General features: G+C 48.1%; 4 long non-coding RNA genes across 5 annotated transcripts in view; 2 read left to right on the top strand and 2 right to left on the bottom strand.

Moving 5' to 3' along the window:
• The window catches only part of LOC109277996 (uncharacterized), a 4,242-nt gene extending 3,990 nt beyond the window's left edge, over positions 1–252 (top strand). The window contains exon 3 of the long non-coding RNA XR_008419906.1: positions 1–252. This exon is cut by the window's left edge and continues 664 nt beyond it. This is a non-coding gene — a long non-coding RNA (uncharacterized LOC109277996).
• Positions 253–31,189: 30,937 nt separating this feature from the next.
• On the top strand, positions 31,190–110,256 carry LOC109278001 (uncharacterized). Its single transcript, XR_002085455.2, has 3 exons — positions 31,190–31,828; positions 70,669–70,764; positions 109,658–110,256. It is a non-coding gene; the product is annotated as an uncharacterized LOC109278001 (long non-coding RNA).
• Positions 70,517–73,363, bottom strand: LOC109278000 (uncharacterized). 2 transcript variants are annotated; one of them, XR_002085454.2, is made up of 3 exons: positions 73,257–73,363; positions 72,666–72,853; positions 70,517–71,033 (listed from the first exon to the last, which is right to left on the bottom strand). It is a non-coding gene; the product is annotated as an uncharacterized LOC109278000 (long non-coding RNA). The 2 variants fall into 2 exon arrangements; XR_008420077.1 differs by lacking the exon at positions 70,517–71,033 and adding an exon at positions 71,309–72,174.
• On the bottom strand, positions 91,912–95,785 carry LOC109278002 (uncharacterized). The gene is made up of 3 exons (XR_008420076.1): positions 95,324–95,785; positions 93,656–94,522; positions 91,912–92,234 (listed from the first exon to the last, which is right to left on the bottom strand). It is a non-coding gene; the product is annotated as an uncharacterized LOC109278002 (long non-coding RNA).
• Positions 110,257–143,750: the final 33,494 nt, after the last annotated feature.

Genomic DNA, 143,750 nt, shown 5'->3' with positions numbered 1-143,750 from the left:
CCATGATTTCCATGACCTACATGCCGATAACTCCAGCCCAGAAGTTTCCCCTCTGACTTCTATTTCCTGGAGGTGCTGGTCCTCACATGGGTGTCGCGTGGGCCTGAGATCTGCCAGGTCCAGGGCTGAATTCATCTCCCCATCAGGGCTCTTGGGCTGCAAGCAACAGGGACTGACCCTGACTTGCCGGTGCACAGAAGAGACTAATTGGAAGGATTGCAAGATGGTTCCTAGAATCAAGGGAATCACTGGACAGCCTGGCGTCTGGTAGCCTGAACAAGGCCACTGCCCAGATTCAAGTTCCCGGGAGCAAATTTGACACACCCAGCTCAGATCATGGCCCCACTGCTTGGGGTCTGTAATCAAAATAAAGTGGAATGAGAGACGCAAAAGGTCTCAGACAAGACAGCAGCCACCAAGCCTTCCAAGTTTGTTTTCCTTCTGGACCAGAAGGGAATCTCTCTCTCTATCTCTCTCTGTCTCTCCCTCCCTCTCTCCCTCTCTCCCCCTTCCCCCAACTCAGGTATCTCAACACCAGTCAGTCATTACATTCTGAGATTTTTAAAGTACTTCTCCAACCAGTGGCCTTCTCCATCCCTTGGACCTCTGACCTCCTTTGGAGTCTTATGATCTCTTGGCTTGATGACTACTGGTGGCCTCCTAAAAAGTCTCTGCTCCCTCTCTTGTCCACCTCAAGTTTGTCCTCCACGTGATAGCCAGAGTGATCTATCTAAATCCAGAGCTAGCCAAGTGACTCCCCTGTTTGAGCTCCTTAACCTAGAGGGTGAGCTATGGGACTGGCAGCCCACATTTCTTGTTACCAAATAAAATTCTGCGGGGACCTGGCCCCTACCCACAACCCCTTCGCTGCAACCTGGTTTTTGTCTGTTTGTCTGTCTGTCTGTTTTTGCTTCTGGCACTCCCTCTTCCTGCGTGGCTTTCTTCTCCCCCTACCACCGTACCCTAACCTGGCCGTTACCAGTTTATCTTTAAAAATCGAATGAGGCTTCACGTCCTCAAGGCTGCCCTCCCTAAGCCTTTCCTGACATTTTGTGAGGGGTTGAGGATCCCTCCTGAGTGCGTCCATAATGCCCTGAGCATATCTCTATGATCACCACACACAACCCACTGTTTGAGGAGTATCTGTTCAGGTGCCTATCTCTCCTACTATCTACACATTCTTGAAAAGCAGGGATGAGACAAGGCATACAGTAGGTGCTTAGTAAATGGTGGGTTTGTTTTTTTTTTTTGAATGGTCACTGACTTTGGTAAATCATGTAACATCTTCGGGGTTTCAGCTTCCTCACTGCAAAAAGGAGATAGGTCGACCTCTCCCGTGTTGTGCGATTAAGTGAGATGATATAAATGGAACGCCTTGCATGGTGCCTGGCACGTGGTAAGTACTCAATTAAAAGTCACTTTCCTCACCGCCAAAAGCCCCTTTTCCCTCACCAGTAGAAGAGAAAAGAATGCTTAGTGCCCTCTGCTTAACAGTGCAGAGTCCAAGTTTTCTCTACTGGAGTGTAAGCTGTATGAGAAAATGAGGCCAGGCCTATATTATTAATTGCTAAATCTTTTGCAGGTGGCAGGTGCTCAATCAATATTTTTAGGATAAATGAGTAATCATCTGTGCTTATCTGACCCTGAATTTGTGCCTTCAATGAACTTAACGTTTTGTTTCCTTTTCCCATTTAAAAAAAACAAAAAAACCCCACCATCTTCAATTTCTTTAGTGGGCACGGTTTCCTGTTGCAAACCAGCCAAGGCTTGGGGAAGAAGAGTCACCCCACCCAGGCCCGCGCCACAGTCCGGGCTTTTGCGAGCCACGCTGTAGCCCTAGGCAGGGTGACTGCAAATGCCCTGGGGAGGGGCACTGACACCCCTTCACCTGCTGACTGGCTTGGAGCACATGCTGGCTCACTGACGCGTACTGGCCCTTTTAATACCCCTAACAGTTGTGGGTGGGAGGTACCCTCCTCCCGCTGTATCAGGCAGGCTCCCAGAAGGGACAGGTTAGTGTTCTCAAGCTGGGGAACTGAGAAGAGTTTAATGAAAGGAATTTTGTAAAAGGGTGAGCAGGGTTTAAGGAGTCGGCAGGGAATAGGGTAAGTACCCCAGGGCTGGCGGTGGCAGAGTCCTTATCACCCCCCAAAATAAGAGGAGCAGCCAACCCACAGCATCCCAGGAGGGAGGGAGCCAGGACCATAAATACCCTGGCCTCTGCTTCTGCCTGCAGGGTGTGGCAGGGGGTGGGGGGTGATCCCCGGTGCCAAATGCACCCCGGCCGGTCGGAGGGGTGGGCTTTCCAGGCCACAGGTAGGATGAGAAGAGTCAGGAGTGACCATTGTAACTAGGCTAGCCAGCACTAGGTGAGGCAACCCCTGCAGTCTAGCTTTTAACCTGCCCACTCTGCTCCTCTGTCTCTGAGACAGCGGCATGTGACTCCATTTGTCTGGCCTCCCATGCCCACTAATTGTGCTTCCATTGAGACTAGGGCAGACGGCAGCACTCTGGGCTGTTCTGGAAGCTTCCACGAGGACCCTAAGAGGTAGTCATGTCAGCATGGGACAAATGGGGAACTCCCAGATGAGGAAGGAAGGCAGTCCAGTCTTTATAAACACATACACATACCACACACACACACACACACACACACACACCCCATACTGCTCTGTGAACACGCGCACACACACACACACACACACACACACACACCCCATGCTATTCTATGAATATACACATGCACACACACACCCAGGCTGCTTTGTGAACACACCCACATACATACACACACCGCCCCCATGCTGTTCTGTGAACCCCCAGGAAACCACCTGGTAACTCAACTCCAGGAGCATGGAGAATGCATCAGTGGACCCACCCCAGCACAGGCCCCTGCGGCAGTTAAGATCCTGGCTTGGGAATCAGACTCCCCAGGACTTGAATCCTGACTCTACCACCAGCTATGTGAATTTGGGCCTCATTTGTGAAACGGAAACCGTCATACCAGTAGGGGTGTTGTTAGGATTTAAATGCAACAGGCAATTTGCTTTGCACTCATTAAATGTTATCTACAAACCCCATCACGGTCATTTCTGTAGCTTTGCACTACCGTAACTTTCGACCTAATTGCTGACTCATTCCAACTTTCAGAACCCTTTAAGAATGAATACTTCTACAACTAAGGAAAAGGATGATGATATCTGGTAGGGAATTTTCAAGCATGACTGTTACACAAACCCAGTGGGCATGGCCACGCAAATATTACCGTGCCTCTTTTAAAGACGGAGAGAGCAACTAGCACCCAAGGAGACTAAGTGACTTGTTCAAGGTCACACAGGCAGTAACTGGCTGAGTCAGGGGCATCCCACTAAGGAGGCAGCACCTGCCAGCCGGCCTCCGCGGAGGCAGGTCTTCGCCCCCCAGAAGGGGCCGCCCTGCGCTCCCACGTTGGCTGTGGGAGGCCGGATCGCTTAACAATATGTGTTTCCCCAAACTGTCATTATGTCCTTGTTGGCAACAAGGAATATGTGAGCCACTTCCTCCAGCTGTGCCTGCGAGCAGGGGAGTGGCGAGGGCCCGCGGTCGGGTTGGCCTGTCCTCCGCGCACCGCCCTGCGGTCTTCCAGGACCCAGACCGCCTCTCGGGGCTTCTGGCTGCCGGCAGCGTGTCGGCTTCCCCGGGGCTGTCGCTGTGGTCAGGGACAGCGAGAGGAACCTGGCCCAAGGCTCCGCGTACTGGAGGTGGACGCCTGACAGCGAGAAGCCCATGTCTGAAAGCACGGCGTGCATTAGCATCCTCTCCTTCAGAGAGAGCTATTTTTGTCTTTCATCTCCAGAAACCGCGTCCCAAGATCAGGGAGGCAAGTGTCAGAAGGAGAAAACGGCCAGAGTCTCGAGCTCAGAAGAGAACAAGCCCCTGCTATTCCCTCCACGACAACCACGGCAACAATTGCCCCGGCCGCGACGGAGCTGGCTTCCCCTGCCCTTGGGTACCACACGACGTCCCGCACCCCCGTCATCTTTCTGTGGGATTTCTCTCCACACGCTCCACGGAGGAACCGGGTTCGTTGCCATGGTTACTAGCAAGTCACATGGCAGCCTGGCTACCTAGCGGTGTAGGAGAACAGTGGGAGCCGACGAGTGGGGAGGGGGGGGAAGCATCCCTCCCCCACATCGGTGGCTTTTTCTTAGCCCACCCGCACGGCCCCAGAAGTCTGCCTCATTTCTGACCTGCCCAGCTCTGGGGTGAAGGGCCAGCCTTTCTTTGAGCAGCAGTATTTCCCTTTCATAATGGGATCAGCACAAGCCTCCTTCAAGAGCTTCTCCTTCTGGCCCAGGAGCCCCTCTGCCCCTCCCCAACGCCTCCTTTCCCTGACTCCTCACTCACACACACACACACACACACACACACACGGGTGCTGTAATTAAATAGCTGTGTTGAGTGGGAACGGGTGGAGCATGCAGCCTACACCCCTTGAATAAGCTCTTTTTAAAAAAATCTGAGGATGGCATGAGTCAGGGAATTTCGAAGCCGTGATACAATCAGGACACCGATGCCTCCAGGGGGTGGTGGCAGGGAGCATGGACTCACCCGGATCGTACACACACCAGGCAGGGTCTGCTTTCCCAGCCACGGCCGTGAAGGGGGTCCGCAGAGCCTCAGACTTGGAGTCATGGAAGTGGGTATATTCCGCCAGTCTCTGCCGTGGCGGGGCAGTCCTGGCGCCTGGCCATTGCCTTCCGGGGCAGAGGAGGTCTGGGGCCTGAAGGAAGCTCTCCAAAAACAAAGCTCTCTGCCTCCTGCCCCCACCCCCTCCTTCCCCACAGAACCAGGCCACGTTAGCAAGTTAGCGCGAGCCCGTGCTCTGAGAAGTTGGTCAGTGAGTGGGTGCACCTTAGCAACAGCACGGGCTGCGAGCGCACGTCTTTCTTTCCCTGACGGTCACAGTTGCCTACTTCTTTAGGTTCAGGTTACATCGCATCTTGTCAATTCCACCAGACTGGCTGGCGTGCCTTCTTTCCCCGAGGCAAAAACAAAGTCTAGATGATGGAAACGGACCCGGAAGAGTCAGCAGGCAGCAAAAGGCAAGGCCTGGGAGGGATGCTGGCCCAACTGTGCTAGGTTGGTTCCGAGGACTCGCTTCGGGACCCCTGCCTCAAAGAGCAAAGTGTATTCCGGGAGAAGAAGCAGACAGCTTCCCGCACGTCACTAACCTTACGGAGCACCGCAGGGCAAAGACCGAGGAGACCAAAAGTAAGGGGGCAGGGATGCAGCCCAAAGGGGTGTGAGACTCTATCCAATGGGGTACAAAATGCAAACTTTTTTTGTTTTTGAATCTGCTTTGGTACATGTATCATAACGTACATAATTGTGTCCAGTAGGATCAGTTTGGGCTGAGATTAAGAAAGAAGAGCATAGCCAAAACGACAGGAGCTTCAGCAGGAGACAAGTTGATTTGCCCCTCAGGTAAATGGACCCCGGAAGCAGGCCACTCGGCTGGTGAGCTGTTTTTCCTGGTTGCTCCAACATTCTCAACAGGCAGCTGCCACTTCACTATCCAAGGCTGTTGCTCATGGCCAAGCCGTCCTGTTCACGTTCTAGGTGGCAAGGAGAAAGAAAGGAAGAATCACATGTGCCTCCCGTGAGGACACTTCCTGGAAACTGTACTGTCCGCATTTAGCATTTACCTAGCATTTTGTCACATGACTTTGCGAGCTGCAAAGGATCCTACGAAACGTCATCTATTAGGGAATGCTAAACGTGCCTATCGGGGAATGCTATCGAAGGAAGCATGGACAGTGGGGTGCCACCCGCACGGGTGTATACTTACAAAAAATAAATGCACCTGTTAGGGGCATAATCAAAACTGTGGCCTTTGGGGTAGAGTTCAAAGACCACTGCTATGGATTATATACCCTAGAAGTACATATAACTGGTTGAAGGAAGGAGTGAGGGATTTTTTTTCCCCACCACCTTGCATCCATCCATCCTTCTCCTGGTAAAGCGGTAAGGTGAGTTTTGTGTGTGGGCTCATCTCTCCCCCATTCTCAGCCACGCCGTTGTGAGGGGGCCCTAATTCGCCTTGACTCACCAACTTCTCCCACACCCTTGGCCAATAGGATTGGTGCGGGTTGCTGAGAGTCAGGTCCAAGACTTACATTCAGCTCCTAGAAAGGGCACAGTGGACATAAAGCTCTCAGCCCATGAAGTCTGGAGCCACACAAACCCCCTACCACCCGGGTAGGAGAGCACAGCCCTCATCTAGAGGAGAGGGGAGAAGCCACACCGAAAGGACCAGGTCTTGGCGACCCCGTTTTAGCTTCGTATCAAACTGCATCGAAACACAGCATCACTTGTGATGAGGAGCCGTATTGGACCAGGTGCGTGAGGTCAACCCCTACAACTGGCAGAGTAACCAGGTGGAAAGAGCCTGGGACAGGTGACTTCCTGGAGCAGAGCCACAGTCTCTGGCTGGATGTTGATGTGAAAGAGAAATCAATTTCCATCTTGTTAAAGCGATTGTTTACGTAAGAGTCATTGTTTTAGTGGCTAGACTATAACCTGACGGGTACACATGTATTATTTCATTTAATTTCTTTTTAATGATCTTATTTCATTGCCCAAGGTCTTACAAGCAAGTGGGTGCAGGGCGAGAATTTGGGCCCAGGACTGGCTGACTCAGTATTCTCTGCTCTTGCGGGCCCTCGGCTAACTCTCTTCCCTCCATGCTGGGTGGGGTCACACCTTTTACTCTGTGCTGTCGTGTCTCTTTGCATGTGGCCGCTTTGGAGCCAGAAGCTGTGCGGTTCCCACTTGCATTGCCCCGGTCAGGCTGGGCCCTGATGCTCCATAAATGTTGATCCAATAAATAATAAATGGTGTTACTGAACTTCAGAACAGATCTAGCAGGCTGTTGGAGGATCAAATGAGATCATGTTTGAGAAGAGGTTTTGAAAACTACACAGTGGTTATAGTTAGCCCTTTTGTTAGGAAATCCCCGTATTAGGGTCAGGAATGTGGCTGTTTCTGGCTCTGCCTTCTGGTGCCTTCCTCTGAGAGACAGGCCTTGGGGTCGTGTTACTCTTAAGAGTCAGAGGGCACCTTTGAGACCACTCAGATGCACCTCCTGGTGCCCTCCCACTCCCCCACCCCCACCCCAGGTGCACTTGTCCTCCTTGATGGCTTCACCAAGGGGTCAATTGGTCAGTGACCCTCCCAACAGCTGGGCACCATGGGCAAAATATGACTCGACAGTGTAGGGTAGGGGACAAGTTCTGTTCCACTCCCCAGATAGATCCATGAGTTCTCTCCTTTTTGCCTCTGCACGTGCTCTTTTCTCCCCAATAGTCTGAAATCCTCTTTCTTTTTTGTTTTCTTTTTTAAGTTTATTTATTTATTTTGAGAGGGAGTGCAGGAGGGGGAGACGGAGAATCCCAAGCAGGCTCCACACCATCAGTGCAGAGCCCGACACGGGGCTCCAACTCACGAACTGTGCGATCACGACCTGAGCCAAAACCAAGAGTCAGACGCTTAACCGTCTGAGCCATCCAGACACCCCCGGAGTCCTCTTTCAAGTTCAGGTTCAAAGTCACCTGCTCTGTAGAAGTCTTCCAAGTTTGGCAGGGGCATTTATGTGGTCTCCTCTCTTTCTTGCTGTGTCATTTTGTACTTAACTCTATTATAAGCCATATCAAATTACATTTTTATTTGTGCTTTTTTATAAACCCACTTCCTCACCCCTCCAAACTACCACCATCACCTTTCTTACATGAGATTTTCAAGGACAGAGACTTGTCTTACTCTCTCGATTCTCCAGCACCTACCTCAGTACCTGGCACCTGTTGATAATTTAATGAACGCTATTGAAGGGATGAGTGAGTAAACACAGGAGCAGGGGCTGAAAACTTGGTCCCTGGCGTTAAACTCATGTTCAAATCCCCTTGACGAATCATACTCATTCACTCATACATGCTACTCATCCACTCATTCAAATTTTTAGTACCTATTATATTCCAGCCACCCTGCTCGACATTACCATAGGGCAATCGGGAGGGATGGGGTCTCTGCCTCACAAGCTTATATCTGAGGGAATGTTAGAGACTGAAAAGAAAAAAGCCCATCAGTAAGTAAACAAGTCTCTAATATGTCCTCTGACGGCAATGAACGGGGGGAGTGTGACAGTGGACCTGAAGTTGGGGTGGACTACTTTGAGTGACGAGTGGGCAGGGAAAGCCTTGCTCGGAGCATCCGAGTGAGTCCCAAAGAGTGGGAATGAGACGGCCTTTTGGAGGGCTAGGGGGAAAATGAGGAACAGCCACCAACAGAAAAAAGGTTCTTCTCTCTCTAAGACTTAGTTTCCTCATCTGGACATTGAGATAATAATAGCATCCGCTACATGGTTTTTGAGAAGCTTCGATGCATTGAAACACAGCATCGAGCCAGGCACACAGGAAGCAGTCTATATGTTTTAGCTCTTATTGTCAGTTATGGGTCATGCGACAGAAAGGAAACGAGGGTGAGGCCATGTGGCCCTCTGTAATTGCCACTTCCTTTGCCAAGGTTCCAAGCCATCTGTTAAATCACCCACGTAAGAATGTTCCTGGGGAATTAAAAAAAAAAAAAAAAAAAAAAGAATGTTCCCGGGCACCAACGTCCATCTCTCTGGTCTACGGTCTCTAGAACCTCTTTCAAATGCGTGTACATTCCTCAGGTTGGCAGAGAAAATAAACCAAATGGAAACTTGTCTGTGAAAGCCCTCAACGAAGGTAGTTATTGCTACTGCGTTCTTGCCCCGTAGTCTCTGGACACCCCATGTTCTGGCTGGCGGCACACCATCTGGTTAGCCAAGGACCTTCTTAAGCCAGGCCCCTGAAACTGAGCGTGGAGCTTCCAGCAAGCTCTGGCCGAGCCGGGACCTGGCCTGAGGCCTGCAGACCCAGCACAGCCTCACACGTAGGTAATAAGTTAGTAGCAGAGGCAAGTGTATTGCCTCCCCCTTAGAACAACCAGATTCACCTCCAGCCTCCTAAGTTCTAGCAGGTGAGACAAGTTTTGCCCCGTGACTCCACAACCATGGCCGTCTTTCAAGGAATTTCAAGACACTCACAAGGCTAGTCTTCCCTACTGGGCAGACGGGAGCATCTTGGCATTTGTAACAGCAGCAAAGAGAAGGATTCTCGGAATCTCAGAGGCAAAAGGCGTCCCTGCAGTTCAAATTTTTCTGAACCCGTGGTTTCTCTGATGAGGGGTGCGTGCGTGTGTGTGTGTCGTGTATGCATGCACATAGGTGTGCGTGCAAGAGAGGGCAAAGAGTGCTGGCTCCATACTCTAAAGCCACTGACTCTTGTAGATATGGTTATTTCACGTATACATGTTTTCAAGGCTGCCCTTAAATGGTAACATCAGCAGAAAGATGCCAAAGAGTGTGGCGGTACAAGGGCTTAATTACAGGGACCTTTGTCCAACGAACATGCCAATAATTTGCCTAGCTGAATGATTCAGCAGTAATGCTGCCAGGTTCCCAAAAAAAGCCCATATCTGGGATGACGTAATGTCTCTCCAGCCCGATGCAGCCATCTCCCCACACCCACCGTCACACATTTACCGTCTCTTCTTAGGAGCCACATTTCCATCTGTGAGCTCTTCACTCGCCATCTGCATTGTGACAAATATGTATTTTATTATTTAAATGGTATTACAATGTACAGTGTTGCTAATCTAGCCCTTCATGTTTAGAAAGGCAGTAGAAAAATGAAAACTGAAAAAAATCCTGGCCCCTGGTGAGTTCTATGTCGGCAACTCATGCCTGCAGAATGCCTCCCAGTATCTCAGGTTGGATATTTGATCTGTGCATCCCATGAATATTTATACGTTGGGGCAAAGTGATTGGTTTAATTTGTCACTGGAAATTGAGGTGACAGTCTCGATTTGCGAAGCGGTACACGTGGCAGGGACTGTGAAGGGAAAGAGACTCTGGTCCTACCCCAATGCACTCTGTATGGAGCTGGAAGATACTTTTCCTTGCCTACCTCAGATCCGTCAATCTCCCCCTTCTTCCTGACCGGACAGGTGCTCGGGGAAGGTGTTCTTATCGTCATCTAAACTAATTTTGGTTTTCCTTGCCACTCCTGGCTAGACACTGCATTCATTTTATTTCAGTTTATCTCAACGAGGAATTAAAGGAGTCCTGCTGCGCGTGATGGGGGGGAAGGTGGTTCTGAGAAAGATTTCTTTCCTGATAAAAAAAGATCCAAAGAATAAGTAGCTCCCTTTTTTGACCTCTGGATGTTGTTATGATGCACGGAACTCCTGCAGCCATCCTGCAGACGTGAGGGGAGGTAGCTGGAAGGATGACAGAGGTGGCGAAAATCTGAGTCCTCGATTGTTGTTAAGTCGATGATAAACCAACCCAGAGCTGCCTCCACTTTTAGACATCTCATTATATAAGATAATAAATCCTTTGTTATTTAAACTGGTTGGTTCAAGGCTTTCTGTTCCATAGAAGCTGAAAATGTCTTAACTATGTGAGGCAGTGACTTTCAAGCTTTTTGGTCATAAACCAAAGTGAGAAATATGTTTATGTGTAATGCACTCTAAAATGTTCCATTTTTTTTCTACTTAATTTTTAAAAATTCAGGTCATGACCCAACACAGTGATTTCAAAACTCACTAGTGGGTCATGATCCACATTTCTGAGAACATTACAGTCATAGGGCACATAAGCTAGTGTGATATAATGAAAGCATAATGTGGTTAAGTGTCATAAAAGACATACCAACACAGTGCTGATCGCTTTGAACTTGGGGAAACAGGGAAGCTTTCGCGGAAGGGCGAGACCTTGAAAAATACCTACGTTTGGGGGTTCAAGGAATGACATGAGAAAAGACGAGGTGGTGAGAAGTGCAGACACCCTCCAGCACCAGTGTGTAAATGTGGGCAGAGGTTGATGTATGTGATTTGGAGAGTAGTGAGAAGTAAGGTCTGATTCTAGTTAGAGAATGTGCAGCCTTGGATGGCAAGCAGATGAGAGGCCGGATGAAGGCGTTCAGAAAGGGCCAGGACTAAGGAAGTCTAAAATGCTGGCAGTTGCAGCCTGGGTTGGGTCTGTGTCATAGCAGAAGCTTAAACTGGTGGCGTTTAAAGCTTGAGGCAAGTGACAAGGGCCTCCGCTCTGGGAGGCGAGCCCCCGCTCTGTCCCTTCATTCTGCCTATACTCACTAAAAACCCATCTTACGTGCTCTGCCTGTGAGCTGCTTTCGGCGATGGGCAAAGAGCGAGCTGGCCTTTCTAAGAATTCAGCCTGGCATCCCCCACGTGAAACCGACAGTGCCGATATTGTGATTCTTCTAAAGAAAACCAACAGGGTGAGAAAGAGTGGCCGGTTTTCCATTGCAGAAAGGCCAGCAACCCCCAACTTCTCATTGTTCTTCTTGCGCCCACCTACTTGCCTTCTGATGAGTTCGTTCACATTTTGTTAGATCTCGCCCCAGAAGTTGGGCTGAGCCTTGCTACTTGGCATCTCTAGTGGGAAAAAAAAAAAAAAATCAGTGGAGGAGGATTTGAAATTGTTGGTTAAATTGGATGTTTGTGCTATCTGTGGATTTTAATTACCCATGTCATTCCTTCTCTACTCTCTCCCTGAAAATCAAGAGTTGATTCTCATGATGGAAATTAATCAGAACTAGTCTGTGACTTCTCTTTTATTATACCCACGGACCTAAGGGATGGGCAAATCGGAGAGGAATTTTACCAGAAACCCAAATACTGGAGAATAGAACCAGATTATAATAAATCTAAAGCAGAGGCAAGTTTATTCTTATCCTCCCCCTTTAAATTAGCAACTGTTTTTTCATGTGTAAATCGAAATGATCAGATTTCTGGAGCCTTGTTTCTGCCTTGACATTTGACACTGTTCGTGATTTGGGCAAAGGTCCCTACATTTCTGCCCCGACTGGCTCCAGACAGAAAATCACAAGTAATACATATCCTTTGGGAGCACAAAGCAAGTTCATTGCTTCATTTGGAGTGAAGGACAGACATTTCCACGATGAAAAGCACCAGCTTAACCGCATTTGACCCCAGAGCATATGAAATTAAGTGATGAGTTAGCATGATTACATTGGTTAATTATCTCATCAATATCTTCTTCAAGTGGTTTATTCGGGCTTTTCTTTGTAGAACTTTTCAACGCCTCATGTGTTGGAACTTCAGAATGGAGTTCACACAGTGAATGAGTGTGTGAAGGAAAGAGTAGAGAGGTGGGTGCTTTCCTCTCAAGTCCAATGCCACACTATCCATCTCCTCCCAGTCCTGCTTGTGCTCCTGGCTTTCCTGCTTGGGCGCTGACACCCCCATCTTCCAGGGACCTAGTCCCTTTGTGTCATCCCCGGTGCTGCCGCTCCTCACTGCCACGTGCAGCTGATCACCAGATTCTTGAACTTGTCTGGCTCCCCTCTGTTTCCGCTGCTCTCACACTGAATTCAAGGGCTCAGCGCTGCCCTCTGCACTGAACGACTGGGCCAGCTTCTTGGAGTGGCCTTTCTGCTCCATTCCTCTCCCGTCTCAGTCAACCCCTTACTTGGCTACCGGAGCGACGTCCTAAATCCCAGCTTCAAACCGGCCACTCACTCCCTTGCACCACGTTCCTCAGTGACTCCCCATCCAAATCCAAACTTATTAACACAACATTCAAGACCCTTCAATACTGAGCCCCAGCGCCTCATCGCAGGGTTTTCTCCCACGATGCCTGGTTCATGGACCAGAGTGAAGGGTAGGGTAGAACCTCCTTGCATTTCATCGTGAAGAATTGATCATATTGTATCACGATTCCTCGGAGTCTGAAACACCTTCTAGACTCTAACCTTCAAGAGGGCAGGGGCTGGGTTTTCACTCTCAGTGTCTACCATTGTGCCAGGCACATGATCTGTACACAATAAATATTAGTTGAATGGATGCAGATGTCATAAATACCTCAGAGTTTCTCGTTTGAAATGGAATTTGCTTACCAATACCTAATATAGCCTTTTAACTTTCTACTAACGTACGTATTCAGGATGCACAAAACAGTAAGCGTTCATAATCCCACCATAAGTGAAGACAATTGGAAAATCCACCGCCTGAATTTGGAGGACATTTAGGGTAATTCTAAGTCTTATATGGCCGACTTGAGACTCAAAGTCGGGCACAGGACCTACTCCATGACGTCAAGCGATGTAGGCCTATAATGCCGAAGAAGGAAGCTGGACATTTTATTTCTCTCTAGATTTTTGTCCTTTGGCTTAGACACCTAAGGTCTGGCTTGCCCAAAACGTCAAAAATCCATTCTTCAATTACTCAGGTTCTTTGCTTCAGGACAGAACCTCATTCTTTTCTTCCCAGGCTTACTAACAGTAAGCTCTCGCTCTCTGCATTTATTTAGACACTGCAAGTCCCAATTTAATAAATATATTCCCAGAAAACAATAAGTGGAAAGTTGTGTACATGTATACATGATGGCAGCGGGTGGGTGGGCATAGTCTTATGGCAGTTGTGCCCTGGGAGAGTGTAGTCCAGCACATGGGGTACCTTTGGGGATGACGGATACAGGAAGAGTTCTGGTAACAGTACATTCTGGGGACTATGGGGGTGTGTGTGTGTGTGTGTGTGTGTGCGTGCGCACGCGCGCACATTTCACGTGTTCAGAATGTCGACAGACCAGATACTAGATGCAGGAGAACATTCTGACTCGACCTTACGAAGCCGGGCTAAAGGAGTAACTACTTTCTGGATATTAGAAATTGCACCTAGCTGTGCACATTATACTCTCTTTCAGTTGAAGACCCGAGGAATGGATTCCACCAGCATCCAGATGGGCAGTGAGGGGTGTCCAGAGAAAGCCACACTGCATCTTTTGGCAGTCCGTAGACCCGGACAGATCACTCTTCGTTGCCGGGTAAGCTCTAGAATACTTCATATAAAGGAGACGCACCGTTATCCTGAAATCTCGAGGAAGGGCCTAGTATTTCTGAAAACAATGTACTGCGGGAACCAGAAGAGAATTTTAGAAAACTGCGTTCGCATCTTTGTGAGGACAGAAGAGGACATGGCCTTTTAAAGCAGAAGTTGATGAGGAAAGAGCAGGTTTAAACGACATGAGGACAAAGTTAAACCAAGGACCGCCGTGGGAAGGCTGAAAACCCAAGGTCACATGGTGAAGATGACGAGAGCAAAGTTAGCAGTGGTCAGAGAGCACCTACTGGCTCCGGCCGTCACCGAGGGAGAAACAAAGGCAAGCTGAAGAGATGCAATGAGCAGAGGCTTCTCTCAAGGCTCCAGCGACCAGGTCACCATATCCACGAAGCTTTGCCCAACAGCTATGTGTTCATAGCGTTGAGTGCCTCCTAGGTGGTAACAGCCTGGGTGCTATAGGCCATGATAAGATGGTGGTCAGTTGGACACAGTGCTCGCCTTCCTCAGGGGTCCCTTCTGCACCTTTGGCCTGATCCATCTTTGGAACCTTTAACATTCTGTTGTTTGGGACCGCAGACATAGCCGCCCCCCTCCCCCGGGGAAGGACATTCTCAAGGACAGGGTTTCTCCAACAATAGCAGCTCAGAATCAAGCCCTCGAGAATCCTCTGGTGTTGGTTTTCTGACCACACCCCCTAAGGCCTCCTGGGAGTCCAAAGTCCACTGTTATTGCCGATCTGGAATTACCTGGTATTTCCTATGCACGTTTATTTTCCTTGTGGACATTTATTCAAAAATGAATTCTAATAACTTACTTTAATAGCCTTTTCCCTGACTTTAAAGGCAATGCAAACCCCTTTGATATATAAAAAAGCACAAAGAAAAAAAAGATGTCCTCTATAAGCCGTAGCTGCTGAGGCCCACGCCACTCCATTTTGACCTCAGCCACACCTATCCTGAGCCCTCGGAACAGTGCTTGACGTGGAATAGACCCTCAGTAATCAGTATTTGTCAAACGGATGGTCAAGAGCAAGTCCCATGGTCGCCATGCTGGGCCGCACATCAGGCTGAGAGAAGGCGCTGTTCTGGTAATCGCAAGCACCCCTCAGCCGCGCTTTCTGGCCTCACGGTGGTGGTTGCTGTAGCCCCGGGGAGCTAGAACCATATCTCCACTCTCAGGACTGCCAGCACCCCTGGGCCTGTGGCCACCGGGCACCTTGTATAGCTGGAGTGGTCCTAGGCCCTCAGGTCTGTGGGGAACATAAACCATCTTCGAGCTTAAGAGTCCTGGTTTTCCAGGGGCACCTGGATGGCTCAGTTAGTTGGGTGTCAGATCTCAGCTCAGGTCATGATCTCACAGTTTGTGAGTTCCAGCCCCGTGTTGGGCTCTGTGCTGACAGCCCGGAGCCTGCTTCGGATTCTGTGTCTCCCTCTCTCTCTGCACCTCCCCAACTCCACTTTGTCTCTCTCTTTCTCTCTCAAAAATAAATAAACATTAAAAAAAAAAAGAGTCCTGGTTTTCTGATACTGAACACTGCACCCTTTAGAAATGGAAAGAAAGGACCCCTCCCCTACTGTCTTTTCTCATAAAGGTGGAAAGCTGATGGCCTTACCGACCTATGACTTGGGTTCATGAAATTTTTAATGCTTTTAATATTTTTTTAAGTTTACTTATTTTTGAGAGAGAGTGTGTGAGTGAGCAGAGGAGGGGCAGAGAGAGAGAGAGAGAGAGAGAGAGAGAGAGAGAGAATCTCAAGCAGGCTCCAAGCTGTCAGCGCAGAGCCTGATGCAGGGCTGGAACCCACAAATCATGAGATCATGACCTGAGCTGAAATTGAGTTGGGTGCTTAACCGAGTGAGCCGCCCAGATACCCCACGTGCTTTTAATATTTTGATTGGTTTTCATGTGTTGGTGCTTGTTTTTTTTTTTTTTTTTAATTTTTTTTTTTTTCAACGTTTTGTATTTATTTTTGGGACAGAGAGAGACAGAGCATGAACGGGGGAGGGGCAGAGAGAGAGGGAGACACAGAATCGGAAACAGGCTCCAGGCTCTGAGCCAACAGCCAAGAGCCTGACGCGGGGCTCGAACTCACGGACCGCAAGATCGTGACCTGGCTGAAGTCGGACGCTTAACCGACTGCGCCACCCAGGCGCCCCTGTTGGTGCTTGTTTTAAATGCTCTCCCACCGCCCGCTTAACTGTGGTTTCGCCTGAGGAGCTTGCTCTGTTTCACTTGTTTAAAAATTAATTAATCAATGAATTTTTGAGAGAGAGAGGGAGAGGGAGACACAGAATCCAAAGCAGGCTCCAGGCTCCCAGCCATCAGCACAGAGACCAACGCGGGGCTGAAACCCACAAGCGGTGAGATCATGACTTGAGCCGAAGTAAGATGCTTAACCACCTAGGCCGCCCAGGTGCCCCTCTGCTTCACTTTTAAGGTGCAAAAGCAGAATGATTTATTTGGAAGGAACCTGACCAGGAAGTCCTGCCCACAGCAGGACACAAACCCCTCGGCCTTCCTGTCTCCTCAGTGAGTACAGCAGGACTTCCCTGATGGCACCTCTGGGGGATGAGTCCCTGAGTGGGAGCTTGTGTGAGGTTGGCTCCCTCTCCTACCCTCAGGGAAGGACTGGGCTCAGAGACTGCACCCTGACGTTGGGAGAGAAGTCTAAAGCTGTGAGGGCCACCCAGGTACCCAGTGGAAGCCCCACCACGGGAAGGGACTCGTGGAAAGGTAGGTAGCTGTCTCCGTGACCCCCAATCCCAGCCCCCAAACAGGGTGGCTCCCTTAACTTGGCTCTTCCGCTCTAGGCCCCGTGTGACATTTCATTAGCTTACAGGTTGCGCAGCCAGCACAAGCTAGGAAGCCACCCAGAAAGGCGTTCAAGGTGACAGTGCCCAGCAGCGGGCACCCAAATTCATAGGTTGAAGTCCTAACCCCAAATGTGACGGTGTTAGGAGGTGGGGCCTTGGGGAGGTAATTGGTCGTGAGGGTGGAGCTCTCTGGGATGGGATTAGTGCCCCTCGAAGAGACTCCCGAGAGTTCATTGTCCCTCTCTGCGTTATAAGGGTACAAATTAAAAATGACCATCCACCTTCATCAGAACCTGATCATGCTGCCTCCCGAATCTTGGATTTCTAGTCTCCAGAACCGGGAGAAATCAGTTTCTCTTGTTGATAAGCCAACTGCCTGATCTAAGTTGCCAAGTAGAATTTAAAAGGAAAATAATTGGAGCTGGGGGTGCCTGGGTGGTTCAGTCAATTGAGCGTCCAACTCTCGATTTTGGCTCGGGTCATGATCTCACAGTTTGTGGGATCGAGCCCAGTGTTGGGCTCTGTGCTGACAGCATGCAGCCTGCTTGGGATTCGCTCCCTCTCTCTCTCTCCCTCTCTCCCTCTACCCCTCCCCCATTCACTCTTGCACTCTCTCAAAATAAATAAATACATTTTAAAAAATCAAGAAAGAAAAGGAAAATAATCGGGGCACATGGGTGGCTCTGTTGGTGAAGCGTCTGACTCTTGATTTCAGCTCAGGTCGTGATCTCATGGCTCGTGAGATTGAGCCCCGAGACCGGCAGTGTGCTAACAGCTCAGAGCCCACTTGGGATTCTCTCTTTCCCTCTCTCCCTGCTTCTCTCCCTCTCTCCCTCCCTCCCAAAATACATTAACAAGCACTTAAAAAAAAAGAAGAGGAAAATAACTGAGAATAAAATAGGACGTATGTCAACATGCAAGTGCTGGGCAGGACCACGCTAGAAGAAATGCATAACAACGTTCCAGGTGCTAGGGTCCCTCCCCAGAATCCTTCTGGTCTGGCAGCTCCCCGTGCAGGCCCACACAGGCTTGTTGTAGTGGAGACTCGAATTCCATGAATGGCGTTGGCATTGCTCATGTGATTTTTCTAAGGCAGCGAACGACTCCTGGAAAAGTTCTGAACAAAACCGAGCACGGTGTTCCTTTGACGTACGCGGTCGTTGCTCTCCTGGAAAATACGAGGTATTTTTAAAATGCTTTGGGTGCATAGATAAAAGAGAAGTAGCTTTTAGCTCAGATGATTTTGAACAGTTTCCCCCCCGCCCCCCCGTGGGAACGTTCAATGAGATGTGCAGAAATCACGTAGCTCACAAGCATGGGCTTGTCTCACACACTGCAGGGAGTTCACCACCCCTGGCCTTTCCGGCTCGACGCGCTAACGGTCATGGTCCTCCCTGAATCCTCGTGACCACCGAAAATGCACCCCTCCCGGCTGCTTCAGCACCCCGGCTGAGAGCCGCAGACCCAGCACGTCCTGATGCCCCCCCATTCCCCTTCCCCGTGACGAAGCGGGAGACGAATTCGACTGGAGGCCTCTGGCGCGAGGTGTTTCTGCCCAATGAAAAGAGACAGCGGAGCCCAAGTAGCAGATCTCGCTGCCCGCGAGAATGCCAAGGTCCAAGCCAGGCTCAGGAAATAAAAAGGAAGGTTTGGAATCATGGAGAAGATAACTCCAATACGCTCTAGGATGAGTCTTGATACTCACTCTCCCTATGGGCAAAGGTGCTTTTTTTTTTTTTAATTTTTTTTTTTAACATTTATTTATTTTTGGGACAGAGAGAGACAGAACATGAATGGGGGAGGGGCAGAGAGAGAGGGAGGCACAGAATCAGAAGCAGGCTCCAGGCTCTGAGCCATCAGCCCAGAGCCCGACGCGGGGCTCGAACTCACGGACCGCGAGATCGTGACCTGAGCTGAAGTCGGACGCTTAACCGACTGAGCCACCCAGGCGCCCCCGAAGGTGCTTTTTTAAAGGAGTCTGATCTTAAAAAGCTAACTCCTCTTTCCACCCATTTACCATAGTTCAACAGGCAAGTTATGGGCTGAGGAAACGATGTCTGCGGGCCTGCAACCATCGGCGAGTTTGAGGACAGCCGGCCTGAGGAAGAGGCCATCATGGCGAGCGGAGGGGACAGGTGGCGAGAACTGGGTGTCCGGTGGCTCAGAATGAGCCCCTCGGTCAGCCAACCTCCATTCTGCCCCGTCTCCATTCCTTCGATATGTTAAATAATTGTGCAAGCCGGTGCAGTTGGGCTTTTCTCTTACGACAACCAAAAGCGTCTTCCTGATAACAGTGTTCATATTCTGGCTGTTGGGAGGTCCCCTTTCTGGGCTTTATGTAGAGAATTTGCCCCCTTTCTTGGTTCTACCTTGAAGTGTGGTGGTTAAGGAAGTCTCTGGGTTCACATTCCACCTCTGTTTTTATAGGCTGTGTCCATTTAGGCAAATCACTTCATCTTTTGAGGTCTCATTTCCTCATCTGTCAAATGGGGGCCATAATAGTTTTCTGACTCTGGGGACATGGGGATTAAATTAAATGAGTTAATCTAAGAAAAGCATTGCAAACTGCCTCGCACATCCTTGATGCTGAATAGGTGCTAGTTGTGATTAGAGTCTTTTTAGTTTTTTGCTTGGATCTCTCTCCGCCGAGGACGCTAGAAATTCAATTCCAACGAATCCAAGCAAACAAAGAAAAGTCATCGGCAGCCGCGGGCCCCGAGATGGGGTACCGAATCAGGAAGAGCTGTTGAATCAAGCCCCTGAGGATGGGATGTGGAGCTTCTAGATGAGAGGTTGTGGCTTCTGGCTCCCCGTAAGAATCACCCAGAGGGTTGTTTTTTTTTTTTTTTTTTAAGTCTCTGAGGCCCAGGCTGCACTCAGACCAATTAACTAAAAATTTCTGGGGTCGGACCCAGACATCAGCGGGTGTAAAGCTCAGGGGATCCCAGCGTGCAGACGAGGCTGAGAACCACTGCGCAGATGATCTCTTCATCAGACTTGCTTCTCTCTGTCGGGTTCCATTCTACAGAAAGCTCGTCCCGCCATGGCCTCAGATGTCTACCCTCCTATTATAGTCTCGATGGAAAAAAAAGAAGCAATTAACAAAGCATCTTTCTGCATTCTGCATGTCAGAGGATTTGTCCTGCTTCATCCATCTCCTGCTGGTCCTCTTTTCTTTCTTTCTTTCTAATTATTTATTTATTTATTTATTTATTTATTTATTTTTGAGAGAGAGAAAGATCAGGGGAGCGGCAGAGGGAGGGAGAGAGAGAGAGAATCTCCAGCTGTCACCTCAGAGCCCAATTCCAGGCTCGAACTCACAAAATGTGAGATCATGACCTGAGCCGACCTTAGCTGAAAACAAGAGTCCGATGATTAACCGACGGAGCCACCCAGGCGCCCCCTCAACCCTATCCCTGCTCGTCCTTCTTATTCTGATCACTGTTGCAGAGGGCTGGGGTCCAAGCCACTCCAGTGACCAGGAATCTTGATTGACAGCACACCAGACGCATTTGGGATGAGACAGCAATTCCCTCAAAGATCTAAGAGGATCGACCAGGGGAAAATTGTATGTATCATCTAATTAAATAAAACTGGTTACACGTCATCTTGGTTGATACAATTAATTGTCAGCATGTTTTGCCTCAGCCATTTTCCCTAATGGATAGGATTTGGGTTTGATGGGGTCTTTTCTTCAGGTGTCTTAGCCACCGCAAGTGACAGGCTATTGCATCGCTGGGACAATGCCTGGCTGGTCTCTTGGCTGCCTGGACGGGGATTACAGGTTCTTCATTCCCTGGAGCTGCTTATTCACTGACTCCTTGTCCCGCCCACAGATGACTGATCTCATAGGTCACCTCTTGAATTCACTCCAGGATAATCTTCTAACAACACTGTCACCGGTAGGTACTGACTACACGGTATTTCGATTCAAACTGAAATCCAAATTTCCATTTCCTCCAACTTTTGACCTCTCTTTTCCTTTACTCACTTATCTTCAGGTGGAGGAGCTCTTGTGGGAAGGCACTTTTTTTTAAAATTTTTTTTTAAATGTTTTAATTCTTTTTGAGACAGGGACAGACAGAGCATGAGCAGGGGAGGAGCAGAGAGAGAGAGAGACACACACACAGAATCCGAAGCAGGCTCCAGGCTCTGAGCTGTCAGCACAGAGCCCGACGCGGGGCCCGAACTCACAAACCGCGAGATCATGACCTGAGCCGAAGTCGGACGCTTAACCGACTGAGCCACCCAGGCGCCCCCACTTTTTTTTTTTTTAAACAAAAGATTGGAGGGACACATGGAATCCTCAGTGGTGCTTATCCACTTGTTCTGAATAGCACTTACCATATTCCCTTTTCCAAACTGGACATCATTGGGAACAACAGAACACGTTCCCAGCCTTCCAGAAAGCGGAGGGTTTTTTTTTTTTTTTTTAATCAGCCCGGGTGTGGTGTATCTGAGGAGAGAAAGCACAGTAAATACCTGTACATAATTAGCATCATTGCCGACCTAATCAAACATCCCCAGCCATGCCTATCTGCATCCCCGAGGGTCTCAAGCGACTGTGGTTGATTTCTGCCGCCCTGCTGTTGCACATTTGCTGAATTCAGCTTTCCTTTAGGTTTCACAAGGTTTTGGTTACACACTGAGCTGTTAATTTTGATAGCCGTGTTTCCCAACCAGCTAAAGTCATTGCTGCAACGTGACAGATGAACGACGGAGAAATGGCTGCAACGTGGATGCAAGGGGAGTGATGGACAGAGGGCCTTTGCCATTGTGCACTGCCTCTGGGGGCTTTTCTTATAAAGGAAATCTTGATCTCTTGGTTATTAAGTAGACACCTCACTACTTAGTATGTAGATACGTGTTACGAAACCGTTCTCTTCCTGTTCTCGCTGGCATAGTTTCAGATGAAGTGAAAAGGGCCCCCCGAAGGGCTTTGCTCCACCACTAGATGGAGGACCACCTTCACCCCTGCAGCCCTGGAGACAAGGGCCCAGGGAACAGGAAAAAGATCTGCTGCTACCCTCCCCCCACCCTCCCGGGTTCCTCCCAGCACCGGGCAGGAAGCCACCTGCCGCAGCAGCAACGGTCACCGGTGGGGTCACACTCATTGTGCGCTTTACATTTTGAGATCTGATTCCTGCGTGAAGCCACAGCATCCTCTTTGGTGTTCTTTGAAAGTTCTGTGTTTTTCCAGCTGTTCCACAAACCTTTGTCGGCCAGGACAGCCTTGCACATGGCTTTCCAAAATTACCAAGGCCATCGACATTCTTTCCACCCACAGTATCCGCACTGACCCCTCCACCATTTGTTCACGCAAATCCTTCCCCTTCGAACCAGTGTGGCTCACTTCCGTGTATCACAAAGGCTGTGCGCACCACTCAGAGCACGAGTGGCACTGGAAAGGGGTCACCGGGCGCAGCCAGGATTAGTTTTCTCTATTCTTGAGTTTCATATAAATAGAATCACACAATATGTCCTTTTTTGCGTGTGGCTGCTTTTGATCAATACGTCGTCGGTGAGATTCAGCCATGTTAAGCCGAATCCTATTCCATTATATAAATAGACCACAATTTGTCAGTTCCCTTCTTGATGGACATTTGGGTTATTTCCGGTTTTTGACTATTATAAATAGGCTGCTATGAACATTTTTGTCCAAGGCAATTTATGGATGTATGTACTATACTTTCTCTTGTATATATACACAGGGGTAGATTTGCTGGTCCGTGTAAGTGTGTGCTTAGCTTCATTAGAGACCTCCAGCTTTCCAAAGAGGTTGTTTTCTTATGTTTAATCTTTGCAACAACCGTAAGTGTTCGTCAGTCAGTTCACCGTTGCTTATTGAGCACCTACTATGTGGCAAGCACTGTTCTAGATGCTGGGATATAGCTACGAGTGAATAGACAAGGTCTCTGTCATTGAGGCATGTTCTCGTGGAGTGGGGGGTAGTCAGGCAATGTAACAGAAAAAAAAACAAAAAAGGGTAATATGCTGCAGGCAGTGTTCTAGGCCCTGGAAATGTAGCAGTGACCAAAATAGATGAACAGACTGCTGTCACAGAACAAGAAGAAAAGAGCAACCAGGAGGGTCTGGAGGAGAAAGCAGAGGCCAGGTTAAGGAGGACCGGATAGATCATGGAAATGATTTTATCCTGAAGCAGTGGAAAGTCGCAGAAGGGCTGTAAGCAGAGACATGAAATGATCTAATTGACAGGGATGGGGTCGAGGAGATTCACTAGAAGGCTGTGTGATCCAGGCAGACTCTGGGCCAAAACTCTGTCTGCGACGGTGGAAGTCGTGACAATGACCAGCATTCAGGATATACTTGGGAGGTTGCCCCGAGAGGACTTAATGAACGATTGGCTATGGGGTGAGCGAAAAGAGGAATACAATTTAGATTCTAGATTCTTAGCCTGAGAAACGGGGTGGATGGTGGTACCGTGCCCTGAGACTGGGAGGACCGGGGAAGGAAGGAACTTGACGAAGAAAAGCAAGAGTTCCATTTTGCTAAATTCGAGATGCAGACGAACGTTCGAGTGGAAACGTTCAAGAGGCAGGAGTTCACGGGAAATAGTCTGAAGATCTACCTTTGAGAACCATCAATGTGTAGATGACTTTCAAAGGCCCAAGGCTGAATGACAGCACCTGGGAGGAGCGTATAGGCCACGAAGGAGCCGGCGGAAGAGTCTTGGAATATCCTGAGAATGTCCAGTTCCATTTTACAGATGGGGAAACCGAGGCTCAGAGGAGAGAAGCAAATTGCCCGAGGTCACACGGTGTGACAAAGTTGGTCTTATTTTAGAGTCTGCGTACTTACCCACTTCCCTTTAATGCCTGAGGTTTCTCACTTCTGCCACTTAGATGCCACATGACCTAACGTGAATTAACCTTTCAGCGCCCCCCACCCCCCACCCCCGCGTTAGCTCATCTACAAGGTGGGGATAACAATAATTATACATACCACATAGGGCGGTGTGAGTATCCAATAAATGAATATCATGAAAGCGCTCAGAACGGTGTTGGCACACATTGACGTCCGCTTGTGTCGTTCCGCGAGCCACCGCTAACACACACAGGCCTCAGAGGCGAGAGGAGGTAACACGTTCCGAATCTGCACGGCCAAGGGGCGCCGGCTCAAGGTGCTGAGGCCAGGAAGGTGTCGGGCTGGGTCTGAAGGAGGTAGGGACTCTTTTATACTTGTTCCAACAATCAGTCCCAGGGGCGAGGGTGGCCCCGGGCCTTCTCCCTGGTGCGGGTGAGCCCTGCGACTTTGGGATCAGGTCAGTAACTGCGTGAGGGCGGGGCTGCAGGCAGAGGTCACGGTGATGCCTGCAAGGAGCGAAACCAAGCCTTAGGAATAGCCTTAGCCCCCGAAAATGCACAGAAGTGTAGGCAGGAGCCCGGCTTAATGCCTTCTGTTTTGTCCTTGCTAGCATCTGATGCCTAACCGTATGTGGTGTAATAAATACATTTCGTCTTTGTCCCCAGTTCTTGGCACAAAGATCTTTAAGACTCTTGGGATTTCCTGAGTGACAGGAGTATCTTTGCCCCCCCCCCCCCCGGGGGAGTATACCTGAGGTTATGCTAATGAGGTGATTCAGCTTGGGAATGCCAGATCGCCTGGGGATAGGGCTGGCCACCACCAGCAAGGTCCAGCGATTAGAATGTTGGACCTTCCAGCCCCACCCGTGACCTTTGGGAAAGGGAGGGAAGGGGGTGTTGGTGGCTGCAGGTTAAACTCTATTCAAGCTCTTGAGTAACGAGATTTGACGAGCTTCTGGTGGGTAAACACACCCAGGTGCCAGGTGAGTGGCACACCCCACTTCCATGGGGACAGAAGCTCCTGCGCTCCAGACCCTTCCAGGCCTCACCCTATGGACCTCTCATCTGGCTGTTTATTTATCTCCTTTATAATAAGCTGGTAAATGTAAGTAAATGTTTCTCTGAGTCCTGTGAGCCACTCTAGCAAATTAATCAAACCTGAGGAGGGTGTTGTGGGGGCCCCCCATTTTATGGCCAGTCAGAAGCCCGGGTGACAGCTTGGACTGGCAAGTGACATCTGGCGTGGAGGGTAGTCTTGTGGGAGGGAGCCCTTCACCTGTGGGATCTGATGCCATCTCCGGGGAGTGTCAGAATTGAGCTGAGTTGTAGGCACCCACTCAGTGTCCGCTGAGGATTGTAGAATTGCCTGGTAGTGTGGGAAAACATGCATCAGACCGTGACTCAGGGTTCCTCCAATTAGCACCTAGGCTGTAAAAGCTGAATCTGAAGGCAAAGGAAGAGAAAGATCTGGTGAATGTTGAATGTGTTTTTTGCACATGGTGCAAACACCTGTGTGTGTGTGTGTGTGTGTGTGTGTGAACAGCGTCCCTTGCCCCTGCTCTTGGTAATGGCAGCCCTCTCTTCCTTGGAGTTACCGTCCCATCCCCCACCCAGTGTCATTCGTGGATCCCATCCCCCTGTCCTCAGTGGTTGCCTAAAGGTGGATGCGTGATCCCAGCCACACCAAATCAGAAAAGGGTCCTTTGGCTTTACAGATATTGGGAGAATAACCTTTCTTTCTCGGGGGGTTGCTGAGCTGCAATGACAGAAGAATGGAACTGTCTACATCCATACCTCCCTTTGCCTATCAGCCATTAGGAGAGAACAAAACCAGAAGAGAAGAGAGTTTTTGTGGCTTTAACTGAGCCTCTGGCTCAGTGATGGGAGTCCGTGCTTGAGCTGCTGTTTGCTTAAGCTAGTTGGGGTTCCTCACAACCATAAAGGACCAACTAATTCATGTTAAGTTCCACTGGTGCTAATTTTCACAGTCTTAGCTGAGACCCTCCTGAAAGTAATTCAGCACTGTCATTTGGTTTCATGAATGATGAACCTAGAAGGTCGAAAGTTCCAGCCCAAGGTCGTATGGCATTAAACAAACTGACTTTTGGCACACCTGGGTGGCTCAGTCGGTTAAGCATCGGACTTCAGCTCAGATCATGATCTCATGGTTTGTGAACGCAAGTCCCGTGTCAGCTCTGACAGCATAGAGCCTGCTTCGGATCCTCTGTCTCCCTCCCTCTCTCTCTCTCTCTCTCTCTGCCCCTTCCCAGGTTTGCATGCGCACGTGCGCGCGCGCGCGCTCTCTCTCTCTCTCTCAAATAAACATTTTTAAAAAATCATTTTTAAAAAAGTCCTGCGACTTGGAGTGTATCTAATCTAGTTTTAGTTTATCACCTTCCCTGTAGACCTACCCATTTGCCCATATGAATTCTGAAGTGCTCAGGGGGATCTCCATAAGAAAGGAGTGTGATCAGAGTATTTGGGGAAAAAGAGGACACCAAATAGGCAATACATTGCTTAGGGACCTGGGACGTCTGTAGACAAGGAGATTGGGGCAAAGGAGTCAAGTAACCCTGGGTTGAAATCCTACTGGATGGGATCAAAGCAAACGTTTGGATTTGGGTTTCTACAATTCTGGCCCCAGTAAAAGGGTCCAGTGAATTATGGGTCCCTGAAGGGTTTAGCAGATTTCCAGAATCTTATGGATTCCAATCTTCCTGGAGAGAGTAGACCACTGGGTGATATTTGCTTCGTTCGTACATATTTGTATGTATACATGTATGTGTGAGCATCTGCACGTGTGTATGCATGTATGTACACACACACACACACACACACACACTCACACAAGTTCCAGCCTCACACATTTCTCCAGAAAGGGGGATTTAAGGAAATGGTGAGAAACATCAGAATTCCTTAAAGCCTTCTGGGGAATCATCTTCTGGACTTGGCCCCCTTTCCTGTGAGATTTTCCTTTCAAAGCTCAAAATTCTTTTCACAGCTCCTGAGTAGGTGAAAGCCACTGGAGAACAGTCTTGTATTGTCTTGCTCTCCTTTGGGAGGCAAGGTGGGAGGATTGAGGAGCTGGGAAGGTGGGGGAGGGGTCCATTTTCCCTGCACCTCCAATCTGGCAGGCCCGGGTTTAAAAAGCTCCAGAAAATGTAGCATTTGAAAATGCAGCCAGGAGGAGAGTAGACCCAGGAGGCCCAGAACTAGAAGCAAATGTGGGTTTTCGGTGTTATTCTTGTCTTTGCTAGGCCAATCACTCCTCCTCCTTGTTCTTGCTGCCTGGAGCAGAGATTTTAAAGGGTAACTCTCTCCTTGCTGAAGCTTTTGTCTGCCCGGGGACTTCCTGCGTGAGGGAGGAAATCGGGAGAGAGGACCGGGTTCCTATCTAGCCACCTCACTGCCAGAGCAGACTCAGGTGGAGTTTGTGCCCAGCGGGTGAGTGGCCCTTTCTCCACCACTGTTTCGCTGGTGGCACAATCAGCCTCTTAGAAGATGCTAATGAGATTCTGGTAGAGAGCTACAGAATCATCTGTGGCAGATGGTAGAAGGTTAGGTTCTGATTTCTCTTGTTCCACTGTTGTTTTTCTCTAAAAATGTGCTAACCAATGTGCAGCTTCCTTGGGCTTGATTTTGACAAAGCCGCAAATTAATTTTTTCATTCCTTTCATCCGTCCTTCCTCTAATCATAAATATCTTTTTAGAAATGAAAGCAAATCATTCAGTTTCTTCCTGCTGCCCTTCCCCTGCAGTCTGCATTTTTTTTTTTTTTACACCAAAGAAATCACTTAAATTCTCTCTGAACCTACGACGATAATATACACCCGTGCTATGAATGCCCCCTGGTAATACGTAATTTCATTTTCTCATTGACTGGGGCAAGGTTAGGTTATCATGTTTTGGTTATTTTACACTCCCTCAATGGACAGATATAAAAACAAAAAAATACCATAAGAGCCAGCAAAGGGAATGCTACCGTTTATTGAATACCTTCAACATTCCAGGCACCGTGCTGGGTAATATATGGGCAATATTTTAGCTACTCCTCGCATTAATCCTATACGGAGGCACTATTCTTATCTCCATTTTACAGGAGAGGAGACTGAGACTTGGATAAAGAGACTTGTCCAAGATGGGGGGGCCAGGAAGTGGCAGAACTGGAAGCCGAAGCTAGGAAGTGTCACTCCAAAGCCAGTGCTCTCACTACATTCTTGCGTTGTCCTTGATGAATTTCAGTTGCACCAGTGCTGGTGGTCTTTCGGACTCAGGGGCACTTCTCCTGATTTCAACCCTCCTTTGGAGACCAGATGTCAAGAGGTTTATTTACAGTGAGAGAGTCTGACGCTGCTTACGGAGGCATTGGCTTGGCCTCCAAGATGGAAGGCAGACCCACCATTTCGCCAATGAGGAAATGAAGGTCCCGAGAGTATAATGTCTCCGTTATCTATTGCTATGTGACAAACCGCTCTAAAACTGAGCAGTTTAAACCACGAAACGATTTTATTGCTCCCAATTCTGTGGGCCAGGACTTTGGGCAGAGCTCATCTGTGCTGTCTCGGGACTGTCCCATGTGGTGTCAGCCAGGTGGGGCAGACACCCTAGGGGCCTTGAGGCTGACTGCTGGCTCTCTGCCCAGCAAAATAGCCTGCACCTTACCTGGTGGCTCAGGCTCAGGGAACACAAGGCCTCGGCCCAGAACCAGAACAGTATCCCTTCTATCTCCTTCCGTTGGTCACAGCCAGTCCCAGGGCCAGCACAGATTCAAGGGGGAGGGCATCACCTCTACCTTTTGATGAGAGGACCAGCACATGCAAATAGAGACGGCCTGTGCGTGGTCGCCTTTACAGACAGCACCACACATGCTGACTCATCAGTGGCAAATATCCAAGCGTGAGGCCAACATTATGGAAAATCGCACTGTGGCAGCTTTCCTGGAGGGGAAAAGATTCCCTTCAGAATCCACATTCTATTTAGACTCCTTCAGCCCCAACAGGTAAACGTGGAAGTTACTTTAGAGGGGACGGGGGTGGTGACGCTCATCTAATCCTGTGGGTGGTGATATTCTTGTGGGCGTGTGCTGAGTCCGGTGACCACATCATGCACTGGGGGGAAATGAGTGGCACCTCCCCCGATCTGGGCAAAGGAAAGGGGGTGCAGATGTGTATCCTGCCAAGGCCACAGAAGTGATGTGTCCAAAGATGTTGCAGAGGCTGCCAACATGATCAGAGAAGAGAAAGCCCAGAATGATCAGCCCAGTGAGCCTCTAACAAAAAACAGATGGGGGCCCCTGGGTGGCTCAGTCGGTTAAGCGGCCAACTCTTGATTTCGGCTCAGGTCATGATCTCGCAGTTTGTGGGATCGAGCCCCTCGTCGGGCTCTTTGATGACAGCCCAGAGCCTGCCTGGGATTCGCTCTCTCCCTCTCTCTCTCTCTCTCTCTCTCTGCCCCTCCCCTGCTTTCACACACACCCCTCCCTCTTTCAAAGTAAACATTAAAAAACAAACAAATAGATGGATGGCCTAACCAAGAAGAACTGATTGAGAAAATAAAGGAATTTCAGGCCTTAACGGGCAGGGCATTTGTAATCATTTTCTAAAGCTCATCCACCAAATTGAGTAAGGAGAAAACACAAAATCAAGGTCAAAGGTAGGAATATGTACCTGGGAAGGAAAAATAAGGTGGATTATGACCGGGTGAAGAATAATTCAAATTTAGCGGCTGTAAGAGCAAGAGGGAGCCTAAGAGATCAAAGTTAGTCCAAACCCCATTTTATGCATGAAAAAATTGAGGCCCAGGAGAAACAGAAGTGAAGGGCCTGCCCCAGCTCCCGCAGCTCAGTTATTCTTGCATTGTTAATGAGCATTTAGCAAGCACTGATTAAGTGGCAGGCATTTTGCTGGGTGATGGAAACTCTCACAAAACTGACTGTCCAGGGGAGGAGAAAAGGTCGTGAAAGGCAATGATCACAGAATAATGCAGGGAACGTGGCACCAGCAGGGCTCAGGGTGGACCGTGGGTGTCCCACACCTCAGCTCTAGGCTCGTTGCTTGCTTGATGCCCGTGAGCTCTGGGTAGAAGAAAGCTTGTTTTTAAAAATCCGGCCTACTGAGCTGCCCATTGGAGCTACATCAGATCAGAGGCCTGTGCTTTCAAAGAGACTGCAGTTTTCCAATCTCATGTGCATTTAGAAGAGGACATCCTAAATGTGCCTTGTGCTCGGGCAGGTCCTAAGAGAGCATTCACACGTCTCGGGACTAGCACAACGTCACTGCCCGTGGACGCCACCACCAGTCCCGAGGGAGGCAGTGAGATTTAATCCGGAGCTTCTGACTTCCAACCCCTTCGCTGGGCTACCACATGAGACATATTCTGGCTGGAGTCCACCACAAGCAGGCATGGTGGGCCCTTCACCAAGTCATAAAGTTGGTTTGAAAGGGGTGTTTGACTGAATGGGAGCCCAAGAGGTTTGGGAGGAAATGGCAAGTTGCTGGTGGCTTCTACCCAACCCCCCCAATCCCCCCCCCCCCAGACTTCAGCATCCCCTCCCTTCTACCAGTGGTTCTCAAAGGTCACTGCCCCTTGGAATCGTCTGGGGAGCTTAAAAAATCCCTGTGTGATTTTTTTCCACCTATATGATGGAGCGAGGGGAGCACAGACCTGGGTGTTGCTGGGGAGCAAGCCTCCGCTGCTCATGTCTCCAACGGGAGAAATCACAATCCCAAACACCCTCGGAGGACTGGCTGTGTGTCTGTCACTGATAAGAGGGCTTTACAGGATCACCTTTCTTAGTTCTGACAACAATCCTTTGAGTTAGTGATTATAGCTCCATTTTACAGATGAAGAAACTGAGGCTAGAGAGCTTAAGTCACAGTGCCCAAGGTCACATGACTAGCAACAGGCTACAGCCTCGCACAGCCTCCAGGGAAAGCCTGCACACTTAACTCCTTCAAGGGGCAATGGGACAGACAGGCAGTTCCCCAGGTATAGTCATCTTCTCTCCTGGGGCCATCCCCTTCCTGTTCTCTCTGTCTCCTGGGATCCTGACCCTTGATGGCCCCTGCTCTGCAGCCTTCTGTGACTCACCACCTGCTCAGGTCACTCTTCCTGCTACCATTGCTGTCTGCCTCCAGCGGGACTGTTCTCCCAAGGCCTCAGGCCTCCTCAGGGCTCTCATGGGGACCCTCCTTATCCTTCATCCCTCCAACTCAGCCCGCTTCCTTTTCTGCTCCCCATCCCCACCCGACAGTGGAGTTTTGGCTTCAGCCCAGCAGTCCTCCTATGAGGGCAGACAGCAGGGAAGAGGGAGCCTGGAAGGTTCCTTCCTCTACTTGTCATTTCCTGGCTGATTCTGCCATGAGGGCCGATAGAGAGCTTAGCCCTCCTCAGAGAGCTGATATTCACTGACAGCTCACTGAGTGCCAGGTGCCTTCCATACATCATCTCATATCAAACTTGCCAGGTCACTATCACACCCCAATCTCAAGTATAAAGAACTGGGGTCTGTCTTCATTCACCAAGCTAGGAAAGTGGCAGAGGTGAGATTCCAACCCCTGGCCATCTGCTCCACGGCCCACGTCTTCTCCATGACATCACAAGAGAAAGGTAAAGGGACAAGGAGCACTTACAGAAGTGTCCCTCAGCCCTAGATGTACCCCCAGACCAGCAGCCTCAGCATCACTGGGGAGCCTGTCAGAAATGCAGGCTCGCAGGCCCCGCCCCACACCTACTGAATCGAAACCTGCATTTTAACAAGATCCCAGGTGATTTCAATGCCTATTAAAGTTTGAGAAGCCTGGGTCTGGGTCCGTGGTCCGCCCTCCGCAGCCCTGGCTGAACACTGGAATCACCTGGGGAACTCTGCAAACACACACCCGTGGTTCAGACTTCCGGGGGCTGGGGGCAACCTAGGCATCAGAGGGGTTTGCTTCTGTTACGTTTCGCGTTTTAGCTCCCCAGGTGATTCTAAGGGGCAGCAACCTCTGAGACCCCTGTCAGGAAGAAGGGACAGGCTGAAGGCTGTGGAAGGTAGAAGCCACCAGCGACTTGCCGTCCCCTCCCAAAGCACAGCGACGCAGTCGGGGGTGGGAGGCCGGGGAGACCCGGTGCCGGGGCAGTGCCCGGCCGGGTCTCCTTCCCGCCGGTGCGTGCGTCTGGGCAGAGACCGGCTGCGGAAGGACGAGGGCTGGGAGCCTCCTTCTCAAGAACACCGACTGTCTGGACGCTGGGAGGCCGCTTCGGGTGAGTTCGCGGGGTGCCGGTCTGCACCGAGAGCCCGGCGCCGGGCGAGCGGGGCGCCGCGAGCAGCGCGCGCAGGCGCAGAGCCGCGAGGCGCGGGACGGGGCGGCGGCTCCGGCCGGGAGGGGGGCGGCTCGGAGGGCGGGGGACGGGGTGCGGCCGAGAGAGCCCGCGGGCCTCCGCGGAGGGCCCCGCCCGCCCGGCAACAGCCGCCCGCCGAGGCCGCCTCCGGGAGCGGGGCGGCGGCAGGCCGGCAGGTGCGGCGCGGCCCCGGGAGGGCGCGTTCGAGCGGTTCTTTGTTTCCTGTCCGGCTCAGCCCCAGGCCCGGGCGCCAGCCGGCCAAAGCTGAGTCACGGCTGACTGCTGGGCGTGTGGCCACACGGCCCCCTCCCGGAAGAATGCGTTTCTTTCCTGAAGCCGGCTCCTCTAATGAGCTAGCAGGGACAAAAGCCAGAGAGGTGGCTTCTCTCCTACAAAGCCCTGCACTCACCCTGGGCAAGTCCAGGACCAAGGTCACCCCCACCCAGCCCCCCACCCTCGCAGCTCTCACACGGCCCTGAGCAGGAGCTGCCGTCCCCGAGGATGCCACCTCCAAGGGGATCATGATCTGGGGGGTCAAGGCAAAGCTTCGCGACAGATCCGCAGCGTCGTGGTTCGGGCAGGTTTCTTCTCTGGGGCTGCTCCACCTGCCCGGGGTGTGGGGTACAGGCTGAATGGGTTGGCCTGGGATCACCTGGAGGACTTGTCAGAAATGCACGTTTCCCCAGCCTTGTTCGCAGAGGATAAGATGCGTAGAACCGGGGAAAGGCATGGAATCTGCATTTTAACAAGTACCCTAAGATTTTTTTTTAAAGCACGTGGTCGGTACACTTCACTTGTGAGTCGCTGATTTTGTAGAAGTTCCCGCGACCACGGTTGGTTGTGTCAACCACAAATGGGCGTCGCTGAATAACAAAGTTGAGTTTGCCTGGGGAGATAGAATTAGCAGATAACAATACAATTGGCAGAGGTGGGAGTCAGGCCGGGGTCCCCAGGCCCCCAAGCTTGTCTTTAGTTTGTAAGCCCAGGTCAAACCTGCCCTGCAGGGATTCCCAGGGAGCTTCTCCAGAACCTCCTTTCTACTTTTGTGGTATTGAATACCACCTGAAATAAAGTGTCAGCTGGCACTTTTACGCCTCTTAGTATTATTGGGGTGTCTTTCCAGTTTGGTATGTGGATTTGGGTATACTGGAGCTTAAGCCCCTATCAGCCACTAACGGTCATTAACCCCAGAAGAATCTGTTCTGTCTAGATAGATGTCAGCTCAGATGGATTTTTAGATGATCTCTAAAGCTGCTAGCCTATCACAAAAAGATAAAGAAAAAATTTACTGAAAATTAGGCTCATGAATACATTTATCCCTTTGGTGGGCAAATGTTATCCTGTTAACAGCCCATAATAGAAAAAAAAAAAATGAACATGTTGTATTTTCTACAACGAAGGCAGATGACCTTGGCTCACATCTCAGCTTTCCCACGTATTAGCTGGTAACCTTGAGTAAGTTTCTAACTTCTTTGTGCCTCAGTTTCCTTATCTGCAAAATGTAGTTGTGAATATTTATTGCTTCCAAATATAAGATTTGCAAGTGTCGTTTTGTGTAATTCCTATTTTCCAAATGAGGAAACTGAGGCTCAGAAAGGCTAGATACCAAAGTCACCCCACCTCGGCATACACCAGTTCCCTCCCCCATTGACCACATCTCTTCACTGCCTCCTCGCTCCTGACTGGCTGTCAGACAATAACTGTGCATATTCTCATGAGTGCACTCTAATGGCTAACATTTTTTTTTAAGCAGTTACTATGTTCCTTAAACTAGTGTAAACACTTAAATTCTTGCCACCCTTCCACGAGATGAGAATTGTCATCATCTCCCTCTCTCAGGATAGGAAACTGAAAGAGATATTTGACATGACACTGCCAGGAAGGGGCAAAGCCAGAACTTCCGTGCCGCACTCTGGCTTCTGGGCTTGGGTACTAAACTGCTATACTGTGTTGCCAGTTACATGTATTACGTAAGAGGGGAGGGAGGCTCCCCACTCTCCTGATCCACCAATGCAGCAATGCTGAGACTTTTTCCTTCCCATCAGCACTGCACTTCTGGGTGCAAAGGCTCCTTCTACTTGTAACTCTGCCGGGCCTTTGAAAATTGGTGTTTATGTAGGACAGCTTAGAGGGGCTTTGGAAGAGACTTGCGTATAGGCCAGCATTGAACCCCGATTGCCTGCAGGCAGGCTTCCACAGAGGCCCACCCAGAGCAAGGGATGGATGCTGATGTGGCTCCCTGCTGAGGGGCTGGTAGTGTTGTCTCAATGCGGGAATATGGTTTGCAGGCTCAGCCTCCACCCATCAGCTGGTCTCCTGCACGGCAGCCAGCCTGACCCTCCCCTCTGTGATCACTCTTATAACACTGAATTTTGGGGTGCGTGCTAGGATATGGACATTAGGGGCGACTCTGGTGAGGAGGTTTCAGATGTAAATAAGGAACATGTTATTGGGAACTGGAGAAAAGGTGATCCTTTTTTTTTTTTTTTTTTTAACTGTTTTTATTATTTTTGAAAGAGAGAGAGCATGAGCAGAGGAGGGGCAGAGAGAAAGGGAGACACAGAATCTGAAGCAAGCTCTAGGCTCTGAGCTGTCAGCACAGAGCCTGACGCGGGGCTCAAACTCATAAACTGCTAGATCATGACCTGAGCCGAAGTCGGGCGCCTGCCCGACTGAGCCACCCAGGTGCCCCAAGGTGATCCTTGTTATAAAGTGGCAAAGAGTTTGGCTGAATTCTGTTCTAGTGTTTTGTGGAAGGTGAAAGTTGTGAACTGTGAAGTTGAACATGCAGCTGAGGAGATCTCTGAGCAAAGTGGTGAGGGAGCCGCTTGGTATTACCTGAACCCTCATAGAAAAATGCAAAAGGGGAGACATGAATTAAAGAAGGAATCGTTAAGCAAAATGGAGCCAGAGCTTGGAGTCTTAAAAAATGTTCAGTCTGCATAACTGCAAAAAAAAAATGAGAAAGAAAGGTATGGCTGAACAGCCACTTAATAACGCGGGTGTGAGCACAGATCTAATCAGCCAGCTCAGTGGAAGCCGGGAAAATGATGGGGTTATACCAGCAAAGACACGGCCAGTTTGAAACGAAGGGAGCAAGAGAAAGCAGGACAGAGTGAAGGCAAGTTCACAACCTTCTTGTATGCTACAGGACCGGCGTCTGTCAAAGTGCACTGTTCTTCAAGGAAAAAGAAGGGCCCTAAAGGCAGTTGAGAGATGATTAGGCCATCACTTTGCAGGCCAGAAAGTCTTCTTGAGGGAGCCTCCCTCCCCGACTTGACAAAACTGGCAGAGGTGGGACCATTGCCGCAGGGGGTCGGGAAGGCAGAGCACTGAACCAAAGACATTATTCTCCAGCCTTAAGATCTAGTGGAATTTGCCTTGTTAACCTGTGGGCTTGCCTGAGATCCATTACCCCTTCCTTCTTTCCTGCTTCTTCCTTTTGGAACGGGAATGCCTATCCTGTGTCTGTCCTACGGGTGTATTTTGGGAGTATGTAACTTAAATGGCTTCACAGGCTCACAGCTGGAGAAGAATGTGGCCTCAGAATGAACCATACCTTGAGTTGCCTGTATCGATTTAGATGGTATTTCGATGAGACTTTAAACTGGAGATTTTAGAGTCGCTGCTGGAATGAGGCAAGACTGGGATAGAATGGACATATTTTGCATGAGAGGACACAAATGCTATGGACCGAATCGCGCCCCTCACCCACCCTGGGCCCCTGTGACAGTATTTGGAGGTGGGGGCCTTTGGGAGGTAGTTAGGGTTAGATGAGATTCCTGTCCTCGGCCTACTCACCCTGTCTCTGCCATGTGCGGGCACAACATGTGTGCCGTCTGCAAGGCAGGAAGAGGGTTCTCACCAGACGCTGGCCCCGCTGGCACCCTGATGTTGGGCTTCCAGCCTCCAGAACTGGAAGAAAATAAATCCCTGCTGCTCAAGTCACCCAGTCTACAAGCTTTTGCGATGGCAGCCCAAGCCTGCTAAGACAATTCTCGAAGGCCTGTTCTGAACGTTTAAAAACCTTGACTTCTCGAGGCGGCAAGGATGCCTCTAACAGACTTGGGAGAAGCTCTGCACAAATTGCTGGGGGCAGGGGTGGGGTGTGAAAAGGGAAGAAACAAAGAAGTCTGTTTCACAGCAGGGCTTGGTCAGGCACTATGCTGAGCTCCACTCTGGGGTAACACCGCCTCTGGGCCACAAACACCTGGGGGGAGAGAGCTGTTATTTCTGGCTGGCTGTTGACCAACCAGCTCTCTGGGCAGCTCGTACTCTTTGCTTCTCAAACGTCCCTCCTAGGACACCTCATTAAGCACGATCCAGTGCCCGGCGAGCTGGGAGGACGCCTGTGGCTCAGGACCCACCGTGTGCCTTTGCTTGGGTCTCTGCCGCCTGAGCTCTCCAGCATGAAGAAGACCTACCTGGCCTAAACTCCAGTCGTCCCTCAAGGCTTCTCCCTGCCCATTCCCAAAGTCCGTCCAGCCTCCAGGCAGTGTCGTCAATAAGAGAGAGAACGTATCTGAGTTTTACTTCTTGTGGATAAACAGAAAAATGGCCCAAAGCTGGGCAGCAGCTGGGGGAGGAGGAAGGGAAGGTAACCAACATTCCTGAAGCTTCTGATAGACGCCAGTTGTTCTACCCTCAGGCCGCAGGGACCCCCATGGCACCCTGGGCAAACAGGCAGGGAGAGGTGAAGCTGCTTGCCCAAGATCACCCAGCTAGAAAGGGGCAGAGGCGGGCGTGAGGGGAGCCGCAGTCCATCCTAAACGTACCCCTGTCCCCAACACTACACTGCCCTCAAGGACCTAGACCACCAGCATCCACTGCGGGTACCCAGCCACTCGGCGCTCTCCTCCCTGCTGCACCTGCAATGGTCTGGGAGCTCTAGGAGAAACACTGATGCCCGGGTCTATCCCCCCAGTTCCTCATTTTGCGGTCTGGGGTTCAGCCCGGTATTGGGCTTTTAAAGATTTCCAGTGATTCTAACATGCAGCTAGGACTGAACTCCACTCTCCTCAGGGATCCACATTCCCTCCCTCTGTAAAATGGGGCAGATGGTACCTTCCGAACACGGTGTTGTAAGGCTGAACTGAGAGGCCTAGGCGGGGAGGCCTGGGGAGGGAAGGGACACCCTTGACAAGGCTACGGGAGCCCCTGTCCTGTGCCCCGCGTTATGCCACGGATGGGTTTCCCTGCACATCGACTCAGCTGCCTCCCCTGAATGGATGGTGCGCCACCCTCCTTGCATCCGCCCAGCTCCTTGCAGCCCGTGGAACCCTTCGCTCCGTGAGACCCTGAGACTGAGGCTGCCACATTGTGGTCCTCAACAAAAGCCTGTTAAACAGGCGGATGGATGATGTCCTTTGACCTTCACAACAACTTTGAGAAGTAAACTGGGGAGAGTTCCTTACCTCCCCTGATTACCTACAAGACGTGGGGAATCCAAAGTCAAGTCAAGGTTCTGGCACCAGCTGTATGTCCCAGGGACGCAGTTAAGAGAACTTCTCAAAGCTTTTGTTTCTTCATTTTGTAAACTAGGAATTTCTAATAATTCCTTTGTTGTAAGTCTATTCTGAAGAGCTGCTGAGACAACATATGGGGCAAACTTTTATATAAACTATTATTTGATGAGGGAATTGAGGTTTGGGGAGGCTAAGTGATTTGCCCACAGTCACACAGCTAGTAAATAGTGAAGCCAGAACTTGAACCCAGGACCAAAGAATTTCTGGGCTTTTCTCATTCCCCGTATAGAAACACGGGCCCACATGTACTTTAAAAACAAAAACGAACACTCCAATAAGTACCTGGTTGTAGAGAGAGATTCAAATATTTGGAGTCTTAGGAGGCTCTGGGGATTTTGGGCTCCCAAGTTGCCGTGTTGCAGTGAATTTTGCAGAAAGGCAGGGCTGGGCCTTGGGTAAAGGTTTTTGTTTGTTTGTTTTGAATGTTTTATTCATTTTTTTTTTTTTTTTTTTGAGAGAGAGGAAGAGAGTGAGAGCCAAGGAGGGGCAGAGCGAGAGGGAGGCACAGAACCCAAAGCAGGCTCCAGGCTCTGAGCTGTCAGCACAGAGCCTGACGTGGGACTCGAACCTGTGAACCGTGAGATCATGACCTGAGCTGAAGTTGGACGCTTAGCCGACTGAGCCACCCAGGCACCTGGGGTAAAGGGGTTTTTTTTATATAGGAGGACCAGCCTGGAAGAAAATTCAAAGAAATGAGTAAGCAAAGGACTTTGTCCGAGGTGGAGAAGCTGAGAGGAAACCATGGAGAGGAAGAGGCAGTCGTGTGGGGAAAAGCCTTCACCCCTTCGAGGGGGCCTTGCACCCGGAAGAGGGGCTCTAAGCAGCTCGGGGCAGAGCCCCCAGCTCACAGCCCAGGCCCGGCTGAGGAAGGGGATTAGAAGATCCCCCCTGTGCGTGGGGGGCTATGGGCCGGTGTTAGCTCACCTGAGTGCAAGCTACTGCCTTGAAATCACACTAGAGAAGGAAGGAACCCGGCCTTACTGACCACCCGTCCTGTCACCTGTGATCACAGTACGATTAGGTTAGGACCTCATGCCTCTCAGTGAGAGAGGCCTTCTTTACCCCGTGACACAGGTGAGGCTCAGACACATTAGGTCACTGGCTACTTCCCAGGGCCCCTCCGTCCCCACGTACCCCGGCCACCCCTCTAATGCAAGCCCAGAATCCACGTGTCTGCTCTCCCCTGGGCTCCCAGTGAAGTCTGGGACAGACTGTGCAGGGCAGCCCAGCAGGCAGGCTGGCATTACCTAATTGCTGGCCGGCTTCTTTTGTCACCTCGTTTTTCCAAGCTGCCTGGCTCTGAAAGCCTCCACCTCAGACAGACAAATGAGACTCGAGCCTTGTTCTGCCGGAGCTCCAGCAAAAGGAAGAGATCAGAAGCTGTCGCCTTGATGGAGCAGCAGCCAAGATGCGTACAAAGCACTGGGGGCAGCGGATGTCTTTAGCAGGCGACAAAGCCCAGGCCAGTGCCCTACTTACGGCTGTGACTTCCCTTATTGGGCTCTGCCTTCCGCTGTGAGGTGCCTGGGGTCAGCATTCTGGGCTTTGGGACTTGATCTTCATCAGCCAGCCTCCCTAGGGAGAGAGCCCTTGTTAGAGCCGGCCCCTAGCATCCTAAAAGCCTCTCCTACCTCAGCCAGGCAGATGTTTCTGGGGTCAGGGAAGAAGAAAGCAATCAAAGGAATGCACTCCGTTGCACAGCCTCAAACACGCAGGCCTTCGTGCCTGGGGGTTGAAGCCAACTCCCGAAGCTGGTACAGGGTACCCAGCTCAGAAGCAGCATCGCGCCCCCTCTGGGCTCTGGCCTGAGGCTGCAGCATCTGCCTCGGAGAGAAAAGTCACTGGAGAGGCCGAGGGTAATCGGGCCTCACCCTGTCCTTGTCCTGGCCGGTAGGTGGGGTGGACAGACAGTCCTGCTGCCCTCCCTGGACTTGGGCATCTCAAGGGTAGAAGCCGGGCCCACTGAACTAGGGATCTCCCAGCACAGGTTAGCCAAGTACTGTTCTGAGTGCCCTAGGTAATTAGCCCATTCACTGTCGCGTCAACCCTAGGAGGTTTGATTCCCGTTTTCCAGATGGAGAAACTGCCAGAGAGATTAGGCTCCTAAAGCTCATAAATCGGGAGTCAGGATTTGAATTCAGGCAGCATAACTCCAGAGTCTGTGTTCCTAACCGTTACACGACAGTGACCCTCAGTGAACAAAGAAAGGTGAGCGAGTGAATAAAGCAACCCGTTCGTGGCTTGCAGAGAGACTGACAAAAAAGCCTTCTGTTCAAAATTGTCTCCTCCACGAACCGTTGCAGGGCCTGAATCTGCCGTTGAAATACGTAGCTTTTGAGTTTTAGCCTACGATCGTCTTCAAAACCTGGTCCTAAGAAATTGAGGTGATGGCAATATTAGCCAGGCACGATAGCCACCGGGAAGTCTAGGCCCGGGAAGAAGTCAACTGAATGTGTGAGGAGAGACACAGGGAGGTGGGGGTTTCCGCGAAAACACTGTGATATTGTCCGTGTTGTGGTGCAGAGGCCGGCGCATGGGCCACAAAGCCTTGGAACTGGGTTCAAGTGGCTGTGCCGTCTGCCGGCTGTGTGGCCCCCGCCAGGTCCGTGGCCTCTGCGAGCCCCAGTCTGCTCGTCTGTCAGTGGGGTTACTGATACCTGTCTCATGGCTTATGACGAAATAAGTGACTGTAGGTAAGATGTTCAACGAACGGGAGCTGTTACACAGGTTATAGCTAAAAAAATGTTAGTAATGATGACTGACCTGTCGGTCACCTGTTCTTCCCTCCCAAACTGGTTTCTGCTCTGGCGACTCCACATGTGGTGTCCCAGGCACTCTGGTCAAGGCCCTCCCTCTCTCCCCAGCCCTGCCGTCCTTCTCTTCAGTGTCTTTCTTTCTGGGGTGTCCCCGGCCCTCCCCTCCCCGCCCTCTGCCCCGGCCTGGGCCCCCTGCTACCTGTCACCTGTCCTCACCACAGGATGGGTGGACGAGGCTGTTGGAACGTCCACCGTTCCCAGTTTCCCCCAGTTTCCCCCTATTTGTCTAGTTCCAGCCCTTTGCCAGTTTGGGTCCCCAGCTGGTCTTCACGCCCCACCCCTTTTTCCTCACTGTCTTCTTACTGCCCACTCCCTGGCTGGCTCCCTTTCGCTCCAGCTAAGCCCTAATTAACTTATGCACCAGCGGTAGGTGCATGCCCCTCCTTCCAAGTGTTCATCAAAGTCTTGTGCACAACAGACCCCAGACACGGGATACAGAGGGGCCTGGTCCCTGGGCAGCGGGCGGCGGGGGCGGGGGGGGGGGGGAGGGGGCGGGTGTCGTCAGGGCAGGGAAGCAAGAGGATTCCTGACACCAGACAGGGAGGGTCAGCGGTCTTCTGTGTGTCCTGGGGTAATTCATTTGTCTGTCTGTCCCGCCAGGACAGAAGTCCCCCATTCTGAACACACAGGAGTGGAGGAGGGCAGTGAGGGTAGCAGATACTTAATGAAAATGCCCGTGAAAGTGCTGGTAACCATCACTCCGCTAAGGACTAATGATGATAAATAGTAACAGGGAAAGAGTCATCGTTGACAAAGCTTCTCCCATAAGCTCTGTCACTTGAACCTTACCACCACCCCGTGAGGTAATGGGTAAACCCATTTTACAGATGAGGAAACTGAGGCCTGGAGAGTTTAAGTGATTTTCCCAGGGCCTCGGCCGCCGGCCTGATGACCTGAAACACTTTCCTATCACTTAGTCCTTGTCCTTTCGCATCCCCCCATCACCGACCCACCAGTTCGTCCTGGCTGGCCCGAGGTACCGAGCGTTTTGGAGGAAATCACGCAGCCACGGGGACTGTGGCCAAGGACAGACCCAGCCTCCAACCTCACCCAAGCTCTCGACACACTCCTTTTCCGGGGATTGGCCTGCCCTCTCTATGTCCTCCTTAAAAACAGTTCCAGACCGTCCCTTCCCTCCTTCCTCGTCCCCTTCACACTCAGTGGGTGACCTCGTTTCCTGTTACTCCAGAAGGTCATGGCCCTAGGGCAGGAATAACCCTTAGTTCCAGCCCCACGCCTGCCTCTACCCCATCTTTGTTTTCTCCTCTTAGTCTTAGGGCCACAGATACTCTTCCTGGTTGAGGCCTCCCCTCAGTCAACCCTTGACCCACCTTCCTAGCTCCGTGGCATCCTTCTCCATCAGCAACCAAACTTCCCTTCCGAATTTCTACCCCCTTCCTCTGGACCCATGTCCCTGGCCTAGGAACATGCTGTTGTCTCTCCCACCTTCCTCACCCCTGCATTTCTCACTCTACTTCCCCATCCCAGCTGATTTCGTGAAGGGATAGTCTACGCTGGGTCTGTCCACCTCAGCACTACCGACGCTGTGGACCAGATCACTGTGGTGGGGACTGTCCCGTGCAGGTGCTTGGGTCTGCTTGGACTGCCGTAACAAGACCCTGTAGACTTGGAGGCTTAAACCTGGAGGTGTATTTCCCCCACTTCTGGAGGCGGGAAGGCTGAGCTCGAGGTCTGGCGGAGTTCGGTTCCTAGTGTGGGCTCTCTCCCTCACCCACAGATAGCCGTCCATCACCGCATCCTCAGTTGCCCGTCCTCAGAGTGCTCAGAGCAAGGCTACTGGCTCTGGGGTCTCTTCTTATAAGGACACTAATCCCATCGTGAGGGCCCAGCCCTCCTGAACTCATCTAACCCTAACTGCCTCCCGATGCCTCCTTTCCAAACTCTACCACTTTGGGGTCAGAGCTTCAACCTGAAGATTTGGAGGGGGGGGGGGGACACAAGCACTCAGCCTCTAGCAGCACGGGGGGACACTTAGCAGCATCTACCCACAAGACACGCTTTACGTTCAGTTTGGGAAGGATGCAAGGACCCCAGCTGCCAGCAGTGATGCTTGTGACGGCGTCCAATTGTGACAGCTGTGGAGAAGCCCCGTTGCGACAACTGAAAGGGTTTCCAGACATTACCAAACATTTCCTAGAGGGAAAAAAACCCTGTCTCCCCGTCCCCTGTTGGGAACCACTGGTCTACACTATCTATTCCCCTTTCTTATCCTCATTCACTTCTCAATTCGCTTGTAATTCCGTTTCTACTTCTCTGCCATCCTACTGAAACTGCTTTCGGAAGCATTCCCTATACCCTGCACGGTGCAATCGCTCGTGTCCGTTGTGCTGGGCCACGCCACTCCACTGGAAACCACCTCTCCTTGCTTCTGAAAGGCTCTACTCTATGGGCTCCAGAGGGAGCCCCTGGTAGTCGCCCTCCTGACTGCCAGCCTTTCTCCACCCTTCTTGCAGCAAGAGCTCCGCTTCTCCCACGAGACTGAGATGCTAGTTACTCACTATCCAGCCTTTTTTGCAGCTGGGACTGGTTAATGGGGTGTGAGGGAGAGTCTACGTGGGAGAGCTTCACAGGGAACATTTACTTTCTGATAAAAGGGGAGGAGGGACACAGAGAGAAAGCCACATGGTTGGCAAAAAAAAAAAAAAAAAAAAAAGATGTCTGGAGTTGCTGCAGCCATTTTGCCAACATGAGGGAAAGCCCCAAGAGGCCTGATTTAGCCATGGAACCAGCCTTGGAATTGCCCACTTACAGACCTCTTGTGAGAGAATTCGCGTTCCTATTACCTGATTCTTCAGCTTTTTTATTCATTCAGCGATTTGATTACTTGCAACCACAAGTCCCCTGACCGATCCAGCTTCTGAGACTCTACCCGGGCCTCGTTCTCATACTTCTCTGGCCGATCCTTTGCCACCTCCTCTTAGGTTTCCTCCTCCACCCTCTCCCCGACACGGTGCTGTTTCCAAGGCTCCTGGTCCTCACTCCACCCTCACTCTGTCGCGCTGAGGACATCCTAGGTGCTGATGACGCAAATCTGAGCCTGGTGCTATCTCTTGAGCTTGAAATGCTTATGTCCAGCTGCCTGCTAACTTGTAGTCGCTTTGTTGTTTCCTTCTAGCTCTCTTATCTCTGTCCCCCTCTCAATGTTGGGGCTCTCCAGGCCTCATTCCAGTGTCCTTTCCCCTTTTCTAGCTATACTTTCCGCCCAGGTTACCTCATCCGTTCATGTCCCTTTAGATGACATTTGTACATTGAAAACCCTAGGTTATGTCTCGAGCACAGACAGAGCTCTCTATTGAGGTCTGGATTTGACAGGAATGGCCCACGAAGCTGTCACACCCACATGCCGGGTACTCAGTTCATCCTCCTGAGAAGCTGCTCCTCGATGGTGCGTTCCAGCTCAGTGACGCCCACCTCTGTCCTCCCAGACCGGAACCAGCGGGTTCTCTCATCTTGCAGATTCCAAGAACTGCCAAGTCCCTCTGATTTTACCTCCGAAATCTCCCTCTCCTCCACCCCTTCTGTCCCCGGCTGCCTGATTCTGGCCGCGGGCCAGGCCACAGGTCGTACTGCAGTCCCCTCCCCATGACCTACCGCCTCCGCCCCCGCTTCTCTGCAATCCGGCCTCCGGCCTGCAAGCGGAGCGATAGTTCGAACATGCAAATCTTGCTCTGTCACTTTTCTGCTCAGAATTCTTCAGTAACTCACCATTCCCTTCTAGTAGTGATTTTCAAACCATTTTCAGCAGAAGGACTCCAATATACAATAAAGTAAAGCAGAAGAGTAGCAGTTGAAGTTAGGGAGGGACATCTGGAGGCCCTCCTAGATACTCAGCCTCCCCATCCCTTCCCCCAGTCCAAACCCACACACGCGTGCACATATGCACATGCGTGCACGCACACACACCGATTCCTGTGTCACTTTCGTGCCATCCAGTCTGCCTTCCCCGGATGTACAGGAAGCACCACACCACACCCCTGGTAATATCTAGCATCCGTTGGATACTCTTGAATAATATGCCGCCCCCTACTTTACGTGATCCATTTCAGAACCGTATTTTGAAGCGTCACCAAAGAAAGTCACCCATTTTTGTGACTGGGTGCAATGCAGGGGCCTGTATTCTCTGTCACGTGGTACAGCAAGGGCTGGTCTCACCTGACTCTGGAGGACTTGGGCTTCCTACTCCAACTCATCCTTGGGTGTAAGCACAAAAGAAACGCTTCCGAGCCCTCATTGCATCACCCTGACAGTGCTGCCTCAGCGATCAGTTGCTGGAACACGTTTAGCCAGTTGGGACTGAACTGCTGGACGGCGGGACCAGACTAATACGAACAATGGAAACCAGGCCTCTTTTCAGGCTCCTGCTCACTCAGGGGCCCAGGCCGCTCCGCCCCTATGGAAGGGGTGACACTGGCAGGAACGCTCCAGGTCCAAACCCCAGCTCATGCCTCTTAAGAGGCATGTGCTTGGGCTGGGTAACCACTCCAAGCCTCAGTTTCCATATCTGTGACATGACTGTCATTAGGATGAGGACAATGTCCGTCAAATGCCAAATGTGGATTCTCAACAAGTGATGGTTTTTAGGGGGCACCATACAACAGTCCTTCCCCATTCCTACCTGGGCTCAGAGGTAGGCGCTTCTGGATTTTCTGAATGACCGACTTCACCCTGTCTTCCTGCTCTGTAAGGTGGGGGTGAGTTTGTGCATTCCTGGTATAGCCCCGCCTGGGCCCTTATTTTAGACACCCACACCCTTGAGGTCAGCTGCCCGGGCAGCCTCAGCCTCCACAACAGAAGGGAGCTCTGCCATTTGGGGGGCAGTTCACTTGGGGCAGGAAGGATTAAGAAACCTCTTGCGGCCGATACGTGTAAGCGCTCGTTCCAGAGAAATGTATCTTGTTTGCATCCTGACACCCAGTGATGGCTTTTAGAAAGGCGAGCTCAAGCAACAGGTGAGAGTGCGTACAAAGCCAATGTCAGGCATCCCTGTGGTTCTGAGAACCTTCGATGCTGAGTGTGGTCCATGTGACGTCAGAAGGGCAGGGGCCTGGCGGGCCCACTCGAGCACCTAGGCGGCCGAGAACCGCCGCTCACTCTATTGCAAAGGAGCAGGGGGGGACCTGAAATGGGCCGAGGACAAAATCGGGCCCTGGCTTCCTCCTGGAAATGCCATGGGGCCCTGTAGAAGAGGCAGTCAATTCATGTAGAGTACTTCATACGCAGCCTGGCACCCGAGTAAGTAAATGCTGGCCTTTGAAGCTCGGTGGAACTTTTCTTGGAAAGAATAAGGGGATTGTAAGTAGAGCTGAAGCCAACAGAAAACATAAATCTGGTCACTGCGTCCCCGTTGCCAGTCCCTTCAGCGTCTTCCGGTGAGGACAGGCCTCGTGCATAGCCCGCAAGCCCACAGACGCTGGCTCACCTGCTGTCACCCTTGGCCCCTGCTGTCACCCTTGCTTGCTCGTGCCAGCCACAGAGCCTCATTTCAGTTCTTCAAGGAAGTGACCTCTGACCTTTCCTGGTTCCCAGATGCTTATTCCCCCTGCATCTGCCTCCCAAGGCCAAAGAGAGCAGCCCCCCAACAGGCAGCCCTCCAGGCAGCCTTGCCCCTGGGATTGTCGCTCTCTGGGTAGAGATACTCCGGGAAAGCAGCCCCTGGGAAGAGGAGAAGCCTTAGGAAGGGACAGGGTCTTGCTTGCTTTCCTTGCTCCTGTGTGCCCACACCTACATCCTCAGGGCTCCCTGTGCCCACCTGCCGGAGGGGGAGGGCAGGGGGCCGTGAGGCACAGTACCCTTCCCCGGAGAGGAAAGGAGAGTTGCTCTTTTAAGCCGGACAGCTGCACGGGTGCTCAAGTGTCAGCAGGAGAGGTTAGGCAGCACAGGCACACGCGTCCGAGATTTATGCCTTGCGAGGCCAGAGCTGCTACCCGAGTGGCCTGCCTTTGTGACTCGTCTGTGCCCCCTACACCCGGCGACACGGCTCCGTTTGTTACTCGGTGTTAGGCTGAGAAGGAGCTGTAGAAATCGTGGGAGGGCGAGGGCTGCTGTTGAATGAGACAACACCTGAGAACGGCTTTGGAAACGGCGTATCAGGGAAGTGCAGTCCCGCTGTCATTGCCAGAAAGAGCTGGAAAGAGTGCCCTGGGACTTACAGGTGGACTGGGGAGAAAGGAAATGGCCTGGAGTAACGCTGCTCACCTGCTCATTTGCAGAAGCCATGAGGTGAGTGTCTTGAATGATCCCCAGGCTTTCTCCACCTGCAAGATTGGGCAGCAGATAAGAGTGCTTTCTTCGAGAAATAATCATTAGTATCGACGGCAGGGCTGACTTGCTCAGTATTGTGCCAACCACTTCACGTGCCTGACCTCTATAATGCTCACTGCAGCGCCGAGAGAGAGGGACCATTGTGTAGATAAAGAAACTGAGGTCCAGGGATGCTTAGATAACCTGCCCAAGGTCACACACAGCCAGGATGCAAACCTGGGTCATCTGACTCCTGACCACGTTTCTCCTGTGTGCCGAAGGACTTGTCCAAAGACAACTTTTCAAGAAGGGGTTAACTCAGCAACCAGGTTCCGTTAACCCTGAGCATCTCAACCTTGGTTGTGCTGTACCATCAGGAGGTAAATAGAATAACCAGGCCCCATCTCAGACCAATGGAGTCAGAATCCTGGGGAGAGGTGGGGTCTAGGTATAAACGTCTTTTTGTTGTTGTGGTTGGTTTTGTTTTTTAACTTTTTTTTAAGTCTATTTATTTTGAGAGAGAGAGAGAGAAAGGTGGGGAGGGGCAGAGAGAGAGGGAGACAGAATCTCACGCAGGCTCCACACTGTCAGCACGGAGCGGGAGGCAGGGCTCAAACTCAGGAACCGGGAGATCATGACCTGAGCCAAAGTCGAGAGTCGACGCTTAACCTACTGAGCCACCCAGACGCCTCTGGGCATGAACGTTTTCTAAAAGCATCTCAGGTGGTTCTAGGATGGCCAAGGTTGGTCAGGAAGGGCACTTCGAGCAAATGGGGGCAAAGGGCTGTCCATTCGGCCCTGCTCCGTCCCTGCCTCTCTGCGCCAGCCCCCTCCTCCCCCAGGACTGCTGAGCACAAGCCAGGAAGTCTGACTTTCGCCCTGACCTTGGCACAGCACTGCCTCTTGGGACTGCTCTGAGGGTCCCTCCCGCCTGCTCTATGATTGACACAATCTACCTGGAGCTGTCCTTAACTAGCACAACCAGTGGGCCCAAGAGGAAAAGGAGCAAAAAGGCTTTTTTTTTTTTTTTTTTAATTGGGTCAAGAGAAAACCAGAATTATAAAAAATGCAAGTCATGGTTAGAACGCCGGTCGTTTTTCAGGCCGCTGCCGGGCTCTGCACTTCCTACGTGGGAGAGCCGGTGCCCAGATGAGGGGTGGGGGCCCAGTGTGCGATGCACGAGCCAGCCACCATGCTGGCCGTGTCTGTGCATGATCCTGGCCCGGCCCGGCCCCGAAGACACCCCACGAAGGAGACACTGTTAGGGTCCTATGACGAACGAAGAGGCCGAAGTTCACTGTGACCAGGTAGCACCGGAGGAGAAGGCAGCCCGGCACCATCTTTTCGGGGCCAGCCTAAATGGCTCCACTTGGTGGTGTCTCCTGGGGGGTGAGGGGACCGCCGGGTCCCCCCTGCTCCACTCGCCTCTTTTGTCTCCTCTCCATGTACTCCACGGGCTCATAACGTGGGCTCAGGTGACCCCAGACCTACAGATCTGGGGCCATCAGTCAACACTGGCCACCCACAGAACCACTCCCCATCAAGGCCACCTTGACTGCGGGTTTGCTCTGTGTTCTTGAGAAATCAGGAGAGGACACTCAGCCTCCCGGGCTCTCGCGCAGTGGGTATGAAGTCCCAGGGCCTGGGAGGGATGGCGTGTGAATTCTCTGAGAGCCCTCCATGTGCCAGACACAGCTGGAGCTCAGACTGTCCCCCCCCCCCCCCGCCCCCCAGATGACCCCTACGGAGAACTCCCTGTCCTGTCTGGCTCTCTGACCCCACTCTCCCACCAGCCTTCCCACGCCCCCCACATGCAGACAGGGTGGGAAAGGGAGGCCCGCTTCGGGGCTGGGGAGAAATACTTAAAATGTCACACGCTGTGCCCGAGTCGTCATTGTCCTTCTTGCAGTAAAGAATATTCGCTCTTCCATTCAGCTCACATGCTTGAGCCCCTCAGCTAAGTTAGGGGCCGGGCCTGCCAAAAGATACAGCCCAGAGCTGGGGGAACTCGCAGTTCTGTGGCGTAAACAGAGAGTTTAGCCCAAGTTGTTGAGCTATGGGATGATTGCAGTCCCAGAAGCATATCCAAAATCCAGCGTTAGCCCAGAGGAAGGCGTGGGTAACTTTTGAGGGGAGAGGTGCCAAGTCAGGGGAGTCCAGAAAGATAGCTTTGAGCGACACATGACCTCTGAGCACGCAGGCCAAGGTCTACCTCCTCCCTGGAGTCTGATCTGACCGTTTCGCCATCCCTGGTCTCCCCTTCCGGGAACCAAACAGCACGTCTTTATGTTTTCTTGCCTTTCACAGATAACCTCTTAATTCCGCCTTGTTCACGATGGGTTTTGTTTTGTTTTGTTTTCTTTTCTTTTCTTTTCTTTTGTTTTTGTCCAGGGCCCCCTGTCTCAGCTGGGTTTCAAGTTCCTTAGGGCATAGACCATTTCTGGTATTTTCTCTCCTCCAGAGGGTTAAGACAATGCTGAGCACCCTTGAATGCTTAAGAAACATTGATTGAGCGGGGCGCCTGGGTGGCTCTGTCCGTTAAGCGTCTGACTTCAGCTCAGGTCATGACCTCACGGTTTGTGGGGCTCAGGTCATGATCTCGCGGTTTGTGGGTTCGATCCCCGCGTCGGGCTCTGTGCTGACAGCTCAGAGCCCGGAGCCTGCTTCGGATTCTGTGTCTCCCTCTCTCTCGGCCCCTCCCCCGCTCACACTCTGTCTCTCCCTCCTTCAAAAATAAATAAAGATTAAAAAAAGAAACATTGATTGAGCTGGTGACTGAATGGCTGTTGGAAAGTTTCGGAATTTGATAGCCAGTTCCAGGCGAAGTGTGGGGACACAAATGGGGGCACGATCGGCGAGAGGGACTGTGTTGCTGTGATGGGTACTTTCCATCAGAGAACCCGTGAAGCAGACCTTTACTCTGGATCAAGGGCAGGTGGGGAAGGTGGACAGCTTTTAAATTTCTCGTAAGCTGCCTTTCCATAACGTAATCTATGACCTAAGTGTAGTCAAACAGAGCTGTAAAATTAATTTCAAAGTCAAATATTGGGTCGAGGATTATGGGCTCTTTAGGGGTGATTAAAACTGCTGTTCTGCTTCATAATAAATAATAGAGGAGAGGAAGGAGTAAGACAGCATATTCTGTTCAAAGAGCAAAAAGGCCCAAAGAAGTGATATTTTCCCCACTACGGTTTCTAGTTTTAAGAGGAAAAAGAAAAGGCAAGTAAATAAGCTGATACTGAAATTACCTTTTAATATTAATTTTGATCATGGTGACAAATACACCTTATTTAAGCATACAAAGGTATCACATTAGTATTTTTTTTATAATAAAAAGCAGAGGCTCCCTTACCCTCAGCATGTTGCTTCCCTGAGTCCCAGTTTTCAGAGACAGGCATTTTGGACTCTTTCAGACATTTTCTGGTATTTTCCTCTATAGTTTCAAGTAATATATTTCTTGACTTTTCCCCATTTTAGACCTATATTAACTTCCCACTCTAGTAGAGGAGAATTTAATTTTTACATTTTATACACACTGGCACACATTCACAATCATTCTCCAATATAATATTTCACCTCTTTTGGATTCTTTAATACTCAGAATTTATGTTGATATGCCCCAGTAAATATTGTTAACTGTTATTCACAGATAAGCCTCAGAGTCTGCTATAATTACATTTCCTTTCATGTACAGTGTTTTCTTTTTCCCCCGGAGTTAATCACCCGGGTACATTTGCTCCGATTTTCAGGTGCCTCTCACCAAGTCCTCTGACTCCTTGTTAAACTCTTCCCAATGGAGGCAAGTACACTAAAAGGCTATCAGGTCATTTGTCCTTGTGGTGGCATGAACACAGGTATTCAGTGTCCTCCAACCTGTGGCCCCACCGTGAACTGAGAGCTCTCCAGACCTACTGAACCATGTTGCCCTGGACATGATTGCCTTGGATTAGATGTTACCCGGGTCGCTTTTTGTTGGTTTACTTTCTTGTTTTGTTGAAGTACATCCTTTCAGTAGCTTCAGGAGAAAGGGTCCATGGAAAATGAATTTGTTGAGATTTTGCCTATCTGAAAAAAAATGTCTTTGGCTTAGCCTCACATCCACACGGAAGTCATTTTCGTTCAGAATTTTAAAAGCATTGCTCCACAGACTTCTAGTTTCCAATGGGACTGGTGAGAAATCGGAATACCATTCTGATTCCTAATTTTTAATATTTTCTAGAAGCCTTTATGATCATCTCTTTATCCCTGATTTTGTCAAATTTCACCATAACTTGTCTATTTTTTTTATTCAAATATTCTGGGCAGCCGGTCTACATTTTTTGGCGTCTTTTTAAATAATTTCCTCCTCTCCATTTTTTGCTCTGCTTTCTTTCTGGAATGCCAATAAATTTGGTGTTGGACTTCTTGCATTGCTTCTCTGGTTCTGTCTTTCCTCTCCTATTCTTTTTGTCTTGTTCTATTTCCTGGGAGGCTCCTTCAACCTCACTGTTCAAGCCTTCTATTGAAATATTCATTTCTGGGGGCGCCTGGGTGGCGCAGTCGGTTAAGCGTCCGACTTCAGCCAGGTCACGATCTCGCGGTCCGTGAGTTCGAGCCCCGCGTCAGGCTCTGGGCTGATGGCTCGGAGCCTGGAGCCTGTTTCCGATTCTGTGTCTCCCTCTCTCTCTGCCCCTCCCCCGTTCATGCTCTGTCTCTCTCTGTCCCAAAAATAAAAAAAAAAAATAAAATAAAATAAAAAATAAAAAAAAAAAAAGAAATATTCATTTCTGTTATAAATGTCTTAATTTCTAGAAGCGTTTCCCTACTCTCTGAATGTTTCCTTTTTATCTGGTCCTCGATCCATGGATGCAACATGTTCTCATTCTTCGAGTTTATAAACTTTAGTTTGAAGCTGCCTTCTGCTTTCTGCATTATTGCAGCTTTAGGACTTTCTGCATTTTTTCCCCCTTTTATCTGTTTGCTTAATTAGATCTCTGGCATTTGGGTTAGAGGCTTTTCTCAAAAGTCGAAGCCGCTTGTCTTTCTCTTCATATTTAAGAACGGTGACATTTAAAGCTACTTGGGTGCTCTGGGTACATATTTATTATAATTCTTCCTTTTTTTAAGTTTGCTTATTTTTGAGAGAGAGAAGGGAGAGAGAGAGGGGGGCAGAAGATTCGAAACTGTCTTCGCACTGACAGCTGCGAGCCTGATGTGGGGCTTGAACCCATGAACTGGAAGATCATGCCCTGAGCTAAAGTCCGATGCTCAACCAACTGAGTCACCCAGGCGCCCCTTGGTTATAATTCTTAAGAGCTGGGGTTCTGGACTTATGTAAACCTGTGTTCAAATGTTCTTTCTTCTTTAGCTCTGTGACGTTGGGCAACTGCCCTACCATCTGTCCATTTCCTTCTATGTTAGAGATGGAAATCGCCGTAATGCTCAGGCTAGTGCACCATGAGGCATTCTTGGCCTGCCCTTTCGGGACTCTAAAAGTGAGCACCTCCTTAATTCTTGTGGCCTAGGGTCCCGCTTGCCTCTGCCTTGTCCCAGCCCTCCTGAGGATCCCACAACCTCATGTGGTAGCTTTGAGGATTCAGGCAGGATGTAATGCATCCCATCCTGGGAGGCTGGCCCAGAGCTGGCCTGTGGCAAATGCTCAGTAACTGTGAGCCGTTACTCCACATCAAGCGGTGTAAGATTTCTTGATATGAAACATTTATTTAACAGCCACTGAGCATTTGGTGCTATGGCTGTGAAGTCAGAAGATTACAAGAGAGAAGAAAAAAGGAGAGAGGATTAAGCGAAATGAGGTGAAGAAAGCATTATGATGAGAAAAGCAGAGAAAACAAAAGGAGAATCATCACAACCTAACCAAGAAGGGCTAACCTAGCGGACAGAAAACTGCGTAAAGCAAATTACACAGACGCTGAAGCTTCAGGGGGCAGGGTTTCTAGGGGAAGAGAAATACCTTCATCATAATGAGGAATGAGTTAATAAGAAAAATCTGGAATCCCCGTCCCTTCTGAAACACAGAAGTGATTGCTTCTTCAAGGCCTTCCTGAAGGAAGAGAAGCAGCCTCCGGCCCGGGAGAAGATGATCTTTTACAATTTGTGTCCCCTTGATTTGAATACATGCCACTCACTGCTGCCGCTTTTCTGCCTTTTAATCGATCGTCACGCTTCTGGGCCTCTCGGTGATCTGAGTCAGGGGCAGGGCGAGTGTATAGGTCTGACACACAAATAAGTAAGCACTGCTGATTCCTTCCCTCCTTGAGATTGTGGGAAGTAAAATCTTTATGAAATAAAAACCTCTCTCTCCCCCTGCCCCATCCCTGGGCTCTCCCTCTCCCTCCCTCCCTCTCTTTCTCTCTCCAGACACCAGCATGCAGTAGAAAACTAGGGGAAACTTAGAAAAATATGAAAAAGCCCATGGATATTGTTTTCCCCTCCAGACTCTTTGCTCTCCCCCGTTTAAGAACTCTGTGCTACTTGGACTCAGTTTGACCTACATGCCTAAGGTGATTATCCATAAACTTTTGTGGTTGTCCCAGCCTGATACTCCCCCTTGGGCCTAAATGCGGGGGGTGTGGCCTCCCTGGACATGGCTGTGGAACAGCAGCCATGGGCGCAGGAAAGCCGAGGCATGGTAGAGAGAGGGAGAGACCAGCCACCTCCCAGGCCCGCCTCAGGAAGAACCTGGGAGAAGGGAGAAGGGATGGCCTCAGCACTTCCATCACCAAACACAAAGGAGACATTTGATCACAAACCGTTTGACCTTTCTGGAATCCCGTTGTTTCTTTGTGCTTTGCTGGCATCTAGGGAAGTGACTGAAACACCAAATCTTTTTTTTTTTTTTTTTTAAGTTTATTTTTTTTTCAGAGAGAGCGAGAGAGAGGGAGGGAGCGTGCCTGCACATGTGTGGGAGGGGCAGAGAGAGAGGGAGAAAGAGAATCCCGAGCAGACTCCGTGCTGTCTATGCAGAGCCCAACATGGGGCTTGATCCCATGAACCTTGGGATCACGACCTGAGCCGAAATCAAGAGTTGGGCACTCAACCGATGGAGCCACCCAGACAATCCCCTGCCCTCCCCCCCCCCCCCCACCACCACCCGGCCACATCTACTTTAAAATAAAAGCCCTACTGCAGGGGGTGAGGGAGGGTTTGTCTGCCCCTCAAACCTTTCCTGAGGGGCTCAGGCATCCTGGGAGGAGCTACCACTGCTAAGCCTGTGTGCCAGGAGGCGAGTGGGCCCTGTGCCCCGAATGAGGGGGCCCTAATCCGATACGAATGATGTCCTTATAAGACAAGGAAGCGATGCCAACAATGGGAGCACATAGAGGAAAGGCCATGTGAAGACTCAGGGAGAAGGCGGCCATCTACAAGCCAAGGAGAGACGCCTCGGGAGAAACCAAATCTGTCCACGCCTTCATCTCGGACTCGCGGCCTCCGGAACTGTGGGAAAATCAATGGTCGTTCAGCCACCCAGTCTGTGGTATCCGGTCACAGCCACCCCCGCACGCCAACACGGACGGGATGAGAGGAGTCTCCTTAAACGCTCTTCTCATCTCACGATTTCCCAAGTGAAGTCAGCAGCAACGTCATCAACTGAGACGGAGACGTGGGGGACTGGAGAGCGAGGGAACGCGTGGAGCTGGGGACGTGGCTGGGTTTTCAGAAAGCCCGAAGGGCCCCCTCATATTTGAAGTAACACCAACCGGCCTGCTCCTCATCTTTTTGACTGTTCATGCTCAGTGTTGGGGGGGAGGGGGCGGGGGTGGGGGTGGGGTGGGGGCAGGTGTGGCGTTGACAGAAGGCTGAGCTCCACTGGGGCTGTGGGGTGAGTACCACAGTGCAAGAGAAGGGAGGGGGCTGATGTGCACGTGCGGAGTCATGACTGGCCACGGACTTTAAGCTGGGTGAGGGGAACTCGAGAAGATGACGGAGGGGAGGGACACTTGGGATGTGGTGAGATCGGTGTCTTTATAGGCCCTGGTCCGGTTGTGAAGAGGTGGGAATTGGGGTTCTGGAAGAAACGAGCAGAGCTGGGCAATTGGCAGGTGGTTGAAGAAGCGGTCACAGAGGCTTTGCAATTCTTTGTTGTTTGTTTTTGGTGTTTTTTTTTTAACATTTATTTTTGAGGCGGGGAGGGGCACAGAGAGAGGGAGACGGGGGATCCGAATCGGGCTCTGTGCTGAGAGCACAGAGCCCAACGTGGGGCTCGAACTCACGAGCCTGGAGATTATGACCTGAGCTGAAGTCAGACGCTTCACCAGCTGAACCACCCAGGCACCCCGAGGCTTTGCAATTCTTTTAATTTTTTTTTTCAACGTTTTTTATTTATTTTTGGGACAGAGAGAGACAGAGCATGAACAGGGGAGGGGCAGAGAGAGAGGGAGACACAGAATCGGAAACAGGCTCCAGGCTCCGAGCCATCAGCCCAGAGCCTGACACGGGGCTCGAACTCACGGACCGCGAGATCGTGACCTGGCTGAAGTCGGACACTTAACCGACTGCGCCACCCAGGCGCCCCGAGGCTTTGCAATTCTTAATGACGGGAAGGTCCAGCAACTGCGAGTGAGAGGAAATCAAGGGATGAGAAGGGGGGTTAGAAGGACCAAGTCTGTGGAGACTGAAATCAAGAACTGTCATTGAGGAGGCTGAGTGACAGAAGCAGGTACTGAATGGGAAGAAGTGAGGGGAGCGACCCTAGGCTCGGTGGATGGCCACACCTAGGCGTGGTCCGGTTGCATCAACTTCAACTCTGGGGGGGTGTCTAAGACCAATAAGTCTCGCAGATGACCCTGATGGGCGTAGCCCGGGGGTCAGAAAGCTCGCGGATGACTGGCCAGAGTCACACAGCTGCCCCCAAAGCTGGCTGTGGCCCCGGGCATCCACACACTCACCACTCATCCAGTCCTTCTCTGAGCCACTCCACCAGCACCTCCTGAGGGTCCAGGATGTGCCCTGCACAGTGCTGGACACTCTGGAAGGTCGGAGACAGAGATGAAGACGGGGCCTGGAGGAGCGGGGAAGAGGCCGAGCCCTTACCGCCCACCAGGGCACTACCCCCGAGGGATGAGCTGCCTCCCCATCTCGGAAGGCGGGTGGTGAGGAGCTTCTCTCCCCGACCCCACACGCAAGCGCCCGCTCCCTCTCTCGCTGCGTTCGGGCACCCTAGTAAGAGAAGTCTGTTTAGGTTTTGCACTTGAAATGATACTTCCTGGCTTTCAGGAATATGCAGTTGATTTTCCCTTCCACCGTAGGCTTTTGATGACGTGAGTAGAGGGTGCCTGTCACTAAACATCCAACAAAAACTTCATCTGATTGAAACACGAAGAACCCGCCAGCACGCTGACATGTTACAACCTGAGTCAAAGCAGTTGAGGCACACCTACGCCCTTCCCCCGTCACCGTCCAGACCACCCTGCTGGGATTCTGAGAACCAAGTTCAGCCCCTGGTCCAGCTTCCAAATGTGGCCAGTACCCAGAAGAAGCAGTACCTTTGAGTAAGAAAAGCATAAGGCCATCTCCCTGTCCCAGAGCCACTAGACATGCTCTTTTCTGTGCATTTTCTGCCATCCAGAGACCTCAGCAGGGAGCCTTCCTGCCATCCTGCCCCATCCACTGTCAATCACACACACACACACACACACACACACACACACACACACACCCCTTGCTACCTGGCTTCTTGACATTAGGTGCCTGGCCAACTTGGGGAAGGCCTCACACAATCCCTGACTTCAGGACGGGGCCCAAGGTACAGTGCAGTGTGGCTCTGTGACTCAGAGGGTGGCAGGCCCTCCAGAGCCGAGGCCTCGTCGTGTTAGACATTCTGTGTGTGGTAGTCGGGCTCTCGCTGGGGTGGGCTGCTGCATGAACAGTGATCAGCCACTTAGCAAAGGACTTTGCCAGTCCCAAAGCTTCAGAGGAAATGCCGCGGAACTCTAACCTTGGATTTAGCCCGCGTTATCTATGAGAACAAGGCTTGTCACCATGTTATCATGGGGAAAGTCCTCAGTAATGGCTATAGATTTGGCCGTAGAGTCATCTTACGCACAGCAGCCTCGACTGCAGCCAGATGCCTCCTGTGACCCAGCGACAGGCCTCCAGAGTTCCAGAGAGGCCCTGGTCACTTCCTGCCAGTTTAGGGCCCCGTGAGAATAGAAAGGTGAGGACAGAAGCGAGATAGTTTGATGGCAGGATTTTTAGGGTTTGATGATGGATCCCACGTGGGGGGGGTGGCCATGGGGAGATAGAGTCAAAGTTGGTGACGATAGATTAGGAGCCCCCCGAAGTTCCCAGGACAGGGCTGCAGTGCGGTGTGGTAAGACACAGGCTGCGAGAAAAGTCTTCTTACCACACAGGACCCGTCTCTAGGAACCGAGTCAAGCCTAGATTGATTAAGGATTGCCTCCCCCTTCCTCCTCCCACACTTGCTCTCGGGAAATGGCCCCACCACCCCTGCAGTCACTCACGCCAGAAGGCTGGGAGTTATTCTCAGCTCCTGCACCCTCCCCACCCCCACATCCCATCCACATCCGATCTGTACCCTCTTCTCCATCGCCGGAGGCCCCAAGCTCGTTCAGCTCCTTTATTCCAGCAATAACTTGCCGGTTGGCTCCATTTTCCCTCCCTCTGATCTGTCTGTCTTGTTCCCATCAGAGGGACTTCTACAATGCAAGTCATGCCCTGCCATTCCCGGGCTTACCTCTCCTGTGGCATGTCAATCAAGTGCGGTCTGCCACACCTCAGCACTCCCCTCTCCCCTCCCAGGAATGCTCTTGCCTCCTCTCGTCACCCAAAACAGCCAGCTGTCTGTTACAGACACTGGCAGTGTTCTTGGGTGGAGGTGTGGGGAGGGACCGAGCAGGACGTCTAAACTCGGGCCTCACTACTGGGGCTCCTGTACAATATCTCCGCTTAGGTGATTGCTGGCACGTCGGACTTAGCATGCCCCAAACCTCGCCCTCAGTTCTGTCCTGCACCCCACCCCAAGCCTGCCCTTCCTCTAGGTCAACGGCACCTCCGCTAGGAGGTCACGCGAGAAACCTGGCTGGCTGTCCCTCGTGCTCATTTCTCTCCTCACACCCCGACATCCCGTCCGGCTTTCCTGCCGCACATTTGCCCACTTGTCCCCATCTCCACGCACTGCCCCCAGCATCCAGGCCAGGGCCTCCAGCCTGGGCACCCGGGTGGCTTCTGGACTCCACCCCCCCCCCTTCATCTTCCCCCACTCTGACACGGTGGTCAAGGTCTTTTGTTTCTTTACAGCTTTCATTACTCCTCTCCTGAAGGACCCAAACGCGCACACACACGTCTTTTTCTTAAATGATATATATACTCTACACACGGCTCTGGAATTTCCTCCTCCTCTTCCTCCTCCTCCTCCTCCTCTTCCTCCTCCTCTTCCTCCTCCTCTTCCTCCTCCTCCTCCTCCTCCTCCTCCTCCTCCTCCTCTTCTTCTTCTTCTTCTTGATTTACAGTTGGCATACAATGTTTCAGGTGCGCGAAACTTGCTTTTTAAAATTGACTATCTGTATATTTCAGAAACTGGCCCCCATCAGTACATAAAGAGGTCCCTGATCCCTACAGTTGTCCAGCATTATGCCGTGTGAATGACCACCATTTGCTCAGCCAAGCCCTTATTTGTTGATATTGATGGGTTATCAGTCACTTACTGATATCTAATATCTAGGGTCTTTTTTTAATCTTGTGTAGTCATACAATGCCAAAAATGAATAATCTAGTATATGATGATTTTCAAGCATTACATATACAGGATAAATTCATGGAAACAAAGTCGCTGAGTCAAAGTAGTGCATTTTTGATTTTGATAAATATTGCCAAGTTGCTCCTCTTCAAACGTATAACTCCACCAGCAAGCTATGAGATTGTCTGTTTCCTCACACCTTTGCCAACCCCGTGTGTTTTCAAACCTTAATCTTTGCCAATCTGAGAGAATGATTAAAAAAACAAAGAAATCAAATCATCTCACTCTTTTTTTATATTTTTATTTTTTTTAATGATTATTTATCTTGAGAGAGAGAGAGAGAGAGAGACAGAGTGCGAGTAGGGGAGGGGCAGAGAGAGAGGGAGACACAGAATCTGAAGCAGGCTCCAGGCTCTGAGCTGTCAGCACAGGGCCCCACGTGGGGCTTGAACTCATGAACCATGAGATCATGACCTGATTCGAAGTCAGATGCTTAACCAACTGAGCCACCCAGGACGCCCCTAGAATTTTTTTTAATGTTTATTGATTTTTGAGAGAGACAGAGACAGAATGCGAGTGGGTTAGGGGCAGAGAGAGAGGGAGGCACAGAATCCAAAGCAGGCTCCAGGCTCTGAGCTGTCAGCACAGAGCCCGACACGGGGCTCGAACTCATAAACCATGAGATCATGACCTGAGCCGAAGTCGGACACTCAACAGACTGGGCCACCCAGGCACCCCTCTCACTCTCTTACTTAAAACTCTGTGGTGGCTTTGCACAGTGTCTCTGTGAAATCCCAGCCCGGTCCTGGCCCACACCCTACTCTCCAGCCTCATCTCTTGCCTCTGCGAGAGGCATATCTTTGTTCCAGGGCACATCTGCTTCTTTTTAGTTCCTGAAAAATTCCAAGTCCATCAGCAGCTCAGGCCCTTTGCACAAGCTGTTCCTGCATCCTTGCCTGAATCTTCGAGGTCTCCATGGCTACCCCCTTACGGGGGCTCTTTGACCACCGTTAAAAGTCGACGTCCTTGCTGTTCCTTATTATTGCACACTGTTTCCTCCATGTTATTTATCGCAGTCAGAATTGCTTGTATGCTTACTTCTCTTCCCCACCGGATTTTGAATTTCACAGCGCCTGGCTCACACTGGGTGCTTGCTCACTGAGAACGTGTTGAAGGAACGTATGAATAAATAAATGACTGAACGTTTCTCCCTGACGTGCAGTGACATCAGGCTTTCCCCATATTCTGTCTCGTCCCATTGTGTGTCTTAAAGACTTTGTGCTTCTAAAGCTGGAAGGCTCCCCATGCTCAGGTGGCTGTACTTCCCAGGTGTCTTCAGCCAGCTAACCTCATTCTTTCAGAGCCTTCTGAAGGCAAAATGTGACTCACACCTAGGTCACAGCTGTCACAGGTGTGCCACGGAAGCAGATTAGAGGCCCCGTCAAAGACTTTCTGTAGTTGCCCAAGCGGCTCTCAGGCCGCAACACGTTCTCTCAGGAAAAGAGACAGGTCCCGGGCTCGGGTGGGCCGATCAGATTTTTTCAAGTGAAAAATCTGCCTTGTACAGTGTGAGGCCAAGAGTCAAAGCGAGATGCAAACTTCGGAAATCCAAAGTGACACTTTACATGAGAAACAGAAAGCATGCGACATGCAACTTTTGTATGGGGTGAGGTGTACCCACCCCCAAATCCGTATGCTGAAGTCCTAGCCCCAGAATGTGAAATAGAGTTCTTCCAGAAGTAAGTTGAGGTTATACTAACGCAGCGTGGGCTCCAATCCAGTGTGACTGGTGTCCTTACAAAAAGGGGAAATTTGGAGACAGATGCAGGCAGGTACAATGCCATTGTGAAGATGAAGACAGAGGAACGCAAAAGAAGGCGGGCAAGCCGCCAGAAGCTAGAGGAGGATATGACGCAGATTTTCTTGTGCATCCCCCAGAAGGAACCAACCCTGCCGACGCCTTGATCACGGACTTCCAGGCCCCAGAACAGTGAAACAATCCATTTCTGTTAAGTCACTCAGGTTGTGGTACTTTGTTACAGCAGCCCCTGGAAAACTTGTCCAACCGGCGGTCATGTGAGGCTAACTTGGACAGCCGTATTCTGTGTGCCCAAAGTAAATTTATCCATTTCGCCATCTAAATAACCTCAATCACAAGCGTTTCCTTGTCTGAGTGGTAGGAAGAGCGTGTGGCTTGGGGGTGGGGGGGAGGTCCTGGGGTATAGTCCTGGTGCACATTCCCCATTCTGGCTTCAGTAGACGGTAAGGTGAGTGGCTGCACTAAATGATCTCTCCCTTCCCTCCCAGATGAATGCTCCATGGTTCTGTACCTCCCACACCCTTTCCCCCTGTGGGCATGGTTACCACCAAACAGTTTGCAAGGCTTAGGGAGCTCAGGCCAAAAAACCAGCAACTTAGATGTCAGAGGTAGGGCCATGGAGACTCTGCAGTTGGACTGTGGGAGCTATTATCCCGCACGCTTTCCCTTTCTGTCCGTTCCCACCGACAGAAGTGACTTCTCTTTTCCATTTGTGTGGAATTCAGCTTTAAACCATCTCAAGATGGCTCTGTCTACCTGGAGATCTCACCTGGGGATGTTATTCTTAGGAGTCACTTGGGAAACTGTGAAGGCATTCTTTGTTATCACCGTGACATTGGGGGAGGGGTATCAGATTCATGGACAAAAGCCAGGGGTGCTAAGGGTCCACAGTGTGCAGGGAAAACTTAAAACATTCTTGCAAAAAAATTCTCCCACCCAAATTTCAATGTCTCTGCTGAGAAATGCCCATAGGGTAGTATCGAGGAAAGAATAAGGACCTTGGTGTTAAGCAATGTTTCAGTGACCTATCGCCATGTAACAGATCACCCTAAAACTTCATGACATCACATAATAGTCTTAATTATTCTCTTTCACAGTTCCGTGGGTTGACATGCCAGCCGGGTGGTTTCACTTGGCATCTCTCATGCAGTTGTAGTCAGATAGTGACCGGAGTCAGATGAAGGTTCACATGGGCTGGAGGTCCAAGATGGCAGCTCACTCACACGGTTGGCAGTTGATGGCAGTTAAAGTGCCCACATGGCCTCTCCTTGTGGCTTAGGCTTCTCCTAGGATGAGGCTGCTTTCCAAGAGAGAGTGTGCCAGAGGGAATATCCCACAAGACCGAAGCAAGAGCTGCAAATCTTCTAATGATCTAGACTGAGAGGTCACCAAAACTCACTCACGGCATTATATAGGTCAAAGCTGATGCAAGACCTGCCCAGATGCAAGGGGGTGGAGAAATAGACTCCGTCTTTTGGTGGAGGAGTGGAAGAAGAGCATGAGGGATTAGTCCATCTTTGAAAATATAATCTACCACAGAGGACTTGGCATCAGGTCCTGCCTCTACCACTTACTGTATCAATGGCTTCCATTAAATCCTGAGTTTCAGTGTTTTCCTTGAAAGCATAGGATAACATGGTAGCAAACTTGCTAAGGTGTCTTGAAAGCCTATGGACACGATCGCTAGTTGTTACTGTTGGTGTTTTCATATTAGTAGGAATAAACGGTCCCAGTTCCAGAAATTCTCCTAACGCTATGCATATACCTGACACTTTGTCTTTGCTGACTTTATCACTGAGGGATTTGAAGGTGTGCGTTTGTAAAGCCATCATTGGACCAACACAGGTCCAGTGTTCTTTCCTTTTTTGGATTTTTAATTTTCATTTATATTTTATCAAAATACACCATCTGTGAAAGTCCCTTGACCTCCTTCCTATCTCATCTTTCTTTTGTTCCCCAGAGGCAACCACTTGCAACATTCATAGCTTTTTTTTTTTCTTCCTTTTTTGGTATTTACATTCATGTTTTTGGATAATAGGCACACGTAGTTCTCTCTCTCTTGAGTCATCTATTTTAAATATTTTCCACTATAGTAAGTGAACGTTTTAAATCATTCACCCCTCCCCTTCCTGTGCTTTCTCTCTTCCCAACATAATTGTTTATTACTTTTTGGTTCAATCCACACACAGTGTTTTCATTATTATGATTATGTAAAATAAACATTGTTCATTACTGAGCCAAGTAGTGAACTGAGATTTTGTTTTGTTTTTCTCAACGTTTTCTTCTTTCTGGAGTTGATAATTCCTTTTATTTTGCATTTGTTTTGTTTCCTTAAATATCTAAGTCTTTCCATAGTTCCAACAGCTCTGCAAACTGATTCATTATACAATCCTTTTTAGATCTCAAATCTATCAATAATCAGAATTTCCTAGAGAAATTTTTGTTGGAGTTCTCAATGTTCTTCTCTAATCTAAACTGGTTGGTTCCTAGGCCTGCCCCATCACTGTCATTCTGGGACTTTCCTTCACCCGCATCTTGGAAATTCCCTTTCCCCTCTGCATTGTTGGATCATAAGTCTTCTTCCTCTTTCTTGGTTACTCCCTCATCATGGAGCATCTTCCACTGGCTTCCCAAGAAAGGGTACATCAGATGTCAACTCATTTGTATTTTGTGTGTTTGAAAATGTCCTTGTTTTGTCCTCATACCTATTCAATAGTGTGGCTGGGAATAGAAATCTAGGCTGAAAATAATTTTCCCTTGGGATAATGAAAGTATTTTTCCAATGTCTTCTTACTTCCAACGCGACTATTGAGAAGTCCAATCCTATTCTGACTCTTGATCTTTTATATGTAACTTTTTAGTTTTCTCTTTGAAAACTCTTAAGACCTTTTTATCCCTAGATAAATCAAATGCAAAATATAAAGGAATTATCAACCCTAGAGTTCTGTGGTGTCACAATGGGGTATCTTGGTCTAGGTCCGTTTTCCACTCCTGTGCTAGGCATGTTAGACAAGACCCGTGTCCTTCAGTTCCAGGGCATCTTTTTGTATTATTTCCTTGATAATTTCCTTACCATCACTTTTCTCTATTCTCTTTCTGAAACTACTTTTACTGGGTGTCGACCCTTCTGAATTACTCCTCTAATTCTCTTTCTTACTCATATTGCTGTTCTTTTGTTTGCTTTCATGGAAATTTCTGTAACTCTATCTTCCAATGCTGGTGCAGAATTTTTGAAATTTTCATTTCGTATTTCTGATTTCCAAACACTCTTTCTTGCTTTGATTATCCCTTTTTCATCACATCCTATGGATGCAGGATTTTCTCTTCTGCCTCTAAAGATATCAAATATACTTTATTTTCAGTGTCTGCTGCTCATTCATCATTTCTGCTTCCTTCATAGATCCTTTTGTCTTCCTGTTTGATTATTGTATTCTCTGTCACGTTGGATGCTTTCCTCTCTGGTGATTGTTGACTGCCGCTCGGATTGGATTTAAGGAAGAGGCCCTAAAGAGCTGATTGAAGTTCTGTATACATGGATGGGATTTATTGTAGGGTGCTCAGGTAGGCAATGACTTTTTCACCAGGAGCCTCCAAATGTCAACATGTATAGGTCTTTTTCCTGGATTGGGTTGGTTTCTGCAGGAAAGAATCTTCCAATCTCCTGCCCTTGTCGGTCTTAGGCTAGGAGGGGGAAGAGGCAGGGGAGAAGGGCTCATTTAGCGTGCAAACTTTCACCTGACACCAGCTTCCCTCTGTATCTGATGTCGGTAGCACAAAGTCTCTCTGATTCAGTTTTTCTGGAAAATAACTCTCCTGTCCCAGGCAGGAGGGGGAGTCGGGGTTGGGACCTGCAAGTCTATCTGCCTCTTATAAATATTTCTAAATAATCTCTCTCTTTTCAGGCCCCACACCATCCCCTTTTACAGGCTTGTCAAGGTTCTATGGAACAGTAGAAACTGACCCCTCTTTGAGCTGTGTTACCCTGCCCCCCGGCACTCCGTTTGGACTTTCCTCCTTCCTGCCAATTCCTTCACCGGTCCAATGTCTTTATACACTGCAGTTCAAGGTTACATTATGTCTCCCATCATGCAAGAAACCTTTGTGGAGAGGTCGGAACTTGCTCTACCCACCATCTTGAAACTGATGGTCCTGGCAACCCAGAAGTCACTGCTGGGAAAACCTGCCTTTTGTGTCAACCTCAAATCAACAAAGCCTCTGTGCAGCATCTGGAAGGGCTCGAAACTCTAAGGATAATAACAGCCGCAACAACAATGGCCATTTTTCGTAGGGCTATGTGCCACTTTGCATAATCCTCACTACAACCTACAAAGTGAGTGTGATTATCCCCCATTTACCCAAGAGGAAACTGAGGCCCGGCAAGCTTCAGTAACTTGGCCCAGTGTATCCCTTTGATAAGTGGCAGGGTGAGGATTTGAATCCAGTCTGGGTGGCCCCAAATTGCCTCTCACAACCAAAGCCTTACAAGTCCACCTCAAGTCACCCAGCGAGTGGCCCTTAAATCTTGGGTATCAGCCCGGACCCACACACTAGTATGCTTCAGCGCTTAAAAGCTGGGGTGCATCGTCTCCTGGTGCAAACAAGTCCCCATGGAATACATGTTCCGTTCAGCCTTTCGCCTCTTGTGTTTGAGGTGAGCCCTTCAGGTGAGCAGACCTTGGATCTGCCGCGTGCAGCCGCGAGCTGATTTGAAAAGCACCCCGTTCAATAGGACGACTAATGAGACCAGCCGCCCTCCCCCTGCTTCGACTCCGACTCCCGCGGATCTGATCGCGGAGCTGCCTTGGAGCTGGCGTCACCATGGTGATGGTGGCGGTAGCCGGTGGCGGAGGGAGGTGGGCGTGGGGGAGAGGGAGCTGGGAAGAAGCCTCCTGCAGCGGATGGGACCGAAGGGTTCCTTTGAAGAGCTGGGGCGGGGGTGCGGCCGTGGGGGCGGGGCTGCGCCCACCTGCCTCGCCCGCCTCCCCGGGGCTCACGTTCCCACCTCTACCCCTGACTCACCACGCAGGTGACTCACAGCACCTGGGGTGTAAGCCAGGCACAGGAGGCGCACAGACGCCCAGGGTGCGCACTGAGCTCCAGGGGGTGGGGGCAGGGCAGCACCTGGAGGAGACCACCCCCCGAGGGACCTGAGCTTCGCTTGGCCAGGGTTGGGAAGGTGACACTGAGGGCCCACTCTGCTGGCCTCCGACCCGACCCTACCTTCGACTCCACCATGTCCTCCCTGGTCCCCGAGCCTGGGGATACTCATACCCATTGACACTGCTTGAACCAGAGGGTGAAGAGGCCTCTGGGCTCATGGCTTTCCGTGGGCTGGGTGCCCACATACATAGCCAGTGTCCTCTGAACGCCAGTCCCTTCTCCGGTCCCTCTACAGGTTTCCCGCCGCCTGCAGCACAAAGACAAGACTGAAAGCAGCTGACACACACAACCTTCCCCTGCAGCCCTGAATCCTACCTCTGTCCCCCCCTCCCCCCCCCAACGCTCTGCCCTGGGCCACACGGGCCCCCTTCCGTTCCCTGCAGTTTCCTCATCACGGCCCTGCCCTCTGTCCGGCCAGACAGCCCCCTCCCTGCTTGTGCCCCTTCTGGAGTCCTCTCAAACACCACTTCCTCAGGAACGTCTGGCTTGGCCTCTCAGATCAGTCACTCCTCCCCTGAGGCTCCCGTGAACCTCTTCTTTGCAGCGATGGTCACAGCTGCCATGTCTTCATGGGATGTCTCCCCCTTCCTGCTGGACTGGAAGGGCCAGGGAAGAGCTAACGTTTCCCGAAGGAAAGGAAGCTTTCCTTGAGTACCCGGCCTCAGGGTGGGGTACCCGCCATTCGCCTCACGTTTCGGAGCATTTGCCTTCTTTCCCACAGCCATCAGCCCTGGTTCCTATGTCACTCAGGATCCTGTGCCCCTAAGGCCCCCCCACCAGAGAGGCTGGTACCTCTCAGCCCTGCAGCCCCAGCCCAGATCCTTGCAAAGGGCTCCAGGGAGTGAGTCACCTCTGATAAACCCAGGCAAGAGGGATTTTGATAAGACAGAAGGAAGGGTGTTTACACGTGGCCCTTTGATATCAGGCGAGTCTGTGGTGTGGGAGGCCAAAGAACATCCTTTAGAAAGTGGGAGAAGTCCTGCTAGGAAAGAGAGGGGAGGCAGAGTAACTGGCTGCCTCCAACCCATATGTCCTTGAACTGATTCTAAAAGGGATCTGAGTCAGTCCTCCTAGAGAAAGGTGTCTGACTACATAATGTGAATCAAGTGCATTCTCGAGCTGTATGACTTTGAGTAAATCATTTTACTTCTCTGCTTGATAAACTGCCTGGAAGCCAACTCAGATGATCTATTGAGGACCTTTTGACTCTAATAAATATTTATGGATCCCTTAGCGTCTCCTTTGGCATGTACTTGAATTTGAGTCTCAAGTCTAGCATTCCCTGGTTTTCCACCTCTGTAAAACGGAGCCTAATCACAGGGCTGTGTAGGCCTCCAGCCTGGTGCCCTAATCCTGGGAGGAAGGGGCTGGCTATTCTTTCGTTACTGTTCCTCCCTTTCCTCACCTCCCAAGGAGTGTGGAATGAGCGGGCACAGGTGTTTGGAGACCGTACGTGACGTTTCTGAAAGGAAGCTCCCGGCTTGTTAAGAATGTTCCAGAGAGCCAAAAGATTGCTCCTATACTCTTCTGTGAGACCTTGTTCCGGACAAACGGGTACTACTTCGAGAGCCAGCAGAACTGGGGAGCCCATCTGAGCAGAGGAAAGGGAGACAGAGTGGGGGCGGGGTGCCCTGTTCAGAGGCCAGCCCATAAAACCTTCTAGAAGACTAGAAGAGATCTTGGAGGTGGCCTGTCCCACCCTCCTGGTGTGACATACAAGGAAACAGGTTCACAGAGGTGAGGTGAACCCCCCAGGATCATCCGGAAAACAGGTGGTAGAGCTGGGTTGAGAGCCCAGTTCTCCTGCCACCGGGGAGAGATTGCCTTTGGACTTTAGTTACCCATTGTAAGTTCTTTTGAAGCCTAGGGCCCTGCTCATTTCCATCAAGGATTAACAGGGAACTAAGGTATAAAGTCCAGGGGGTTGGAGCTAATTTTCTGAGCAGTGGCTTCCTTTGAGCTTATGAACTTATACACAGAGTACAGCAAAACGTAGTAACAGATCAACAGTGAAGACTGGCTTATCAGTCATGAAAGGTCATTCCTAACTCTTAAGTTTCTATTTGATTAGTTGGTTTGTTTTTAATATTAGCCAAAGGTAATCATTCATCTATGGACCTCTTGAGACTCAGACAGTGTATCAAAGAGCTCACTAAATTGGCAATAGATACCGTGATGAGAAGGAATATCGTGGTTACTCAGGACCCAGGATGGGGCAGCCCACACATCTGCATCACTGCCTCCCTGCAAAGGCCCAGGGAGGGACCACCACATGTGACTGATGAGGAGTGTTGAGTATAAATCTCCTAGGAACACCCTGAAATAAACCAGTGTCCAATGAAACCATGGAGGAAGCAGAGTTAGACGGGGCAGAGTTTCCACTTGTTTACCAGAGACTAGAGAAGGACCCGCAGGGTTAGAGTCCTCATCTCCTGGAGTAGGAGCAGGACTCTCTGGGTCTTTCTCGCCCTGTGATAGAAGGAAGTGGAAAAGTTGTATTTGTCAGGTCCTGAAGAATATGATATGGTCTCCCGGGTAACAACCTCCAGCCCAGGGCAGGAGAAAGGGGCCCACTCTGCCACCCAAGGGTAGCCCTACAGGCCTTGACTTCCAAAACCACAGGTGGTGCCCAGGGCAAGGAGTGGCAAGGAGATAAGGAGGAAGAAGATGGGGTCCTGGGGGCTGGGAGGTCCCTGCTGTCATAATGGTTGGAGCTGCAAGTACCTGGCACAGCCTGTCAGAGACAACTGGACATAGAGAGGGAGATTCTGTTCAAAAAACTCCAGAGAAAGTCCCAAGTTTCCTTCCAGGCTCTGACGAGGCACGAGGACCATGTTGCCAACAGACCTTGGGGGACGTGGAGCGAAGAGGGAGTGAACCAAACTGTAGAATATAGAGTGTCCAAGTTAAGAGGACACACCCAGGAATAAGGCAGCCCGGTTGGAGTCTCAGCTTGTGCACTTACTAGATGTGTAACAGGCATTGGGTAGACGTCTAAAGCTTGGTTTTCTCAACTGGAAAAAATTGGGACAAGGATACTCACCCTAATGTTGATTAAATGGCGGCACACATAGGAAGTACGTATCACAGCATCTGGTACATTAGAGTAAGTGCTTGTATTGGTTACCTGTTGCTGCATAACAAATTACCCCCAGACTTAGTTACTTCAAACAACAAACATTTTCCTTATTTTATTTTATTTTATTTTATTTTATTTTATTTTATTTTATTTTATTATTTTAATATTTACTTATTTTTGAGAGAGAAAGAGAAAGACAGAGCACGAGCAGGGGAGGGCCAGAGAGAGAGGGAGACACAGAATCTGAAGCAGGCTCCAGGCTCTGAGCTGTCAGCACAGAGCCTGACTCGGGGCTTGAACTCATGAACCGTGAGATCATGACCTGAGCTGAGGTTGGACGCTTGACTGACGGAGCCACCCAGGCACCCCACAATAAACATTGTCTACCCACAGCTTCTGTGGGTCAGGAAACTGGGCACAGCTTAGCTGGATGCTTTTGCCTCAGGGTCACTCAAGAGATTATAGTCAAGCAGTTGGCAAAGAGGTCTCATCTGCAGGCTGGGCCGCAGCAGGGAAGGGACACACCCAGGCTCACTAACACGGTCGTTAGCAGGCCTCAGTCCCTCAGCATGTGGTCCTCTACACGGGACTGCCTCATGACATAGCAGCTGGCTTTCTTCGGGGCACCCAACCCAAGAGAAAGCAACAGCAAGAGAGAAAGTGTTCAAGGAAAAAGCCACGGTCTTTGAATAGTCTAATCTCAGAAGGTACCCCATTACTTCAGAGACATTCTACTCATTCTATTCATTAGGTCAATAGATCCAATCCATACTCAAGGAGAGAAGTCACACAGAGCATAAAGATCAGAAGGCGGAGAGTAAAGACCATCTTAGGAAATGTCTATCACAGTGTTTAATATTACCTGTTTTTATTATTCCACAAGTTTCCACGTCCATGTTTTGTCGCTGCTGTTCTTTCCACCAGAAAGGCCTGCTTCCAAATCTTTACATTTTCCAATCCTTCCCATCTTTTAAGGCCAGACTCCAATGGTACTTCCCTGACGCCTTGATTACCGCCACCTTGCAGGAAGCAGTTGTTTTCTTCTCTGAAGTGTGTGTGGGGGGGGGGGGGGAGAGTTTGATGGGAGAAAGTGACAAAGTACAGCTCTTTTGTGCTCCAGATAAATGCAATGACACCTAAATGAGAAGGACCAAGGTAACTCAAACACATTCCGTGTACTTTTTCTCATCAACAGGCCATCGGTTTTGGCATTCTGGGTCAACGAGGCTACCGGCTCTGTTAGACTCTGGCAGAAACTGCTTTCATATTTCTGCTTGTTCTGGGCTGGCTGAGCTCCTACCCGTTTGCTGACCCTTAGGACTAGGCTTTGCTAATAAAGGTGACGTGGGTCAAAAAAAATAAAGGGCCTTCTGTAGGTAGGCTCCAGCACTCCAAGCAATGTACAAACACAGAGCCTGCTGCCTACCGTGGAGATAAATCATTTGGCAAATAAATTGAACCGTGGTGGCTTGTTCTTCTGTGATTTCCCGTGTAGGCTTGAAAACTCCATCTCCCAACAAGGTTCTATTAGGCCTGAACAGAGCCTTATCCCACACCAAAATACTCTTCTCTAATGATCCAGGCATCGCAAAACAGGAGGAGCTGCCATAGGGTTTCCTTGGGGGTCATGGGCTGCTAAGAAAGAGACAAAACCAGTGCAGCGAATGTGGCTTATGTGGAGTCAAGGATCCAAATGAAGCCAATTCAGCCACAGCCTGGAAAAGAGGGACATCAGGTCAACTCAGGAAAAGGGAAGGAAATTCACATGTATTATCCAACTGTTGTATGTCAGACTGGGAAGTTAATATTCATGGCCTTATTGAATCATCAGGAAAGCCTGGGGAGGGAGGGGGGTATTTCTCCCCATTTTACAGGTAAGGAAACTGAGGTTCAGTGAGGTGAATTGGCCCACCCCAGTTTATATCACCAGTAGAACCCAAGACTGCTGGGCTCAATGCCTGTGTTTGTTCCATGATCCCCTCTTACAAATGACAGTGGAAGGACAAAGGGAAAGGCAGGGCTTTAAGACAAGCTAACTAAAGTAACTCTAAAAATAGCTATTATAGACCAAACATAAAGCTGCATTTAGTTCTCCAACCTCCCAAATCAAATTGTAGCAAGGCTTCCCTTGCCGTTCCTGAGTTGGAAAAAAGCTGTCTTCTACAGTGACAACCTGGGGGAGAGGGCAGGAAAGAATACTTAGTGTGATTATTAACATTACCCCCCACCCCAGTCCTCTGCTCCCATTACCACCCCATCTTTATCAGAAGATACGTATTAAAAGTGATGACACAACCAGAGAGTTAGCAGGATGGAAAATCTAAATCTAATGATCAGCTTGCATTCTTGTGTCAACTCTTCCCTTCTCCCCTTACTCTTTCTTACTCCTACTTTCTGTTCTTTTAAGATTGGGCCCACTGTCCTGTCCCAAAGGAGATGCCTGCCAAAAGGAAGTAGAAGGCTCAAGTCAAGAGAAGACACAGGACTGATTCAAGGCTGTGCGGTAAGAGCAGCCCCAAATGGTTGGTGCCAATCCCTTTCTGCTCACCTCAGCTTGATGACATGGAAAGGTTTAAACGTCTGTTGAGTCTTTCGCGGGATGTGGTTATTGAGAGACTGGGAGCTCTAAAGAGCCCACTCAAGACAAAGAGCATGTGTCCTGTGATCTTCTCAATGAATTAGCACCAATTCTCTGCCAAGAACTGGGCGAATAGGTACAGTGGGACTCAACTGTGTGGAGACTCAGACCCTGTCCTCCAAAGATCTAGAATTCTGCAAGAGAGGTATAATGTGCAAATGTTGCTTGAAAATAAGACCACATGTCATAAATGCCGTTAGAAAAATAGAATCAAATTAATATTCCTTAAAAATGAAGGAAATCCTGATACATGCAACTAACTTGAATGAGCCTTAAGGACATTATTCTAAGTGAAATTAGCTAATTGCAAAAAGACAAATACTGTATGATTTCACATATGATTTTCACTTATTTGACTACCTAAAGTAGTCAAATTCATTGAGATGAAAAGTAGAATGGTGGTGGTCAGTAGAACGGGGTGGTGATGCTTAATGGGTACCGAGTTCCAGTTTTGCAAGATGAAAAAGTTCTGGAGATTGGCTGCACAACAATATAAATACACTTAACAGTATTGAACTGTATGCTGAAAAATGTTTAAGATGGTAAAATTTATGTTATGTGTATTTTGCCATGACTAGATATAAAAACAATTAATGGAAAAAAAACTGCTAGGGACCTACAGAAAACGAAGCAACTGTATATGTAACTAGAGATACCCAGGAAGTCTTCGTGGAGGAGGAGGCATTTGAACTGAGCCCCTTTTAGAACAGAGAGGCTAAAGCTGGACAGGAATAGGGCATCCCAGGTGAACAGAGCAGCAGGAGCAAAGGCACACCTTTAAAAAAGTAATAAATCCAGAAATTTCTCTCTTCCATTGCATCAACTCTTAACAGACATTTTTCCAGTGATCAAACTGCTGGAACCTGTATCTGTGACTCTCTCCTGTGACATCTCAGCAAGGCCAGGCTCTCCTGCTTCTCCCTTCCTTCATCTCTCTCCCTCTTTCTGTGCATGCCTCTTCCTGCCTCTTGTTCTCCCTCTCTCCCTGGTGTCTTTTGAACCTTCTAAAATGAAATCCTCGACAAAGGTTTGCTTTCAGCCCAGAATTAACCTTCCTTGAGGTCTCTTGACTAACAGAAAATACCCAGAGACTCTCACACCTTTATTAACAGACGTTGTTTTGTTGTTCCTTTTTCTCCCTGGATACCAGAAGCTTGAGAAGAAATTACCTCACCTCCTACAACAGGCTAGGTCTCAATTGTAAGAACGGTCTTTCTGACAGACATTTCCATTGTCAATTCTCCCTGATTAACGGCAGTTTTATAGAACAGCACTCTGACGGAGGAAAAGGGAAAGATACAGATTTATACTTAATTCGTGAACAGAGTCAAGAGAAGAGTGGGTTCCACCAAGAATTTCTTCATCTTTGGAAGGATTATTAAAATCACAGCTTATTATAATCCCCATGTTCATCATGGAGATCTATGGCCGGCATCCTTTTGTGATGAGAATGGTAACCGGGCCCAGGGAAGGCATCGAAGGCTCCGGAAAGAAAGCCCCCCTGCACAGGCCTGGGGATTCAGGACGGGCAGGCAAGAAGGTTCATTTGCTCGGGGAAGAGTCGTGGTCTCCCCGTCCCCAAAGTGCAGACTCATGTAGTGGGAATGCGCAAAACGTGCCTGTGAGAGCGAACTGAGCTGACCTGATGTGAAACCCCGCTTCACTCTGCCCACTGCGATTTGGAGAAGCTGCCAGATCTCTGGTTAGAAAACTGCTTGTTTTCGGTTTTCTGTCTTTTCACCCGGTCCTTCATTTTTGATCGTTACCTTTCGTTCTGGTTGAGGAGGACGCGTGCCTTTTTTGGGGGGTGAATCGAGCCACGGCCTGGGCATATCAGAGGAAGCATCATCACGGGCCCTGTCTCCTCTCCACGGTGTCTCCACTCTAGAGAATTCACGTTGCACTTTTTCTCACCCCTTCGGCTCAGTCTAGACAGATGGTAAGTCATCCAATGCTAGAGAGAGAGCAGAGATCAGTGTGAACATTTACTTTGTTGTGCTTGATCGCTTTGGAGTTGAGGAGGGAAATCCAAGTTAGGGACCACAGTCTTTCCTCGGTGTCTATTCAGTTCCATTAAAAATTATCACAAGCAGGGGCACCTGGGTGGCTCGTCGGTTAAGCGTCCGACTTCAGCTCAGGTCATGATCTCACGGTCCATGAGTTCGAGCCCCGCGTCAGGCTCTGTGCTGACAGCTCAGAGCCTGGAGCCTGTTTCAGATTCTGTGTCTCCCTCTCTCTCTGCTCCTCCCCTGTTCATGCTCTGTCTCTCTCTGTCTCAAAAATAAATAAACGTTAAAAAAAAAATTATCACAAGCAAATCATGGACTCTCAGCATTGGGTGGAACCTCGGGTATTACCTTAGCCAAGCCACGCATGATGCAAGAATCCTCCAGAAGCATCCTAGCTGGCTGTTGCTGGTTCAAGCAGTCACACATTTTCCCTCATGGAGGGCGAGCTCCTTTTAAATTTTTTTTTTTTCAACGTTTATTTTATTTTTGGGACAGAGAGAGACAGAGCATGAACGGGGGAGGGACAGAGAGAGAGGGAGACACAGAATCGGAAACAGGCTCCAGGCTCCGAGCCATCAGCCCAGAGCCCGACGCGGGGCTTGAACTCACGGACCGTGAGATCGTGACCTGGCTGAAGTCGGACGCTTAACCGACTGCGCCACCCAGGCGCCCCCGAGCTCCTTTTAGTAGTGAATTGACTGTTGGAAAACTCTTCCTTAGACTAAGTGAAAACTATAATCTGCTTATTTAATGGCATCCACCCACAGACACTAGCACCTGGTATATATGTGTGTGGACTGACCGACGGACAGGCTGACTGACTGAGTCAGTGATTCCACAGAGTAAACTGACAGCAAGGAGGAGAACAAGGTCAGGAGAGAAGACAGTTGCAGTGGCAAGAAGTCATGGGCTGAGTAGAAAGCGAGGAGAAAAGAACGTTCTTCTCTAAGGACTTGTTTTCTCCCTGGCGAGGAACAGAGGAGAAATGATTGTCCCAGCAAATGTTTCCACTCCCTCACGTCTTCTAAACAAACCAACAGGAAACCCCAAGAATCTAATTCATAAGTAAATCACCTTTCACATTTGTGAAATGAATGAAAGTACTTTTGATTAGTGAAAAGTTGCTAAAGACAAGTATTGCCGGTTTCCCTAAGTTACTTTCTCATGACTTCTCTCCCTCCCTCTTTCTCTATCTCTCTCTCTCTGTCTCTCTCTCTCTCACACACACACACAACGCCATGTGCGTGTACACACACACACACACACACACACACACACACACACACACCAGAGCTTACAGATCATGGCCTCCCGGCCTCCTCAGAGCAAGCTAGCTAGATAAAGCAGCTAGCAGTGACCTTTGCCTTAGCTCTGTCACCCTCCCCCTCTGTCTGTCCTCCTTAAACAGCTGCCCGCCCCTCTGCCTATTAGGAGGGCCGAAGGTCCTCCCCCCCCTTCCCCCGACTCCCACACACCCATCCACGGCTCCATGTTCTTGCAGGGCTGCTCAGCTAGAGCGGGAGCCTCCTCGCCTGGCAGCAGTCAGGCAGCAAACACGCAATGCATCTTTCTTGCCGCTGTGTGGGAGGGTTGGGGAGAATTCCCAGGGTGCAGGCTGCCAGCGCTCCCCTGAATCTCAAAATGAAGACAGCTCACCCAGGCTCGCACGGCTTCACGTGGTGCTCTTGAACTTGGCCTCCGACAATCCGACATTTCCCCAGCCCGTTTTCCTTCCCACCCCGTCACATACCCTAGGATTCCCCCATCTCCGGGCACCACAGAGCGATCCCTTCCCTGTAAATGGGAGAGACGTCTTCCTTTGCCAAGATGTCTCCCTACAGGAACCCATCCTCCAATGCGGTCCCTTCCGGGGGTCACTGGAATACAGCGCATGGCAGCAAAGGCCGTAGAGGCTGGTACTAAAGCCACCACTTGTGTTCTGGCTCCTTCCTGGAGAGGTAACCTCCCTTACTGCAGGTCTGGTATCTGGGATTGGGATGCCGTGGCCATCACAGCCAAGTGAGATGGACGGTAGGCAACCGTACGCCCTTCTCTGGCAGCAAGGACGGCCAATCTGGATAATACCAGGCAGATCCGGATCCTCCCAGTGTTTGGTGATTGAGCTACAAATAGACCCTCGGCTTTTTGCCTTTCATTTTGCAGATAACTGTAGTTATAGCTCATCAAAGGTCTACAAGACAGTCTCTGTGCACTAATGCTTACAGAATTCTCAATGTGGAAAAGATCCTAGATGTGAATCAAGGTTAGGGAGCTCCTCCTATGCTTCTGACCTTCTGCTGGCAGGTTTACTTCCATTCACCTGATACAGGATGTCTTTTTCAACCCTATGAATTGAAATTGGTCATTGCTCTCTGCCCTCTATCAGCACTTTGGTAGACCAGATACTCTAGGAGAAGCTTCATGTGGCTCTGTCTGCAGTTAGTGGGTGAGTGGGTGCCCTGCCTGTCTCCTACTCAGACTGGGGGCTCCATGAGGGCAGGTCACATTCTTCCTGAATCCCTCCTGGCTCCTAGCACAGACTCTCATACACAGGAGTTTAAAAAGGGCCCATGTAGTCGAGTTCCCATCTTCTGCTTTCCCTTCTACTGAGCCAAGAAATAGCGACCTAGCCTAAGCAATGGGAGTCTGGCCTCCATGAGAATGGCTCCCATGTATAGAAGGGTTTTTATTCAAGAATCTGGGGGCACCCTGGGTGGCTTAGTTGGTTAAGCTCTGACCCTTGATCTCAGCTCAGGCCTTGATCTCGGGGTGGTGAGTTGAAGCCCTGTGCTGGGCACAAAGCCTACTTAAAAAAGAAAAGGTGGGGGGCGCCTGGGTGGCTCGTTCTGTTAAGCATCTGACTTCAGCTCAGGTCATGATCTCAACAGTTCGTGGGTGGGAGCCCCGCATCGGGGTCTGTGCTGCCAGCTCAGAGCCTGGAGCCTGCTTCGAATTCTGTCTCCCTCTCTCTCTGCCCCTCCCCTGCTTTCTCTCTCTCTCTCTCTCTCTCTCTCAAAGATAAATAAACATTAAAGAAAAAAAAAAAAGAATCTGGTGAGACCAGAGAGAAGAGTTAGAATGTGCTCCAGATGTCCTGCCAGAATGAGCCCCAACAATATGTAGGGGCCTAATAGGGGCACTTGTACCCCAATGTTTCTAGCAGCACTCTCAACAATAGCCAAATTATGGAAAGAGCTTAAATGTCCATCAACTGATGAATGGATAAAGAAATTGTGGTTTATATACACAATGGAGTACTACGTGGCAATGAGAAAGAACGAAATATGGCCCTTTGTAGCAACGTGGATGGAACTGGAGAGTGTTATGCTAAGTGAAGTAAGCCATACAGAGAAAGACAGATACCATATGTTTTCACTCTTATGTGGATCTTGAGAGAAACTTAACAGAAACCCATGGGGGAGGGGAAGGAAAAAAAAAAAAAAGAGGTTAGAGTGGGAGAGAGCCAAAGCATAAGAGACTGTCAAAAACTGAGAACAAACTGAGGGTTGATGGGGGGTGGGAGGGAGGGCAGGGTGGGTGATGGGTATTGAGGAGGGTACCTGTTGGGATGAGCACTGGGTGTTGTATGGAAACCAATTTGACAATAAATTTCATATATTGAAAAAAATATATATGTAGGGGCCTAAGTAAGCCCAAGTCTTACAGGCTTGTCCTCCCCTGTATGACCTTGGCTTAATGACAGGAAGCCACACGCTTCCTTTGGCCTAAGATGCCCGGAGCAGCGTCTGTCCTCCCATTATGTGTTGTCAGGATGGTAGCTAAACCTCTCTGATTTTGCTGGATAATTTCCATTTCAAGTGTTCTGTCCCATCGTTCCCATCCATTCCCGTGTATGCGTCAGACTGTGCCATTTCCGGTTAAGAAAGCAGAGTTTGGACTCCCACTCCCCAAGAATCCTTCTTTTGGCTCTTCATACATCCACTCTGATCGTTTGGGTTCCCCCTAAAGCGGACACAGGCAAGACACTGAGACAAGAACTCAATCGCAGTGTATTTGGGAGGTGCCAAAAAGAAAAAAAAAAAAAAAAGACGGAAATGGGAAAAAGACAAGAAAAGGAAGGCAGCTCATAAAGGATCTGCGATCTAGCCAGCTACCAGTGTGGGGTCACTCAATCCCGTCAGGGAAACTCTGGGGCTGGTGTCAAATGCAGTGTTCAGAGGTAGCTCGCCTCAAAGGGGTGGAGACCAGGGGGTCCTTCCCCGGTGCTCATCAGTCACTGGCTGCAGGATGCTGCCTTGGGGCTGCTCTCAACCTTCCATCTGTTAGCAGGTGGCGCTCCAGGGCGAGCAGACGTCCCTAGGCAGCAAGAAGATACCAGGGCTGGCAGGTGGAAGCTGGAGTGGTGTGTGGGGATTGCAAATGGCCAGGAGGCGTTGTGGGGCACTGGCCAAGTGCTCCTCACCACCCCCCCTCTTCTAGGAGACACAGCTGTAATTCCCCTTGAGGGGCTGTGGCTTGTCATGCCAGAGAGCAAAGCCCTTTGAGAACAGGACCCAGGATATAAATCGGTGGCTAAAGAGACTGAAGAAAAAGACACCGAAGAATGTGGTGGGTAGGCACTAAGGCCGACCCTTCAGGCCTCCCGACTCTGCGTGGTCCAGTCTGGTTAGTCACGTGGGGACTGGAGGCAGAGCACAGAGCTGTTTCTAACAGGTGGGTGGGTGAGCCTGACCCCAGCCAGAGGCCCGAGGGTGTCCGGTTTCACGGGGACTTTAGCAGGAGAAAACAGGAGGAATAAGCAGGCGTGGGACACGTCGGGGACTCATAGCTACTGGGGACCAAATGCCTGCTACAGGGCAGCCCTTCCCATCCATTGGCTTATTCCAGCCTCACAACACCCCCTCCAGATCAGCACATGACCCCTGAGATGGCCACCGGGGGTTGTGCCTGCTCAAAATGGCTTCCTCTTCTTCTGGGCGATGCTGATTTAGACCACGAGGTAGGGCGAGGGCTGCCAGTCGTGGTCTTCCATCGATCTGGCCACAGAGGCTGCTCCAGCTACCGTTCACCCTGGTTTTCTGGATAAGTATGCTAAAGCTCAGAAAGGTTAGGTCACATGCCGGAGTCACATATCTCCCCGGTGCTAGGGCCGGGAGACCCTCCGTGGATGTCTGGCTCCGAGGCCATTGCACTGGGTCCTCAGGTCAGTTTCAGCAACAGCATGTGGGCTAGTGCCAATGGGGAGCCAGAGCTGGCTTTTATTCACAAAAGACCATCATCCATATTCTGTAATTCTGCAAGCCAGTTACCGTCGTGTTGTTAGCTTGGGGGTATTTACACCACAAAAATTGGCAAATGATACAAAACCGGGGCTTCCTCCCACCTGTTGTTAAATATTAAACACATGCATCTTGGAAATTCATGTCTTCCCTGGGCCCCACAGGGACATTCTCAATGTCCCTTTGATGTCCCACCAGATGCCTAGTGCCCACCTGATGTCTGAGTCTGGTAAGAAATGTCCCCAGTCGGGGGCGCCTGGGCGGCTCAGTTGGTTGAGCGTTCGACTTCGGCTCAGATCATGATCTCGCGGCCCGTGGGTTCCAGCCCCGCGTCGGGCTCTGTGCCGACAGCTCAGAGCCTGGAGCCCGCTTCGGATTCTGTGTCTCCTCTCTCTGCCCCTCCCCCACTTGCGCTCTGTCTCTGTTTCTCTCTCAAAAATAAACAAACATTAAAAAGTATTGAAAAAAAAAAGAGATGTCCCCAAAGAGTCATAGGTACTTGGTTGGGCCTTCCCCAGCCTGCCATCAGGGGCAAGTGCAAAGCTTCTTTTGCTTTTGATCTTACACAGTTCAGCTCAGCTTGAGGCTCCCATTGAGTGTGCTGCGGGACTTGGCAATGACGTAATCCCTGCATCCAGGCCTGCCTCACCCGGGAAAGGGAAGAGTTTTAGGGGAGCTCAAGCATGATCACCCCCAGCTTGCTTGTGGAGTCTTCCACAGAGAAAGGAGAGAAGTTTCTTCCTGTGAGATGAGTGGGGAACCCAGAGTGTCATGGGCATGAGCACACCTTCCTCTGGTTTTGTCTTCATCACTCTTGGGCTGAGGTAGTCACAGCCCTTATTTCTAAGATCAGACCTTCTTGGGTCAGTTTTGGCTCTGGTCATTGAAAACAGGAGTCAATGACACAGTTTTAGGGAACAGACTATCCTCAAAGATACATCCCAAAATAGATACTCTACCTTGTGTGTGTGTGTGTGTGTGTGTGTGTGTGTGTGTGTCTGGTTGAGTTTTGTTTGTTGTTTTTCCCAGACTTGGGAGAGAGCCCTCCAGAAAAGCAAAAGTGGGAGATTTCTGTGGGCTTTGACTAGAAACCAGGATAAAACAAGTCAGAGGGGCAGAGAGGTCTCCAGTTCCAAAGAGGAAACTGGGGGAGACGGGTTAATTCCTCCGGGTCACGAGGGTCCTTGCAGAAGGAACAATTTCCAAAGCTAACAACATTCCTCTAAATGCCTGCCTGACAGCTTGGCCGAAATCCAGCTCAAAAATGCATTTGAAAATTTTAAGGCAACAACTTAGATAATTGTATTCAGAACTGGAAATAAGTGACCTTGGGCTAAAACTTCTCCAACCCAGTGGAACGATTTAAATGCACGTGTTAGTGCTGATATTTAATCCTCTACCAGCACCCAAGACAGCAGAACAATCCTTCCTTTCAAACTTTTTCAGCCTCCTCCCCTCACAGAACCTTCCAGGGCTAAGCAATTTGGACTTTAAAATGCTAGCTGTTCTTGCTTATTATCTCCCAGTAAAGTGCTACAAGGGTCTGAGTCCCATCTCCTGCCTTCTACCCTAGCTGCTGCAGATCGTGTGGATGACATCAATGTGGCAGGGACTATATAAGCCCCCCATGTTAAAATCTAACGGTAAATGGCTGAGCACCACCCTGCCTTTTGACTCAGCTCAAAGAATAAGAGCCTGATGCTTTCTTTAATTTGCAGGTACACTCAGGCTGCAGGGCACCTCTAGAGGAATGAGCTTCCCCAGGTGTCAGACCTCAGGTACATGAAATGATGCCACATGGGGGCTCTTGGTCACATCTGAGCCATGGCTCTCCAGCTCTGGGAGGGCTTTCCTCCCTCATCTGTCCCCAAAATGTGCTTTCCCCTCATCTGTCCAACCATCTGACACTTGGGCCCAGTCTGTCCTCACGACACATGCTAGGGTGATAAACCATCTACTCTGGGGGGACATATTCAATATCTGTTACATTTCTCAACATTTCCTTTGGTTCTGAGTTTTCAGAGGTGTCGTCTGATTTCTTCACATATGTGAATGCAAAGTTGACACCTTCCAAGCTGACTTCTCACCCTCTGCAGCATCTCCATCACGTTTCTTAAGGGGCATTATTGAGAACCTTTGGACTTTTGAAGTCTTTTACCAAGATAGTTTTTTATAAAAAAAAAAAAAATTCTGTTTCTCATTGCCAACTTGAATAAGTAACACCATTATTTTTACTTTGAATTTTTACTCTATATACAATACATACATATTTTGCTATAAATGTATGTTCCTGCCTAATTTAAGCCTTTAAAAACTCAAATCAAGTCAACTGCTTATTAGTATGTATGATGTGTTCAGGCTATGGACTAGCTAGGGAATTAAAGAAAATATAAGCTCTGTTATTTGGGCTCAAGGACCATAACATCTTGTTGGGGGAATAACAGAGGAGAGTGTAGATACAGCACTGGGGTACATGGACAATAACAGACAGGAACCATCAGCCCAGGCACTAGTTTATAAGCCTGACATCTCCAGGAAAACAGGATCTCTACCACAACACTGGCCCAACATAGAGGATGGATGACAGCCAGATTCTTAACTAGCGACTCTTTCATAAACAGAACTGGAATGGCCTCTAGAAGGACAAGTGAAAAACCTATAAAGAACCTTGTGGAAAGCATGAACTCATCCTTTTACCAGATCCTACTTGGAGAAACTCTGGCCCCTGCATTTCCAGGATGAGATGAAGGGAGACCCATGTGGCTCACAGAAAAAGCAGAGACTTCACCCATCTTGCGTGTATCCTATCCCCATGGCAGTAAGGCTTTGAACGTCCCTCACCTACGTCAGAGGGGTTCATTTGACCAAAGCTTGCTTAATTCATAAGAAGGTATCAGCTCCCCCCATTCTCGTCCCAATACCATACCAGTCCACATCTGATAGCTGACGGGCAATTATCAGGGAGAGAGGGAAGAGCAAGTTTTGTCCCCAGTTGTAGCTTTCCCTTGGGTCTTCCCCTGTGACCAGAGTCAGTCAGTCAGGTGAATCCCAAATTATACAAATCCAGCTGATGCAATTTAGAGGGAGAGAAAAAGCAAAAACACTTTATGGTCAAGGAGAGAATGTGTTTATCATCTTCCTTAATATCTGATAACATTTAGAGTATCTGATGCTGGAAAAAACAGAGGCTTTCAAAATAATTTTGAAACCCTATCCTTTCCTCTAAATAAGGAGTCCTCAATAAGTCCCCTGTTTTTATCTGAAGTCAACCCCAACCTGGGGCGCCTGGGTGGCTTAGTCGGTTAGGCGTCCGACTGCAGCTCAAGTCATGATTTCACAGTTCGTGAGTTCGAGCCCCCTGTCGGGCTCTGTGCTCAAGCTCAGAGCCTGGAGCCTGCTTCGGATTCTGTGTCTCCCTCTCTCTCTGCCCACCCCCCACTCACACACTCTCTCTCTCTCTTTCAAAAATAAATAAATGTTAAAAAAAAATTGAAGTCACCCCCAACTTGCTGATTTACGCATCATCTTGATCAGTTGTCTGTTCAGAGTTCTAGTAGTTCTGTCTCTAAACTGCAATGACTTTGGCCAAATTGCTTGACCTCTGTGGTATTGTTTTCTTACCCTAAAAATGAAGCTGTGATCTCTAGGTTCCCTTCTAGTTCTTAAAGTCTACAATTCTGTGACTGTGCTGCACGGAGATAGACTTGCCCTCAAAGAAGTGTTCTTTATTTAGGGAATCATTTCTGTGGGTATTAATCTTCAGCAACCCAAGAAATGCACGGCGCCACAAATAGGCTGGGACAGAATACTTTCCCAGGAAACCTAGAATTTTCCAGAATGACCAGGGTGATCCACTCCCAGCAGCCTTTTCAGTCACACTTGGCCCAGAAAGAACCACACCATCTGCAGGGATGAGTAACTCTAAGAAAGTAGGGCAGTGATGAAAAGTAGGTGCAGCTGGATGGAATTTCAAGAAGCAAAGGCCTGACAAGCCGACAGTACATTACCATGCTATCAGCACGTGATTCTTGCAATGATCGGGTCTCTGGACGCCAATCGTTCTCCAAACCTAGGCTTGCCCCTAGCCCGTGAAGATTTTAAAGACGAGGCTGGGAGGGGAAGCAGAGCGAAGGGAGGGCGAGGTGCATTAACGTGTCACCTCGACACTCACCTGAGCCCTGAATGAGGCGTGGTTCGTGCAAACGGTAACCGGCGCTTCTCCCGTGTGTCACGTACAGTATGGGCTTCCCCCGCCCTGCCCGCTGGGCCCGCAGGGTGCGTCAGATAGGTTGAAACAACTCTGGGATCCGGAAGATGGCTCGCCACCCATCGAACACTGTACCCAGACACTGCCTTGGCCTCAGGCACCGTGGGGGTTCTGCTGTGTCAGGGACCCAGTGCTGCAGTCGTTTTGTCTTTCAAATGAGAGACGACAGGCAGCCCAAGAAGGGACAGTGTAGGGTGGGACTGGGGAGGGCTAGACGGCTCCATGAGGAGCCTGTATCCGTGAGGCTGGAAAGTAGAAGATGCTGGCAGCTCTGGGAGTTCCGGCTTAGTGACCTGGCCTCCCTCACGGGCACTTTCATGACTTGCTCTGTCGACATTTCCTAGTCCAGAAGGCAAAGGGAACTTTCTCCATTCAACATGAGAAACAGGCACTGCTCACCTTGGATGTGGAGATTCTGTCCTGTTGCATGCATTAGAAGATAGTGGCACCTAGGGGATCATACACACACACACACACACATATACACACACACACATACACACACACATACACTCACACACACAGACACACACACATATACACACACACATACACACACACATATACACTCACACACACAGACACACAGACACACAGGAGTGCCCACTCTGGAGCCAGGCTCCTGCTGTGACTGTGGAGCCCCAGGCTTTCCAGCCCACTGGTGAAACCACACTCTGCTTTCTGTCCTGGGCAACGAGGGGTGGAACCAGAGGGACCAAGTACTGAACAAAAGGTCCCGGTTTGGCATGAAAGTTGCTGAAGTTGCTGCTGTACCCACATAGGGGACTTCAGCCTCTGCCAGGGCAGTCGGAGCTCGAAACCCACTCCAGTATCCAAACCCTGTGGGGTCTCCGGGCACGAGTCCCTGGTAACTCCACACCACCCCAGACATTCCTGAACAGGAATGAACTCCATGCCTGTCCTCGGGCTACAGTTGCCCCTGCAGGGAAAGGCAGGTTGGGTGGGGCCCTTGGAGGAGGCTCCCAAAGAACACCTGCTCTGAGAAATGCTGTGAATGACTCACCACATGACGCTCGTCCCTCGAATTCAGCCCAGACTCTGTGCCCAGCCTGGCGGCAGGGCTTGGAGCAGTTGTAGAGTCATAAACCAAGAGGTGAGTCATAAACCAAGAGGCTGACCATCTACACTCCTGAGGGACCCAAGACTTACTCATAAAAAGGCAGGCAGAACTCATTTCTATTCACCTTCTCTCCTTCTGGCCTCTCTTTGCCCATGATGATGATGATGGCAAGTGCCACGGTATGTGCGAATATGCTTTTTCACTGCTTCCAAACTGTTGTTGAAAATTTCTAGACCATGTTAAGCGAAAAGAGTTAACTTGAGAAGGCTACACAGCCTATTAGTGTAGGTGATCAAATTACGCAGCCAATAATCTAAATCTGCACATTCAATATGGTGGCCACTGGCTACACGCGGCAAGTTAAATAAAATGAATTAAAATTTAGAATTCAGTCTCCCAGTTACACCAGCCACATTTCAAGTGCTCTGCAGCTACTTGTGAGTGCAATAATGAACAGCACCATTATATATTCCATCATCACAGAATTTCTATTGGACAGAGCTGATCTAAATACACAACAAGTATTAGAAATCCACTTAGCCATGCACTTACTTCTTTACTAAGCAAACAGATGGAGGGTCAGCCATAGGTAAGCACCTGTGGGGGGAACCAAGATGAAAAACAGGTGGTCCCTGCACCCCAGGAGTTTGTAACTGATTGGGAATCCATATGTGTAACCAAGCCACAGACTTTTCCATCCAGGGAATGAAACTACGCAGGAGTGAACAGAATTGTTACAAAGAGCCAGCTTTAGGGAAGAAAAGCAGAAGAGTGAGTCAACCTGGTTGGACCTGAGCTTATAAATACTTCATCAGCATCTGCAGCGGATATGGGTGCAGTGAGTTAGCTTAGACCTGAGTGAAGGTGTCACAGTCAGAGCAATTAAGCCAAGAAAAGGGAAGCTCAGACCCACCCCCCAGAGCCTTCTGATTCTGCCCTGTAAAGAGGGCAATTTTGCAAATACAGCTGGTCCAAAAGAGGGCCATTTTCTCAGGCAATCACATCCCAACCAAAGGGCTTGTGTAGGTTAATTTTGCCTTTCGCCTCCTGGAATTCTTGAACACTGTGCTTCCCACCACACTTCTGAGAAAGTGGTGAGCAACCAGCTGGCTCTTTCTCCAGCCCAGCTGTTCCTTGTTTGAAGGATTTTCACCGAGTGATTTTTAAATGTTTTTACAAGGTGTTCAAATTGGGCAGCCGCATTTGATATGCATCAAGTACAGAGTCTGGACAAGCAATCACAAAGCACCAAGAGTGACCAGTTCTCAAGAACTTCTCAGCAAGGTCATCTTTGGGAGGGAATGCCCAAGGAAGAAAAACATCAGAAAACAAAGGGCAGACACTGGCTTTGTTAAGTAGAGATACTATCTGAAAATGACCACTTGAGTGGGAAAGAAGCACGTGGGGAAAGGCAGAAATCCAAATCAAGCCCCCAGAAGGATGGGGGGCGGGGCGGGGTATTTTCAACCTCGAGGGAGTTCTAATAACTTACAGCTGGGTGATGCGGTACCCCTGTCCTCTAAAGACATGTATGAATTTGCTTGGGGGGAATATTTCTTAACATTGAGGGTTCACTGGAGATGGTGTGAGTCATCAGACCAGGTGCTGGGTTCTTCTGGCAGCCAGGCTACAGAAGTCTTCTGAAAGAAAGACTATGGAAACGGGAAACTATCTTTTTGTAATATGTTGAATAGGGTACACATTCTCAGGATTCAAAATTCAAAAAAATATAAAAAGGTTCACAGTGAAAAGTCTCCTTTTCACACCTACCCCCATCTGCCTGGTTTCCAAACCTCTCTCACCTCTACTTGGGCAATCATTTTGCACCTCACCTAATTCCTTTATGTTTTTACAAGAGAACACAAATACATAGTCTCATTTCTCCTCCCCCATGTTATACACAAAATGCACCAACTATTTATGCAGGCCTACCTTTTTCTTAACTGTCTTGTAGCTATCTTGGATATCTCGGATCCCTTCCCTGTCATGAGCACATCTCATTCTTTTTCTCAGTTGCACGATATTCTATTGTACGGAATCTGTCATCACCATCTACCCAATGGTACCCGATTGATGGGCACTTAGCGGCTCCCTATATGTCACCATTACAACAGTGCTCTAATTAATAACCCTGAATATGCATTATGTCACATGTGTACACGTATATCTCTATAGTCAAATCCCAGAAGTGGAGCTCAAGGTATAAGCGGTTACAATCTGGGTAGATATCGTCAAATCGCCTTCCCCTGAGTTGTGCTAATTTACCTTCTACCAGCAGTGGTTGGTATTGCGACCAGACTGTGTTATCAAATTCTGGGATTTTTGCCCACATAATAGGTAAAAATGGGATCTGTGTAGAGAATTAATTTGCATTTCTCTTATGATGAGTGAGATTGAACATCTTTTGTATGTTAAAGAGCCATTTGTATTTCCTTTTCTGTGAACCAGCTAATCATATCTCTTGCACCTTCTTCTCTGGAGTTATTGGCTATGTTTAAAAGTCAGTTTATTGATTTTTAAGATCAACTTTCTTTATCAATTTCAAGCTCTTTATTTATCAAGGACACTAGCCCTTGGTAACATGAGGAACAGTGAATATAAACACAACTAATCAAGAACTCTCTTGCTCAGAGATGTTTTCGTGAGTTCCCATAAAATTCTTGACAAGGCAAGGCCTTCCATCCCCACTCCTCATGCTCTCCCCCAGCCCACCTTACACATCACCTCAGGTCACCCCAGGTTTCTAGTTGTCCCTCTCTCACTTGATTTTCTTTCTTCTTTGTATTAGTTTTCTCCTCTTCCTGGGATGAAATTTCCCCTTTGTCCTCCTGGTAACTGCCTGCTAAACTTCTCAAGGCCTATGGCACTTCTCATTGGAAAGAGCAGGTGGAGAGGTGGCTCCTGGGTGGCCCAGTTGGTTGAGCTTCTGACTCTTAATTTCAGCTCAGGTCATGGTCTTACGTTTCATGGGATCGAGCCCTGTGCTGACAGTGTGGAGCCCACTTGGGATTTCCTCTCTCTCCCTCTCTTTCTGCCTCTTTCTCTCTGTCCCTCCTTCTCTCTCTCTCTGTCTCTCAATATAAATAAATAAACTTTTTTTTTTAAAAAAAGAGCAAGTGGGGACAAAAAGGAGTGACAACTTGAAACCGTGAGACCCTTCCCCCAAATCTTAGTGAATTGAGGGGAGAACCAGGCTGGGCCATAGACCACGAAGCAGTGGTAAGTCAGGAAGTGGCAGTCAGTCGGAGACCCTGAGAGAGGCAGAGCAGTGTGAGGCCCAGGGATGGGTGTGGCACAGTCCGCTAAGCGTCGACTCTTGATATTGGCACAGGTCATGAGCTCACAGTTCATGAGATCAAGCCCCACATCGGTCTCTGTGTTGATGGCGTGGAGCCTGCTTGGGATTCTGTCTCTCCTTCTCTCTGCCCCTCCCCTGCTTGTGTGCTCTTTTTCTCTCTCTCAAAATAAACAAATAAACTTAAAAAAAATAAAATAACGAACTCAGAGGCACCTTCTGGTAGGGACCTGCCCTAGGAGCAGCAGTTCAGCATATCCCACTCTGAGGCTCCCCCAAACACTCTTTTTCTTATGTTCACTCAATACATGGTTGTTGTTTTTTTTGACACCTGCCATGTCCTAGGCACTTTGCTATGAATCGTAATGGTGATTACAACACCAGCCTGTCCCAGTCACTGTAGTCTACCAGGAGAGATGGACACATACGGAAGCCAATGTCATATGTGCTTTGATGGAAGTGACCTCTGGGGTTTGAGGCAGCGCAGAGAGGGGGCTTGGCCCAGGTTTGGGGGTGTCATGAAGGCTTCCTAGCAAAAACGACTCCTACGTCAATTGGGACCCCTCAAAGAATGGCATCCCCATGGGAGGGCCCTGAGAGCATCTGTCCCGGGATAGGGCAGTGAGCTCTCCTGGGGCTTAGAAGGAGCCTCAAAGTGACATACTTGACTTCCAGGTAAAGGAGGAGACTTTAGAGCATCAAACTGAGAGATGCCTGCTTTCTTCCTTCTGATCATTCTGACCCAGACGGTCAAATTCCCGCACGACTTACGCCTCAAGAAGTAATGTCTATGCAAATTCTAAGCCAAGAACAGAAGCTGTGCTTGGTAGAACCCATTCTGCCTCGTTTGTGGCTGACTTTTGTATTCGCTCTTAGCATTTCCTGATGCTGTCTTCTACACGGATTGCCTCCCCCACCCTCCTCCAACTCCTTTAAGGGTCTCAGATCTTCCCAGAAGTCTGACTGAGTATTTATGTAGTCTGGACACGGCGAGGCTACGTTGACCGGCAGTGAGGACTACAGACCATGGGTGCTTGGCTCTCAGGGCTTTCTCTTGGTTGCTGGTCCCCAAATTTGCCCCTCCCCCATGGGTCCTCAGGAGCCCTTGGGATGGGGGGGGGGAGGGAAAACTCTTCATTCAGAGTCTTCACTTCCACTGGGCACTAGTACAGACCTGCGAATTTCCTATGCGGCAGAGAAAAGAGCTGTGCCGAGTACGTTAGCTAATTCTTATTTACAGCCCAGAGAGTCGGTCTTCATCCTTTATTGTGACCAGTTAGCGGAAGCAAGAAGTCAACAAGCCCGTAGGGCCAGTGCATGTAACAGGAAAGTGGATATGAGTGGCAACTTCTCTTTTTCCCCTTGCAACTTAGAATTCCCAAGGCCTGGCTGCCTGTTTTCTTTCATCAGAGGAAGCAACGACACGGGGGGACCTGTGTGGCTCGTTCTTGCTCTGACAAGCACACACCTCCACCAGGGTGCTAAATAAGGAAAGCCCCCTTGGACTTGCTTTCGGGACCTTCCATGAGAAATGAAGGCCAGTCCAGAAATCTGTATTGATTTACCTCCAGCACAGAGAGTCTGGGGTAATAGGAAGCTGATTGCTGTGCTGTTGTCTTATCTTCTCAGCCTAGCTACAAAAAAGAATGCCGCTACCGTGGCTGCATCCGGACAGAACCTTCTAGGTCAGCTAGCTGTGGGGCAGCATCAGGCAACTTGGTCTTCGTAAAAGGACGAGAGGCTTTTTGCCGCAGAAGCTCCTGTGTCTCTAACATCTTAGAGAAGCAATAGACCAGCATCAAGGGTATAGGTCAGAGTTGATAAATATAGCATAGCTAAATTTCTCTCTCCTTCTTTCTGTCCCTCTCTCACAAGAGACATTAGAACTAATCAATCACAGGACTTTTTTTCTTCTGAAAGCACGTACCATGCTGAGAGCCAAAGTTGCTGATACAGATTCTTGGGCTGCAGAGAAAGTGAAGAGAGGAGTATTGATCTCCTTTCCCGAGAAGGTTAAGTTTTATAGTTAACGGAGTCTAAAGGGATCCTTTGCTGACACTTTATAATTAGGAGCCCAAGTGGATTCATTTTTTTTTTTTTTTTCTCATGGGGAGAAAAGCCCTGAGCTACTGGTTCACTGGGAGCATCCTGACAGACAAGAGCAGGGGTGGGCCCAGGAGACCCTTTCGTGTCCCAGGAAGAGCCTACAAGACTGCACTGAGCATGTTGGAGATAGGAATGAAGTCAATCCCCACCTCCCCCGGCGGCTGGGAGCCAAAAACCAGGGCTGCAGCCCGGCAGAAGGACACAGACGATCCACTGCCCAGGCGTGAAGTCTCTGGTGATTCCTGATACCCAGGAAGGCTGGAGAAGAAAATAACTCCCACCAGCCTCCTCTTACATGGCTTCATTCATTCATTTGTTTATTCACTGAGTCACTGACATTTCCTGTGGCTCTATCTTTGGCCAGGCAGTAGGACTTAGCTGTGGGGGTATTAGCACAGATTCCTGCTTCTGAATCTTCTAACCTTCCCCAGCCATCTCCCCCTCAGTCCTCAGGCATGCATTGCTTTGGGTGTGGACTGATAGCAGAAAGACAGACAACACCACGGAGACTGAAAACCAAGGCCAGGCTTTCCATCTGCCAGAGCCTGGGATGTCAACAACCAAGGTCCTAGCAGGGACTTTTTGGGGTGATGGGTCATTTCTACATCTCGGTTGTGGGGGTCATTACATGGTCACATGCTTTGTCAAAACACACAGAGGTGGACCCTAAAAAGAAGGCATTTTGCTTTATGTAAATTGCTACCTTAAGAATAAAGAACATATTAATATGCAGTGGAAAAAAGAAAACAAATGCGTACAATATGATACTCTTTATGTAAAAATCTGTAAATGCATGTAACACTAGAATATACTTTTTACATTTTTATTTTTAGAGAGGGAGAGAGAGAGAGTGCCCGAGTGGGGGAGAGGGGCGCGGGGCGGGGGGGAGGGGGAGGGAGAGAATCCTAAGCAGACTCCACCCTCAGCACGGAGCCCACCTGGGATTTGATCCCGCGACTGACGGTGAGATCATAACCTGAGCTGAAATCAAGAGTCGGACGCTCAGCCAACTGGGCCATCCAGGCGCCCCTAGAATATACGTTTTAAGTGCAGAAACAAGTTATAACAAAACGGAAATTTCTGAGGGACTGAGGAGCACTAGCTCTGGCACTGTCATTACTTGCAGAAGCTGGGGATAGCGGAGGTATTGGGCTCTATCTATAGCGATTGATTTATTTTACTTTTAAAAAGAGGAGGATCTGAAGCAAATATGACAAAATGCTAAGGTCGGTTTGATCTTGGTAGTGGGTAAAGAGGTATCATATTATTTTCTGATCTTTCTGTAGGTTAAAACGCTTTGTTAAAAAACTGGAGATATTTCAGCCACACACACGTGCACACACACACACACACACACACACACACACACACACGGCCCTAAATGTCTCCGGTTCTAAACAAGAGATTTGGAAGCTAGAGGCAAATAAGTAACAGTGAAAATGAAAGCAAGAGAGTTCGTGAGTGGGGTAAACCCTGTGTTACCAGGCAGTGGTTGTAGGAAGAGACGTGGAGCAAGGGGTGTCTGAGCCTCCTTTCCAGGGAAGAAGCCCAGAAGTGGCAAACCTTCTAGTCCCCAGGGTCCTTGGAGGACCCGCGAACAGCTGGCAGAATTTCCCACATCCTGCAGCATACAGAGACAACACAGTGCTTCCCACAACCCAACAGGGGCGTGGAAGGAGCTGAGACAAACAAGATCTGAGAGGAAGAGGGTCCCCAGAAGTGGCTGTGTATGCTACCCTCGGAACAGATGCCAAAAATAAATATTTGGGTGAGTTGTAGAAAAATAAAGAATTTTTTTGTGACTGGCCCCTTTAAGCTTGTATCCTTAGAACTTGGCTACATTTAGGATGGGTCAGCCGAGCCCCTGCTCTCAAGGGCCCACAGTCTGTCTGGGAGACAGAGAAGCAAGGAAACCATATCTACTGGGGATATGATGCCTTCGGGGGAAAGGGGTAATGAGTGATACGGAAGCTCCTGGCCCCGAAAACCGTTTTTGCGAGACTCCGCCGTCCCTCTCTCCAGTCCCACCTTTGGGATATATATGAGTTACTATTGCTAGGCAACAAATCGCCTCGAAACTAAATGGCTTCAGATAATCAACACTTATCATCTCACAAAGTTGGTGTGGGCTAGGAATTTGGGAATGGCCTGGCCAGGTGGTTTTGGCTCGGGGTCTCTCAGAAGGATGCAGTCAGGACATGATCAGGGCTGCAGTCACTTGGAGGTTTGACTGGGGTGGGAGGGTCCACCGCCACCATAGCTCACTCAGATGCTCCTTGTTGGCAGGCCTTAGTTCCTTACCACGTGATCCTCCCCACGGGGTGCTTGAGCGTCCTCACAGCATGGCGGCCGGCTTCCCCCAGAGTAAGTGATCCAAGAGAGAGAGCAAGGAAGACTACATCCTGATCCAAAGAAGCTCAGCCCACACTCTAGGGGAGAGAACTAAGCTCCACCTCCAGAAGTGGTGGTTGGGGGGGAGTATCAAATTATTTATGGACTTAGTTTAAAACCACCAAAGGGCAGGAAGGAAGTCAGATTTCCTGAATTGCCCCACTGTCCCGATCCCCAAAACGTGATGGATTTTCGTGGGTCCAGTGGTAATAACATGAGGAAGCCCACGTGACAAGACTGGAATTGGGACTCAGACACAGTTGGGAAAGGTTAGGGGTCTAAATACAAGAGCATAGTCAAAACTATCACTGCTGGGATAGGGCTCTCAGGAAGCCAGCACGGGGTGGGGGGGGGGGGGGTGGGGAGTAGAAGCCAGGCGTGAGCACCGTCAGCCAACGTCTGAGCTGTGCTTTTAGGCAGGATGATAGGATCCAGGAGGGATGGGGCAGGGCCCGAGAGGGACCCAGGAGGGGGCCCCAGGCCCCAGGCCCAGGGCCGGACTGCCCAGTGGGCCCCCTAAACATGAGCTTTGAGACCCAGTCCAGTAGGTGCTTCCTACAAAACTAAAAAAAGTTTCAGCTTCAGCGAACAAGAATGTTGCAATCTAAATATCCCAAGTAAGTTCGTTATAATTTCAACACTTGTGTAAGTTTGTGAGTCAGTATTGTTGTAAGCTTGTGTTTTATGAGCCAGTATTGTTTTTATTTTAAATTTTATTCTGAATTACATAGTGGGGATGGGGGGGGATCGAGAATCTCTGAAGCAGAATTTGCCGATTGGCGTATCATAGCGCACTGATAAACTGTTCGTGGGGAGGGCCTCCTCCAGAGCTAGTGAAGCTAGTGGCCAGTACAGAGAACCTGCCATAAGGGGCAGCGGTGGGGGCTGACCTCCAGCCTGTGTCCTGTCCACCACGCCTGGCATCCTGGTGCAGGGACGAGCCAGCCTGCAGGGAAGGGACACATTTTTTTATTTCTAGTTTCCGCTAGCTGCTGGCTCGGCCAGTAGGTTATAGACCTGTTGAAATACGGATGCCTTTGGCCTTTGGGGAAGGAGGCCAGGCAGGCTAAGAGAGCACCCTGGAGTACCCAGGCCAGATCCCTTCTACCAGGAGCAGCCTGCCCAGTGTCTAAATAGGAAGGAAGGAAGGAAGGAAGGAAGGAAGGAAGGAAGGAAGGAAGGAAGGAAGGAAGAGGGAGAGAAGAAGGAAGGTAGGAAGGGAGGGAGGGAAGAAGGAAGGAAGGAAGGAAAGAAGGAAGGGAGGGAGGGAGGAAGGAAGGCCACGTGAATCCAGTCCTAACTAGGCTACTAACCACTCAAGCATCGGCGCAGTCCCTTGGGCACGGCTGTGCATGCCAGGTGAAGGTTTCCTTATAGTCTCCTGCTAAGTAATCGATCCCCAAGTATGGGTAGCACAGGAGGCCAGCGCGAATCAAGGACGCATGGAAGCAGAGACTGAGAGAAGCAAAGACTCGGGTAGCTACCACCCAGGGTTCGGCCCCCGTGGGCGGCTGGGGAGCAGCGTGCCGAGAAGGTGGAACGGGCCCATTCTCCCAGAGCTTTGGAAGCCGACCGCTGGTGGCAGAATGTCAGCAGCGTTCAGGCCATTCTGCTCCACTCCCTGATCCTTGTGGGGCCGTGCCTGAACCCCCCCCTCTGAAGTGCCCTTCCCTTTAGAGAGCTCCATTCCGCCAGAGGGGCTCTGAGTTGGTCCAGAGCAGTGAAGGGATCTGCGACCAGACCCCCTAGCATAATAAAGCCTGAATCTGATAGGAAGAGGTCGTTTGGGACAGCTTTGTTTGTCTGCTGGGATTTGGAGTCAGGGGCCTGCGGGCTGAAGGAAGTGACATATGCAAATGAGTCACATGCCTGCCCTGCGGAGACTGACAGCTTTATCATGAAGTACCCAAATCTCCCAGGGCCTGTGTATAAAGAGGCCTGGAGCCTTCTCTTGTCCTTTGGCGACGATCCAGCTTGCTCAGGCATGACTTCGCACAGAAAAACGCTCCTTGTGATGGTAGCTCTGCAGCCAAGACAGGCTCTGTGCTGAATTATTGAGCGGGGCGCCTGCTTGCCTGCCTCGGCCAGAGCCTTTCTTCTCTGTAGCTCCGTGGCCTGACAAGTCAGTTTCAATACGCAGCGACGCAAGGCCCTGTGCTCGCTCGGCCTGATGCTGGGCCAGATTCCAGACGTGCTTGTACAGCCGCCAACACACCCCAGGCACCAGGCTTTACTCCAGGGTCACGGGCACCACAGATTCAGACAAATGGATGTCTCGATGGTCTCCAAGCTATCGTCCTGTAGGAATCCTGTATCAACATATCTAACACCAATATCAGGAATCAACGCCCCAACCAGCTTCTTCACCTGTTTCCTCTATTTTGATGAATGGTGCCACCATCCACCCAGGTGCCTGAGCCCAGGTCTCGGCTTCACTCTTCATTCCTATCGCTTCCCGTCTCTGCAACATGGCGTTGGTCTCCGCGTTTGTCTATACAGCTTCTCAGATATTTCTCAGTGGGGCGCCTGAGTGGGTCCGTCGGTTGAGCGTCCGACTTCAGCCCAGGTCGTGATCTCACGATTCGTGAGTTCGAGCCCCGCGTCGGGCTCTGTGCCGACAGCTCAGAGCCTGGAGGCTGCTTCAGACTCTGTGTCTCCCTCTCTCTCTGCCCCTCCCCTGCTTGTGCTCTGTCTCTTCCTGTCTCTCTCAAAAATAAATAAACATTAAAAAAAATTTTTTTTGAATATTTTTTCAGCGCCTGGGTGGCTCCGTCGGTTGAGCGTCCGACTTCAGCTCAGGTCATGATCTCACGGTCCGTGGGTTCGAGCCCCGCATCCGGCTCTGTGCTGACAATTTAGGGCCTGAGGCCTGCTTTGGATCCTGTGTCTCCCCCTCTCTGCCCCTCCCCCTGCTTGTGCTCTGTCTCTCTCACTCTCAAAAACAAATAAACATAACATTTTTTTTTAATTAAAAATAAAAAACAAAATTCTCAGATGTATTCAGTCATCCCCATTCTCACCACTCCTGGCTTGTGGCTGCTATCTCTCCTCTGGGCTCCTGACCTACTCAAGCTCCCCTTCTCCCATCCTTCGGCAACACCATCTAATCCTATCGTTGTCCAACCTTCGTTGGTTCTTATTCGTTGCAGGACAAAGTCTAAAGTATGGTCGTCAGAGAGAGCTCAATTTGAATGTGTTCTGCCACTTGCAACATATGACATTGGTCAAGTCAGCCTGTGAAATGAGAGTAATAGCAATGGTGAGGATTGAGGTAATGTGACATAGTTCAGGATCCAGTGTCTGGAAAGTACCAGAAATGCTAACCTTGGTTGCTATTCACATCCTGGCTTCCCCTGCCCTGTCCCTCTTTATCTCCTGACCAGAGGGTCATATCCTACCCAACCACACACATTCCCTGAACGTGCCCTGCCATCCCATGCATTTGCACTATGGGTATACCATTCTCCTGCCTGGAATGACCTCTATCTCCTTATCTAGCCAACGACTTGCTACTCATTCTTAAAGGCCCATCTCAAATATTACCTTCCTTGAGACGGTCCTGATGCTCCCATCTTAGCATTTTCTTAACTCTTGTGACTCTCTTACAACCTGCTACCTTGAAATATTCTCATGCGCGCCTGTCTTGGCACGCAGTGAGCACTCTAGGAACAGAGACAATTATCCATTCAAACGTTCATTCGCTAACAGGCGTGTGGTATTTCTCACGGGCCAGGCATAGTGCTGGGTGCTGCGGACACAAAATGGCATTAAACACTATCTCTATTAATCAGGGCGCTTAATTGCCAACAATAGCATCCACTATTTTATTGTGGAAAGAGTTTTATTCCAGAGAATTGTGCCGCTCACAGAATCGTGGCAAGGGCCAGGGCCAGGCTTGGTGTCTATACAAGTCCCAGCAATGAAGCGGGGAACTACAGACTAAGAAAAAGCACCAACTCCATTAAGGCAATGTTCTAGTCGGAAACACCATAATTATAGCCATCCTGTGCTGGGGGCCGGACTTTAGAAACTCACCTGTACCTGCCCCCACAGCATCAGATATCACCACCAAGGTTGCCAGAAGATCTCTTCAGTTTTTGCTTCTATTTAAAGTCTCAAACGGGCATCTGGGTGGCTCAGTCGGTTAAGCATCCAACTTCGGCTCAAGTCATGACCTCTGGGTCTGTGGGTTCGAGCCCCGCGCGGGGCTCTGTGCGGACAGCTCAGAGCCTGGAGCCTGCTTCGGATCCCGTGCCTCCGTCTTTCTCTGCCCCTCCCCCATGCTCGCAGTCTGTCTGTTGCTCTCTCTCAAAAATGAACAAACGTTAAAAAAAAATAAAGTCTCATACAGGTATACCTGCTTGATGGAACTTACATTACCTTTCTATATCCCAGCTGCCAGGCGGTCTCGTAAATGCAATTTTTAGCTTTCTAGCTCCAACAGGAAAATGCGCTACGAAGGGTTTCCAATGAGGTGGAGTGAGCCAAACTACGATATCCTGGCTCTTAAAGCGCTCTGGCTTAGGGGGAGAGTCAGGCAAGCCAACAGATGGTACAATGTTATCAGTGTAGCAGGGGGCTGGGCACCAGAACAGCAGTCCCCAAGCCAGGTGAGGGGTTCCGGGTGCAAGATAAAGCTACGTATGCCAAGTTTTAAAAGCTTGCATTTTACGCTGAAGGCACGGGGTAGTCAGTGAGTGATGTGGTCCTATTTTAGTCCGGGAATGATGAACCTGGATTGGAGAGGAGCAAGCCTAGAGTGAAAAGGCCAGTTAGGAGAGCACTGTAGGCATCTGGGTAAAGTGATGATGATCTGAGCCAAAGAGGCAGCAATAGGGCTAGAGAAGAAGGACAGGGGTGGAAAATAGCTTAGCCCCAGTGACAGACTGACCACGAAGGAAGGCCTGGAAGTCAGTGGCCAAATCGCGGTTCGGGTGGTGGGGTAGATTATGGTACCTCTGCTTTTCTTCTGGCCCTTCCTACTTATCTCGTTTTAGGGAAACTATCCTTTCAGGAAACCATGGGGTCGTGAGGACCTGACCTCCTCACCCCTTACAAGTAGACATTTAGCCAGGCTGTCCGATCAGAGCCCCCCACCCTCAACCACAGAGATGGGTGCAGGTGTGGTCACGTGACCCAACCTGTGCCAGTCAATTAGGAATATACCCAGGCTTGGCCGGACCCATCACAGAGAAGCTGGTGTGTTTCCATGAGGTTGACGAGTTGATGCATGAAACTCTAGAGTGTCCAGGGGCCGTTTTCCCATCAGGTATCTCTAATCGAATACCAAGGTGCAGGATGTTACCGGGAGGTTGACTGGCTAAGGAAGAGGGGACGAGAGTCACCCAGAGTGATGTAATTTGCATCTCCTGCACCAACAGCAACACCTGCATGTAGTGAGTGCTCAGTTACGTTTAATGAGTGAGGAAATGAATGAAGCCTTTAAAATGTGTATTTATAAATACAGAATGGTACTTCTGTCATGTCATTTAAAAAGTCAAACCTTGAGGGGCGCCTGGGTGGCTCAGTTGATTAAGCATCTGACTTTGGCTCAGGTCACCGTTGGTGCGTTCAAGCCCCGCATCAGGCCCTGTGCTGACAGAAGGGAGCCTGCTTTGGATACCCATCCCCCTCTCTCTGCCCCTCACCCACATATTCTCTCTGTTCTTCAAAAATAAATAAACATTTATTAAAAAAAAAAAAAAGTTGAGCGCCTGGGTGGCTCAGTCTGTTGGGCGTCCAACTTCAGCTCAGGTCATGATCTCACAGTTTGTGAGTTTGAGTCCCGCGTCGGGCTCTGTGCTGACAGCTCAGAGCCTGGAGCCCGCTTCCGATTCTGTGTCTCCCTCCCTCTCTGCCCCTCCCCTACTCACACTCTGTCTCTCTCTCTCTCTCTCTCTCTCAAAAATAAATAAACATTAAACAAATTTAAAAAATAAAAAAATAAAAAGTCAAACCTTGAGATTAAAAAAAAATCTATCAAATGGATTTATTGGACATGCAGAAATTTAAAAACAGGTAGATTCCTTGTTTTCTTGGGGGCAGGAGGTGAGGATTACACTGGGCATATTGTTTTGTATTGCACGTGATTTCCCTCGAATGGTTGAAGACATAGATGAATAATATTAAACATATCGCGTTACTAAATACTGTATTCAACTAGATCCCCAATTCTTTTCCTTTAAATGGTTGATGCCGTAAAAAATAATCAGTATAACAGCAGGACTCACTCTCAAAGTCTTGGAAACCTGTGTTCTAGGGGCTGGTGCACCCAGACAGTGGGTCTTATTGAGTTGCAAAAACAACAAAGGTGATATAAGTTAAATTGCTATTTTAATCAAGTAGGGATCGAACATACAATAAGATATGTAATACATTTTGCTTCACATCGTGTACCATGATTCATCCACAACTTTTGGTTTGCATGTGTGCTACTGAGCCGAATTAAACATCTAGCCACGGTCCTTCCTCGTCACTCCTTCCTTTGGCTAACAAAGGATACAAGAAATCAGGAGAACTTGCAGACCTGGCCATGGGTAATTCATTTTCTTTCCATTTCTCCACTTATACCAGGAACCAACACATGTTTTGAGCTTTAATTAAACAAATTGCCCGGACGGTATTAGCAACACGTTTCTCTCAGGCTGGGAATCTGCGGGTGCGGCTGGTAGTTGGGAGTCTGTCCTGGGCTGTTGGGCAATTGAGGGAGAGGAACCCTGAAGACAGAGGAGAAGAAGGAAAGTGGCACAGCGCTTGCACGTGTCTCCTCCCTAAATTGTGGCAATAAACAAGCCAGGCAGAAAGACACCCCCCTCCCCACCCCCCACCCCCTATCTCTCTGTGTCCTTTCCTTTGCCTCTGAACAGTCTCTGGCTGTGTTCTTCTTACCAGGGTCACATCTTCCTCGTCCCCTGAGCCTGATAAAGGGAGTGTTTGCAGAAAGGAAGCCCAAGAACTTGGGAGTATGGGAGCAGGTCTTCTATCAAAGGATGAAAAAAATAGTCACACATATGCAAGCAGGCAATTTGCAAATCCCCTGGGAAATTCTGCCCAGGGTTATTCAGCTACCCCCCTATCGCCTTTGTCTGCAAGGCAGAGTTACCACAGGGGTAATTGGCAGCATCAGGGGCTTGGGCAGAGAGGGGTACCCCGCGGCAGCAGGTATTCTGCTAACCAGATGTCACCGCTCTCTACTCCCCCATCTCCTTTCTGGCCCTGTCTGCTTTCCTCCTCTCAGACACCCTCTTGGTCACACAGTCCTCTGGCTAGTTCATATACCCTTCCCCCCTTGTTCGGGAGAAAACGCTGTATTATTTTATAGTGACCTTTCCAAGAGCAGACACAAAGGAGGTAAGAATGGGTGTAAGAAGGGACTAGCATACCAGCCAGAACAGGTGCTGAGTTAACATTTGTTGAATGGCTGATACACAGAAAAAGCATCTAGATAACTCCTAGAACCAAAGAAGCTTTGAAAGTAATACAGAAAAAAAACCAGATCGTTCTTTCCCCACTCTTCCATCCGACGCCACCCTGCCACGGGCTTCTCTGGACTTCCCCCTCCACACAGACATTGTGGACCTCAACATGCTGCCTTAACCTAGCTAAGCCCCCAGATGATTAAATAAATCACGTATCTGGAGGAGTGGAGGGGCCAGTTTAGGAGGTGAGAACCCCGGACCATGTTGAGGTCTGGAGAGCCCCATTATATCTAACATCACATAAGCCACAGCTTATAAGGCTAAAAACGTCCCCACATGGTCTGATCCTTTTTGGCCAACTCAGACTAGAGGTAGCTGTTAGTACTAAAATGAATAATAATGCTATTATCTTTGAGCGGACCTATCATTTGTCAAGCACGTCCTCAAATTCTTTTATTCAATTATACATAACTTTAGTTCTGTCACCCCACCTCGTGGCTGGGCACACTGAGGTTCAGGACGATTAGAGGACTCATCTAGATGACACATGGAACACCGGCCGTGCCACGATTTGAACCCGGATCTGTCTCCTTCCCTACTGGGCACTGTGATAAGCCACATGAAGAAGAGAGCACCTTCATGTGCATTGCCTGTCAACAAAGGGTACCAGGTACTCAACTGCTGCGTTTTAGAAGTCAAAGCTGACTTTCCTACAGGCCGGCTTTCTTCTTAGGAGAGTCCCATTTTGCCTGTTATGGAGACAGATGTCCCCATAGAAAACCCTGGTGACCCATTAAAATGTTATGAAAACTGCCTCTGGCCAGACCGGTGGGAGCCAAGACGAGAACACAAAGTACATCCTCTGGTGATTTAAGGAGGCGTTGGCCTCACCACCTAGTGGGGCTAGCACAGGTACCAATGCTATTAGGCAAAGCCACAGAAATAACAGACTGAATTAAGCTTTAATCTCTAAACCATTGTAAGGATAATGAGTGCACTTTATAATAATTGCCAGAAGTGAGAGCAGGGAAGAAAACATTGGAAAAGGCTGCAGCTTCAGTTTCTTCCTTCGCAAACCGGGAGCGTAGTACCAGCCAAGCTCCTGAGCCCACAGAAGGCTAGAATAAAAATGCTCCGCAATTAACGAAGAGGAAACAGATTTAGAAAGACGCCCGCTTTACCAATGGGTCTGCCAGCCTCCAGCTCCTAGCTGACCGTTGACCATGATGACCACAAGCCTGCCCTGAGGCAGGCTCTCCTGTGCATTTTCCCCGTAGGCTGGAAATCCAGCTCACTTATATAACAGGCTTCGAGGCAGCACTCGTCTTTAAGCAGGAGGGACCCCGGATTACTCCCCCATTTCTGTGGCTTCCAGGGCAGGCATTCCCAGCTTCCTGGGAATTTGGTGAGCCACCCGAATGTGTCTGCCAAGTCTCTCTCTTCTGGGGATATTTGATTCATTGTTGTCCAGAACCCCCAGTGGGTAACATTCACCCGTCACGCTGGATTGTTGTGCCCGGGGAAGCAGAGCACCAATGGGGGTAACTGGGTACGGCTTCTGTCTTTCTCTTGTTTCTGTCCTCACTGTTGCTTTTTCTCAGAGGAAGAGACATTTACCTGTAGAACCACAAGAAAGCCCGCAGAGGGTTCCCGGGAAGACATAACTGTTCCAGCCGCCGTCAACATTTGTGTACAAATACCTGTTTGGGTATCTGTTTTCAGTTCTTTGGGGTATAGATCCAGGAGTGGAAATTGCGGAGTCTTATGGTTGATTTCCACGTATGCGTTAATGTCCAGAATAAGGAAAAGCATAGAGATAGCAAGCAGATTGATGGTTTCCGAGGGCTGGGAGGGACAGAGCAGTAGGGAATGACTGTTAATGGCTACGGGGTTCCTTTTGAGGGGACGCACATGTTTGGGAACTTCATAGAGGTGAGAGTGGCACAACACTGTGAATGTACTAAATGCCCTTCAACCGTACATTTTTAAGATGGCTATAAATTTGTTATGCGAATTTCACCTCAAGAATTATTTATTTATTTATTTTTTAATGTTTCTTTATTTTTGAGAGAGAGCGAGAGATACTGCAAGCAGGGGAGGGGCAGAGAGGGAAGCACAGAATCTGGAGCGGGCTCCAGGCTCCGAGCTGTCAGCACAGAGCCTGACACTGGTCTCAGATTCAGAGACCGGTTAAGCGTCCGACTTCGGCTGCGGTCATGATCTCGCGGTTCGTGAGTTCGAGCCCCATATAGGGCTCTGTGCTGACGGCTCAGAGCCTGGAACCCGCTTCAGATTCTGTGTCTCCCTCTCTCTCTGCTCCTCTCCTGCTCTCACTCCGTGTGTCTGTCTCTCTCTCAAAAATAAAAATAAACATAAAAAATAATTAAAAAAAAAAAAAGCACCTCCAATACCCGAGACCTGCCTTCCCAGGGAAGTACAATAGGAGAGAAACGCAACTGAGAGCTTAAGAGCCTCAGACACCTCGATGCAGTTGTGGTGCAGTCGTATTTTATGGGGGAAAGGAGTGGTCTGGTAGCTTCAGATTCATGAAAGACAAAAATCTTCATATTGTCATTATTACCGTAGGCGTTTCTTAAGATACGGTAAGCTCTTTCCGTTGCTTTTGTAAGTAGTATTCATAGTCCTAGCAACAACATTCCAGTTTTCTTATGAACCTCAAGGCTGAGAACCACTGGTCTAGACTGAAAGAAGGGAAAAAGGCAAGTGTATGATGCACGTCTTTGGTCCTTCCAAATGTGGCGTCTTGAAGATAAAGAGGGGGAGGGATCAGGCATGGCGACTCTCGTTAATAACACCGTATTGCATATTGAAAGCTGCTAAGAGCAATTCTCCGAAGTTCTCGTCACAAGAAAAAAAAAATTCTGTAACTCTATGCAGTGATGCAATTTAACTAGATTTACTATGGTGATCATTTCACAACATCTACAAATACTGAATCATTATGTCGTACACCTGAAACTAATATGTTATATGTCAATTATATCTCAATAAGGAAATGAGCAAAACATTCCAAAAATACACAGCGGAACACGTCAACAAATGGGAAAACATACCATCTCTTCTGACAAGATGACACAATGTCATTTTCCTCTCTTGCATCGAGATACGCTTATCTTCTTAATTCGATTTTTAAATTCAGCCTAATGTCAATAAACCTGTGCATAATTTAAAAAAAGGGTAGGAAATTTTGAGAATGTTCCTACTCGTTTGTAGGGTTTAGTTCCATTCTGTGTACATATTAAAACTCTAGAGTATTAATACATGTTAATAGATTTTTTTGTTATGATTTCATCTCATTTGGGGGAGAGTTGAGAGAGGTTGGGCTCTATTAAAGGATAATTATTTTTAATTAAAGAGGTAAAATCATGAGTCTCATATAGATATAAAATGATCACATGTCAAGGATTTTATTAAACTCATTAATTGACAAGGGAGAACTTGATTAGCTGCCACCCAGGCCATAGTCTCTATTCTTTCACATGGGTGCTGTCCTTCTCCACTCAGCTCAGCCTGGCAGACCCCTCCAGACCCCAGCTGGGCCGGGACCGTTGTTCCTTTTCTGACATTTCTTAGCCTCAGATGCTTCCTCTCCATGAACCCTACTGAGCTGGTGGATGGGATGGCCCCTGAATGGGGTGAAATTACAATCATCAGTTTGAAACAAAGAGAACGATAGTACAGACCCAATAGGACCTATCGGTCTCCATGCTAAAAGGCAGCTTTTCTCTGAGCTGGAAACTGCAAGGTCTGGAGGGAGATCAAAGGGAGAGAGAAGGAGCATGGGGCTGAGCACCCCCACCCTTGAGAAGGTTGCTATCCAGGCTGGGAAAGTGGAGGCCACTCTGTATTAGTCAGGAATCTCCAGAGAAACAGAATCAATAGAACATGCACATATATAGAAAGAGAGATTTATTTTAAGAAATTAGCTCATATGATTACGGATGCTTGGCAAGTCCAGAATCTGCAGGATGGGCCAGCAGGCTGCAGACATAGGGGTGAGTCAATGTTGTGGTTCAAGTCCAAAGGCCATCTGCTGCAGAATTTATTCTTGCTCAGGGGAGGCCAGCCTTTTGTTCCATTCAGGCCTCCATCTGATTGCATGAGGCCTACCCACATATGAGGAGCAATCTGCTTTATTCAAAAATTCACTAATGTAAATATAAAGTTCATCTAAAAACAGCCCCATAGACACATCTACAGCGATGTTAGACTAAATATCTGGTCACCTTAGCAGAAGTTGACACGAGCTGACACACAAAGACCATTACACATTCCCAGGACCGTAGCCTGGGTCTTTGGAGCCCATGGGTCAGTGGTCCAGGTGCTGAAGACTGCTGAAGAACAAGGCTGGTGCTGAGAGAAGGGGAAGGGAAATATGGCTTCAGAGTGGCCAAACAGAAGGAGGTTAGGAAAAACCCAGCCCAACCTTATTATTCCCCTGTCCAGCCCTCTACCTCCTGCCCCCTGTCCCCTAGAGAAGATTTGCTACCTGTCCAACCTCCAGGCTTATCAAGGCATTTCTACTGAGCTCGTAAAATGAGCCAAGATAGCTCGTCATGGCCTCGTTCAGCTGGACCATTCTTGTGAAGGCCCAGCAGGCAGCCTGGAAAATCTGAACATTCTTCACTTAATTCCTGGGGTGCCCAGTGATGGCTTCACAGATTTACGGTCAACCGTGGTTGCAGGGGGAGAGTGCTGGGACCTGGCAGTAACATGCTGTGTGACACCATAGAGGAAGATTAGCCACCCTGGAACCAATGGTTTCTCTTTATCTCTGTTGAGGCTTTGGGCCCTTGATAGTGTGTTGAATAATGCCCCCCTGCCCTGCCCTCCAAAGGTATGCTCATGCCCTAATCCCTAGAACCTTTGAATATGACCTTATGTGGAAAAGGGGCCTTTTTGGTTATAATTAACTTTAGGATTTTGGGATAAGATCATCTTGATTGTGCCGGTGGGCCTAGTTCCAATAACAGTTTTCCTTGTAAGAGAAGGGGCAGAGGGGCACTGGAGTTCGAGAAAGAGGCCACATGAAGACGAAGGCAGAGACTGGTATTGGGGGTCACAGGCCAGGGTGTGCCTGGAACCACTGGAAGCCGGAAGAGGACAAGAAGTTTACTCCCCCAGAGCCTTCAGACGCCTATGTCAATTTTCTGGCCTCTAAAACTGGGAGAGAATTAATTGCTGCCGTTTTAAACTGCCACGTTTGTGGTGATTTGTGATAGATTAGCCCCAGGAAACTAATATACCCTCTTGGTGGCCCTTAGAAGTTGTCTGAGGCACTGTGGGTCCAGATAACATACACTGGCAGGCTGCCTGAGATGAGGCAGACGAAGTGTCCTGGCCACAGAGAAGCTGTGATAACATGCACGTGTGTGTGAATTCATCCACCCCCCCCCACTCCCACCCCCCCCCCCCACCTCCCGGCCTTAAGATCTCTTTATCCAGAACCAACCACATGGTAGGCGTCATGTTGGGTACTGATCAGGGGATAATCAAAACATCTTGGGAGGGGCAGCTTCACAGCTGATTGCCACCCGCATCCCTTGGTCCGACCAGTTCTTTTTTAGAAACTATTTTTTTTTAATGTTTACTTATTTTTGAGAGACAGAGAGAGACAGACAGCGCAAGTGGCGGGAGGGTGGGGTGGGCAGAGATGGAGGGAGACACAGAATCTGAAGCAGACTCCAGGTTCCAAGCCGTCAGCACAGAGCCCAACATGGGGCTCGAACTCCCGAATCGCGAGGTCATGACCCGAGATGAAGTCGGACGCTTAACCGACTGAGCCACCCAGGCGCCCCAACAATAAAGCATTTTTTAATTAAGGTATCTACATTGTTTTTAGACGTCATGCTCTTGCACACTTACTAAAGCACAGTGCAGTGTAGACGTAACTTTTATATGCACTGGGAAACCAAAAAATTCATTTGACTCCCTTTATTGCAGCGCTCGCTTTATTGCAGTGGCCTGGAGCCAAACCCACAGTATCTCCGAGATACGCTTGTATTTGCATAGGCCTCAGCTGTGCTTGAATTAACTTCAATTTCCTCATCTGTAAAATGGGGGTGATGGCTCGTAGGGCTGCTGAATGGATCGGATGCTCAATACTCAATAAACAGCAGCGGTTACTATTTTTACAGAACTGGTCCCTTTGCGTAGTTGTCCTCTGGCTCTCATTCGGGGGCCTGGGGTCCCTTCTGGTCTAACCCGGAAAGTTCTGTTTTTCTGCTAGCGCCAGGAAGGCACCTTTCAGAAGGTGCGAGGACAACTGGCAATGAAGAGAACAACCGGGCAGAGAGCACCCGGCAAAGCACACGTGGGCCTTCAGTGTGACTCGACCGCGTGCCTGCCTGGATTTTCAAAGAAAGGAAATGGCAGCAGTGAAGACAGATGTCAGGGCCCGTGACTCTACCAGCCTCCTTCACGCTCAGAGCCACTCTGCGACGCACCTCTGGGGGCCCATTAGAACAACACTGGTCGATGTAGCAGCCCCTTCCCGGCAACCTGTCCTCTGACGTGGGGAAGAATGAGAATTTGGACTTTCAGATGCTAATTCCTCCTCACCTGAGTCCTGAGTTTTATATATTCATTAAAATGGCAGCGGGTGTGCAAACAAGTTCTTGTACGTACGTGTTCATAGCATCACCGTTCACGACAGCCAAAGGTGGAGACAACCCAAATGACCTTCAGCAGATGGATGGATAAACAAATTGGGGCGTATGCATTTACTGGAATGCGATTCCGCCACGGAGGGGAGTGAAGCACTGGCACATGCCACAACTTGGATGAAACTCAAAAACATTATGCTAAATAAAAGAAGCCAGGGGGCCCCTGGGCGGCTCGGTGGGTTGAGTCTCCGACTTCGGCTCAGGTCATGATCTCAGGGCTCCGGGGTTCGAGCCCCGCATCGGGCTTTCTGCTGTTGGCACAGAGCCCGTTTTGGATCCTCTGTCTCCCTCTCTCTCTCTCTGCCTCTCCCCTGCTTGTGTGCTTGCTCTTTCTCTCTCGCGCACGCAAAATTAAATAAACATTAAAAAAAGAAAGAAAGAAGGGGTGCCTGGATGGCTCAGTCAGTTAAGTGTCTGATTTCGGCTCAGGTCATTATCTCATAGTTCGTGGGTTCAGGCCCCACGCGGGGCTATTCGCTGAGGTGCTGATGGCGTGGAGCCAGCTTCGATCTTCTGTCCCCCTGCCTCTCTGCCCCTCCCACACACACTCTCTCTCTCTCTCTCTCTCAAAAATAAACATTAAAAAAAATCAATAATAAAAATAGAAAGAAGCCAGACACCCAGGATCACATACTGTATGATTCCATGTATGTGAAACACCCAGAACAAGTATTTCCATAGAGATGAAAAGCAGATTGGTGGTTGCCAGGGGCCCGAAAGGGGAGAATGAGGACTAACTGCTTACCGGGTACAGGGTTTCCTTTTGGGATGATGAAAACGTGTTGAACTTTTCTACCTAGTTGCACAACATGGTGAAGATACTAAATGCCCCTCAATTATTCACTTTAAAATGGTTAGTTTGGGGGGCACCTGGGTGACTCGGTCTGTCATGTGTCCAACTTCAGCTCTGGTCATGATCTCACAGTTCATGAGTTCAAGCCCTGCATTGGGCTCTGTGCTGACAGCACAGAGCCTGCTTTGGATCCTCTGCCCCCCCCCCACCCCTCCTCTGCTCTCTCTCTCTCTCTCTCTCTCTCACACACACACACACACGCACACATACAATAAAAAAAATTGAAATAGTTTTTGTTGGGTGAATTTCACCTTTTTTTTTTTTTTAATGACACTTCACCTTCCAACATGAAAGAATCCTGAACGATTCTCAAAGAGCCTGATCTCAAAGATAGCCTCAGGGCTATCTTCTCCCCAAGTCTGGTTCTAGGATCTTTGCTTATTGCTGTACCGGGAAAGAGAAAGATGCTGCAGATCTGGAGCCAGTGCAACAACTCGCCCTTCAGTGGGGATTATTTTGAAAAGAGACAACCAAAAAGACAGGTCCAGTCCTCTCCACAAGACGTATTTGATCTCAAAGGCAATTTGTCCTAGGTTGTGATATCTTTATTGCATTCAATTCATGCTTCCATTCCAGAAATATTAGTGTTTTTTAATACCTCCCCCACACCAACTGTAAGATCTTACGGCAGCTTTCTGGATTTGCAGCGAGTCTCATATTCCTTCAGAACATGGTTGGCCAGAAACTTGGGTGTCCCTGCCTAACATATGGAGAGAAAAACCGATCCTCTCACTGTGGTTTCGGTTCTCTGAACGGCCTTCCCAAAAGATACTCTTAGTAGCAATTATGCAGATGTGTGGACAAGGTGAGGCTACTTTTGGAGGATCTACTGCTACCTCAGAGGAACAAATGCCAGAATCTCCAAACAGCGCAATGGATGCCCAAGAGCAGAAGACGCCCCTGTGGCTCTCAGTTGGAATCCTCCCTCTCATTTATCAATCCCTGTTGGTGCTCCAGGGTTGGGGCGGCAGTTTGTCGATGTTGGGAGTCTAGACTCTTTCTAGATTCTGTGTGCTAACTTTAGGATGTTGTCCTTATCTACAATGTCCAAAATGGTTCAACAGCACATCCGCACTCCTGGAGGAGAAGGGAAATAGGACCAATGGAGGACAAACTCATTTCCTTTCAGGAACATTTCCTCTCAGGAAATTTCACACATCACTGCTGCTGATATCCCATTAGCCAGAATCTAGTGGCCCTGTCACACCTAGCTGCAAGGAAGGCTGGTCTTGTGCCCAGGTTAACCTTCCATCCGAACAGAAAAAGGGGAGAATGGATACTGAGAGAGACAACTAGGACTCAGGCCCACCATCCAACTAATGTTCCTTCTTTCACTCATATGTCCAGTGCCTTTGCTGCCATTGAAAACAGGGGGTTTGTGGGGCTCCTGGGTGGCCCAGCCAGTTAAGCGCCTGACTTCGTCTCAGGTTATGATCTTGTGCTTCGTGAGTTCGAGCCCCGCGTTGGGCTCCGTGCTGACAGCTCAAGCCTGGAGCTTGCTTTGGAGTCTGCGTCTCCTTCTCTCTCTACCCCTCCCCTGTCCATGCTCTGTTTCTCTCTCTCTCAAAAAGTAAACAAACATTAAAAAAATAATAAAACAATAAAACATTGAGTTCGTGCCCCACCTCTGAGCCTTTACTCATGGTCTTCCCTAACGTAGAAGGGTCTGTCCACTTCTCCACATCCATATTGCCTTCACTGCCCCCTCTGCCTCGTCTCCTCCCTTCCTGACAACCTTCCCTGACAATCCCAGCCCTCAGTGACTTCCCAAGGCGTCCCTTGACCTTTATTTTCATTGTACATGATGTCCTATATAGCTAAGGTTTAATTTCAGAACTAGACAGCACATTTCTTGGGAACAGGGTCCTCATCATATATTTTTCTTGTATCCTTCATGGTCTCTAGCTCAGTGCTGAGCACACATATGTATTTAACAATTACTCTCTGAAATGAATTGAAGTTGATTAGAATGACATGCTCAACAATCTAGGACAATATTTTTATTCTTCTTTGATTATAGTATTTTTTCACCTAAGTGGTCTGCATGTAATTATGTATATACAGTTTTATATAAATACATACACATATTAATTTACTTATATAAGTATATCTAAAGAGTTTAATCTCTATAATATAAAAAATTTATGTGTAGGGGCGCCTGGGTGGCGCAGTCGGTTAAGCGTCCGACTTCAGCCAGGTCACGATCTCGCGGTCCGTGAGTTCGAGCCCCGCGTCAGGCTCTGGGCTGATGGCTCGGAGCCTGGAGCCTGCTTCCGATCCTGTGTCTCCCTCTCTCTCTGCCCCTCCCCCGTTCAGGCTCTGTCTCTCTCTGTCCCAAAAATAAATTAAAAAAAAAAAAAAGTTGGAAGAAGAAAAAAAAATTTATATGTACATACATATATGCACACATTTGCAACTCAAGAAACCAGGTTTATTCTTATTTAGTTTTCTAATCCTCTTGTTTACTGGGCAACTTTTCATCAACGTTACCTGCACTGTTTCAAAACTTTAATAGGATAAGCAGAACCTGAGCATTTAGCACAGCACTGGCACACAGCCAGCACTAAATAAATGCTAAGATTAAAAAAAAAAAGGCAAGGGCAAAGTATAAATGCAAACTGAGTTAGAACTTACTACAAGAGCAAGGATTCTGGTATTAGACCCTGGTCTGAACTTTGTTTCTTCTATTTATTCACAGTTTTGTAGAGTATTAAGTGAATTGACTCATCGTGCTTGTCAATGATCTCTCAGTTCCACGCACACCCTTTATACTTTGATCTGTAAGGCTACGGGCTTAGATTCTGAAAATGAGATTTCCCAGATTCCCTTGCGAGCTGATTTCCACTTAGGGTCTGCAATTGGGAGGCACAACTGGGAGACAGGGAGGCAGGAGGAGAGAGGAAGGGACTTCCTTCCTCTTTCCACCTTCCTTAGGACAGCTACCACTCTAACAACTTTAGACCAGAGTCTTGCCCCTTCCTACAGGCCCTGTCACCAGCCACCCAGCGCCCTTTGGCAATCTTAGTGCCAAGTACATGATGGTCCTACAGCAGCCCAGCAACAAAGATCGTGGCTCTTCCTCTACATTCCTAGGTTATACCTCTTTCCTTTTGTTCCCCCCAGCCCTAAGTTTCTCCCTGTATTTACCGACTTCACTGCTTTCTTTTGGATATTCCAACACATGTGAAATCCATTCACTATATTAAATACCCTCTGGTTAAAATACCTATTATAATTTCTGTTTTCCTGATGGCATTTTGATTGATACGGCATGCAATGTGCTTAAGGCCTTTCATCTTCTCAACAAATGTTAGTTCTCCCCTAGGTGATTATATCTGCTGTGTTAAAAGAAAATGCACGACAGAAGCGAAGATATAGTCACTGTATTTTTTACATTACCATTTCTTTTCAGAGTTCTTGAGCTTTCTCCATGGGCTCCCATTTCAGATGTGAGGGTTAGTGCAAACTCCCATGGATGGTAAGTGAGAAGCAGGGCTTGGCCTTGGTTGAAACTGGGGGGAGAGCCAAAGAAAATTAACTTTCCAACAACTAGGCTTATACCACTGGGATATGACTGAAGCCCAGGATGGGGGATCCTAAAAGAGAACAAAAGAGAATGCCACAAATATCTATCACATCATCTGTTCTCTTGGCTACTCTTACCTCTTCCTTCTCCATTATGCTTTTACACTGACCTGATCTGAGAAACATCTCCAACCCATAAAAACATTGCTTCTTTAAGCCCATGTGTCTCTCACTCATTACCCACACCAGTTTCCCTAGATTCAAATCAGAAGCCCATGAAGAACCCCTTGGGTGAGAAGCGATCCCATGAATGTTGAAGGAAGCCCTGCCCTCACTGGAGAATCAAGGCACTAGGTTATCATGAAATCCAGTCCTTTGCAATTATTATTGTATCAAGTGAGATGTCGTCTCACTGATGGGCTTCCAAATTCCATCTCAATGGAGAAGTCCACAGCAACCAACAAAGTGTAAGGAGAGAAAGCAGAGCCAGGGAGGGGTTAGTGTAATAAGCTGGTGACTGCAAATAATATGACTTTATTTATTATTTTAACAAATAAATCAGAGCTTATATTTCCAAATAGCAAATTTTTTTTTCCAACCGTGCTACCATGGCTCACTGTATTTTAAAATTATCCCTAGAGCCTGCTGCAGAATTTTATAAAAAATTCTCAAATCTTCCTGGCCTCAAATCTTCCTCCGTGAGTGGATTTGGTGATTTGGAAACAATTGAAGTCATTTGGAAGTAAATCTGGTGACCAAGGTATGTGAACAAGATGGGAAACACCATTATTTGGTCAAATTTGGCTGTAACCAAAAGAAACCAGGACTGGGGGGTGGGGGTGGGGGTGGGGAATGTAAGCTAAATGTGAGTAGAGTTTTCAAAGAGAAATTGCAAGCATTTTAGATAGTGTTTGGAAGGAGTAATAGTCTTCCAAAGATGACTTCAAAGATGACCATTTTATATATATATTTTTAATGTTTATTCATTTTTGAGAGAGAAAGAGAGAGACAGAGCGTCAGCAGGGAAGGGGCAAAAAGAGAGGGAGACACAGAATCTGAAGCAGGCTCCAGGCTCTGAGCTGTCAGCACAGAACCTGATGCAGGGCTCAAACCCGCAAACCACAGGATCTTGGCCTGAGCTGGAGTCATACACTTAACCAACTGAGCCACCCAGGTGCCCCATGGATGACTAATTTAAAGGATGGTGCTCATAATGAGTAACGTGTGTGTGTGTGTGTGTGTGTGTGTGTGTGTGTGTGTGTGTGTCTGTGTAATCAACCTAACTTTATAATATTATATTTATAGAAGTTGTTCTCAGTTTTCTCTCTACATATGAAGATGCCCCGTCCAGGGTATTCTTCCCTGCCTATCATGACCTCAGGCCAGGAGTTTGTCTCAGAAAAACATGGATTTCGGAAAAAGATTAGTATGCAAATCTGTGCCTAAACGACTTACTGTGTCTGAAATCTTAAGCAAGTTGCTTGAGCTCATTGCACTTTAGTTTTCTGATGTATATAATGGACAAAATACAATGGAGTGATTAAGAGGCTTAAAAAACTATGGATGCAAGTGCCTAGCTGAGTGCCTTGGCCCAGAGCAGACACTCAATGAATGGTTACTATTATTGCTGCAAACATAATTTTTTTCAGTTTATATTTTAATTCCAGTTACTTAAATACAGTGTTATATTTCATATATACGATATAGTGATTCAAAAATTCCATATATCCCTCGGTGCTCATCACGACAAGTGCACTCCTTAATCCCCATCAGCCATTTCACCGTCCTCCACCCACTTCCCCTCTGGTAGCCATCATTTTGTTCTCTATAGTTAAAATCTGCTTCTTGGTTTGTCTCTCTCTTTCTCTCTCTTTTGCATGTTAGTTTTGTTTCTTAAATTCTATATGAGTGCGATCATATGGTATGTCTCTGACTGACTTATTTCTCCTAGCGTTAGACTCTCTAGCTCCATCCATGTTGTTGCAAATGGCAAGATTTCATCCTTTTCTGTGGTTGAATAATATATGTATACATAAAACTTCCTCTTGGTCTATTCATTAATCAACAGGCACTTGGGCTGCTTCCATATCTTGGCTATTATAAATAATGGTGCTATAAATATAAGGGGTGTATGAATCCCTTTGAATTAGTGTTTTCGTATTCTTTGGGTAAATACCCAGTAATGCACTTGCTGGATTGTAGGGTAGTTCTATTTTTAACTTTTTGAGGATGATCCATAATATTTTCCACAGTGGTAGCACCAGTTTGCATATCCACGAACACTGCAAGACGGTTCCCCTTTCTCCACGTCCCTGCCAACACCCATTGTTGATTGTAGCCATTCTGACAGGTGTAAGGTGATATCTCATTGTGGTTTTGATTTGCATTGTTCTAATGATAAGTGATAAGCATCTTTTCATGTGTTTGTTGGCTGTCTGTATGTCTTCTTTGGAGAAATGTCTGTTCATGTCTTTTGCCCATTTTTACATTGGATTACTTGTTTTTTGGGTATGCAAACATAATTATTATCATCAGTGTATAGCTGTGGCATCGAACCCTCATCAATCATTTCTGAGAGAGAGAGAGACCGATGTAGAGAGACCGATATGTCTATTTATATGAACCAGACAGCTAAGCCTAGAGAAGCCCATGGTGAATTCTACGTAGAGGAGGGAGGAGCCAATGATGGCACAATGGAATAGTTTCCCCTTCTTTTGGTCCACTTATAGGATACTGCAAAATGGGAAAATTGTGTCTTCTCAATGTACATCTGTGTTAGAATGGTAACACAAAGATATTGAATCAATAGTGTTAGGAATGCCTGCAGTCTTTTGCATACTCCACATAGTTGAGGTTTTCCTCTTTGAGAACCAACACTTTTCCCAAAATATTAATTGTTTGGCAGAAAAGCATTCAAAAACGTACCATTCACCCCTCTACCTTTTAAAGCAAAGGACATGATTTAACTTTTTCGTTATAAGCCAGGACGATCATCATGAACATCTGTTGCAGTGTGGACGAGTAGCTCGGGGCTGGGCCTACTTTGGTTTTTTTCTGCCCTCTCCTTCCTTGGTGTCAGGCATTGCCTGGATATGACAGGCTTGAGATGCAACGCATCTACCAACCTTGGAAACAGGCAGATACTCAGAAACCAGCAACATTCAGGACAGTGACCACATACTACTTAGGGACATAGATTCGTTCATAGGCAGACCTGAAATGAGACCCTCCTTCAGTCAGGTAATCTTGAGCAAATTACTGTACTGAACCTCAGTTTCTTCATCCGTTCAATGAGGATAAAAATAGTACCTAGCTCATAGGCGAGTCATGAGTCTCCAGTAGGAAAATAGACATAAAGTGCTTAGCATGGCACTGGGCAGATATCAGATGCTCAATAAACATTCCCTACTACCATAATTATTACTACTAGCAAGCAAGGTCTCCCAGACACTCTGACTTCCCTACTGCAATACTCATAAACACTCAGCCTTTGGTTTTTTTCCTTCCATCTGTCAAATAGGACTGATAAAAGGTAGTCTGAACAGCCAGTGACCAAAGCCCCCTTGAATTTTTCCCCCCTAATCTGGTGAAACTCCCAGATAAGAGAATTTCAGCCAAAGGAGAACGTCAATAATTCTGTGAAAAGCCAATCATTCTCATAAGGGCCAAGTTTCTCACACGGCCTGAATGCCCCCCCCCCAGACCGGCTGTATCTGCCCCTCTGAGCTGTGCAGTCAGACACGCCAAGAGCAGGAGTGCCCTCCGGGGACCAAACACCAAGTCACCAGGTCATGGCTGGTGTGGTGATCCCTGGTGGCAGAAGCGGGGAGGCAGGCAGGAAGCCCCCAGAGTCTCTCGTCTGGCACTATTCACGGCACTAAGAGAAATGTCCTCCAGAGCATTGGCAGGTGCCTATCTGGTGAGGATTCGGTACGTTGCAGCTCTCCAAGCGGTTATTTTCTATCTTCTGTATCCCGCAGGGGCTAATTCATGTCCTCAGCGGTGTACTATTCTGGCTATTCCACCACTGGGGAATATAATTTAAGGTCGCTCTGGAGTTACAGGAAGGCAACAACAACAGCTTCAGTCTTTGTGCAGTCCAGATCGGGAGCTGTTGGGCAGGTCCCAGCCTGCGCCTCACCACGTGCCAGCACCGTGAGGAAACCAACAACCAGAGCTGGAATAAGCCAACAAGTGTTTTCACCCAACACGTGCCACTGGGTTAGGGCTCCAGTCTCTGTACCAACTTCCTGGCAAACACTCACTTCTCCCAGGGACGCACTGCCTTAAAATGATATTCCCAGGATAAGTGCCAGATTGGAGACCATCTGACACTGTTTTATATTTCATATCCCCAAGCCTGTTCTCTCTCCATCAAATCTCCACAACCTCCATTTACGTATCAGGACGTGGACCTCACTTCATACAGCATTGCTTCCTTGCAAAGTTGGGGGTGTATGTAATGCAAGTCATATTTTAAGCGCACGAGGTGACCTTGAAATTGTGTTAGGTCGCTATCGCTGCACAACAAATTATCCCCCCAACATATGGGATAACACAATAATAAATATTTATTATCCTCACGATATCCGTGGGTCGGGAATTCAGGCGTGCCTTAGCTGGGCGGTTCTGACTTGGGTTCCCTCCTGAGGTTAGAGTCACGATGTTGGCTCAGGCCGCTGTCTCCTGGAGAGCCTGCTTCCAAGATGGCTGGCTCACACCGCCAGCCGGTTGGTGCTGTCGTTGGTGGAGGCCTCGCTTTCTCCCCACATGGGCCTCTCAGGCTATTTGAATGTCTTCACAAGGCCACTAACTTCCCCTAGAGTGAGTGACCCATGAGGGAGAGCCAGGTGAAAGCTATCCTTTTTATGACCGTCTTAGAAGTCATATCTTATTCATTGGAAGGGAGTCCATTACTCAACTAGGGAGAGAATTCACTTGACTTTTGAAGTGAGCATCATCACAGTATTAGCGAACACATTTGAAAGCCACCAGAAACATTTAGGAGTGAATCATTCGTTCATTTAACAAATATTTGTTGAGTACCTACGACGTGCCCACACCGTTCTAGAAGGTTGGGACACATCCTGAACAAAACAGACCAAAGTCCCTGCCTGACCTTGTCAGACTAAATTCTAGTGGAGAGAGACAAAATAAACAAGAAGCCTCACAACTGCGTTTTGTGTAGTGGGCTGCAGATTTAAGTGCTCTGGCGAAAAAGAGATCTAGGGAAGAGAGCTCCGGAATCCTAGAGTCAGGTTACATTGTTTTAAAACTTTATTTATTTTGAGAGAGATAGAAGGAGGGGCAGAGAGTGGAAAAGAGAGAGAATCGCAAGCAGGATTCGCACTGTCAACACAGAGCCTGACGTGGGGCTCCAACTCACAAACCGTGAGATCATGACCTGAGCTGAAATCTGGAGTCGGTCGCTCAACCGACTGAGCCACCCAGGTGCCCCAAGTCAGTTACATTTTAAATAGAGTCATCAGACTTGTTCTCACTGAAAAGACAGCGTGGGGAAGGCAGTGGTTGGAGAAGTAATGGGACCGTGTGCATAGCCTCATAGTCCACCACCTGACCACAGAACCCATGCATCCTGGTGGTTGTCACCCTGCCCCCTCATGGGTACATGGATGGGAAGAGAAGTTTCTCTGCACCTCATGAGAACCGCCAGCATTCCCTTCCCCTAGATTACATAGGAAAAGGTGCTCTTGTGGCCATCCCCAGCTGCAGGTGACCTTCATGGCCATTCAGAGGGAGCTTCTGTGCCACCCTGGGACAAGCTGTAGGCAGCATGGGCATATAACACCGTGCATCCAAGGGGGAAAGACAAGTGAGTCACTCGGTCCTAAAGAGATCGCATTTGGAAGAGCTGCACGTTTGCAGGGCTGAATGTGTGCTTTCAGTGCTTAAACTGATCACGGTGTTTCTACCACTGAAGGCAAGCTCCAGACCACACCCAACAGAAGCCGCCCAGCCCTGGGAATGGCAGAATTTTGAAGTTTTCTGAATCATGAAGGGAGGGAACAGGAAGGAGAAGACATTCCTGGCTTGCGTGTGGCCCAAAAGGGGTCAGCACGCTGCTGGCCGTATAGGGTCTCTCAGGAGACCCTTGCCAACAGAGTGCCTCGGGCTGGCGGAGCTAGGGATGAAGTAGGGCAGGGCGGGTGCCAGAGGATTCAAGGAGAGCACCCGGTTCTAATTCAGCCATCCAGGCAGGCAAGAGGAGGCTCAGGGCAGGTGGAGGGGCAGGGGGTATTTGCACAGCGATGTGTGAGCCCTATTCGGGGGGCAGTTATGATCTCGAGAGTGTGGCGACTAACACACTGGGACATAGGCGGCCCCCCAGGCTCCCATGCAACAGACCCCATGAAGAGGGACCCTATCTCAAGCGTAGACAGAGGTGCACAAGAGGGCATCGGTTCAGGGTCTGAGGGAGACCTGTACATGTAGCAAGAGATGGTTCCCTAAAACAGGATCATCAATCCAGCCCAGATGACCTCACCCAAAGATGGCTGTGAGGAAAGAAGGAAGGAGAAAGCTCAGCCCCTGGAGGTGCCATAGACAGTCGGTGCTCACCACGTCAGTAGGTAACAAGCGCTAGGGTAAGTGACGAGAACACGAAGGAGCCCCCTGGGTGTCAGAACAATCATCGATAGCCATGTCTGAAGCCGTTGGAGGCTGACGGGGGACATAGGGTGCACATGTTGAGTTCCACATTTATTCTTTCTCCAAGGGAAATCCTTGAATGGCTAAAAGGCAGAGACGGGGTCGGGGTCGACACAGCCAGGTATGTATCCTGGTGATGCCATTTACTGTGTCAGAGAAGTCCCTTTGTTTCTCTTTAGCCCCGGTTTCCTCACCTGTCAACCTCGCACAGCTGGTGAGAGATAAATGAGAAACTATTTCCCATGATTCCCAGACTATAGAAGTAGTCCACAAATAGCTGCTATTTTTATTGTTAGTATTTTTACAAATGTTGTGGACAGCCACTGTGAGGGCTTTGTTTGGTTTTGTTACCCAACACCTCTTCCTTTGGAGACATTGCCCCATCCCACCCCCACGCACTTGGGGGTGGTGTTCAGCTAATCTTCGGACTCGGACAGGGATGGACAAGTGACCAATCAAATTCTCTCTCCCAGGGATTGGAACCCTAAGTGCCTTCAGGCAGGAAGGCAGTCAGAGCTGAGTCATCCTGTGACAGGGGATTTCCTGGAGTGGCTCCTGCTATCATCCCTCCCAGGGTCTGAAATCCAACTCGTCCTTCCGGTGTCTGAGCTTGGCCAGCCTCCCCGTGGTGACCCCCTCTTGCAGCCGAGAATCCCTTCTGACAAAGCAGCCATCAGGGTGGGACATCCCTACATAGATGGCCATCGGAATGGCTGTGTGGGGACACCGAGGCTGGGAAAGAGGATGTGACCGTCCCACTTCCTCCCTTCCCTTTTCAGTTCAGGCTATCTCTGCCCCCTGCCCTCTCTTTGTTCGGTTTACTTTTTTTTTTTTTTTTTAAATCAGGGTAATATAGGTACTTAAATGTGATCAAATAGTGAATAGAGTTGGGACAACTGGGTAGCCATCTGGAAAAGATGAAGCTGGTTCAATATATGAGGGTAAATTCAAAATGGATCAAAGATTTAAATGTAGAAAATTGTAAAATACTTAAAGTCACTAGGAGATAGCATTGACGAATTACTATGTAATCTTTTTGTGTGGAGGACCCTGCTAATTATGACTCAACATCCAGAGTCTATCAAAGAAAATATTTCTAATTTTTTCAAATGTTTATTTATTTTTCAGAAAGAGAGTGGGAGCAGGGGAGGGACAGAGAGGGGAACAGAGGATCTGAAGCAGGCTCCCAACTGACAGCAGCGAGCCCAAGGCAAGGCTCGAACCCACAAACCATGCGATTGTGACCCGAGCCCAAGTCAGGTGCTCAGCTGACTGAGCCACCTAGGTGCCCCTATCAAAGAAAATATTTCTAAATATTACTCCATATTAGTCAAAAACTTAGCATAAAATAATAACAAACTCCGTTAACAAACTGAAAAATCAAATTGCAGTGAAAAGGATTAATTTCCCTAAAATGTGAAGAACTCCTAGAAATCAAGAAGAAAAAGATACCAAAAAAATTGAAATTTGGGCAAAGGACATAATTAGAGTATTCAGGGAAAAAAAGAATTATAAATGGCTCTTGAACATTTAAAAGATTCTTAACCTTACTCGTAATCAGAGCAGGTTGACACCCATCAGACTGAAAAAAAACTCAAAAGTTCGACAACACATTCTTCTAACGAGACTGGGAAAATAACCACTTTCACACGATTCGGGTGAGAGAATAAGATGCTACGAAGCCTTTGGAGAGCAATTAGGCATTATCTATCAATAGCACAAATACATTTGCCCTCTGACCTCTGGAAAGTCATCTCACAGCTTCTCTGCACACAAATGAAATAACATATGTATAAGATTATTCATTTCAGCATTGTTGGTAATAGCAGAACATTGGAAACACCCCCAGTGACTAGTTTTTTAAAAAGCCAAAAGTTTGCTTTAAAAAATCCATCCGGGGCATGTGGGTGGGTCAGTTGGTTAGGCATCCAACTTTGGCTCAGGTCATGATCCCACGGCTCATGGGTTTGAGCCCCGAGTCGGGCTGTATGCTGACAGCTCAGAGCTTGGACCAGCTTCAGATTCCGTGTCTCCCTCTCCCTCTGCCCCTCCCCCACTCGTGCTCTGTGTCTCTCTGTCTCTCAAAAATAAACAAAGGTTAAAAAAAATTTTTTTTTTCTAAATCCATTCCATGGTCCACCCTAGCCCCGTCCCTAATTCTGTTTCCAGAAGCTTTAAAACCTGTCAATTGATTTTTCAGATATTCATCTGTAAATTTCTCTTTTAAAATGCTCATATTATTGGGGCACCTGGGTGGCTCAGTCAACTGGTCATCTGACTCTTCATTTCAGCTCAGGTCGTGATCTCATGGTCATGAGATCAAGACCCATGTTGGACTCTGCACTGAACATGGAGCCTGGTTGAGATTCTCTATCTCCCTCTCTCTCTGCCCCTCCCCTGATTACATGCATGCATGTGCACACACTCTCTCTCTCCCTCAAAAATAAATAATTATATTATTTCTCAATTCTCAATTTAAGCATGATCTACTGATTTTCTACTATAGAAGAGAACTATTTAGCTCTATTATATATCCTCCACCCCTCATGCACACACAGAGCTATTCACCATTCACCTTCATTTTTCCAAATGGTTACATTACAATTTTTTGTTAAATTCATACTTAATAGTTGAGTATTATGGCGATGCAAATATCGTTTACAATTGAAACATAGGTATAGAATCATTAACATTCCTTTCTTGAATATTTAAAATTTTTCCCTGGAGTTCATAATTGTCTTGTTTTTCATTTGACCATTTCATTTTTGTTTGACCATTTTTAGTGTATTTATCAACAATTTATTCCCCAAATATTCTATGCATCATATATGAGATCCTCTATCAGTTCCAATTTTTTCCTAGAACTTGGCCATTCATTCTTTGTTCTCTGCACTTGTTTCCCTCTAGTCCTGCTTCATAGCAGCCATCTTAAAACCTGTCTTTACTCTCACCCTGAGAATTTCCTTTGCTCCCTCTGTCTCATGTGTTGGATCCATTCATCCATGGGGTCTGGATCCCAAGCCCCCTAGATTTGATCACTCATTTCAGTAAAATACATTCTCTAGTAAATCCTCAAGAAAGAGTACATAGAAAAAACATTGAGATCCTGCATGTCTGAAAATGTTTTCATTATACCTTCACATTTGGTATTAGTTTGGCTTTATAGATCAGTTCAGAAATACTTTTTCCAAATGTTCCATTTCCTTCCAGCATCCAGTGTTACTGTTGAGAAGTCTGATGTCATCCTGTTTCCAGTCCTTTGTTGTGGTTTATTTCTGCTCTCGGGAAACCTCTCTGAAATCTTCTCTTAATGCCTGGTGTCCTGAAATTTCATGCTGATGTTCCCCGATGGGAGGTTTTCTTTTACGATTATTTTTTATTGTGTTCGGGCAACCTATGGGATTTCTTGTATGATTTCTTTGGACAGTTTCTTTCCTCAGTTTTCTCTGTTCTCTCTCTGAATATGCTATCAGCTGAATGTGGAACTCTCGAATCCATACCCTCAATTTCATATTGTTTTTCTCCTACTTTCCAAATATGTATCTTCTATTTCCTTTCTATGATGTTTCATTAATTTCATCCACTGGCCTTTCAATTGAATGTTACTCTATCATTGCACTTTTAATTTCTGAGTGCCCTTTCTTATTCTCTGATTTGTACAGGGTTCTGTTCTTATTTCATAAATTAACAGTGCTTTTGATTACTTCGATTCCCTGATGTTTTTCCTGCTTCCTTCAAGTTCCTTTTTTTCCATTGGTTTCTGTCTTTCAATCTATCTTCCATGTTAAATGTAAGTCTCTAGTCATTCCAACTCCTAAATCCAGTGTCTCTTTTCAGCCTGTTTTTCAGACTGTTGATTTTAAAATAACTACATATGCAATATATAAATGTATTCTCATTATCAAAAATTCAAACAGTATAAAAGTATACTGAGAAAAAATGTAAAAGTCCCCATACACTCTCACTCCTGCTCCTAAAAATATCCACTAACAATCGTTTGGTGTGCCAAGATATCTTCTACCATAGAGTCTAGAAAGGGTGTTGGCGGGGGGGGTGTTTTGATTTTTCCTTTGGGATACAAGTTCCTTAATTTTTGAATTGACTACCCAACATTTGAATATTAGGAGATCATATAAAAATTCAGATTCCTAAACTCTCCCTAAAAAAATGAGAATTCTGGCAACACTGGACCCACATACCATATTAAGAACGGCCATCTTTTCTACAGTTCTGCGAGTCCCCATTTGACCTGTGCCCACTCACATTACTTGCCTGGCTCCTTTAAGCATTGGGGTTAGTGGCGCCTCAGTTAAGTGATGCCTAAATTGTTGGTGTCTACTCTGGAAGTAGTAACACATCCATCAAGTAACAGAGTAGTCTACCACATCATAGGACGATCTGTCAGATAGGAAAACATAGAGAGGAAACGCCTCCTCTTAGAATGGCACGGAAAAGAATGGGCTGGAGTGGACTGGACACCAGGTCAGTGGTACCGTTGGACGCAGAAAGTAGGATGGCTCATTAACCGCTGATCCCTGAGTATTTCTTCCAATTATCTTCCCAAGTATAGATTCCATGGCTGCAAAATACATTTTCTGACTTCTGTGTAGAAGAATAGGCACAAACTGGAGGGCAGACGAGGCAGGAAACATCAGACATGTCGATCTGCCCAGAGAAGAGGACCCTCAGAATGAACTGTCTGTCCCCATGGCCGTTGCATCGTGAATGGCTGCCATTTACCCTCACGTAGGTGTTTACCAAGGCTAACTCCTCACCCTTTGTCCAGTCAGGGAGTGGACCCACCGTGCCATTTTTCCCTGAGCAGCATCCCTGTGCATCAAGTGCAAGGAGGCTTTTTGCACACGTAGCTCAGATCTCTCTACCCGGTCCTATCGATTTAACCCGTACCTAGCCACACACCCACTCATCCAAGGCAAATCATGATTTAATCCCAGGCAAATGGTAAAGAATACAGATTTTATGAACCCTTTTATATTAAAAAGGGTTAAAGAGAATCTAGTAAAATCATTTCTGTGGGCAGATACTTAGCTATAAGAATATATTACGTCTTTGTCGGCAGAAGGAAACATCTCTGGCCCATTTTAATTCACTGCTATACAGATAAGTTTTGATGTTCCTTCTTTAAATTTCACAAATGCACGGGATGGTTTGGGGGGAAAGAGATTGGCCAGACCTCATCATTTGTCTACAGAACACAGAGCAAAGGGCCTTGAGTTCTGCCAGTCTCCAGTCTAGTGAAGGTCTCATGGGACATTTTTCACAGAAGGGCACTCTGACCCCTGTTTCTGCCACTGTCATCTCCTTACCCCACCTCCAACCTTTCTTCCTCTTTTCCACCAGCCTCACTCCCAAGGGTCCTATAAGCATTCCCCAGTAAGCCCTTGCTCTGAAACCTGTACAGAGATCATAGAAACATTGTTATACCCACAGTTAATGTTTATTTTCTTGCTTCCAATGAGATACACCCTTTCCTCCACTAAATTGTTTCACTATACTGTACTTGAGAAATGACAGGGTCATCTTTGGTCAAATGTTCACCCTCAGCAGAAATAAAGGGGCATTTAATGGGGAATACAGATGGAATGATCCAGGCTCCCTCCGTAGACACTATTTTAGGAGTCAGCCAGGGAGAAAAGACAGAGAGGGGAGTAAGGAAGCAAATTATATGATATTTCTCTTTCTACTCTCCCAAATTAAATGTATTCCTGCCTTCGCTTTCATCTAACACTGCCACCATAATTTCTCTTGGATGCTTCCCATTATCGCATAGCAAAACAGAATTCTGCACCACGATTGAATCTAAATACTAAAATCATTTAAGATACACTGCTCCTGGGACATACAGCAAAATGTAATAAGTTTCTCAAAATGTGACCTAATTATAACTGTCCTTTTAAGTTTTATTTCCCACTGGGACCAAATGTCTGCAGTTAAAAATAATTCTTGAAACAGGTCCATGTTGCCACAAAACTTTTCAGAGTCACTTAAATGTTATCCACGTACCCAATTTATTTTTCTCCTCTGTTCCTATGTGATAAAAGCCAGACATCCAGGAGAGACAGGAGGCCAAGCCGGCAGAGAACATGCTGGGCCAGAATTCTCACAATGGAAGCCTTCCCATGTGACCGGATGGGGAGTCAGGTTACCACTGTCTCACTGACACCCCGTGCGCCCCAGTGACCCCGTATCATGGGGCCGTGAATGCCAACAGTCGGCCCTTCTTTTCCCATGCCCTCATGAATACCAGGCTCCTACGCTTTGAGCTTCATTCTCATTTGCTGCCCCAATGGTCTTTGAGATGCTCAGGCCTTGATTCCCCTCCATCCCCTTGGTCCAAAGTGTTCACTCTCTCCTTCCAATGTCCATTCAGTAAACCTCCACGTAGAGGCAATCCCGTCTTCTGGAACAGCACAAGCCCACTCTCTGGCTGGCCAGAATCCCACTGCTTTATTTGCACTGACTCTGATAGACCCGGCTCCTACCAGTGGGGTTTTCTAAGGACACTTTCAGAAGCTGTTGCTTTTTCAGTGTCTCCATTTAACTCTCGCTCGAAAGGAACAAAAGACATTTAAAAACGTCTGATCTAAGGCCACACACCTGGAAGTTTCGACACACGTGTTCTGAAGTCAGACGGACCTAGGCTTGACTTTTAGCTCGTCCACCCATGTGGCTCCACACATGTGCTTGAACTCCCCACGTCTCTGCTTCCTCATCTGTGAAGCGAGGATGATCAAGGAATGACTTTATAAGGTCGTTGTGAGCATTAAAATTGATGAAGAATGCTAAGCAGTTATCACAGAGCCTAGCGTGTGGCAAACACTCAGCAGATATGAGCTATTATTATTAGAGCATTTGAAAAAAAATCACTTCTTCCAGCTAAGATAATGCCATTAGTACAGATACTCTTTCTGCTTGTCAGAGGTTGCCAGAAAAATTCAAGCCAAAGATGGCTAGAAACTAAATTACCTTAGTCTCTGGATGCTCTTCTGTCCTGATTCCAGCTCATAGGAGAGGTAAACAGCCAAGCAGAGGAAGACCAGCCAGGATCATACCCAGGACGCCGTGGTGCGAACCCACAAGCACAGGCATGCCATTTCCAGGAGCTTTCCCAACCTGAGAAGGAGCAGCTGAGCTTTAATATGACCAGATACATTTTAATTTTTTTAACATTTATGTGTTTTTGAGAGAGAGGGAGACAGAGTGTGAGTGGGGGGAGGGGCAGAGAGAGAGGGAGACACAGGATCCGAAACAGGTTCCAGGCTCTGAGCTGTCAGCACAGAGCCCGACGCGGGGCTCGAACCCACAAACCGCGAGATCATGACCTGAGCCGAAGTCGGCCGCTTAATCCACCCAGCCACCCAGGTGCCCTGAATTTTTAATTTCGGATATGTACATTTATTCTGTGTTAAACGGTACCCTGGAGTCCTCATTGGGGAGGGCGGGGCGGGGGGGGGGATGTTGACCAGTTGACTGGTGAGTGAAGCTGAATATAAAATGCCACGTCTGATGCTGGGAGCTTTATAAAATGATACAGACAGTCACTGAGAGCTCCCCACCCAGTCGTGGCCAAACGCACGGCAGGCTTCTACCGAGGGAAAGTAGAAGAAAAGAAACAAAAAAAGAACATTGCTGGCTGGGAGCAACAAAGAACAGGCAGGCAAAAAACGAAAGCTGCGGGAGGCACTGCTCGGCAGTGACTCCAACTGGGACCAGGAGGCGGGAGGAGTAACGGGGAAGGGGGAGGGGGGAGAAACCCAGCCGTTCATCTGCTGTGTTTCCACACTAAGCTGGGTGCTGGGAGGGCCGAAGTCAGGAGATCCAGTCTCCACACAAAGCATCCGGCAGCATTTCTGGCATGCGTACAAGGAGATAGCTGATTCAGTGTGTGATTATAGAGCTCACATGTAAGACGAATGTAATGGGAACGGGAGAACCTTCCATTAAATAGTAATAAACAATATTAATAATATTGAGTTACCCTCAATCAGCAAGCAGTGGCTGGTGGATATCCAGACCTCCTTATCCCTTCTTCACTGGTTCTCCAAAGGTTCCGCAGGGCGGAAACGCACTCCTTCGCATTCCCTGTATTGGCTTGCCCCCCTTCCACGTCTCCCTTCCTCCCTTCTTCACGTATGATCGCCTGCTGTATTCATTTACTAGGCTGTCATAACAAATTACAACAAACTCAGTGGCTTAAAATGGCAGAAATTCACTTCCTCCCTCTTCTAGAGTCCACAGTCTAGGTGTGGACTGAACTCCCTCTGAAGGTTCTAGAGGAGAATCCTCCTTGGCCTCTTCCAGCGTCTGGTGGCTCCGGGTGTTCCTTGACTTATGGCTGCATCACTCCAGTCTCTGCCTCTGTCTCCATGTGGCTTTCTCCCCCTCCATGTTTTCTCCTCTTCTGTCTCTTCTGAAGATGCCGGTCATTGGATTTAGGACTCACCCAAGTAATCTGGGATGATCTCCCATTTTGAGATCTTTAAGTTAATCACATCTGCAAAGACTCTTTTTTCCAAATGTCACATTCATAGTTCGTGAGGCACAGGACACCGACGTATCTTTCTGAGGCCAACATGTCACCACCACACCTGCCCAATAAACAACTCACATTCATCCTAGTCTTTGCTTTTGGTAGAACTCAAACAAAGCAAGCAGCATAAGAAAGACAGACTTTCTAGTCCATACCTCTACTCCCAGGCAGGTCTCATAGAAAACGTAGCAAACAAACAGCTCATAAAGCTTATCAGGCTTCAAAATCGTACCCCCAGGTTTTTACACATGGTACGTGGCCCATAGTAGGACTCAAAAAATATCTGTTGAATGAATGATAAAGTCTCACCATCAGATTCCCAGGTAGAGAATGAACTTTGGGGGTTTTCTTAACTCTTTTTCAACACCTTTATTGAAGCATAACTTATATACCACAAAATTTACCCACTGCAAGTTTCCAACGTGATAATTTTTAGTCAAATTATAGAGTTGTGCAGTCATCACCACACACCCCTTTTAGAACATTTTCATCACTCCAGAAAGTTCTCTCAGACTTGTTTGCAGTCAGTCCCCACTTTCACCCCAGCCCTAGGCAACCACTGATCTGCGTTTTCTTTTCTCTTTGGGGATGTTTCATGTAAAGGAAATTACATAATATGTAGTCTCCGGCTTCTAGCTTCCTTCGCATAGCATAATGGTTTTTGAGACTGATCTAGCTGGTAACATATATCAGTAGTTCAGTCTTGGTTGCTGAGTTGTATTCCACTGAATGGATATGCCACATTTTGTTTAACCCTTAACAATCGGTCGACATTTGGATCGGTTCCAGTTTGGAACTATTATAAATGATGTTGCCATAAACATTCTCACACAAATCTAAGTGTAGTCATATGTCTTCACTTCTCTTGGGTAAATAAGAGTGAAATCGAACCTTTTATTCTGAAATTTTTCAAATCCATAGAAAAGTTGCAAGAATGGTACGTTCTAGTACATTCTTTAGCTCGATTCGCGATTGGCAACATCATGCCATATTTGCTTTATCTCCGTAAGATATTTTCAAGTACTATTTGGTAAAAAGTTGCAGACATCATGACATATTACCCCTAAATACTTTGCCTCCTAATAATAAAGCCATTCTCCTACATAACCACAATACCATTGTCACAGCTAAGACTTTTTTCCCAACTGTTTTCAATTTTTCAAAACTACAAAAAAAGTTGAAAGAATAATACACTGAAGTGAACTTGGACTTTGCCACTGCTTCCCATACTGTACCTGAAATATTTGTACTTGGGCCATTCTTGGTGCATGGCCATGGGATACTCCCAACTTGTCACACTCTTACTCCATTGTTTATTCACAGGGGTTTTTGGGGCTGGTTTCACAAGACTCCAAGGTGCCTCTAGTGTCTTTTCCCGGGGGATATTGCAAAATTCCCTCATCCCCTCCTAGGCTCGGCTCAGATGTCAGTTTCTCAGTGAAGCCTATCATTCCCACCGCTATTAAAATTCTCAACCCATCTTTTCCCTTCACCAGTACTCCCTACCCCTACTTACTCTGTTGTAACTCTTCCCCCAAAGTACGTGTCACCTTTTAACATAATGTAGAACTCATGTTTTTGTTATGTTTATCCATTGCCTCCCTCCACTACAACACAAGCTCTATGAGGGCAGAGATGATCTTTTATTGTTCACTGCTGTATCCCCAGGCCCAATTATACTTCCTGGCACATTGAGAGATCAATCGGTCCTCATGGAAGGACTGGCTGGATGATGCATGTGCACGTATGCACAGCTCCATCAGGAGGAGCAGGGACCAAATGACCCCGAGCCAATCACCCCCCGCAGGCAGCGAGGGTGGGAAAGGATCCTGAGTTTAGCCTCAATGAAGGCTTCAGAAAACCACCAACCCTTTAAAAACTGCAAAATCAATAACCAACCCTCCCGCCCGCCACCGCCCTTCAGTAGAACAGACCAGACCTTTCCAAATAGGAAGTCTCCCAATGCTTTTCTGAAGAAAGATATTTTTTGCCTCAGAAAGCCACTCTCCAGGGACCACAGAAGCTGGAATTCAGCCAGCCCTGGATTTCCTGGAGGAGGCAAATACCATGACCCGCCCCCCCCCCCACACACACACCCTTAAAAGGCCCTTCCTAGAGCACAACGTGCACCTGCCCCCGGCAGTCAGGTCGGACCTCCTGGCCATCGTCATATCTATCCTCTCCCGGGGGCACACCTGACCCGAGGGAAGAAAGGTCGAGTGACCAGTTCGGTCTGATGACGGAAGCCAGTCCAGAGTGGGAACCAGAGGGGCCCTGCTATCAGGGAAGGGATCCTGGAAGGAAGCTGACACAGGCTGTGGGGCAGAGGTGGTGCTGGGGAGGCTGTGAACAAGCGGCAGTTAGGAGGAAGCCCAGGGTGGCAAAAGCTGTGAGGTAGAAGAAAGCCCTTCAAAGAATAGCACGAGGGTGACGAATTCCACAAATCCCCGCCCCTGAGGTCCCTCCAGCTGACCCAGTTTCCCCACGATATCGGGTTCCGGTCTCTTCAAGGCCTGGCTAGTCCACAGATCCTGTGTTCCAGAAGTCTCCATCACCCTCACTGTTTTTGCAATGCCTTCACCACACACCTGAGCACTTGAACTAGGTTGAGTGACCCTTTATTCCTTGCAACCCAAAGAATCTAAGTAAAATAGAAAGACGTGAGTGTCTGTCGTGCACAAGAGACCACGGGCAAAGGCAAAACTCCCGGACATTCTCTTGCAGCGCTTTATAGCCTCGCCACTAAAAGTGTTGTTCAAAACCCACCTGCATGGACCTCACTTGGGAGATGGCTAAAAAGGCAGAATCCAGGGGCTCCTGGGTGGCTCAGTCGACTGAGCGTCAGACTTGAGCTGAGGTCGTGATCTCACAGTTTGTGAGTTCGAGCCCCGTTCTCAGTGCAGAGCACTCTTTGGATCCTCTGTCTCGCTCTCATTCTGCCCCTCCCCCTCATACTTGCTCTTTCCACCCCCCCCCTTCAAAAATAAATAAAACATTAAAAAAAAAAAAAAAAGGCAGAATCCAGGCCCCTAGCCAGACTTACTCAACCGGTAAGTTGTGAAAACACTGAAATTTGAGGAACACTGCTTCCCCTAACTAATAGGTCCCAAACCCATTGTCCCAGTCGCCTTTCTGCTTCTGGGCTTCTATCAGCCACTGATTTGATAGCCACCATCAATAATTCTCTGGGTATCAAAGCTATTGTTAAAGGTCTGCCTGTAAAACACAGGCTTCTTCAAGCCGTTTCTTTGCCTGTTTCCTTCAGCTGTCTTTCATTAGATTTTGTCTGCATGGCATTATAAATGCTTATCTTTTTTTCAGAGGTTCATCCTGTCTTGGTAAAATCCTGTTGGGTAAATTCAAGGAGTGGGGGAGTCTGTTCCTCTACCCTGTTCCTTACAACGGTAGATGATCCCTAACGAGCATTTTAACTACATTCTTTCAACATACCATCATCCTTGAGAAGTATCTATAGTTCAAGTTACAGCAGGTTTTCATCTCAGAACCCTGGAGAAAGAGAAAAACCTTGTCAAGCGATGAAACACCAAGAAATAAAATGAGACCATTTTTTTTTCCAGGAGCGATTGATGTTTCAGGTTTCTCAACCAGACGTCCTCGAGTGTCGGCCCCACGGGTCGGTTACTGGGGTGGGTCACCCACCATTGTGAGCCTGCCCGCGGTTTTCAGAAAGGAGATCCGGAGCAGGACCAAGCTTTGTGTGCACCCCTATTCTCCTGTGTGCCCTTTATGAATCTTTTCTTCCTCCCAAACGATGCACTGAGGGCTGACAAGGGGCCACTCACTGCGCTGGATACTGGAGACACAGCCATAAGGAAGACAGATGCCACCCCGGCCCAACTCGTGGAGTGTTCTAGCAGGGAGGAAGGCACAATCAGTCATCGATAACTGACTTCAATTATGAGTGTTGTGTAGGAGAATCACGGGGTGATAGGGGAGTGAATGAGGACACTTGACCCCGCGCTGGGGACTGCCTTGGGAAAGTGAGGTCTGAGCCCAGGCCGATAGGGTACCAAATGGGGAGCCAGGTAAAGAAAGAAGAGGGGTCTCCCTCTTCCACCGTTGGCCTCTTTACCCCTTCTGTCGGCCAACCAAGTACCCCTGTTCCCATTGGCATCTCGGGCTGTTGACACCACACTGACCTTGCCCGATGCCCTGCGGTGCTGACAGCTCCACAGCCCAGGCTTGGACACTTGCCTCTGTTCTTGTCTGTGTCTGCCCTTGGCCTGGGTCATTCTCCATCCCACTTCTCCAGTGTGGGTGCTAACCTCCCCCTACAGGGTAGGAAGATAGGTGACGGCATCACTTTCCTAAGGTTTTAGGAAGCACTTCTTTCCAAACAATTATGTTGTGCTCTCAGGACAAGAACACAGGGCTCAAGGCAGGGTTTCCGTTTGTGGTATTGTCATTAGTCATACGGGAAAGCATTTCTAGCACAGTTGCATCTTCTTCGTGCCAAGCACACCCCCTTGGGTCTCAGCGGCCTGGTGAGCGGGACCCCCGCTTGCTGGGTCAGGGTCAAGTTGCCTCTTGCTGATGCCCTCATTCAGGCCGATGGAGACTGGAGCGAGTGATTCTACATGCTTCTCTCCAGGTAGACAAGCGGCTGCTGGATCCCTCTCTCACCCTGAATAAATTCAGTTGTTTTGCTAACCGGCCGACAGCTTTTTCCAGAATGTGACGGGGATATTTTGGGGTTTCTGTGAACAGATGCTGCAGGAAGCACAATTCGTTTGTTTATTAGGATGTAACCCTGTGTTTTGAGAAACAATCTGAAAAGGAAAAATGACCTATCCAGTGCCTTTTGCCTTTTTCATCAGGCCCTACGCCATGAACAACTGCTATTACCTTTCGTTTACAGAATCCCCATCTGGTTAGGTACTTGGATTTATGTTGGCTGTAATCCAGAACGGCTGATTTAGTTTACTTTCAGGGGTTTTATTTTAAGAAACTTTTGACATTTAAGAGTTTAATTGGAACAATCTGTACCCAGAAATTTTCAAATGCAATCTAGGATTAAAAGATGTTCTTCAGAGTCTGTAGGCTTGTAGAAGAAAGCAGGGCTTTCCACATCTGGACAGTCTTTGTACTTTAGGAGTTTGTTCAAGATGTGGCAGGAGATGGGGCACCTGGCTGGCTCGGTCGATAGAGCATGTGGTTGATCTCGGGGTTGTGAGTTCAAGCCCTAAGTCGGGTGTGGCGCCTGCTTGAAAAAAAACTTTAGAAGGAAAAAAAAAAAGAGAGAGATGAATCCTCAGGTTGGGACTTTCACCAGTGCTGAGAAGGAACAGAAGAGCTACTTCCAAAACAGACTATTTGGTCCCTCAAACCCATTCTTTAAGCTCCACTGATTAGGTACAGACTGTCTGCCACAGGCCAGTTACAGAAAGACGAAGGGCACGTTTTTCCTCCCTTCGCCTAGATGTCACCAGATGGTCAAGTCTCACTGAGATGGATTCAGGAAATCTGCCTCGTTCTCTTAACCGAAGGTCAGGCTCTCCCGGTTCTGAGAGGCAGAGAGACTTGGTTCAGAGCTTTTCCACCGAAAACTGAAGTCATGGCTGAAAGTTCGAGAGCTTGGTGGGGTTAGATACTCCCAAGAAGCATTCTAGCTTCCAGAGATTGGCCTAAATCTCCAGGGACATTAGGTACAGTCCCCAGAATCCTGAGTGCTCCTGGGGAGCTAATGTTGATTTGTGATCCCTAAAATTGCAACAGATGAAAGTGAAGAGCCTCCCAGCTTCCGAGAGGAGAATGAGGAAGGGAGAAACCAGGGCCCTTCACTGCTGACAGATCCAAAGAAATGGAAGGGAGGGGTGGCTCAGTCAGTTAAGCATCTGACTCTTGATTTCAGCTCAGGTCATGATCTCATGGTTCATGGGATTGAGCCCCGTGTTGGGCTCTGTGCCGATAGTGTGGAGGCTGATTGGGATTCTCTCTCTCTCCCTCTCTCTCTCTCTGCCCCTCCCTCACTTTCTTTTTCTCGAAATAAATAATTAACATAAAAAAAAAAAAAAAAAAAGAAATGGAAGAGAGGTTTCTGTTCACCAAGCCCTGGGTAGTGGCTTTCCAACCATACCTCCGGCCCCTAGTTCTCTCCCAAATTCCGCTTGTGCTGCCAGGTCTCCCCTCATTCTCTGTTCCCCATTTCTGCAGATTGTACCTCCGTTCTCCTAGTCACCATCCCAGAGTCATTATCCACCTCGCTTTCCTGCCATAAGACTCAGTGATTAATTGTGATTCTTGTCCAGCTTCTGAATCTCTCTGATCCTCAGTCACATCATTTATTTTATTTTAAGTTTATTTATTTTTGAGACAGAGAGAGACAGAGCATGAACGGGGGAGGGTCAGAGAGAGAGGGAGACACAGAATCGGAAGCAGGCTCCAGGCTCTGAGCCATCAGCCCAGAGCCCGACGCGGGGCTCGAACTCATGGACCGCGAGATCGTGACCTGAGCCGAAGTCGGACGCTTAACCGACTGAGCCACCCAGGCGCCCCAGTCACATCATTTAAAGTTTATTTACTTTGAGAGAGAGAGAGAGAACGAGGAAGGGCAGGGAGAGAGGGAGAGAGAGAGAATCCCGAGCAGGCTCTGAACCATCATCACGGAGCTCAACGAGGGGCTCAAACTCACAAACCGTGAGATCATGACCTGAGCTGAAATCAAGAATTGGACGCTTAACCTACTGAGCCACCCGGGCGCCCCCTCAGTCTCATCATTTAAAAAAATACCCACCTCATAGGGTTTTTAGAGAGCCTTAGATGTCAAAAGTTTGAACTTTATTGGAGAAAGAAAAGGGGGAAAAAGATGTTAACTTTAAAAAAAGGTGTTAACTTTTTAAAGCACCTACTATGTGTCAGACTCTATTAGACATTTTACATGGAAGATTTAGACTTGATATAGTCCTCCCTCAGCTTTTGAGTTGTGACTCCTACTCTTCTCCTATATGTATCTTTCTCCAGGCAAACTAGACGATTGTTTCTTTCTTGAGCAAACTTGAATTCTCTTCCAATTCTTTTTGCCTTTGATCGTACTCTTCTTTCTACCTGGCACATCCCACCTCTTCAGGGGGAAATCCTATACATCTTTTAAGATCCATCGGTGATGTGCTCGTAAATTGTTAACAACCAGTTCTGTGAACAGAAAGAGCTTGGATTTGTAGTGTTTGCCAATTTTCGTAGCTCAATACTCCCACCAAGGCCAATTTCAAGCTACCAACTTGACTTCACTTGGCTCACAAAATTTCTGGAAATTTAGCTATCAGTCCTCAGAGACCAGAATGAGCTGGTTCCAGCACACCGCTGAGCCTACAGTGTCACCTTTCTTGGTACCCTCCCCCCCCCCCCCCCCCCCCTCCTCGTCTGTAGTATGCCCTCCTTGCTCTGACCTTCATTAGCAACTTCCACTCTCTCACAAAAGGTGTTCTTCATTATATTATGGTTCTAATGAATCCCTGTGATCATTAACTTTTCAAGGACATGAACTGTGTCTTACTCATCCGTGTGTTCCTAGTGGTGACTAACACAATGTTGTTCAATAAATATTTGCTGCCTTAGACCCGATGATGAAGATTATCACTAGGACCTGACACACAGTTGTGGGAAGGATACAATGACATCATGCATGTAAAGCACTAACCAGAGTGCATGGCCCAGGGAGTGCTCAGTTAGTGACAGCTAATTTTACTACCGATGGTGGCTTCTTGAATTAAAGGAGCACAAACTGTAAGTTCTAACAACTCCGCCAGGCCCAAATGCACACACATTATAATCACCCGAGGAACGTTAACAAATCCCAATGCCCAGACCAGTACATCAGACATCAGTATTTTAAAATTTCCCCGAGTAATCCTGTTGTACGCCAGTTTGGAGAACCATTATTCTCTACGCTTCTAGTCCTCTCCCCGGCCGATGAGTCAAGAGTGTCCAAAAAGAAAGAGAACCAGCTAGTCCTTTAAAAATCCTCCTGTTCACTAACTAATTCCAGTAAATAGAAGGAAAACTCACTTGGAAGATTGCCTTATTTGGCGATCATGTTGGGCGGAGTCACCTGGGAGGGGAAAGGCCGAGAATGAGTAATGTAGCCTTCTGTAGAGGCAGGAGACAAATACCTCTTTGTCAGCAAACTCCTGGAAGTGAAGTTTTTCTAGCTGAAGAATTTCAGAGGCATCTCATTTAAACTAGACTCGGTCCCTGGGATCAATTCATGTAGTTGAAACGGAAGTAAACTTTATTTCAGTGAGCCTCAGGGTATTTGTCCCAGTTCTTCTGTTTGCTTGATTTTTCTTGTATCAAAATAGCTGAGGTATTAAGGCTCAAAATGATTCTCATCCTCACATTTGTGGCCATGAGGGCGGACTTCCTTTACGTCAAGACAATAATACACTTCTAGCTTCGAGAAACAGGTATTGCTTTCCCCTCAGAGCTAGAGAAGCTGAGCAGGTATGAAATCTGATGGGTTCAAAGTGACAGAGGAGGAAATAGGAACCAAAAGATTCCTGTCCTAACCACCTGACACACTTCATCTTTTATGGATCCTGAGTTATTGCGGTTTTGTCATTTCTCACGTTAAAGGTATTCACCAAAAAAAGAAAAGGGCTTCAGAAGGATTTGATCTGAAAAGTAAAGCGACTGCGCTTTAATAGGTTTCTCCTTTTGTCTTTCAGATAAGAATGATAGCCTGGTAGTTCGCTTTAACGGAGGGGGTAGGGGAAGAGAGGAGAGCGTGAGTGTGTGAGTGTGTGTGAGTGTGTGTGTGTGTGTGTGTGTGTGTGTGTCTGTGTGTGTGTGTGTGTGTGTGTGCTACAGAGTCAGATTTTAGAGGTCTAATATTTCCTTCGTGCCTCACTATGAATGAGCCTTTTAAAAATGATTCTTAAATGTATTTTTGTGGCATTAAAGAAAACGTGGATGAAAGTGGGAGGTGGCCACGGAAATTGCTCCAAGCAGCACTATCGGCTCTGTCGGACCACACCAGATGCTTTTGCAAAAGCCATGTTTATTTCTCCTCTGAGTCCAACTTGGAACTTTCTTCTAGAGACTCTGGATTGTCTTTGAAATAAACATTTGTAGCTATGCTATTCAGTAGATTATGATTCTTTTTCTCCCATGGTATATGCATAGGATATCATTTAAATATGTGGATGTGGTGTTTTTTTGCTCCTAAGTAAAATGAGCTTTTAAAAGAAATCTTGGCAGAACCTCAGATTTTAGATCGAGACTCTATAATACCATAAACCTTTTAAATTCGTGTCATCATCAGAATTCTGGCTGCTATGTGAATCAGCCCCAAAACAACGACTTGCCTTTCTATTACTCTTTCTCTGTTCTAATGGTATAAATTTACGAAGGACATGAAATTCATTCCCAAGTACCGCCACCAGGGACCACTGAATAACGCTATGAGTAGAGCTCTGAACCAGGAATCAAGAAGTCTACTGTTAATCCTCAAACATCACAGTGATTTCAAGATATGAGATAAAGTTGCAATAGAATAGAATCAGACTGACCAGAAGATCTAGCAGATTTCGCTTCTTGCTGCAAAGCTGAACAGAGACAATAGCCGTAGAAATAGAAAAGTTCCATCTTCAGGTCTTACACATCATGCTCTGTTCTTTGCACAAGGGCTCTGAGATCATCTTTCTGCCAGGCTGGTTGTACAACCGTGCAAGAAGCATCTCAGACTCCCCTTTTCTTGAGACAATGGGAAGGGTTGCACAAGTTTCCCAAATGCTTTAACATCTAGGCCCTGCCCGGAATCATAGTCACTGCAAGCCCCATTGTATGGCAGTTAAATGGTAAAACGGATGATAAACCAAGGTCCAGTTTGGTCGCAGGGATTAATTGGGACTAGGAAAAGAGGGAGGGGACTATCGTGATTGCAAAACTTGTCTGAAGGGGAGAAGAGAAATAGATGGCTCCAATTCTCTGAGTGCCTGAGTCAGGAATCTTTGGAAGTCTCATTAACTGGGGCTAAGGAAGGCAGCATTTAATATACTAAAAGAGCAATTTGCTTGCAAATATACCCCTTTTAAAGAAATTTTTTAAATTTTTACTTATTTTGAGAGAGAGAGAGAGAGAGAGACACCGAGCGTGGGAGGGACAGAGAGAAAGAGAATCCCAAGCAGGCTTCGCACTGTCAGTGCAGAGCCCAATGCGGGGCTTGATCTCATGAACCGTGAGATCCTGACCTGAACCAACATCAAGGGTCAGACACTTAACCAACCGAGCCACCCAGGCACCGCACAAATATTCCCCATTCTTAAGCCTGGAAACACCTAGACAGAAATAGGCCCGTTTTTAGGTGTGCACCTATTACGAAAGATGTTAAGATGCTGAAATTCTAATTTCGGAAGATCTAACACCCTCTCAGGTTTACAGCAAATAAAGGCAGGTTACCCAATGTCCACATGTGAGAGAAAGACACTGCTTATCGACTGAGATTGGTTTCAACTGCATCTAACAAACAAATGATGTTGACTTAAAGAAGGCAGAAGTTTCCTTCTCTCTCGTCCTATGAAAGAACAATTCTGGGGCTGTTATGGCAATGGCATGGTCTTAGGGCCCCAGGCTGCACCACCCTTGGCACATGGTTTCCACCTCACAATTCAAGATGGCTGTTTGAGATCCACCTACAGAAAGGAGGAAGGGAAGAAGGAGGAGATGGAGAAGCTAAGGGCACATATCAGCTGTCTTTTTGGCAAGTTTTCCTGAAACTGCCTTCCATTCATATTACTTAGACATAATTGAGCCCAGTTAACCATATATATATATGTGCAAGGGAACCTGGAAGATACGGTGTTTTCAGCAGGAGGTCACGGCCGGGCAAAAACTGGAAGTTCTGCCCTAAGCGAGAAGAGAACAGATACTGAGGTAAGAACTCAGCAGAGTCTGCCACAATCTGAGTAATGTCAGTGCCGATATTCAGGGTCAAGATGCTGCCACAGTTAAATCGAAAGCCTAGAGTTCAGGAGGCCTAGATCCTAGCTCACTTCTCCCCAAGTGTCCAAGTGACCTTAGTAATCTCATCTTTAAAATAATAGATATGAAGGGGCGCCTGGGTGGCTCAGTCGGCTAAGCACCTGACTCTTGGTCTCAGCTCAGGTCATGATCTCACGGTTCATGAGTTCAAGCCCCACGTCAGGCTCCATGCTGTCATGCTTGGGATTCTTTCTCTCCCTCTCTCTCTGCCCCTCCCCTGCTTGTGCTCATTCTCTCTCTCTCTCCCAAAACAAATAAACAGGCTTAAAAAAAATAATAGATAAGTCATGACTAAAAATTAAATGGTATAACACAGAATATTATAAGCATATAAGATAGCTATTAGTTTAAATGCTGAATTAATTACCTGATCTAAAGCACGTAACTTATGAAATTCAGATACACCAACAGGAGAAAATAGAATGGCCAAATCTCTGAGTTGAAAGGGGCGTTCAAAGGTGTCTAATTCAACCTCTCTCCCGGTATAAGAATCTCTGTCACAGTAACCCTAACAGATGGTCCCCGGTCTTACGCTTCATCGCTTCTAGAATGTGTTTTTGCAGGTCCATTGATGGACAGCTCCGATTGTCAGATAGTGTATCTGAGTAGTGATCTAAAAGCTCCCTCCCCTGAAGCTGTGTCTCCTGAAATAACAGAGAACAAAGCCGTTCTTTCCTCCTCATGACAGTCCTTCAACTATTGGAAGACAGTTCTTATGTCATCCTATGGTCTTCTCCCCTTCAAGCTAAACATTCCCGATTGTTGCAACTGTTTCTTAAATAACCAGGTGTCCATCCCTCTCACCATCTGGACATCTTTCTCTAGATCACTGTTTCTGGAACTCTGCTGACTATGACCCACAGAAAGAAATCCATTTTATATATCATCAGTATGCATATTCATGCATGTAAGCCGAAGCACAAGTTCCAGAAAACAATAAGTAGCCTTATTAGCTGCCATGGACTTTTATTTTTCTATTCAACTCTATGGTGTTCTATTTTATTTTTTTGAAAGGCTGGTTTGCTATCCACTCAGTGGATTTTATGCTCATAAGTGACAACCCATGGTTTGAAAATCACTACTCCAGGGTGCCTGGCTGGCTCAATCAATTGGTAAGCATGCGACTCTTGATCTCAGGGTAGTGAGTTCAAGCCCCATGTTGGGCATAGAGCTTACTCAAACAAAGAAAATCGCTACTCCAGATATGCTCTGGCCTGTAGATATTCTCAGAAGGGGGTACCTTGATATAGCAGACTGATTTGAGTGAGCAAAAGGAGCCTCCACTTCCTGAGTCCAAAACTTGGTGTCTTTAAGGTAATCTAAATGCATTAATTTTCAGAGTAACACCATCACACCATTGGCTGAACATTTGAGTCAGTTATAATTGACTTTCTCCATATGAGCAGCCTCTAAGCCTGCTTTCTCCCACCCTCTGCTTGTGTAATTGATTTTTTTTAATCTACATGCAGAGCTTTAATTTAATCCTGTCAAACCTCGTCTTTTTTGGTTTCAACTTTTTTGAATGTCTCAAAAACTTTTTGGATAATTTTCATCATCAATCCTTCCAACTTTATAGCATATGCATGTTATATAAGTAAACTTTCCATAGAATAAGAAGGTTTTTTTTTTTTATGGTTTTGCTCTCAAAGATGACTGTTTACCTAAAACTTTGCCTCTATTATAGCCATTCATAAACAAACAGTTGAAACATAAGCCCAAAAGACAGAGATCAATGGTACTGGACAAGAAAATAACATTTCTGAGAGGTGGAACTTGAGATTATTATTTATCATATAGGTTTTCTACTTAAACTCCATTTAGATAATGTCTGCCCATCATGTGGCAAGAGAATGCCCACATTCTTCAACTTGGTGGGCGCTCCATTTATGAAGATCAAACATATACGGGCTATACTGCTAAGGTCTAGGAGAATCCTTCCCCACCCCTGAAACCCAGCAAAGACAGAGATCTCCTGATATAGTGGCTAGGAGGTAAAGTTAGGACAAGTGTGAAGGATTTCATTCGTTCATCTATTCATCTATTTATTCTATAGATGTTTGCTGTGGCAGACAGCAAGGAGGAAAAACAGAGTCCTAGATTAGGCTGTGAGGTGTGGAGGACAGAGGAAATGCAAGGCATTGAGGTCAAAGGCAATCACCTTCTACTTAGGGAGGAGGCGGCCTGTACTAATCAGGCACTAAGTCTCAAAGAGCTCCAGAAATAAGGCCTTAAGGGTTGGTAAGAGTTAGCCAGACAAAGAGAGGCCACATGTTTGAAGGCTTAGAGGTGAGAAAAACGTGGGGACTTAATGAATGGCAAAAGACAAGCACACTCCTAGAGTATTTACTTACCACATGTCCAGGCTAAGGCTGCAATGAGGACACCAGAGATGGCCTCCGTCCATGCTGTGGAGGACACCGGGGGTCTACTGAGGCTCCTGCAGAGTGTAGGGGCAGCTTGGGGACACTTAATGCATTTGCTACTTGTGAGTTCTACATTCTTATCCAATCGATAGGAGCTAAAAGCTGTTGGCCAGAGAGAGAGAGAAAGAAGGGGAGCAGGGGAGGGGCAGAGAGAGAGGGAGACACAGAATCCGAAGCAGGCTCCAGGCTCTGAGCTGTCAGCACAGAGCCCAACGTGGGGCTCGAACTCACAAACCACAAGATCACGACCTGAGCCGAAGTCAGACGCATAACCAACTGAGCCACCCAGGCCCCCAACAGATAGTATTTGCTTTTTCCTTTTACAAAATTGACCAAACCAAAAGGGGGAAAACGTTTGTAGGTGGAAGGAAAGAGACTAGTCTTCAAGGAATAAGAAAACTCATGAATATCAACAAGACAGGGAAAAAAATTTTTTAATACATATATATCTATTCACACACAAACCCTCCCCAACATCACCGTTTCTATATCTCAACTTCTCAGGAATAACCAAGAATTTGTAGAGAAAAAAGTATAAAAGGAAATATTGCTGGCTCTTCTTCAAGATGTTTACTAAAATCCTTGCATTATAAAAATGCTTGCAATTTTTTGCTGTCAAATAGAAGAAACATGATAAAAGAACACTGAGTAGAGTTATACTTTGTACTTAAAATATTATGCAAGCTTGAGAATTCAGAAAGCTACACGATTCTGTACGCAACCTTCAGAAATATTAACAATCTGTACTGACAAACAGGGCCATCTAATTTCCTCTTTTATGCTACCAGATTGATGTAGAAACTGGGAAAAGAATGTTCAGGCTGACATGAATAGAGAGAACATTATTAAATGAGTAACAGGATAATTAAAGCATGAAATCTTCTATATCTTGAGATAATGGTAGCAGTAAGTGTAGTTTTAGTTCATTAATTGGTTACGAACAATTTACCTTTGTGACTATCATATATTTGAATATGGAATACTTTATGCTTTGCTAGAAACTGAGAATGGAATTATCATGGAGCTTGTAAAACAAATAGGTTTTGGCCACCAAAAAAAATGTAATTACAAGTCAGAAAACCCAGAATAAGTCGGTCTGACAGAGATAATTTTCCCCTCCACACAATAGAATTTGTCAAGATTTATGGAGAGAGGGTAACTCTCCCTTCTACTAAAAGATTTCCATTTCAAAACCTTTTTACCACACGAGAAAATGTTTCATGACATTTGGGACGTGATGTGTTTGTAACCAAAAACAATATTGCCCAGGTTGTGGGGTCACATACCTTACTCATCAGACCCAAGCTCTGACAGTTTTTGGCAATTTCCAAATATCAAACTCACCCTCAAAGTGGGAAAACTTGTCAATGTGATAATATTCAAAAGAAAGCGCCAGAGACTTAGAAAGTAATTCCAGAGGAGAAATCCCGGAAGCGTTGTAAGTTAAGTCAGCAGCATTAGAATAAATGTGTGGTGGTATTATGTCCCTATCTCCCAAGATACCTTGAAGGGGATTTGCCCATTTAGATGGTTACGTTCTGAGAGATTTGCTAAAAAACCTGCATCTTACCTTTAGTCATACCTTACAGACTTACTGCAGAGGAAATCCAATGTTCTGGACTCAGAGAATGATGACAAGAAGCACATCGAAGAACTGTCTTGCAGCCTGAAATTGATTTTCAAATTAATTTCCGAATCGAATCGTAACGATGTATACAAAGAATGCATAAGAATGAAAATGGTGGGAAATTTACCAAATCTTAAAATGGATGAGATTATAGGGGATTTTATCCTCTATTCCTTTAAAGTTTACTTCCTGCATTTCCCACAATGATTATTCAATACTTTGGTAATCAAGATCAAAGAGAAGTTTAAAACTGGAAACACTCCTTGTTCTATCTGCATATGTATTCCTTTTCCCCTGTGTGGTAGGATATCATCCTAAACATTTGAGCTGGTTCAAGTTCCATTTATTGTTCTCAATAGCAATTTCCTAGGTAGACTAGGAAACAAAATGAGAAATGGAAACTAAAATACAAATCACCTTTTGCAACATAGATTTCCTTCTGCCTCTACTGCAAAGCAATCTAAATACACTTTTACTCTCAGGGGCAGAGAACCCAGGTGTTTCTTTGGTGTTTTCACTAAGAGGGAAAGGGTAGATGGGGGGCCACTGTCCTTTTAGTAACCCTCCCTCCCCTTTCCTTCCCCCGCCCCCAGGTAATTCAGTCTCCTTCCATTATATACTGGATATTTAGAGTTCTAAATGACCCTCTGCCTGATACCCAGGGCAGTAATTTCTACATTTTTCACCAATCCCGCTAGCCCTTCAAGATAAACAGCTATTTTAGAAGTTGCTTCCAAGGAACCTGGAGCCTCCTTGGCTGTCACTTCTGGGCCTCAGAGAATTTCCTCAGGGGCTCTTCAAAACTGAAGAGGAGGGGGCCAACTTTGGTGAGCCACAGCTCCAGCTAGCCCTCTTTCCTCAAAGAGGAGGAAAATGACTCCTCGGCTAGGTTGAAAGGGCATCTGTGTTTATAACCGAGATGCATGGTGACCTTCTCCCGAGGTCTGCTATGGAAGAGAAAGTCCCAGGATCCCTTCCTCCTTCTCCAAATCCAGTAGACCCAGTGCCAGGAAGTGACCTTGAAAAGTCTCTGTTCCACCTGTTGCGGGGGGAGTTGACTGGCTAATCACGAATACCTCAGAAAGGTTGTGATTCGAATCCAGTTTATCCTAATGTACTTCAGGATATAATGGGACACACGGGAGAACCTTCTCTCTGGCCTCCTTAGTAAGGAGAGTTGTGCTTTTCCAGGCTAGGTCTGTTTTTTATCTGGGAATGATGAATCTTGTAACAGTTCATGCTTCCTGTTTGGAGGCTTGGCAAATGTGTAGCCTCCTTGAAGCAAATATCTAGGGCTTATCGGGTGTACTTTGTACACTAATCTCGCTCTAGTTCCCAAGTTACTTTACTACCTTTATTTCCTTCTTTGTCATTTTTCTCAACTTGTTTTTATAGTATTGTCCTTACTTGTTTTATTTTGTCATATTGTATGTCCCTTTAAGAACTTCTTAACATCTTTCCGGGGACAAAGTGGGATATAAATAAAGCCAAATTGATTTTTTAAATATATATGGTAGGGGTGTTCATTTTTCTGCTATTTCTGTCTTCTCATCACAGTTTCCCCCTAAATCCAAAAGTAGATCCCAACTCTACAATTCTGATTATGCAAATACGTCAAACTTCAAAAATGTGGTAGGGTGAAATTCTAAATCTTTTGTAAGCAGGGATCAGGTCTGATTAGGAGCAATGCAACTGCAGAGGGCGAAGGAGCCTGGGCTGGGAATTGTGCTTCCAGCTCTGCTGAGAACTAGGTGTTGTGACCTTGGGCAGGGTGCCTTTCTCTGGATCTCAATTTCCTTGTTTATAAAATGAAGGGGTTGGACCAGGTCACCGTTCAAATCCCTTCCAGCTCTGAAATTCATTGACTCTCTGACCCACTGCGGGCACTTAATAAATAACAAGCACGCTTTCAGAGAACCTCAAGAATGACTTGTGTTTGGGACACTTTGGTCAACAAATATTTATTTACTTGGCATCCACCTGGAATGTGGCTGTGGTGAGGGACAAATCAGAGATGGCCCCCTGTGGGTCCTGCGGAGGCCCCAGACCTAAAGGGGAGACTTAGACACTTTGTCCCCACTGCCTGAGGGTTCCAAGTTTTTACAAGATCACTAGAAGCTGAAACTCCTTGCCAACAAAAAGAACCAAAGGCCTGGGGGCGGGGCGGGGGGGGGGGGGGGAGAAGCATGGCATTCATGAGAAAGGGAGTTCATCTATTTTTAGAGGGAGAAAATTGTGTAGTCCTTTAGAGTGGGGGGGGGGGGGTAGAGGATTTTGTTTTAATTAAACAAGGTCAAGGGCTAAGTTTAATACTCTATAAGTCAATAAGCACCTGGTTATTCTGTGCAGTTTAGTTTTGCTACGAAATTGTTATGTTTGGTGTATTTTCCCTTTAAAATTAACCATTGTTAATTATAAATGTGCTGATTGATTTTTGTTCTAAATTGTTTGCACTTTTCAACACACACGGAATTCTAAGCTGCTGATGGTGTCTTTTAGGGTTTGCCAGTTTATGAGGAATGAAGCCAAGTTAAGAATAAGCCATCAATACTGCAAAAAAGCTTGTGTGTCCATTAAACGTCCCGTAATTACAAGAAGCATCCGCCCACTTTCAGAAAAAGGCTGAGAAAGAAAGGAGGAGAAATTCTTGCCAAATACAATTTTTTGCCACACACACATAAGTAACCTCATATTCCTTATTTTTGCAAACCATTCCAGGAAGAGTCCTTAGACTTACTCTTGAATTATAATCATCTCAGGATCTTGAAATACTGAGGACTTCTCTTGGGACAACACATCCTTACCTTTCTAAGGGCCGTATTGTTGAATGTTTCATCATAAGTATTAACAGACGGAGGCAGGTTTCTGCTCATGTTTTAGAGGGTAAATGTGTCAGAGGCAGAGCTGGGCAAAGGTCGTGCCATCTGGAGGAGGAGGGACGTGCTCACAGAACCCCAGACCAAACATCTGGACAAACACCTGAAAATCTTTTCCTGTCCTGCAAAATTTAAAACCATATCCCCAACATCAGCGGCCACGTGTGCTTTGTAATTTCAACAAATTCCGGAGCACCATAATTCATGCTTATGCCTTCTGGCCCGGGAGCTGTATAGCACTCTGACTACTTCCTGCTTCTCAACAAGCATTTCGATTTCCTTCCATCCTTCCAAATGGAAATGAACTTGAAGTCTTTTTTTTTTTTTTCTTAATTGTATCTCTCAAAATCTTTGCCTGAGCGATAGCTGGCAAAGGAGGACTTGGCTTTCGACAAGACCTCTGGGAGATTAAAATAGGCTGGAGTCATTTCCATTCTTTGAAGGTCCTGGTCTAATATTCTTGTAATGGAGACGTTCAAATAGGGTCAAAATATTTGGTGTTTGTTTTTTTTTTTTTTTAATGCTTAGTTTTCATAAGCTGAAACTCTTAATGTGCACACGCGAAAATACAATGCAATAAGAAATAATAATGTGACTAGTAAAAATAATAATGCAATAAAATAAGGCTAGACAGTTGCAGAATTTATTAAAATATTAACTGATAATACATAACCATTGGTGTGGCTTGTTATGGGACTAAGTTAAAGTTGTATGAAGGTCATTTCATTTTAATCCCATCCGTGTGTTTAACTTCAACTGAAGAGAAAGGTAAAGCTCTTCCAAATAAACCTGAGGCCTCAGAGCAGTGCTCCCCTCCTCCAACCTTGGAGTTGTGA

The sequence above is a fragment of the Panthera pardus genome, unplaced genomic scaffold (genome assembly GCF_024362965.1).
Source record: "Panthera pardus isolate Hobbes unplaced genomic scaffold, ASM2436296v1 HiC_scaffold_7, whole genome shotgun sequence".
Lineage (NCBI taxonomy): Eukaryota > Metazoa > Chordata > Mammalia > Carnivora > Felidae > Panthera > Panthera pardus.
The sequence above is the reverse complement of the archived record's forward strand: the minus strand, read 5'-3'. Positions and strand labels throughout refer to the sequence as shown.